We start from the raw sequence: 144,179 nt of genomic DNA on the forward strand, positions 1-144,179 counted from the left end.
TTTGTACAGAATTAAGTTTCCTACTTTTTATGTTCTATGATATTTTTTGATCAGATGCGTAGTTCTCGAGATATATCAAGATATTTAAAAGTTCCGAAGCCGCACCAACATAATAGAGATACAGAAACACCGTGGCCCCTTTCTTTGAGATAACTCTGCAGTATTGCGAGCTGGAAATGCCACTTCCAGTTTAGCTGTGCAAAAGAAGAACAACAAGAAGAAGAAATATCTCGAAATATGTCCGTCAGGCCCCTTCCCTTGAGATAAATCTGCAAATATCTCGGAAACAAAGCGAGCTAAGGCAAAATGTTAAGAGATCTTTTTTGTAGAGAATTAAGTTTCCTACTTTATATGTTGTATGATATTTTTTGATCAGATGCGTAGTTCTCGAGATATATCAAGATATTTAAAAGTTCCGAAGCCGCACCAACATAATAGAGATACAGAAACACCGTGGCCCCTTTCATTGAGATAATTCTGCACTATTGCGAGCTGGAAATGCCACTTCCAGTTTAGCTGTGCAGAAGAAGAACAACAAGAAGAAGAAACACCCCGAAATATGTCCGTCAGGACCCTTCCCTTGAGATAAATCTGCAAATATCTCGGAAACGAAGCGAGCTATGGCAAAATGTTAAGAGACCTTTTTTGTAGAGAATTAAGTTTCCTACTTTTTATGTTGTATGATATTTTTTGATCAGATGCGCAGTTCTCGAGATATGTCAAGATATTTAAAAGTTCCGAAGCCGCACCAACATAATAGAGATACAGAAACACCGTGGCCCCTTTCTTTGAGATAACTCTGCACTATTGCGAACTGCAAATTCCACTTCCAGCTTAGCTGTGCTGAAGAAGAACAACAAGAAGAAGAAATATCTCGAAATATGTCCGTTAGGCCCCTTCCCTTGAGATAAATCTGCAAATATCTCGGAAACGAAGCGAGCTATGGCAAAATGGTAAGAGACCTTTTTTGTAGAGAATTAAGTTTCCTACTTTTTTTCTTCTATGATATTTTTTGATCAGATGCGTAGTTCTCGAGATATATCAAGATATTTAAAAGTTCCGAAGCTGCACCAATATAATAGAGGTACAGAAACACCGTGGCCTCTTTCTTTGAGATAACTCTGCACTATTGCGATTTGAAAATGCCACTTCGAGCTTAGCTGTGCAGAAGAAGAACAACAAGAAGAAGAAATATCTCGAAATATGTCCGTCAGGCCCCTTCCCTTGAGATAAATCTGCAAATATCTCGGAAACGAAGCGAGCTATGGCAAAATGTTAAGAGACCTTTTTTGTAGAGAATTAAGTTTCCTACTTTTTATGTTGTATGATATTTTTTGATCAGATGCGTAGTTCTCGAGATATATCAAGATATTTAAAAGTTCCGAAGCCGCACCAACATAATAGGGATACAGAAACACCGTGGCCCCTTTCTTTGAGATAACTCTGCACTATTGCGAGCTGGAAATGCCACTTCCAGTTTAGCTGTGCAGAAGAAGAACAACAAGAAGAAGAAATACCTCGAAATATGTCCGTCAGGCCCCTTCCCTTGAGATAAATCTGCAAATATCTCGGAAACGAAGCGAGCTATGGCAAAATGTTAAGAGACCTTTTTTGTAGAGAATTATGTTTCCTACAATTTATGTTCTATGATATTTTTTGATCAGAAGCGTAGTTTTCGAGATATATCGAGATATTTAAAAATTCCGAAGCAGCACCAACATAATAGAGATACAGAAACACCGTGGCCCCTTTCTTTGAGATAACTCTGCACTATTGCGAGCTGCAAATGCCACTTCCAGCTTAGCTGTGCAGAAGAAGAACAACAAGAAGAAGAAATATCTCGAAATATGTCCGTCAGGCCCCTTCCCTTGAGATAAATCTGCAAATATCTCGGAAACGAAGCGAGCTATGGCAAAATGTTAAGAGACGTTTTTTGTAGAGAATTAAGTTTCCTACTTTTTATGTTCTATGATATTTTTTGATCAGATGCGTAGTTCTCGAGATATATCAAGATATTTAAAAGTTCCGAAGCCGCACCAACAAAATAGGGATACAGAAACACCGTGGCCCCTTTCTTTGAGATAACTCTGCACTATTGCGAGCTGGAAATGCCACTTCCAGTTTAGCTGTGCAGAAGAAGAACAACAAGAAGAAGAAATACCTCGAAATATGTCCGTCAGGCCCCTTCCCTTGAGATAAATCTGCAAATATCTCGGAAAAGAAGCGAGCTATGGCAAAATGTTAAGAGACCTTTTTTGTAGCGAATTATGTTTCCTACAATTTATGTTCTATGATATTTTTTGATCAGAAGCGTAGTTTTCGAGATATATCGAGATATTTAAAAATTCCGAAGCAGCAAAACATAATACAGATACAGAAACACCGTGGCCCCTTTCTTTGAGATAACTCTGCACTATTGCGAGCTGCAAATGCCACTTCCAGCTTAGCTGTGCAGAAGAAGAACAACAAGAAGAAGAAATATCTCGAAATATGTCCGTCAGGCCCCTTCCCTTGAGATATATCTGCAAATATCTCGGAAACGAAGCGAGCTATGGCAAAATGTTAAGAGACCTTTTTTGTAGAGAATTATGTTTCCTACAATTTATGTTCTATGATATTTTTTGATCAGATGCGTAGTTCCCGAGATATATCAAGATATTTAAAAGTTCCGAAGCCGCACCAACATAATAGAGATACAGAAACACCGTGGCCCCTTTCTTTGAGATAACTCTGCACTATTGCGAGCCGCAAATGCCACTTCCAGCTTAGCTGTGCAGAAGAAGAACAACAAGAAGAAATATCTCGAAATATGTCCGTCAGGCCCCTTCCCTTGAGATAAATCTGCAAATATCTCGGAAACGAAGCGAGCTATGGCAAAATGTTAAGAGACCTTTTTTGTAGAGAATTAAGTTTCCTACTTTTTATGTTCTATGATATTTTTTGATCAGAAGCGTAGTTTTCGAGATATATCGAGATATTTAAAAATTCCGAAGCAGCACCAACATAATAGAGATACAGAAACACCGTGGCCCCTTTCTTTGAGATAACTCTGCACTATTGCGAGCTGCAAATGCCACTTCCAGCTTAGCTGTGCAGAAGAAGAACAACAAGAAGAAGAAATATCTCGAAATATGTCCGTCAGGCCCCTTCCCTTGAGATAAATCTGCAAATATCTCGGAAACGAAGCGAGCTATGGCAAAATGTTAAGAGAACTTTTTTGTAGAGAATTAAGTTTCCTACTTTTTATGTTCTATGATATTTTTTGATCAGATGCGTAGTTCTCGAGATATATCAAGATATTTAAAAGTTCCGAAGCCGCACCAACAAAATAGGGATACAGAAACACCGTGGCCCCTTTCTTTGAGATAACTCTGCACTATTGCGAGCTGGAAATGCCACTTCCAGTTTAGCTGTGCAGAAGAAGAACAACAAGAAGAAGAAATACCTCGAAATATGTCCGTCAGGCCCCTTCCCTTGAGATAAATCTGCAAATATCTCGGAAAAGAAGCGTGCTATGGCAAAATGTTAAGAGACCTTTTTTGTAGCGAATTATGTTTCCTACAATTTATGTTCTATGATATTTTTTGATCAGAAGCGTAGTTTTCGAGATATATCGAGATATTTAAAAATTCCGAAGCAGCACCAACATAATACAGATACAGAAACACCGTGGCCCCTTTCTTTGAGATAACTCTGCACTATTGCGAGCTGCAAATGCCACTTCCAGCTTAGCTGTGCAGAAGAAGAACAACAAGAAGAAGAAATATCTCAAAATATGTCCGTCAGGCCCCTTCCCTTGAGATAAATCTGCAAATATCTCGGAAACGAAGCGAGCTATGGCAAAATGTTAAGAGACCTTTTTTGTAGAGAATTAAGTTTCCTACTTTTTATGTTCTATGATATTTTTTGATCAGATACGTAGTTCTCGAGATATATCAAGATATTTGAAAGTTCCGAAGCCGCACCAACATAATAGAGATACAGTAACACCGTGGCCCCTTTCTTTGAGATAACTCTGCACTATTGCGAGCTGCAAATGCCACTTCCAGCTTAGCTGTGCAGAAGAAGAACAACAAGAAGAAGAAATATCTCGAAATATGTCCGTCAGGCCCCTTCCCTTGAGATATATCTGCAAATATCTCGGAAAAGAAGAGAGCTATGGCAAAATGTTAAGAGACCTTTTTTGTAGAGAATTAAGTTTCCTACTTTTTATGTTCTATGATATTTTTTGATCAGATGCGTAGTTCCCGAGATATATCGAGATATTTAAAAGTTTCGAAGCCGCACCAACATAATAGAGATACAGAAACACCGCGGCCCCTTTCTTTGAGATAACTCTGCACTAGTGCGAGCCGCAAATTCCACTTCCAGCTTAGCTGTGCAGAAGAAGAACAACAAGAAGAAGAAATATCTCGAAATATGTCTGTCAGGCCCCTTCCCTTGAGATATATCTGCAAATATCTCGGAAACGAAGAGAGCTATGGCAAAATGTTAAGAGACCTTTTTTGTAGAGAATTAAGTTTCCTACTTTTTATGTTCTATGATATTTTTTGATCAGATGCGTAGTTCCCGAGATATATCAAGATATTTAAAAGTTCCGAAGCCGCACCAACATAATAGAGATACAGAAACACCGTGGCCCCTTTCTTTGAGATAACTCTGCACTATTGCGAGCTGCAAATGCCACTTCCAGCTTAGCTGTGCAGAAGAAGAACAACAAGAAGAAGAAATATCTCGAAATATGTCCGTCAGGCCCCTTCCCTTGAGATATATCTGCAAATATCTCGGAAACGAAGCGAGCTATGGCAAAATGTTAAGAGACCTTTTTTGTAGAGAATTATGTTTCCTACAATTTATGTTCTATGATATTTTTTGATCAGATGCGTAGTTCCCGAGATATATCAAGATATTTAAAAGTTCCGAAGCCGCACCAACATAATAGAGATACAGAAACACCGTGGCCCCTTTCTTTGAGATAACTCTGCACTATTGCGAGCCGCAAATGCCACTTCCAGCTTAGCTGTGCAGAAGAAGAACAACAAGAAGAAATATCTCGAAATATGTCCGTCAGGCCCCTTCCCTTGAGATAAATCTGCAAATATCTCGGAAACGAAGCGAGCTGTGGCAAAATGTTAAGAGACCTTTTTTGTAGAGAATTAAGTTTCCTACTTTTTATGTTCTATGATATTTTTTGATCAGATGCGTAGTTCTCGAGATATATCAAGATATTTAAAAGTTCCGAAGCCGCACCAACATAATAGAGATACAGAAACACCGTGGCCCCTTTCTTTGAGATAAATCTGCACTATTGCGAGCTGCAAATGCCACTTCCAGCTTAGCTGTGCAGAAGAAGAACAACTAGAAGAAGAAATATCTTGAAATATGTCCGTCAGGCCCCTTCCCTTGAGATATATCTGCAAATATCTCGGAAAAGAAGAGAGCTATGGCAAAATGTTAAGAGACCTTTTTTGTAGAGAATTAAGTTTCCTACTTTTTATGTTCTATGATATTTTTTGATCAGATGCGTAGTTCCCGAGATATATCGAGATATTTAAAAGTTTCGAAGCCGCACCAACATAATAGAGATACAGAAACACCGCGGCCCCTTTCTTTGAGATAACTCGGCACTACTGCGAGCTGTAAATGCCACTTCCAGCTTAGCTGTGCAGAAGAAGAACAACAAGAAGAAGAAATATCTCGAAATATGTCCGCCAGGCCCCTTCCCTTGAGATATATCTGCAAATATCTCGGAAACGAAGCGAGCTATGGCAAAATGTTAAGAGACCTTTTTTGTAGAGAATTATGTTTCCTACAATTTATGTTGTATGATATTTTTTGATCAGAAGCGTAGTTTTCGAGATATATCAAGATATTTGAAAGTTCCGAAGCCGCACCAACATAATAGAGATACAGTAACACCGTGGCCCCTTTCTTTGAGGTAACTCTGCACTATTGCGAGCTGCAAATGCCACTTCCAGCTTAGCTGTGCAGAAGAAGAACAACAAGAAGAAGAAATATCTCGAAATATGTCCGTCAGGCCCCTTCCCTTGAGATATATCTGCAAATATCTCGGAAAAGAAGAGAGCTATGGCAAAATGTTAAGAGACCTTTTTTGTAGAGAATTAAGTTTCCTACTTTTTATGTTCTATGATATTTTTTGATCAGATGCGTAGTTCCCGAGATATATCGAGATATTTAAAAGTTTCGAAGCCGCACCAACATAATAGAGATACAGAAACACCGCGGCCCCTTTCTTTGAGATAACTCTGCACTAGTGCGAGCCGCAAATTCCACTTCCAGCTTAGCTGTGCAGAAGAAGAACAACAAGAAGAAGAAATATCTCGAAATATGTCTGTCAGGCCCCTTCCCTTGAGATATATCTGCAAATATCTCGGAAACGAAGAGAGCTATGGCAAAATGTTAAGAGACCTTTTTTGTAGAGAATTAAGTTTCCTACTTTTTATGTTCTATGATATTTTTTGATCAGATGCGTAGTTCCCGAGATATATCAAGATATTTAAAAGTTCCGAAGCCGCACCAACATAATAGAGATACAGAAACACCGTGGCCCCTTTCTTTGAGATAACTCTGCACTATTGCGAGCTGCAAATGCCACTTCCAGCTTAGCTGTGCAGAAGAAGAACAACAAGAAGAAGAAATATCTCGAAATATGTCCGTCAGGCCCCTTCCCTTGAGATATATCTGCAAATATCTCGGAAACGAAGCGAGCTATGGCAAAATGTTAAGAGACCTTTTTTGTAGAGAATTATGTTTCCTACAATTTATGTTCTATGATATTTTTTGATCAGATGCGTAGTTCCCGAGATATATCAAGATATTTAAAAGTTCCGAAGCCGCACCAACATAATAGAGATACAGAAACACCGTGGCCCCTTTCTTTGAGATAACTCTGCACTATTGCGAGCCGCAAATGCCACTTCCAGCTTAGCTGTGCAGAAGAAGAACAACAAGAAGAAATATCTCGAAATATGTCCGTCAGGCCCCTTCCCTTGAGATAAATCTGCAAATATCTCGGAAACGAAGCGAGCTGTGGCAAAATGTTAAGAGACCTTTTTTGTAGAGAATTAAGTTTCCTACTTTTTATGTTCTATGATATTTTTTGATCAGATGCGTAGTTCTCGAGATATATCAAGATATTTAAAAGTTCCGAAGCCGCACCAACATAATAGAGATACAGAAACACCGTGGCCCCTTTCTTTGAGATAAATCTGCACTATTGCGAGCTGCAAATGCCACTTCCAGCTTAGCTGTGCAGAAGAAGAACAACTAGAAGAAGAAATATCTTGAAATATGTCCGTCAGGCCCCTTCCCTTGAGATATATCTGCAAATATCTCGGAAAAGAAGAGAGCTATGGCAAAATGTTAAGAGACCTTTTTTGTAGAGAATTAAGTTTCCTACTTTTTATGTTCTATGATATTTTTTGATCAGATGCGTAGTTCCCGAGATATATCGAGATATTTAAAAGTTTCGAAGCCGCACCAACATAATAGAGATACAGAAACACCGCGGCCCCTTTCTTTGAGATAACTCGGCACTACTGCGAGCTGTAAATGCCACTTCCAGCTTAGCTGTGCAGAAGAAGAACAACAAGAAGAAGAAATATCTCGAAATATGTCCGCCAGGCCCCTTCCCTTGAGATATATCTGCAAATATCTCGGAAACGAAGCGAGCTATGGCAAAATGTTAAGAGACCTTTTTTGTAGAGAATTATGTTTCCTACAATTTATGTTGTATGATATTTTTTGATCAGAAGCGTAGTTTTCGAGATATATCGAGGTATTTAAAGGTTCCGAAGCCGCACCAACATAATAGAGATACAGAAACACCGTGGCCCCTTTCTTTGAGATAACTCTGCACTAGTGCGAGCCGCAAATGCCACTTCCAGCTTAGCTGTGCAGAAGAAGAACAACAAGAAGAAATATCTCGAAATATGTCCGTCAGGCCCCTTCCCTTGAGATAAATCTGCAAATATCTCGGAAACGAAGCGAGCTATGGCAAAATGTTAAGAGACCTTTTTTGTAGAGAATTAAGTTTCCTGCTTTTTATCTTCTATGATATTTTTTGATCAGATGCGTAGTTCTCGAGATATATCAAGATATTTAAAAGTTCCGAAGCCGCACCAACATAATAGAGATACAGAAACACCGTGGCCCCTTTCTTTGAGATAAATCTGCACTATTGCGAGCTGCAAATGCCACTTCCAGCTTAGCTGTGCAGAGGAAGAACAACAAGAAGAAGAAATATCTCGAAATATGTCCGTCAGGCCCCTTCCCTTGAGATAAATCTGCAAATATCTCGGAAACGAAGCGAGCTATGGCAAAATGTTGAGAGACCTTTTTTGTAGAGAATTAAGTTTCCTACTTTTTATGTTCTATGATATTTTTTGATCAGATGCGTAGTTCTCGAGATATATCAAGATATTTAAAAGTTCCGAAGCCGCACCAACATAATAGAGATACAGAAACACCGTGGCCCCTTTCTTTGAGAAAACTCTGCACTATTGCGAGCTGGAAATGCCACTTCCAGTTTAGCTGTGCAGAAGAAGAACAACAAGAAGAAGAAATATCTCGAAATATGTCCGTCAGGCCCCTTCCCTTGAGATAAATCTGCAAATATCTCGGAAACGAAGCGAGCTATGGCAAAATGTTAAGAGACCTTTTTTGTAGAGAATTAAGTTTCCTACTTTCTATGTTCTATGATATTTTTTGATCAGATGCGTAGTTCTCGAGATATATCAAGATATTTAAAAGTTCCGAAGCCGCACCAACATAATACAGATACAGAAACACCGTGGCCCCTTTCTTTGAGATAAATCTGCACTATTGCGAGCTGCAAATGCCACTACCAGCTTAGCTGCGCAGAAGAAGAACAACAAGAAGAAGAAATATCTCGAAATATGTCCGTCAGGCCCCTTCCCTTGAGATAAATCTGCAAATATCTCGGAAAAGAAGCGAGCTATGGCAAAATGTTAAGAGACCTTTTTTGTAGAGAATTATGTTTCCTACAATTTATGTTCTATGATATTTTTTGATCAGAAGCGTAGTTTTCGAGATATATCGAGGTATTTAAAAGTTCCGAAGCCGCACCAACATAATAGAGATACAGAAACACCGTGGCCCCTTTCTTTGAGATAACTCTGCACTATTGCGAGCTGGAAATGCCACTTCCAGTTTAGCTGTGCAGAAGAAGAACAACAAGAAGAAGAAATAACTCGAAATATGTCCGTCAGGCCCCTTCCCTTGAGATAAATCTGCAAATATCTCGGAAACGAAGCGAGCTATGGCAAAATGTTGAGAGACCTTTTTTGTAGAGAATTAAGTTTCCTACTTTTTATGTTCTATGATATTTTTTGATCAGATGCGTAGTTCTCGAGATATATCAAGATATTTAAAAGTTCCGAAGCCGCACCAACATAATAGAGATACAGAAACACCGTGGCCCCTTTCTTTGAGATAAATCTGCACTATTGCGAGCTGCAAATGCCACTTCCAGCTTAGCTGTGCAGAAGAAGAACAACAAGAAGAAGAAATATCTTGAAATATGTCCGTCAGGCCCCTTCCCTTGAGATAAATCTGCAAATATCTCGGAAACGAAGCGAGCTATGGCAAAATGTTGAGAGACCTTTTTTGTAGAGAATTAAGTTTCCTACTTTTTATGTTCTATGATATTTTTTGATCAGATGCGTAGTTCTCGAGATATATCAAGATATTTAAAAGTTCCGAAGCCGCCCCAACATAATAGAGATACAGAAACACCGTGGCCCCTTCCTTTGAGATAACTCTGCACTATTGCGAGCTGCAAATGCCACTTCCCGCTTAGCTGCGCAGAAGAAGAACAACAAGAAGAAGAAATATCTCGAAATATGTCCGTCAGGCCCCTTCCCTTGAGATCAATCTGCAAATATCTCGGAAACGAAGCGAGCTATGGCAAAATGTTAAGAGACCTTTTTTGTAGAGAATTATCTTTCCTACAATTTATGTTCTATGCTATTTTTTGATCAGAAGCGTAGTTTTCGAGATATATCGAGGTATTTAAAAGTTCCGAAGCCGCACCAACATAATAGAGATACAGAAACACCGTGGCCCCTTTCTTTGAGATAACTCTGCACTATTGCGAGCTGGAAATGCCACTTCCAGTTTAGCTGTGCAGAAGAAGAACAACAAGAAGAAGAAATAACTCGAAATATGTCCGTCAGGCCCCTTCCCTTGAGATAAATCTGCAAATATCTCGGAAACGAAGCGAGCTATGGCAAAATGTTGAGAGACCTTTTTTGTAGAGAATTAAGTTTCCTACTTTTTATGTTCTATGATATTTTTTGATCAGATGCGTAGTTCTCGAGATATATCAAGATATTTAAAAGTTCCGAAGCCGCACCAACATAATAGAGATACAGAAACACCGTGGCCCCTTTCTTTGAGATAAATCTGCACTATTGCGAGCTGCAAATGCCACTTCCAGCTTAGCTGTGCAGAGGAAGAAGAACAAGAAGAAGAAATATCTCGAAATATGTCCGCCAGGCCCCTTCCCTTGAGATATATCTGCAAATATCTCGGAAACGAAGCGAGCTATGGCAAAATGTTAAGAGACCTTTTTTGTAGAGAATTATGTTTCCTACAATTTATGTTCTATGATATTTTTTGATCAGAAGCGTAGTTTTCGAGATATATCGAGGTATTTAAAGGTTCCGAAGCCGCACCAACATAATAGAGATACAGAAACACCGTGGCCCCTTTTTTTGAGATAACTCTGCACTAGTGCGAGCCGCGAATGCCACTGCCAGCTTAGCTGTGCAGAAGAAGAACAACAAGAAGAAGAAATATCTCGAAATATGTCCGTCAGGCCCCTTCCCTTGAGATCAATCTGCAAATATCTCGGAAACGAAGCGAGCTATGGCAAAATGTTAAGAGACCTTTTTTGTAGAGAATTATCTTTCCTACAATTTATGTTCTATGCTATTTTTTGATCAGAAGCGTAGTTTTCGAGATATATCGAGGTTTTTAAAAGTTCCGAAGCCGCACCAACATAATAGAGATACAGAAACACCGTGGCCCCTTTCTTTGAGATAAATCTGCACTATTGCGAGCTGCAAATGCCACTTCCAGCTTAGCTGTGCAGAAGAAGAACAACAAGAAGAAGAAATATCTTGAAATATGTCCGTCAGGCCCCTTCCCTTGAGATAAATCTGCAAATATCTCGGAAACGAAGCGAGCTATGGCAAAATGTTGAGAGACCTTTTTTGTAGAGAATTAAGTTTCCTACTTTTTATGTTCTATGATATTTTTTGATCAGATGCGTAGTTCTCGAGATATATCAAGATATTTAAAAGTTCCGAAGCCGCCCCAACATAATAGAGATACAGAAACACCGTGGCCCCTTCCTTTGAGATAACTCTGCACTATTGCGAGCTGCAAATGCCACTTCCCGCTTAGCTGCGCAGAAGAAGAACAACAAGAAGAAGAAATATCTCGAAATATGTCCGTCAGGCCCCTTCCCTTGAGATAAATCTGCAAATATCTCGGAAACGAAGCGAGCTATGGCAAAATGTTGAGAGATCTTTTTTGTAGAGAATTAAGTTTCCTACTTTTTATGTTCTATGATATTTTTTGATCAGATGCGTAGTTCCCGAGATATATCAAGATATTTAAAAGTTCCGAAGCCGCACCAACATAATAGAGATACAGAAACATCGTGGCCCCTTTCTTTGAGATAACTCTGCACTACTGCGAGCTGTAAATGCCAGTTCCAGCTTAGCTGTGCAGAAGAAGAACAACAAGAAGAAGAAATATCTCGAAATATGTCCGCCAGGCCCCTTCCCTTGAGATATATCTGCAAATATCTCGGAAACGAAGCGAGCTATGGCAAAATGTTAAGAGACCTTTTTTGTAGAGAATTATGTTTCCTACAATTTATGTTCTATGATATTTTTTGATCAGAAGCGTAGTTTTCGAGATATATCAAGATATTTAAAAGTTCCGAAGCCGCACCAACATAATAGAGATACAGAAACACCGTGGCCCCTTTCTTTGAGATAACTCTGCACTATTGCGAGCTGGAAATGCCACTTCCAGTTTAGCTGTGCAGAAGAAGAACAACAAGAAGAAGAAATATCTCGAAATATGTCCGTCAGGCCCCTTCCCTTGAGATAAATCTGCAAATATCTCGGAAACGAAGCGAGCTATGGCAAAATGTTAAGAGACCTTTTTTGTAGAGAATTATCTTTCCTACAATTTATGTTCTATGCTATTTTTTGATCAGAAGCGTAGTTTTCGAGATATATCGAGGTATTTAACAGTTCCGAAGCCGCACCAACATAATAGAGATACAGAAACACCGTGGCCCCTTTCTTTGAGATAACTCTGCACTAGTGCGAGCCGCAAATGCCACTTCCAGCTTAGCTGTGCAGAAGAAGAACAACAAGAAGAAGAAATATCTCGAAATATGTCCGTCAGGCCCCTTCCCTTGAGATATATCTGCAAATATCTCGGAAACGAAGCGAGCTATGGCAAAATGTTAAGAGACCTTTTTTGTAGAGAATTATGTTTCCTACAATTTATGTTCTATGATATTTTTTGATCAGATGCGTAGTTCCCGAGATATATCAAGATATTTAAAAGTTCCGAAGCCGCACCAACATAATAGAGATACAGAAACACCGTGGCCCCTTTCTTTGAGATAACTCTGCACTATTGCGAGCCGCAAATGCCACTTCCAGCTTAGCTGTGCAGAAGAAGAACAACAAGAAGAAATATCTCGAAATATGTCCGTCAGGCCCCTTCCCTTGAGATAAATCTGCAAATATCTCGGAAACGAAGCGAGCTATGGCAAAATGTTAAGAGACCTTTTTTGTAGAGAATTAAGTTTCCTACTTTTTATGTTCTATGATATTTTTTGATCAGAAGCGTAGTTTTCGAGATATATCGAGATATTTAAAAATTCCGAAGCAGCACCAACATAATAGAGATACAGAAACACCGTGGCCCCTTTCTTTGAGATAACTCTGCACTATTGCGAGCTGCAAATGCCACTTCCAGCTTAGCTGTGCAGAAGAAGAACAACAAGAAGAAGAAATATCTCGAAATATGTCCGTCAGGCCCCTTCCCTTGAGATAAATCTGCAAATATCTCGGAAACGAAGCGAGCTATGGCAAAATGTTAAGAGAACTTTTTTGTAGAGAATTAAGTTTCCTACTTTTTATGTTCTATGATATTTTTTGATCAGATGCGTAGTTCTCGAGATATATCAAGATATTTAAAAGTTCCGAAGCCGCACCAACAAAATAGGGATACAGAAACACCGTGGCCCCTTTCTTTGAGATAACTCTGCACTATTGCGAGCTGGAAATGCCACTTCCAGTTTAGCTGTGCAGAAGAAGAACAACAAGAAGAAGAAATACCTCGAAATATGTCCGTCAGGCCCCTTCCCTTGAGATAAATCTGCAAATATCTCGGAAAAGAAGCGTGCTATGGCAAAATGTTAAGAGACCTTTTTTGTAGCGAATTATGTTTCCTACAATTTATGTTCTATGATATTTTTTGATCAGAAGCGTAGTTTTCGAGATATATCGAGATATTTAAAAATTCCGAAGCAGCACCAACATAATACAGATACAGAAACACCGTGGCCCCTTTCTTTGAGATAACTCTGCACTATTGCGAGCTGCAAATGCCACTTCCAGCTTAGCTGTGCAGAAGAAGAACAACAAGAAGAAGAAATATCTCAAAATATGTCCGTCAGGCCCCTTCCCTTGAGATAAATCTGCAAATATCTCGGAAACGAAGCGAGCTATGGCAAAATGTTAAGAGACCTTTTTTGTAGAGAATTAAGTTTCCTACTTTTTATGTTCTATGATATTTTTTGATCAGATACGTAGTTCTCGAGATATATCAAGATATTTGAAAGTTCCGAAGCCGCACCAACATAATAGAGATACAGTAACACCGTGGCCCCTTTCTTTGAGATAACTCTGCACTATTGCGAGCTGCAAATGCCACTTCCAGCTTAGCTGTGCAGAAGAAGAACAACAAGAAGAAGAAATATCTCGAAATATGTCCGTCAGGCCCCTTCCCTTGAGATATATCTGCAAATATCTCGGAAAAGAAGAGAGCTATGGCAAAATGTTAAGAGACCTTTTTTGTAGAGAATTAAGTTTCCTACTTTTTATGTTCTATGATATTTTTTGATCAGATGCGTAGTTCCCGAGATATATCGAGATATTTAAAAGTTTCGAAGCCGCACCAACATAATAGAGATACAGAAACACCGCGGCCCCTTTCTTTGAGATAACTCTGCAGTAGTGCGAGCCGCAAATTCCACTTCCAGCTTAGCTGTGCAGAAGAAGAACAACAAGAAGAAGAAATATCTCGAAATATGTCTGTCAGGCCCCTTCCCTTGAGATATATCTGCAAATATCTCGGAAACGAAGAGAGCTATGGCAAAATGTTAAGAGACCTTTTTTGTAGAGAATTAAGTTTCCTACTTTTTATGTTCTATGATATTTTTTGATCAGATGCGTAGTTCCCGAGATATATCAAGATATTTAAAAGTTCCGAAGCCGCACCAACATAATAGAGATACAGAAACACCGTGGCCCCTTTCTTTGAGATAACTCTGCACTATTGCGAGCTGCAAATGCCACTTCCAGCTTAGCTGTGCAGAAGAAGAACAACAAGAAGAAGAAATATCTCGAAATATGTCCGTCAGGCCCCTTCCCTTGAGATATATCTGCAAATATCTCGGAAACGAAGCGAGCTATGGCAAAATGTTAAGAGACCTTTTTTGTAGAGAATTATGTTTCCTACAATTTATGTTCTATGATATTTTTTGATCAGATGCGTAGTTCCCGAGATATATCAAGATATTTAAAAGTTCCGAAGCCGCACCAACATAATAGAGATACAGAAACACCGTGGCCCCTTTCTTTGAGATAACTCTGCACTATTGCGAGCCGCAAATGCCACTTCCAGCTTAGCTGTGCAGAAGAAGAACAACAAGAAGAAATATCTCGAAATATGTCCGTCAGGCCCCTTCCCTTGAGATAAATCTGCAAATATCTCGGAAACGAAGCGAGCTGTGGCAAAATGTTAAGAGACCTTTTTTGTAGAGAATTAAGTTTCCTACTTTTTATGTTCTATGATATTTTTTGATCAGATGCGTAGTTCTCGAGATATATCAAGATATTTAAAAGTTCCGAAGCCGCACCAACATAATAGAGATACAGAAACACCGTGGCCCCTTTCTTTGAGATAAATCTGCACTATTGCGAGCTGCAAATGCCACTTCCAGCTTAGCTGTGCAGAAGAAGAACAACTAGAAGAAGAAATATCTTGAAATATGTCCGTCAGGCCCCTTCCCTTGAGATATATCTGCAAATATCTCGGAAAAGAAGAGAGCTATGGCAAAATGTTAAGAGACCTTTTTTGTAGAGAATTAAGTTTCCTACTTTTTATGTTCTATGATATTTTTTGATCAGATGCGTAGTTCCCGAGATATATCGAGATATTTAAAAGTTTCGAAGCCGCACCAACATAATAGAGATACAGAAACACCGCGGCCCCTTTCTTTGAGATAACTCGGCACTACTGCGAGCTGTAAATGCCACTTCCAGCTTAGCTGTGCAGAAGAAGAACAACAAGAAGAAGAAATATCTCGAAATATGTCCGCCAGGCCCCTTCCCTTGAGATATATCTGCAAATATCTCGGAAACGAAGCGAGCTATGGCAAAATGTTAAGAGACCTTTTTTGTAGAGAATTATGTTTCCTACAATTTATGTTGTATGATATTTTTTGATCAGAAGCGTAGTTTTCGAGATATATCGAGGTATTTAAAGGTTCCGAAGCCGCACCAACATAATAGAGATACAGAAACACCGTGGCCCCTTTCTTTGAGATAACTCTGCACTAGTGCGAGCCGCAAATGCCACTTCCAGCTTAGCTGTGCAGAAGAAGAACAACAAGAAGAAATATCTCGAAATATGTCCGTCAGGCCCCTTCCCTTGAGATAAATCTGCAAATATCTCGGAAACGAAGCGAGCTATGGCAAAATGTTAAGAGACCTTTTTTGTAGAGAATTAAGTTTCCTGCTTTTTATCTTCTATGATATTTTTTGATCAGATGCGTAGTTCTCGAGATATATCAAGATATTTAAAAGTTCCGAAGCCGCACCAACATAATAGAGATACAGAAACACCGTGGCCCCTTTCTTTGAGATAAATCTGCACTATTGCGAGCTGCAAATGCCACTTCCAGCTTAGCTGTGCAGAGGAAGAACAACAAGAAGAAGAAATATCTCGAAATATGTCCGTCAGGCCCCTTCCCTTGAGATAAATCTGCAAATATCTCGGAAACGAAGCGAGCTATGGCAAAATGTTGAGAGACCTTTTTTGTAGAGAATTAAGTTTCCTACTTTTTATGTTCTATGATATTTTTTGATCAGATGCGTAGTTCTCGAGATATATCAAGATATTTAAAAGTTCCGAAGCCGCACCAACATAATAGAGATACAGAAACACCGTGGCCCCTTTCTTTGAGAAAACTCTGCACTATTGCGAGCTGGAAATGCCACTTCCAGTTTAGCTGTGCAGAAGAAGAACAACAAGAAGAAGAAATATCTCGAAATATGTCCGTCAGGCCCCTTCCCTTGAGATAAATCTGCAAATATCTCGGAAACGAAGCGAGCTATGGCAAAATGTTAAGAGACCTTTTTTGTAGAGAATTAAGTTTCCTACTTTCTATGTTCTATGATATTTTTTGATCAGATGCGTAGTTCTCGAGATATATCAAGATATTTAAAAGTTCCGAAGCCGCACCAACATAATACAGATACAGAAACACCGTGGCCCCTTTCTTTGAGATAAATCTGCACTATTGCGAGCTGCAAATGCCACTACCAGCTTAGCTGCGCAGAAGAAGAACAACAAGAAGAAGAAATATCTCGAAATATGTCCGTCAGGCCCCTTCCCTTGAGATAAATCTGCAAATATCTCGGAAAAGAAGCGAGCTATGGCAAAATGTTAAGAGACCTTTTTTGTAGAGAATTATGTTTCCTACAATTTATGTTCTATGATATTTTTTGATCAGAAGCGTAGTTTTCGAGATATATCGAGGTATTTAAAAGTTCCGAAGCCGCACCAACATAATAGAGATACAGAAACACCGTGGCCCCTTTCTTTGAGATAACTCTGCACTATTGCGAGCTGGAAATGCCACTTCCAGTTTAGCTGTGCAGAAGAAGAACAACAAGAAGAAGAAATAACTCGAAATATGTCCGTCAGGCCCCTTCCCTTGAGATAAATCTGCAAATATCTCGGAAACGAAGCGAGCTATGGCAAAATGTTGAGAGACCTTTTTTGTAGAGAATTAAGTTTCCTACTTTTTATGTTCTATGATATTTTTTGATCAGATGCGTAGTTCTCGAGATATATCAAGATATTTAAAAGTTCCGAAGCCGCACCAACATAATAGAGATACAGAAACACCGTGGCCCCTTTCTTTGAGATAAATCTGCACTATTGCGAGCTGCAAATGCCACTTCCAGCTTAGCTGTGCAGAAGAAGAACAACAAGAAGAAGAAATATCTTGAAATATGTCCGTCAGGCCCCTTCCCTTGAGATAAATCTGCAAATATCTCGGAAACGAAGCGAGCTATGGCAAAATGTTGAGAGACCTTTTTTGTAGAGAATTAAGTTTCCTACTTTTTATGTTCTATGATATTTTTTGATCAGATGCGTAGTTCTCGAGATATATCAAGATATTTAAAAGTTCCGAAGCCGCCCCAACATAATAGAGATACAGAAACACCGTGGCCCCTTCCTTTGAGATAACTCTGCACTATTGCGAGCTGCAAATGCCACTTCCCGCTTAGCTGCGCAGAAGAAGAACAACAAGAAGAAGAAATATCTCGAAATATGTCCGTCAGGCCCCTTCCCTTGAGATCAATCTGCAAATATCTCGGAAACGAAGCGAGCTATGGCAAAATGTTAAGAGACCTTTTTTGTAGAGAATTATCTTTCCTACAATTTATGTTCTATGCTATTTTTTGATCAGAAGCGTAGTTTTCGAGATATATCGAGGTATTTAAAAGTTCCGAAGCCGCACCAACATAATAGAGATACAGAAACACCGTGGCCCCTTTCTTTGAGATAACTCTGCACTATTGCGAGCTGGAAATGCCACTTCCAGTTTAGCTGTGCAGAAGAAGAACAACAAGAAGAAGAAATAACTCGAAATATGTCCGTCAGGCCCCTTCCCTTGAGATAAATCTGCAAATATCTCGGAAACGAAGCGAGCTATGGCAAAATGTTGAGAGACCTTTTTTGTAGAGAATTAAGTTTCCTACTTTTTATGTTCTATGATATTTTTTGATCAGATGCGTAGTTCTCGAGATATATCAAGATATTTAAAAGTTCCGAAGCCGCACCAACATAATAGAGATACAGAAACACCGTGGCCCCTTTCTTTGAGATAAATCTGCACTATTGCGAGCTGCAAATGCCACTTCCAGCTTAGCTGTGCAGAGGAAGAAGAACAAGAAGAAGAAATATCTCGAAATATGTCCGCCAGGCCCCTTCCCTTGAGATATATCTGCAAATATCTCGGAAACGAAGCGAGCTATGGCAAAATGTTAAGAGACCTTTTTTGTAGAGAATTATGTTTCCTACAATTTATGTTCTATGATATTTTTTGATCAGAAGCGTAGTTTTCGAGATATATCGAGGTATTTAAAGGTTCCGAAGCCGCACCAACATAATAGAGATACAGAAACACCGTGGCCCCTTTTTTTGAGATAACTCTGCACTAGTGCGAGCCGCGAATGCCACTGCCAGCTTAGCTGTGCAGAAGAAGAACAACAAGAAGAAATATCTCGAAATATGTCCGTCAGGCCCCTTCCCTTGAGATAAATCTGCAAATATCTCGGAAACGAAGCGAGCTATGGCAAAATGTTAAGAGACCTTTTTTGTAGAGAATTAAGTTTCCCACTTTTTATGTTCTATGATATTTTTTGATCAGATGCGTAGTTCTCAAGATATATCAAGATATTTAAAAGTTCCGAAGCCGCACCAACATAATAGAGATACAGAAACACCGTGGCCCCTTTCTTTGAGATAACTCTGCACTATTGCGAGCTGGAAATGCCACTTCCAGTTTAGCTGTGCAGAAGAAGAACAACAAGAAGAAGAAATATCTCGAAATATGTCCGTCAGGCCCCTTCCCTTGAGATCAATCTGCAAATATCTCGGAAACGAAGCGAGCTATGGCAAAATGTTAAGAGACCTTTTTTGTAGAGAATTATCTTTCCTACAATTTATGTTCTATGCTATTTTTTGATCAGAAGCGTAGTTTTCGAGATATATCGAGGTTTTTAAAAGTTCCGAAGCCGCACCAACATAATAGAGATACAGAAACACCGTGGCCCCTTTCTTTGAGATAAATCTGCACTATTGCGAGCTGCAAATGCCACTTCCAGCTTAGCTGTGCAGAAGAAGAACAACAAGAAGAAGAAATATCTTGAAATATGTCCGTCAGGCCCCTTCCCTTGAGATAAATCTGCAAATATCTCGGAAACGAAGCGAGCTATGGCAAAATGTTGAGAGACCTTTTTTGTAGAGAATTAAGTTTCCTACTTTTTATGTTCTATGATATTTTTTGATCAGATGCGTAGTTCTCGAGATATATCAAGATATTTAAAAGTTCCGAAGCCGCCCCAACATAATAGAGATACAGAAACACCGTGGCCCCTTCCTTTGAGATAACTCTGCACTATTGCGAGCTGCAAATGCCACTTCCCGCTTAGCTGCGCAGAAGAAGAACAACAAGAAGAAGAAATATCTCGAAATATGTCCGTCAGGCCCCTTCCCTTGAGATAAATCTGCAAATATCTCGGAAACGAAGCGAGCTATGGCAAAATGTTGAGAGATCTTTTTTGTAGAGAATTAAGTTTCCTACTTTTTATGTTCTATGATATTTTTTGATCAGATGCGTAGTTCCCGAGATATATCAAGATATTTAAAAGTTCCGAAGCCGCACCAACATAATAGAGATACAGAAACATCGTGGCCCCTTTCTTTGAGATAACTCTGCACTACTGCGAGCTGTAAATGCCAGTTCCAGCTTAGCTGTGCAGAAGAAGAACAACAAGAAGAAGAAATATCTCGAAATATGTCCGCCAGGCCCCTTCCCTTGAGATATATCTGCAAATATCTCGGAAACGAAGCGAGCTATGGCAAAATGTTAAGAGACCTTTTTTGTAGAGAATTATGTTTCCTACAATTTATGTTCTATGATATTTTTTGATCAGAAGCGTAGTTTTCGAGATATATCAAGATATTTAAAAGTTCCGAAGCCGCACCAACATAATAGAGATACAGAAACACCGTGGCCCCTTTCTTTGAGATAACTCTGCACTATTGCGAGCTGGAAATGCCACTTCCAGTTTAGCTGTGCAGAAGAAGAACAACAAGAAGAAGAAATATCTCGAAATATGTCCGTCAGGCCCCTTCCCTTGAGATAAATCTGCAAATATCTCGGAAACGAAGCGAGCTATGGCAAAATGTTAAGAGACCTTTTTTGTAGAGAATTATCTTTCCTACAATTTATGTTCTATGCTATTTTTTGATCAGAAGCGTAGTTTTCGAGATATATCGAGGTATTTAACAGTTCCGAAGCCGCACCAACATAATAGAGATACAGAAACACCGTGGCCCCTTTCTTTGAGATAACTCTGCACTAGTGCGAGCCGCAAATGCCACTTCCAGCTTAGCTGTGCAGAAGAAGAACAACAAGAAGAAATATCTCGAAATATGTCCGTCAGGCCCCTTCCCTTGAGATAAATCTGCAAATATCTCGGAAACGAAGCGAGCTATGGCAAAATGTTAAGAGTCCTTTTTTGTAGAGAATTAAGTTTCCTACTTTTTATGTTGTATGATATTTTTTGATCAGATGCGTAGTTCTCGAGATATATCAAGATATTTAAAAGTTCCGAAGCCGCACCAACATAATAGAGATACAGAAACACCGTGGCCCCTTTCTTTGAGATAAATCTGCACTATTGCGAGCTGCAAATGCCACTTCCAGCTTAGCTGTGCAGAGGAAGAAGAACAAGAAGAAGAAATATCTCGAAATATGTCCGCCAGGCCCCTTCCCTTGAGATATATCTGCAAATATCTCGGAAACGAAGCGAGCTATGGCAAAATGTTAAGAGACCTTTTTTGTAGAGAATTATGTTTCCTACAATTTATGTTCTATGATATTTTTTGATCAGAAGCGTAGTTTTCGAGATATATCGAGGTATTTAAAGGTTCCGAAGCCGCACCAACATAATAGAGATACAGAAACACCGTGGCCCCTTTTTTTGAGATAACTCTGCACTAGTGCGAGCCGCGAATGCCACTGCCAGCTTAGCTGTGCAGAAGAAGAACAACAAGAAGAAATATCTCGAAATATGTCCGTCAGGCCCCTTCCCTTGAGATAAATCTGCAAATATCTCGGAAACGAAGCGAGCTATGGCAAAATGTTAAGAGACCTTTTTTGTAGAGAATTAAGTTTCCTACTTTTTATCTTCTATGATATTTTTTGATCAGATGCGTAGTTCTCGAGATATATCAAGATATTTAAAAGTTCCGAAGCCGCACCAACATAATAGAGATACAGAAACACCGTGGCCCCTTTCTTTGAGATAACTCTGCACTATTGCGAGCTGCAAATGCCACTTCCAGTTTAGCTGTGCAGAAGAAGAACAACAAGATGAAGAAATATCTCGAAATATGTCCGTCAGGCCCCTTCCCTTGAGATAAATCTGCAAATATCTCGGAAACGAAGCGAGCTATGGCAAAATGTTAAGAGACCTTTTTTGTAGAGAATTAAGTTTCCTACTTTCTATGTTCTATGATATTTTTTGATCAGATGCGTAGTTCTCGAGATATATCAAGATATTGTAAAGTTCCGAAGCCGCACCAACATAATAGAGATACAGAAACACCGTGGCCCCTATCTTTGAGATAACTGTGCACTATTGCGAGCTGTAAATGCCACTTCCAGCTTAGCTGTGCAGAAGAAGAACAACAAGAAGAAGAAATATCTCGAAATATGTCCGTCAGGCCCCTTCCCTTGAGATAAATCTGCAAATATCTCGGAAACGAAGCGAGCTATGGCAAAATGTTAAGAGACGTTTTTTGTAGAGAATTAAGTTTCCTACATTTTATATTCTATGATATTTTTTGATTAGATGCGTAGTTCTCGAGATGTATCAAGCTATTTAAAAGTTCCGAAGCCGCACCAACATAATAGAGATACAGAAACACCGTGGCCCCTTTCTTTGAGATAACTCTGCACTATTGCGAGCTGGAAATGCCACTTCCAGTTTAGCTGTGCAGAAGAAGAACAACAAGAAGAAGAAATATCTCGAAATATGTCCGTCAGGCCCCTTCCCTTGAGATCAATCTGCAAATATCTCGGAAACGAAGCGAGCTATGGCAAAATGTTAAGAGACCTTTTTTGTAGAGAATTATCTTTCCTACAATTTATGTTCTATGCTATTTTTTGATCAGAAGCGTAGTTTTCGAGATATATCGAGGTTTTTAAAAGTTCCGAAGCCGCACCAACATAATAGAGATACAGAAACACCGTGGCCCCTTTCTTTGAGATAAATCTGCACTATTGCGAGCTGCAAATGCCACTTCCAGCTTAGCTGTGCAGAAGAAGAACAACAAGAAGAAGAAATATCTTGAAATATGTCCGTCAGGCCCCTTCCCTTGAGATAAATCTGCAAATATCTCGGAAACGAAGCGAGCTATGGCAAAATGTTGAGAGACCTTTTTTGTAGAGAATTAAGTTTCCTACTTTTTATGTTCTATGATATTTTTTGATCAGATGCGTAGTTCTCGAGATATATCAAGATATTTAAAAGTTCCGAAGCCGCCCCAACATAATAGAGATACAGAAACACCGTGGCCCCTTCCTTTGAGATAACTCTGCACTATTGCGAGCTGCAAATGCCACTTCCCGCTTAGCTGCGCAGAAGAAGAACAACAAGAAGAAGAAATATCTCGAAATATGTCCGTCAGGCCCCTTCCCTTGAGATCAATCTGCAAATATCTCGGAAACGAAGCGAGCTATGGCAAAATGTTAAGAGACCTTTTTTGTAGAGAATTATCTTTCCTACAATTTATGTTCTATGCTATTTTTTGATCAGAAGCGTAGTTTTCGAGATATATCGAGGTTTTTAAAAGTTCCGAAGCCGCACCAACATAATAGAGATACAGAAACACCGTGGCCCCTTTCTTTGAGATAACTCTGCACTAGTGCGAGCCGCAAATGCCACTTCCAGCTTAGCTGTGCAGAAGAAGAACAACAAGAAGAAATATCTCGAAATATGTCCGTCAGGCCCCTTCCCTTGAGATAAATCTGCAAATATCTCGGAAACGAAGCAAGCTATGGCAAAATGTTAAGAGACCTTTTTTGTAGAGAATTAAGTTTCCTACTTTTTATGTTCTATGATATTTTTTGATCAGACGCGTAGTTCTCGAGATATATCAAGATATTTAAAAGTTCCGAAGCCGCACCAACATAATAGAGATACAGAAACACCGTGGCCCCTTTCTTTGAGATAAATCTGCACTATTGCGAGCTGCAAATGCCACTTCCAGCTTAGCTGTGCAGAGGAAGAACAACAAGAAGAAGAAATATCTCGAAATATGTCCGTCAGGCCCCTTCCCTTGAGATAAATCTGCAAATATCTCGGAAACGAAGCGAGCTATGGCAAAATGTTGAGAGACCCTTTTTGTAGAGAATTAAGTTTCCTACTTTTTATGTTCTATGATATTTTTTGATCAGATGCGTAGTTCTCGAGATATATCAAGATATTTAAAAGTTCCGAAGCCGCACCAACATAATAGAGATACAGAAACACCGTGGCCCCTTTCTTTGAGAAAACTCTGCACTATTGCGAGCTGGAAATGCCACTTCCAGTTTAGCTGTGCAGAAGAAGAACAACAAGAAGAAGAAATATCTCGAAATATGTCCGTCAGGCCCCTTCCCTTGAGATAAATCTGCAAATATCTCGGAAACGAAGCGAGCTATGGCAAAATGTTAAGAGACCTTTTTTGTAGAGAATTAAGTTTCCTACTTTCTACGTTCTATGATATTTTTTGATCAGATGCGTAGTTCTCGAGATATATCAAGATATTGTAAAGTTCCGAAGCCGCACCAACATAATAGAGATACAGAAACACCGTGGCCCCTATCTTTGAGATAACTGTGCACTATTGCGAGCTGTAAATGCCACTTCCAGCTTAGCTGTGCAGAAGAAGAACAACAAGAAGAAGAAATATCTCGAAATATGTCCGTCAGGCCCCTTCCCTTGAGATAAATCTGCAAATATCTCGGAAACGAAGCGAGCTATGGCAAAATGTTAAGAGACGTTTTTTGTAGAGAATTAAGTTTCCTACATTTTATATTCTATGATATTTTTTGATTAGATGCGTAGTTCTCGAGATGTATCAAGCTATTTAAAAGTTCCGAAGCCGCACCAACATAATAGAGATACAGAAACACCGTGGCCCCTTTCTTTGAGATAACTCTGCACTATTGCGAGCTGGAAATGCCACTTCCAGTTTAGCTGTGCAGAAGAAGAACAACAAGAAGAAGAAATATCTCGAAATATGTCCGTCAGGCCCCTTCCCTTGAGATCAATCTGCAAATATCTCGGAAACGAAGCGAGCTATGGCAAAATGTTAAGAGACCTTTTTTGTAGAGAATTATCTTTCCTACAATTTATGTTCTATGCTATTTTTTGATCAGAAGCGTAGTTTTCGAGATATATCGAGGTTTTTAAAAGTTCCGAAGCCGCACCAACATAATAGAGATACAGAAACACCGTGGCCCCTTTCTTTGAGATAAATCTGCACTATTGCGAGCTGCAAATGCCACTTCCAGCTTAGCTGTGCAGAAGAAGAACAACAAGAAGAAGAAATATCTTGAAATATGTCCGTCAGGCCCCTTCCCTTGAGATAAATCTGCAAATATCTCGGAAACGAAGCGAGCTATGGCAAAATGTTGAGAGACCTTTTTTGTAGAGAATTAAGTTTCCTACTTTTTATGTTCTATGATATTTTTTGATCAGATGCGTAGTTCTCGAGATATATCAAGATATTTAAAAGTTCCGAAGCCGCCCCAACATAATAGAGATACAGAAACACCGTGGCCCCTTCCTTTGAGATAACTCTGCACTATTGCGAGCTGCAAATGCCACTTCCCGCTTAGCTGCGCAGAAGAAGAACAACAAGAAGAAGAAATATCTCGAAATATGTCCGTCAGGCCCCTTCCCTTGAGATCAATCTGCAAATATCTCGGAAACGATGCGAGCTATGGCAAAATGTTAAGAGACCTTTTTTGTAGAGAATTATCTTTCCTACAATTTATGTTCTATGCTATTTTTTGATCAGAAGCGTAGTTTTCGAGATATATCGAGGTTTTTAAAAGTTCCGAAGCCGCACCAACATAATAGAGATACAGAAACACCGTGGCCCCTTTCTTTGAGATAACTCTGCACTAGTGCGAGCCGCAAATGCCACTTCCAGCTTAGCTGTGCAGAAGAAGAACAACAAGAAGAAATATCTCGAAATATGTCCGTCAGGCCCCTTCCCTTGAGATAAATCTGCAAATATCTCGGAAACGAAGCAAGCTATGGCAAAATGTTAAGAGACCTTTTTTGTACAGAATTAAGTTTCCTACTTTTTATGTTCTATGATATTTTTTGATCAGACGCGTAGTTCTCGAGATATATCAAGATATTTAAAAGTTCCGAAGCCGCACCAACATAATAGAGATACAGAAACACCGTGGCCCCTTTCTTTGAGATAAATCTGCACTATTGCGAGCTGCAAATGCCACTTCCAGCTTAGCTGTGCAGAGGAAGAACAACAAGAAGAAGAAATATCTCGAAATATGTCCGTCAGGCCCCTTCCCTTGAGATAAATCTGCAAATATCTCGGAAACGAAGCGAGCTATGGCAAAATGTTGAGAGACCCTTTTTGTAGAGAATTAAGTTTCCTACTTTTTATGTTCTATGATATTTTTTGATCAGATGCGTAGTTCTCGAGATATATCAAGATATTTAAAAGTTCCGAAGCCGCACCAACATAATAGAGATACAGAAACACCGTGGCCCCTTTCTTTGAGAAAACTCTGCACTATTGCGAGCTGGAAATGCCACTTCCAGTTTAGCTGTGCAGAAGAAGAACAACAAGAAGAAGAAATATCTCGAAATATGTCCGTCAGGCCCCTTCCCTTGAGATAAATCTGCAAATATCTCGGAAACGAAGCGAGCTATGGCAAAATGTTAAGAGACCTTTTTTGTAGAGAATTAAGTTTCCTACTTTCTACGTTCTATGATATTTTTTGATCAGATGCGTAGTTCTCGAGATATATCAAGATATTTAAAAGTTCCGAAGCCGCACCAACATAATACAGATACAGAAACACCGTGGCCCCTTTCTTTGAGATAAATCTGCACTATTGCGAGCTGCAAATGCCACTACCAGCTTAGCTGTGCAGAAGAAGAACAACAAGAAGAAGAAATATCTCCAAATATGTCCGTCAGGCCCCTTCCCTTGAGATAAATCTGCAAATATCTCGGAAACGAAGCGAGCTATGGCAAAATGTTAAGAGACCTTTTTTGTAGAGAATTAAGTTTCGTACTTTTTATGTTGTATGATATTTTTTGATCAGATGCGTAGTTCCCGAGATATATCAAGATATTTAAAAGTTCCGAAGCCGCACCAACATAATAGAGATACAGAAACACCGTGGCCCCTTTCTTTGAGATAACTCTGCACTATTGCGAGCTGCAAATGCCACTTCCCGCTTAGCTGCGCAGAAGAAGAACAACAAGAAGAAGAAATATCTCGAAATATGTCCGTCAGGCCCCTTCCCTTGAGATAAATCTGCAAATATCTCGGAAAAGAAGCGAGCTATGGCAAAATGTTAAGAGACCTTTTTTGTAGAGAATTATGTTTCCTACAATTTATGTTCTATGATATTTTTTGATCAGAAGCGTAGTTTTCGAGATATATCGAGGTATTTAAAAGTTCCGAAGCCGCACCAACATAATAGAGATACAGAAACACCGTGGCCCCTTTCTTTGAGATAAATCTGCACTATTGCGAGCTGCAAATGCCACTTCCAGCTTAGCTGTGCAGAAGAAGAACAACAAGAAGAAGAAATATCTTGAAATATGTCCGTCAGGCCCCTTCCCTTGAGATAAATCTGCAAATATCTCGGAAACGAAGCGAGCTATGGCAAAATGTTGAGAGACCTTTTTTGTAGAGAATTAAGTTTCCTACTTTTTATGTTCTATGATATTTTTTGATCAGATGCGTAGTTCTCGAGATATATCAAGATATTTAAAAGTTCCGAAGCCGCCCCAACATAATAGAGATACAGAAACACCGTGGCCCCTCCCTTTGAGATAACTCTGCACTATTGCGAGCTGCAAATGCCACTTCCCGCTTAGCTGCGCAGAAGAAGAACAACAAGAAGAAGAAATATCTCGAAATATGTCCGTCAGGCCCCTTCCCTTGAGATCAATCTGCAAATATCTCGGAAACGAAGCGAGCTATGGCAAAATGTTAAGAGACCTTTTTTGTAGAGAATTATCTTTCCTACAATTTATGTTCTATGCTATTTTTTGATCAGAAGCGTAGTTTTCGAGATATATCGAGGTTTTTAAAAGTTCCGAAGCCGCACCAACATAATAGAGATACAGAAACACCGTGGCCCCTTTCTTTGAGATAACTCTGCACTAGTGCGAGCCGCAAATGCCACTTCCAGCTTAGCTGTGCAGAAGAAGAACAACAAGAAGAAATATCTCGAAATATGTCCGTCAGGCCCCTTCCCTTGAGATAAATCTGCAAATATCTCGGAAACGAAGCAAGCTATGGCAAAATGTTAAGAGACCTTTTTTGTAGAGAATTAAGTTTCCTACTTTTTATGTTCTATGATATTTTTTGATCAGATGCGTAGTTCTCGAGATATATCAAGATATTTAAAAGTTCCGAAGCCGCACCAACATAATAGAGATACAGAAACACCGTGGCCCCTTTCTTTGAGATAAATCTGCACTATTACGAGCTGCAAATGCCACTTCCAGCTTAGCTGTGCAGAGGAAGAACAACAAGAAGAAGAAATATCTCGAAATATGTCCGTCAGGCCCCTTCCCTTGAGATAAATCTGCAAATATCTCGGAAACGAAGCGAGCTATGGCAAAATGTTGAGAGATCTTTTTTGTAGAGAATTAAGTTTCCTACTTTTTATGTTCTATGATATTTTTTGATCAGATGCGTAGTTCCCGAGATATATCAAGATATTTAAAAGTTCCGAAGCCGCACCAACATAATAGAGATACAGAAACATCGTGGCCCCTTTCTTTGAGATAACTCTGCACTACTGCGAGCTGTAAATGCCAGTTCCAGCTTAGCTGTGCAGAAGAAGAACAACAAGAAGAAGAAATATCCCGAAATATGTCCGCCAGGCCCCTTCCCTTGAGATATATCTGCAAATATCTCGGAAACGAAGCGAGCTATGGCAAAATGTTAAGAGACCTTTTTTGTAGAGAATTATGTTTCCTACAATTTATGTTCTATGATATTTTTTGATCAGAAGCGTAGTTTTCGAGATATATCAAGATATTTAAAAGTTCCGAAGCCGCACCAACATAATAGAGATACAGAAACACCGTGGCCCCTTTCTTTGAGATAACTCTGCACTATTGCGAGCTGGAAATGCCACTTCCAGTTTAGCTGTGCAGAAGAAGAACAACAAGAAGAAGAAATATCTCGAAATATGTCCGTCAGGCCCCTTCCCTTGAGATAAATCTGCAAATATCTCGGAAACGAAGCGAGCTATGGCAAAATGTTAAGAGACCTTTTTTGTAGAGAATTATCTTTCCTACAATTTATGTTCTATGATATTTTTTGATCAGAAGCGTAGTTTTCGAGATATATCGAGGTATTTAAAGGTTCCGAAGCCGCACCAACATAATAGAGATACAGAAACACCGTGGCCCCTTTTTTTGAGATAACTCTGCACTAGTGCGAGCCGCGAATGCCACTGCCAGCTTAGCTGTGCAGAAGAAGAACAACAAGAAGAAATATCTCGAAATATGTCCGTCAGGCCCCTTCCCTTGAGATAAATCTGCAAATATCTCGGAAACGAAGCGAGCTATGGCAAAATGTTAAGAGACCTTTTTTGTAGAGAATTAAGTTTCCTACTTTTTATCTTCTATGATATTTTTTGATCAGATGCGTAGTTCTCGAGATATATCAAGATATTTAAAAGTTCCGAAGCCGCACCAACATAATAGAGATACAGAAACACCGTGGCCCCTTTCTTTGAGATAACTCTGCACTATTGCGAGCTGGAAATGCCACTTCCAGTTTAGCTGTGCAGAAGAAGAACAACAAGATGAAGAAATATCTCGAAATATGTCCGTCAGGCCCCTTCCCTTGAGATAAATCTGCAAATATCTCGGAAACGAAGCGAGCTATGGCAAAATGTTAAGAGACCTTTTTTGTAGAGAATTAAGTTTCCTACTTTCTATGTTCTATGATATTTTTTGATCAGATGCGTAGTTCTCGAGATATATCAAGATATTGTAAAGTTCCGAAGCCGCACCAACATAATAGAGATACAGAAACACCGTGGCCCCTATCTTTGAGATAACTGTGCACTATTGCGAGCTGTAAATGCCACTTCCAGCTTAGCTGTGCAGAAGAAGAACAACAAGAAGAAGAAATATCTCGAAATATGTCCGTCAGGCCCCTTCCCTTGAGATAAATCTGCAAATATCTCGGAAACGAAGCGAGCTATGGCAAAATGTTAAGAGACGTTTTTTGTAGAGAATTAAGTTTCCTACATTTTATATTCTATGATATTTTTTGATTAGATGCGTAGTTCTCGAGATGTATCAAGCTATTTAAAAGTTCCGAAGCCGCACCAACATAATAGAGATACAGAAACACCGTGGCCCCTTTCTTTGAGATAACTCTGCACTATTGCGAGCTGTAAATGCCACTTCCAGCTTAGCTGTGCAGAAGAAGAACAACACGAAGAAGAAAGATCTCGAAATATGTCCGTCAGGCCCCTTCCCTTGAGATAAATCTGCAAATATCTCGGAAACGAAGCGAGCTATGGCAAAATGTTAAGAGACCTTTTTTGTAGAGAATTAAGTTTCCTACTTTTTATGTTCTATGATATTTTTTGATCAGATGCGTAGTTCTCAAGATATATCAAGATATTTAAAAGTTCCGAAGCCGCACCAACATAATAGAGATACAGAAACACCGTGGCCCCTTTCTTTGAGATAACTCTGCACTATTGCGAGCTGGAAATGCCACTTCCAGTTTAGCTGTGCAGAAGAAGAACAACAAGAAGAAGAAATATCTCGAAATATGTCCGTCAGACCCCTTCCCTTGAGATAAATCTGCAAATATCTCGGAAACGAAGCGAGCTATGGCAAAATGTTAAGAGACCTTTTTTGTAGAGAATTAAGTTTCCTACTTTTTATGTTCTATGATATTTTTTGATTAGATGCGTAGTTCTCGAGATATATCAAGCTATTTAAAAGTTCCGAAGCCGCACCAACATAATAGAGATACAGAAACACCGTGGCCCCTTTCTTTGAGATAACTCTGCACTATTGCGAGCTGCAAATGCCACTTCCCGCTTAGCTGCGCAGAAGAAGAACAAGAAGAAGAAGGAATATCTCGAAATATGTCCGTCAGGCCCCTTCCCTTGAGATAAATCTGCAAATATCTCGGAAACGAAGCGAGCTATGGCAAAATGTTAAGAGACCTTTTTTGTAGAGAATTAAGTTTCCTACTTTTTATGTTCTATGATATTTTTTGATTAGATGCGTAGTTCTCGAGATATATCAAGCTATTTAAAAGTTCCGAAGCCGCACCAACATAATAGAGATACAGAAACACCGTGGCCCCTTTCTTTGAGATAACTCTGCACTATTGCGAGCTGCAAATGCCACTTCCCGCTTAGCTGCGCAGAAGAAGAACAAGAAGAAGAAGGAATATCTCGAAATATGTCCGTCAGGCCCCTTCCCTTGAGATAAATCTGCAAATATCTCGGAAACGAAGCGAGCTATGGCAAAATGTTAAGAGACCTTTTTTGTAGAGAATTAAGTTTCCTACTTTCTATGTTCTATGATATTTTTTGATCAGATGCGTAGTTCTCGAGATATATCAAGATATTTAAAAGTTCCGAAGCCGCACCAACATAATAGAGATACAGAAACACCGTGGCCCCTTTCTTTGAGATAACTCTGCACTATTGCGAGCTGGAAATGCCACTTCCAGTTTAGCTGTGCAGAAGAAGAACAACAAGAAGAAGAAATATCTCGAAATATGTCCGTCAGGCCCCTTCCCTTGAGATAAATCTGCAAATATCTCGGAAACGAAGCGAGCTATGGCAAAATGTTAAGAGACCTTTTTTGTAGACAATTAAGTTTCCTACTTTTTATGTTCTATGATATTTTTTGATTAGATCGGTAGTTCTCGAGATATATCAAGCTGTTTAAAAGTTCCGAAGCCGCACCAACATAATAGAGATACAGAAACACCGTGGCCCCTTTCTTTGAGATAACTCTGCACTATTGCGAGCTGGAAATGCCACTTCCAGTTTAGCTGTGCAGAAGAAGAACAACAAGAAGAAGAAATATCTCGAAATATGTCCGTCAGGCCCCTTCCCTTGAGATAAATCTGCAAATATCTCGGAAACGAAGCGAGCTATGGCAAAATGTTAAGAGACCTTTTTTGTAGAGAATTAAGTTTCCTACTTTTTATGTTCTATGATATTTTTTGATTAGATGCGTAGTTCTCGAGATATATCAAGCTGTTTAAAAGTTCCGAAGCCGCACCAACATAATAGAGATACAGAAACACCGTGGCCCCTTTCTTTGAGATAACTCTGCACTATTGCGAGCTGCAAATGCCACTTCCCGCTTAGCTGCGCAGAAGAAGAACAAGAAGAAGAAGAAATATCTCGAAATATGTCCGTCAGGCCCGTTCCCTTGAGATAAATCTGCAAATATCTCGGAAACGAAGCGAGCTATGGCAAAATGATAAGAGACCTTTTTTGTAGAGAATTAAGTTTCCTACTTTTTATGTTCTATGATATTTTTTGATCAGATGCGTAGTTCTCAAGATATATCAAGATATTTAAAAGTTCCGAAGCCGCACCAACATAATAGAGATACAGAAACACCGTGGCCCCTTTCTTTGAGATAACTCTGCACTATTGCGAGCTGCAAATGCCACTTCCCGCTTAGCTGCGCAGAAGACGAACAACAAGAAGAAGAAATATCTCGAAATATGTCCGTCAGGCCCCTTCTCTTGAGATAAATCTGCAAATATCTCGGAAACGAAGCGAGCTATGGCAAAATGTTAAGAGACCTTTTTTGTAGAGAATTAAGTTTCCTACTTTCTACGTTCTATGATATTTTTTGATCAGATGCGTAGCTCTCGAGATATATCAAGATATTTAAAAGCTCCGAAGCCGCACCAACATAATAGAGATACAGAAACACCGTGGCCCCTATCTTTGAGATAACTGTGCACTATTGCGAGCTGTAAATGCCACTTCCAGCTTAGCTGTGCAGAAGAAGAACAACAAGAAGAAGAAATATCTCGAAATATGTCCGTCAGGCCCCTTCCCTTGAGATAAATCTGCAAATATCTCGGAAACGAAGCGAGCTATGGCAAAATGTTAAGAGACCTTTTTTGTAGAGAATTAAGTTTCCTACTTTCTATGTTCTATGATATTTTTTGATCAGATGCGTAGTTCTCGAGATATATCAAGATATTTAAAAGTTCCGAAGCCGCACCAACATAATAGAGATACAGAAACACCGTGGCCCCTATCTTTGAGATAACTGTGCACTATTGCGAGCTGTAAATGCCACTTCCAGCTTAGCTGTGCAGAAGAAGAACAACAAGAAGAAGAAATATCTCGAAATATGTCCGTCAGGCCCCTTCCCTTGAGATATATCTGCAAATATCTCGGAAACGAAGCGAGCTATGGCAAAATGTTGAGAGACCTTTTTTGTAGAGAATTAAGTTTCCTACTTTTTATGTTCTATGATATTTTTTGATCAGAAGCGTAGTTTTCGAGATATATCGAGGTATTTAAAAGTTCCGAAGCCGCACCAACATAATAGAGATACTGAAACACCGTGGCCCCTTTCTTTGAGATAACTCTGCACTAGTGCGAGCCGCAAATGCCACTTCCAGCTTAGCTGTGCAGAAGAAGAACAACAAGAAGAAATATCTCGAAATATGTCCGTCAGGCCCCTTCCCTTGAGATAAATCTGCAAATATCTCGGAAACGAAGCGAGCTATGGCAAAATGTTAAGAGACCTTTTTTGTAGAGAATTAAGTTTCCTACTTTTTATGTTCTATGATATTTTTTGATCAGATGCGTAGTTCTCGAGATATATCAAGATATTTAAAAGTTCCGAAGCCGCACCAACATAATAGAGATACAGAAACACCGTGGCCCCATTCTTTGAGATAAATCTGCACTATTGCGAGCTGCAAATGCCACTTCCAGCTTAGCTGTGCAGAAGAAGAACAACAAGAAGAAGAAATATCTTGAAATATGTCCGTCAGGCCCCTTCCCTTGAGATAAATCTGCAAATATCTCGGAAACGAAGCGAGCTATGGCAAAATGTTGAGAGACCTTTTTTGTAGAGAATTAAGTTTCCTACTTTTTATGTTCTATGATATTTTTCGATCAGATGCGTAGTTCTCGAGATATATCAAGATATTTAAAAGTTCCGAAGCCGCACCAACATAATAGAGATACAGAAACACCGTGGCCCCTTTCTTTGAGATAACTCTGCACTATTGCGAGCTGGAAATGCCACTTCCAGCTTAGCTGTGCAGAAGAAGAACAACAAGAAGAAGAAATATCTCGAAATATGTCCGCCAGGCCCCTTCCCTTGAGATATATCTGCAAATATCTCGGAAACGAAGCGAGCTATGGCAAAATGTTAAGAGACCTTTTTTGTAGAGAATTATGTTTCCTACAATTTATGTTCTATGATATTTTTTGATCAGAAGCGTAGTTTTCGAGATATATCGAGGTATTTAAAAGTTCCGAAGCCGCACCAACATAATAGAGATACAGAAACACCGTGGCCCCTGTCTTTGAGATAACTCTGCACTAGTGCGAGCCGCAAATGCCACTTCCAGCTTAGCTGTGCAGAAGAAGAACAACAAGAAGAAATATCTCGAAATATGTCCGTCAGGCCCCTTCCCTTGAGATAAATCTGCAAATATCTCGGAAACGAAGCGAGCTATGGCAAAATGTTAAGAGACCTTTTTTGTAGAGAATTAAGTTTCCTACTTTTTATGTTGTATGATATTTTTTGATCAGATGCGTAGTTCTCGAGATATATCAAGATATTTAAAAGTTCGGAAGCCGCACCAACATAATAGAGATACAGAAACACCGTGGCGCCTTTCTTTGAGATAACTCTGCACTATTGCGAGCTGGAAATGCTACTTCCAGTTTAGCTGTGCAGAAGAAGAACAACAAGAAGAAGAAATATCTCGAAATATGTCCGTCAGGCCCCTTCCCTTGAGATAAATCTGCAAATATCTCGGAAACGAAGCGAGCTATGGCAAAATGTTAAGAGACCTTTTTTGTAGAGAATTAAGTTTCCTACTTTTTATGTTCTATGACATTTTTTTATTAGATGCGTAGTTCTCGAGATATATCAAGCTATTTAAAAGTTCCGAAGCCGCACCAACATAATAGAGATACAGAAACACCGTGGCCCCTTTCTTTGAGATAACTCTGCACTATTGCGAGCTGTAAATGCCACTTCCAGCTTAGCTGTGCAGAAGAAGAACAACAAGAAGAAATATCTCGAAATATGTCCGTCAGGCCCCTTCCCTTGAGATAAATCTGCAAATATCTCGGAAACGAAGCGAGCTATGGCAAAATGTTAAGAGACCGTTTTTGTAGAGAATTAAGTTTCCTACTTTTTATGTTCTATGATATTTTTTGATCAGATGCGTAGTTCTCGAGATATATCAAGATATTTAAAAGTTCCGAAGCCGCACCAACATAATAGAGATACAGAAACACCGTGGCCCCTTTCTTTGAGATAAATCTGCACTATTGCGAGCTGCAAATGCCACTTCCAGCTTAGCTGTGCAGAAGAAGAACAACAAGAAGAAGAAATATCTTGAAATATGTCCGTCAGGCCCCTTCCCTTGAGATAAATCTGCAAATATCCCGGAAACGAAGCGAGCTATGACAAAATGTTAAGAGACCTTTTTTGTAGAGAATTATGTTTCCTACAATTTATGTTCTATGATATTTTTTGATCAGAAGCGTAGTTTTCGAGATATATCGAGGTATTTAAAAGTTCCGAAGCCGCACCAACATAATAGAGATACAGAAACACCGTGGCCCCTTTCTTTGAGATAACTCTGCACTAGTGCGAGCCGCAAATGCCACTTCCAGCTTAGCTGTGCAGAAGAAGAACAACAAGAAGAAATATCTCGAAATATGTCCGTCAGGCCCCTTCCCTTGAGATAAATCTGCAAATATCTCGGAAACGAAGCGAGCTATGGCAAAATGTTAAGAGACCTTTTTTGTAGAGAATTATGTTTCCTACAATTTATGTTCTATGATATTTTTTGATCAGAAGCGTAGTTTTCGAGATATATCGAGGTATTTAAAGGTTCCGAAGCCGCACCAACATAATAGAGATACAGAAACACCGTGGCCCCTTTCTTTGAGATAACTCTGCGCTATTGCGAGCTGGAAACGCCACTTCCAGTTTAGCTGTGCAGAAGAAGAACAACAAGAAGAAGAAATATCTCGAAATATGTCCGTCAGGCCCCTTCCCTTGAGATATATCTGCAAATATCTCGGAAACGAAACGAGCTATGGCAAAATGTTAACAGACCTTTTTTGTAGAGAATTATGTTTCCTACAATTTATGTTCTATGATATTTTTTGATCAGAAGCGTAGGTTTCGAGATATATCGAGATATTTAAAAGTTCCGAAGCCGCACCAACATAATAGAGATACAGAAACACCGTGGCCCCTTTCTTTGAGATAACTCTGCACTAGTGCGAGCCGCAAATGCCACTTCCAGCTTAGCTGTGCAGAAGAAGAACAACAAGAAGAAGAAATATCTCGAAATATGTCCGTCAGGCCCCTTCCCACGAGAAAAATCTGCAAATAGCTCGGAAACGAATCGAGCTATGGCAAAATGTTATGAGACCTTTTTTGTAGAGAATTAAGTTTCCTACTTTTTATGTTCTATGATATTTTTTGATCAGATGCGTAGTTCTCGAGATATATCAAGATATTTAAAAGTTCCGAAGCCGCACCAACATAATAGAGATACAGAAACACCGTGGCCCCTTTCTTCGAGATAACTTTGCACTATTGCGAGCTGTAAATGCCACGTCCAGCTTAGCTGTGCAGAAGAAGAACAACAAGAAGAAGAAATATCTCGAAATATGTCCGTCAGGCCCCTTCTTGAGATAAATCTGCAAATATCTCGGAAACGAAGCGAGCTATGGCAAAATGTTAAGAGACCTTTTTTGTAGAGAATTAAGTTTCCTACTTTTTATGTTCTATGATATTTTTTGATCAGATGCGTAGTTCTCGAGATATATCAAGATATTTAAAAGTTCCGAAGCCGCACCAACATAATAGAGATACAGAAACACCGTGGCCCCTTTATTTGCGATAACTCTGCACTATTGCGAGCTGCAAATGCCACTTCCAGCTTAGCTGTGCAGAAGAAGAACAACAAGAAGAAGAAATATCTCGAAATCTGTCCGTCAGGCCCGTTCCCTTGAGATAAATCTGCAAATATCTCGGAAACGAAGCGAGCTATGGCAAAATGTTAAGAGACCTTTTTTGTAGAGAATTAAGTTTCCTACTTTTTATCTTCTATGATATTTTTTGATCAGGTGCGTAGTTCTCGAGATATATCAAGATATTTAAAAGTTCCGAAGCCGCACCAACATAATAGAGATACAGAAACACCGTGGCCCCTTTCTTTGAGATAACTGTGCACTATTGCGAGCTGCAAATGCCACTACCAGCTTAGCTGTGCAGAAGAAGAACAACAAGAAGAAGAAATATCTCGAAATCTGCCCGTCAGGTCCGTTCCCTTGAGATAAATCTGCAAATATCTCGGAAACGAAGCGAGCTATGGCAAAATGTTAAGAGACCCTTTTTGTGGAGAATTATGTTTACTACAATTTATGTTCTATGATATTTTTTGATCAGAAGCGCAGTTTTCGAGATATATCGAGATATTTAAAAGTTCCGAAGCCGCACCAACATAATAGAGATACAGAAACACCGTGGCCCCTTTCTTTGAGATAACTCTGCACTATTGCGAGCTGCAAATGCCACTTCCAGCTTAGCTGTGCAGAAGAAGAACAACAAGAAGAAGAAATATCTCGAAATATGTCCGTCAGGCCCCTTCCCTTGAGATAAATCTGCAAATATCTCGGAAACGAAGCGAGCTATGGCAAAATGTTCACAGACTTTATTTGTAGAGAATTAAGTTTCCTCCTTTTTATGTTCTATGATATTTTTTGATCAGATGCGTAGTTCTCGAGATATATCAAGATATTTAAAAGTTCCGAAGCCGCACCAACATAATAGAGATACAGAAACACCGTGGCCCCTTTCTTTGAGATAACTCTGCACTATTGCGAGCTGCAAATGCCACTTCCAGCTTAGCTGTGCAGAAGAAGAACAACAAGAAGAAGGAATATCTCGAAATATGTCCGTCAGGCCCCTTCCCTTGAAATAAATCTGCAAATATCTCGGAAACGAAGCGAGCTATGGCAAAATGTTAAGAGACCTTTTTCGTAGAGAATTAAGTTTTCTACTCTTTATGTTCCATGATATTTTTTGATCAGATGCGTAATTCTCGAGATATATCAAGATATTTAAAAGTTCCGAAGCCGCACCAACGTAATAGAGATACAGAAACACCGTGGCCCCTTTCTTTGAGATAACTCTGCACTATTGCGAGCTGGAAATGCCACTTCCAGTTTAGCTGTGCAGAAGAAGAACAACAAGAAGAAGAAATATCTCGAAATATGTCCGTCAGGCCCCTTCCCTTGAGATAGATCTGCAAATATCTCGGAAACGAAGCGAGCTATGGCAAAATCTTAAGAGACCTTTTTTGCAGAGAATTAAGTTTCCTACTTTTTATGTTCTATGATATTTTTTGATCAGATGCGTAGTTCTCGACATATATCAAGATATTTAAAAGTTCCGAAGCCGCACCAACATAATAGAGAGTCAGAAACACCGTGGCCCCTTTCTTTGAGATAACTCTGCACTAGTGCGAGCCGCAAATGTCACTTCCAGCTTAGCTGTGCAGAAGAAGAACAACAAGAAGAAGAAATATCTCGAAATATGTCCGTCAGGCCCCTTCCCTTGAGATAAATCTGCAAATATCTCGGAAACGAAGCGAGCTATGGCAAAATGTTAAGAGACCTTTTTTGTAGAGAATTAAGTTTCCTACTTTTTATGTTCTATGATATTTTTCGATCAGATGCGTAGTTCTCGAGATATATCAAGATATTTAAAAGTTCCGAAGCCGCACCAACATAATAGAGATACAGAAACACCGTGGCCTCTTTCTTTGAGATAACTCTGCACTATTGCGAGCTGCAAATGCCACTTCCAGCTTAGCTGTGCAGAAGAGGAACAACAAGAAGAAGAAATATCTCGGAATATGTCCGTCAGGCCCCTTCCCTTGAGTTAAATCTGCAAATATCTCGGAAACGATGCCAGCTATGGGAAAATGTTAAGAGACCTTTTTTGTACAGAATTAAGTTTCCTACTTTTTATGTTCTATGATATTTTTTGATCAGATGCGTAGTTCTCGAGATATATCAAGATATTTAAAAGTTCTGAAGCTGCACCAACATAATAGAGATACAAAAACACCGTGGCCCCTTTCTTTGAGATAACTCTGCACTAGTGCGAGCCGCAAATGCCACTCCCAGCTTAGCTGTGCAGAAGAAGAACAACAAGAAGAAGAAATATCTCGAAATATGTCCGTTAGGCCCATTCCCTTGAGATAAATCTGCAAATATCTCGGAAACGAAGCGAGCTATGGCAAAATGTTAAGAGACCTTTTTTGTAGAGAATTAAGTTTCCTACTTTTTATGTTCTATGATATTTTTTGATCAGATGCGTAATTCTCGAGATATATCAAGATATTTAAAAGTTCCGAAGCCGCACCAACGTAATAGAGATACAGAAACACCGTGGCCCCTTTCTTTGAGATAACTCTGCACTATTGCGAGCTGGAAATGCCACTTCCAGTTTAGCTGTGCAGAAGAAGAACAACAAGAAGAAGAAATATCTCGAAATATGTCCGTCAGGCCCCTTCCCTTGAGATAGATCTGCAAATATCTCGGAAACGAAGCGAGCTATGGCAAAATGTTAAGATACCTTTTTTGCAGAGAATTAAGTTTCCTACTTTTTATGTTCGATGATATTTTTTGATCAGATGCGTAGTTCTCGACATATATCAAGATATTTAAAAGTTCCGAAGCCGCACCAACATAATAGAGATTCAGAAACACCGTGGCCCCTTTCTTTGAGATAACTCTGCACTAGCGCGAGCCGCAAATGTCACTTCCAGCTTAGCTGTGCAGAAGAAGAACAACAAGAAGAAGAAATATCTCGAAATATGTCCGTCAGGCCCCTTCCCTTGAGATAAATCTGCAAATATCTCGGAAACGAAGCGAGCTATGGCAAAATGTTAAGAGACCTTTTTTGTAGAGAATTAAGTTTCCTACTTTTTATGTTCTATGATATTTTTCGATCAGATGCGTAGTTCTCGAGATATATCAAGATATTTAAAAGTTCCGAAGCCGCACCAACATAATAGAGATACAGAAACACCGTGGCCTCTTTCTTTGAGATAACTCTGCACTATTGCGAGCTGCAAATGCCACTTCCAGCTTAGCTGTGCAGAAGAGGAACAACAAGAAGAAGAAATATCTCGGAATATGTCCGTCAGGCCCCTTCCCTTGAGATAAATCTGCAAATATCTCGGAAACGAAGCGAGCTATGGCAAAATGTTAAGAGACCTTTTTTGTAGAGAATTAAGTTTCCTACTTTTTATGTTCTATGATATTTTTCGATCAGATGCGTAGTTCTCGAGATATATCAAGATATTTAAAAGTTCCGAAGCCGCACCAGCATAATAGAGATACAGAAACACCGTGGCCTCTTTCTTTGAGATAACTCTGCACTATTGCGAGCTGCAAATGCCACTTCCAGCTTAGCTGTGCAGAAGAGGAACAACAAGAAGAAGAAATATCTCGGAATATGTCCGTCAGGCCCCTTCCCTTGAGATAAAGCTGCAAATATCTCGGAAACGATGCCAGCTATGGGAAAATGTTAAGAGACCTTTTTTGTACAGAATTAAGTTTCCTACTTTTTACGTTCTATGATATTTTTTGATCAGATGCGTAGTTCTCGACATATATCAAGATATTTAAAAGTTCCGAAGCCGCACCAACATAATAGAGATACAGAAGCACCGTGGCCCCGTTCTTTGAGATAACTCTGCATTATTGCGAGCTGGAAATGCCACTTCCAGTTTAGCTGTGCAGAAGAAGAACAACAAGAAGAAGAAATATCTCGAAATATGTCCGTCAGGCCCCTTCCCATGAGATAAATCTGCAAATATCTCGGAAACGAAGCGCGCTATGGCAAAATGTTAAGAGACGTTTTTTGTAGAGAATTATGTTTCCTACAATTTATGTTCTATGATATTTTTTGATCAGAAGCGTAGTTTTCGAGATATATCAAGATATTTAAAAGTTCCGAAGCCGCACCAACGTAATAGAGATACAGAAACACCGTGGCCCCTTTCTTTGAGATAACTCTGCACTATTGCGAGCTGCAAATGCCACTTCCAGCTTAGCTGTGCAGAAGAAGAACAACAAGAAGAAGAAATATCTCGGAGTATGTCCGTCAGGCCCCTTCCCTTGAGCTAAATCTGCAAATATCTCGGAAACGAAGCGAGCTATGGCAAAATGTTAAGAGACCTTTTTTGTAGAGAATTAAGTTTCGTACTTTTTATGTTGTATGATATTTTTTGATCAGATGCGTAGTTCTCGAGATATATCAAGATATTTAAAAGTTCGGAAGCCGCACCAACATAATAGAGATACAGAAACACCGTGGCGCCTTTCTTTGAGATAACTCTGCACTATTGCGAGCTGGAAATGCCACTTCCAGTTTAGCTGTGCAGAAGAAGAACAACAAGAAGAAGAAATATCTCGAAATATGTCCGTCAGGCCCCTTCCCTTGAGATAAATCTGCAAATATCTCGGAAACGAAGCGAGCTATGGCAAAATGTTAACAGACTTTTTTGTAGAGAATTAAGTTTCGTACTTTTTATGTTGTATGATATTTTTTGATCAGATGCGTAGTTCTCGAGATATATCAAGATATTTAAAAGTTCGGAAGCCGCACCAACATAATAGAGATACAGAAACACCGTGGCGCCTTTCTTTGAGATAACTCTGCACTATTGCGAGCTGGAAATGCCACTTCCAGTTTAGCTGTGCAGAAGAAGAACAACAAGAAGAAGAAATATCTCGAAATATGTCCGTCAGGCCCCTTCCCTTGAGATAAATCTGCAAATATCTCGGAAACGAAGCGAGCTATGGCAAAATGTTAAGCGACCTCTTTTGTAGAGAATTATGTTTCCTACAATTTAGGTTCTCTGATATTTTTTGATCAGAAGCGTAGTTTTCGAGATATATCGAGATATTTAAAAGTTCCGAAGCCGCACCAACATAATAGAGATACAGAAACACCGTGGCCCCTTTCTTTGAGATAACTCTGCACTATTGCGACCTGCAAATGCCACTTCCAGCTTAGCAGTGCAGAAGAAGAACAACAAGAAGAAGAAATATCTCGAAATATGTCCGTCAGGCCCCTTCCCTTGAGATAAATCTGCAAATATCTCGGAAACGAAGCGAGCTATGGCAAAATGTTAAGAGACCTTTTTTGTAGAGAATTAAGTTTCCTACTTTTTATATTCTATGATATTTTTCGATCAGAGGCGTAGTTCTCGAGATATATCAAGATATTTAAAAGTTCCGAAGCCGCACCAACATAATAGAGATACAGAAACACCGTGGCCCCTTTCTTTGAGATAACTCTGCACTAGTGCGAGCCGCAAATGCCACTTCCAGCTTAGCTGTGCAGAAGAAGAACAACACGAAGAAGAAATATCTCGAAATATGTCCGTCAGGCCCCTTCCCTTGAGATAAATCTGCAAATATCTCGGAAACGAAGAGAGCTATGGCAAAATGTGAAGAGACCTTTTTTGTAGAGAATTAAGTTTCCTACTTTTTATGTTGTATCATATTTTTTTATCAGATGCGTAGTTCTCGAGATATATCAAGATATTTAAAAGTTCGGAAGCCGCACCAACATAATAGAGATACAGAAACACCGTGGCGCCTTTCTTTGAGATAACTCTGCACTATTGCGAGCTGGAAATGCCACCTCCAGTTTAGCTGTGCTGAAGAAGAACAACAAGAAGAAGAAATATCTCGAAATATGTCCGTCAGGCCCCTTCCCTTGAGATAAATCTGCAAATATCTCGGAAACGAAGCGAGCTATGGCAAAATGTTAAGAGACCTTTTTTGTAGAGAATTATGTTTTCTACAATTTAGGTTCTCTGATATTTTTTGATCAGAAGCGTAGTTTTCGAGATATATCGAGATATTTAAAAGTTCGGAAGCCGCACCAACATAATAGAGATACAGAAACACCGTGGCCCCTTTCTTTGAGATAACTCTGCACTATTGCGACCTGCAAATGCCACTTCCAGCTTAGCAGTGCAGAAGAAGAACAACAAGAAGAAGAAATATCCCAAAATATGTCCGTCAGGCCCCTTCCCTTGAGATAAATCTGCAAATATCTCGGAAACCAAGCGAGCTATGGCAAAATGTTAAGAGACCTTTTTTGTAGAGAATTAAGTTTCCTACTTTTTATGTTCTATGATATTTTTCGATCAGAGGCGTAGTTCTCGAGATATATCAAGATATTTAAAAGTTCCGAAGCCGCACCAACATAATAGAGATACAGAAATACCGTGGCCCCTTTCTTTGAGATAACTCTGCACGATTGCGAGCTGGAAATGCCACTTCCAGTTTAGCTGTGCAGAAGAAGAACAACAAGAAGAAGAAATATCTCGAAATATGTCCGTCAGGCCCGTTCCTTTGAGCTGCATCTGCAAATATCTCGGAAACGAAGCGAGCTATGGCAAAATGTTAAGAGACGTTTTTTGTAGAGAATTATGTTTACTACAACTTATGCTCTATGATATTTTTTGATCAGAAGCGTAGTTTTCGAGATATATCGAGATATTTAAAAGTTCCGAAGCCGCACCAACATAATAGAGATACAGAAACACCGTGGCCCCTTTCTTTGAGATAACTCTGCACTATTGCGAGCTGCAAATGCCACTTCGAGCTTAGCTGTGCAGAAGAAGAACAACAAGAAGAAGAAATATCTCGAAATATGTCCATCAGGACCCTTCCCTTGAGATAAATCTGCAAATATCTCGGAAACGAAGCGAGCTATGGCAAAATGTTGAGAGACCTTTTTTGTAGAGAATTAAGTTTCCTACTTTTTATCTTCTATGATATTTTTTGATCAGATGCGTAGTTCTCGAGATATATCGAGATATTTAAAAGTTCCGAAGCCGCACCAACATAATAGAGATACAGAAACACCGTGGCCCCTTTCTTTGAGATAACTCTGCACTATTGCGAGCTGTAAATGCCACTTCCAGCTTAGCTGTGCAGAAGAAGAACAACAAGAAGAAGAAATATCTCGAAATATGTCCGTCAGGCCCGTTCCTTTGAGCTGCATCTGCAAATATCTCGGAAACGAAGCGAGCTATGGCAAAATGTTAAGAGACGTTTTTTGTAGAGAATTATGTTTCCTACAACTTATGCTCTATGATATTTTTTGATCAGAAGCGTAGTTTTCGAGAGATATCGAGATATTTAAAAGTTCCGAAGCCGCACCAACATAATAGAGATTCAGAAACACCGTGGCCCCTTTCTTTGAGATAACTCTGCACTAGTGCGAGCCGCAAATGCCACTTCCAGCTTAGCTGTGCAGAAGAAGAACAACAAGAAGAAGAAATATCTCGAAATATGTCCGTCAGGCCCCTTCCCTTGAGATAAATCTGCAAATATCTCGGAAACCAAGCGAGTTGTGGCAAAATGTTAAGAGACCTTTTTTGTAGAGAATTAAGTTTCCTACTTTTTATGCTCTATGATATTTTTTGATCAGAAGCGTAGTTTTCGAGATATATCGAGATATTTAAAAGTTCCGAAGCCGCACCAACATAATAGAGATTCAGAAACACCGTGGCCCCTTTCTTTGAGATAACTCTGCACTAGTGCGAGCCGCAAATGCCACTTCCAGCTTAGCTGTGCAGAAGAAGAACAACAAGAAGAAGAAATATCTCGAAATATGTCCGTCAGGCCCCTTCCCTTGAGATAAATCTGCAAATATCTCGGAAACGAAGCGAGGTATGGAAAAATGTTAAGAGACCTTTTTTGTAGAGAATTAAGTTTCCTACTTTTTATGTTCTATGATATTTTTTAATCAGATGCGTAGTTCTCGAGATATATCAAGATATTTAAAAGTTCCGAAGCCGCACCAACATAATACAGATACAGAAACACCGTGGCCCCTTTCTTTGAGATAACTCTGCACTATTGCGAGCTGCAAATGCCACTTCCAGCTTAGCGGTGCAGAAGAAGAACAACAAGAAGAAGAAATATCTCGAAATATGTCCGTCAGGCCCGTTCCTTTGAGCTGAATCTGCAAATATCTCGGAAACGAAGCGAGCTATGGCAAAATGTTAAGAGACCTTTTTTGTAGAGAATTAAGTTTCCTACTTTTTATGTTCTATGATATTTTCTGAATAGATGCGTAGTTCTCGAGATATATCAAGATATTTAAAAGTTCCGAAGCCGCACCAACATAATAGAGATACAGAAACACCGTGGCCCCTTTCTTTGAGATAACTCTGCACTATTGCGAGCTGCAAATGCCAGATCCAGCTTAGCTGTGCAGAAGAAGAACAACAAGAAGGAGAAATATCTCGAAATATGTCCGTCAGGCCCGTTCCTTTGAGCTGAATCTGCAAATATCTCGGAAACGAAGCGAGCTATGGCAAAATGTTGAGAGACCTTTTTTGTAGAGAATTATGTTTCCTACAATTTACGTTCTATGATATTTTTTGATCAGAAGCGTAGGTTTCGAGATATATCGAGATATTTAAAAGTTCCGAAGCCGCACCAACATAATAGAGATACAGAAACACCGTGGCCCCTTTCTTTGAGATAACTCTGCACTATTGCGAGCTGCAAATGCCACTTCCAGCTTAGCTGTGCAGAAGAAGAGCAACAAGAAGAAGAAATATCTCGAAATATGTCCGTCAGGCCCCATCCCTTGAGATAAATCTGCAAATATTTCGGAAACAAAGCGAGCTATGGCAAAATGTTAAGAGACCTTTTTTGTAGAGAATTATGTTTCCTACTTTTTATGTTCTATGATATTTTTTGATCAGACGCGTAGTTCTCGAGATATATCAAGATATTTAAAAGTTCCGAAGCCGCACCAACATAATGGAGATACAGAAACACCGTGGCCCCTCTCTTTGAGATAACTCTGCACTATTGCGAGCTGGAAATGCCACTTCCAGTTTAGCTGTGCAGAAGAAGAACAACAAGAAGAAGAAATATCTCGAAATATGTCCGTCAGGACCCTTCCCTTGAGATAAATCTGCAAATATCTCGGAAACGAAGCGAGCTATGGCAAAATGTTTGGAGACCTTTTTTGTAGAGAATTAAGTTTCCTACTTTTTATCTTCTATGATATTTTTTGATCAGATGCGTAGTTCTCGAGATATATCAAGATATTTAAAAGTTCCGAAGCCGCACCAACATAATAGAGATACAGAAACACCGTGGCCCCTCTCTTTGAGATAACTCTGCACTATTGCGAGCTGGAAATGCCACTTCCAGTTTAGCTGTGCAGAAGAAGAACAACAAGAAGAAGAAATATCTCGAAATATGTCCGTTAGGCCCCTTCCCTTGAGATATATCTGCAAATATCTCGGAAACGAAGCGAGCTATGGCAAAATGTTACGAGACCTTTTTTGTAGAGAATTAAGTTTCCTACTTTTTATGTTCTATGATATTTTTTGATCAGATGCGTAGTTCTCGAGATATATCAAGATATTTAAAAGTTCCGAAGCCGCACCAACATAATAGAGATACAGAAAACCGTGGCCCCTTTCTTTGAGATAACTCTGCACTATTGCGAGCTGCAAATGCCACTTCCAGCTTAGCTGTGCAGAAGAAGAACAACAAGAAGAAGAAATATCACGAAATATGTCCGTTAGGCCCCTTCCCTTGAGATAAATCTGCAAATATCTCGGAAACGAAGCGAGCTATGGCAAAATGTTAAGAGACCTTTTTTGTAAAGAATTATGTTTCCTACTTTTTATGTTCTATGATATTTTTTGATCAGACGCGTAGTTCTCGAGATATATCAAGATATTTAAAAGTTCCGAAGCCGCACCAACATAATAGAGATACAGAAACACCGTGGCCCCTTTCCTTGAGATAACTCTGCACTATTGCGAGCTGCAAATGCCACTTCCAGCTTAGCTGTGCAGAGGAAGAACAACAAGAAGAAGAAATATCTCGAAATATATCCGTCAGGCCCGTTCCTTTGAGCTGAATCTGCAAATATCTCGGAAACGAAGCGAGCTATGGCAAAATGTTAAGAGACGTTTTTTGTAGAGAATTATGTTTCCTACAATTTATGTTCTATGATATTTTTTGATCAGAAGCGTAGTTTTCGAGATATATCGAGATATTTAAAAGTTCCGAAGCCGCACCAACATAATAGAGATACAGAAACACCGTGGCCCCTTTCTTTGAGATAACTCTGCACTAGTGCGAGCCGCAAATGCCACTTCCAGCTTAGCTGTGCAGAAGAAGAACAACAAGAAGAAAAAATATCTCGAAATATGTCCGTCAGGCCCCTTCCCTTGAGATAAATCTGCAAATATCTCGGAAACGAAGCGAGCTATGGCAAAATGTTAAGAGACCTTTTTTGTAGAGAATTAAGTTTCCTACTTTTTATGTTCTATGATATTTTTTGATCAGATGCGTAGTTCTCGAGATATATCAAGATATTTAAAAGTTCCGAAGCCGCACCAACATAATAGAGATACAGAAACACCGTGGCCCCTTTCTTTGAGATAACTCTGCACTATTGCGAGCTGCAAATGCCACCTCCAGCTTAGCTGTGCAGAAGAAGAACAACAAGAAGAAGAAATATCTCGAAATATGTCCGTCAGGCCCCTTCCCTTGAGATAAATCTGCAAATATCTCGGAAACGAAGCGAGCTATGGCAAAATGTTAAGAGACCTTTTTTGTAGAGAATTATGTTTCCTACTTTTTATGTTCTATGATATTTTTTGATCAGACGCGTAGTTCTCGAGATATATCAAGATATTTAAAAGTTCCGAAGCCGCACCAACATAATAGAGATACAGAAACACCGTGGGCCCTTTCTTTGAGATAACTTTGCACTATTGCGAGCTGCAAATGCGACTTCCAGCTTAGCTGTGCAGAAGAAGAACAACAAGAAGAAGAAATATCTCGAAATATGTCCGTCAGGCCCCTTCCCTTGAGATAAATCTGCAAATATCTCGGAAACGAAGCGAGCTATGGCAAAATGTTAAGAGACCTTTTTTGTAGAGAATTATGTTTCCTACTTTTTATGTTCTATGATATTTTTTGATCAGACGCGTAGTTCTCGAGATATATCAAGATATTTAAAAGTTCCGAAGCCGCACCAACATAATAGAGATACAGAAACACCGTGGGCCCTTTCTTTGAGATAACTTTGCACTATTGCGAGCTGCAAATGCGACTTCCAGCTTAGCTGTGCAGAGGAAGAACAACAAGAAGAAGAAATATCTCGAAATATGTCCGTCAGGCCCCTTCCCTTGAGATAAATCTGCAAATATATCGGAAACGAAGCGAGCTATGGCAAAATGTTAAGAGACCTTATTTGTAGGGAATTAAGTTTCCTACTTTTTATGTTCTATGATATTTTTTGATCAGATGCGTAGTTCTCGAGATATATCAAGATATTTAAAAGTTCCGAAGCCGCACCAACATAATAGAGATACAGAAACACCGTGGCCCCTCTCTTTGAGATAACTCTGCACTATTGCGAGCTGGAAATGCCACTTCCAGTTTAGCTGTGCAGAAGAAGAACAACAAGAAGAAGAAATATCTCGAAATATGTCCGTTAGGCCCCTTCCCTTGAGATAAATCTGCAAATATCTCGGAAACGAAGCGAGCTATGGCAAAATGTTAAGAGACCTTTTTTGTAGAGAATTAAGTTTCCTACTTTTTATGTTCTATGATATTTTTTGATCAGATGCGTAGTTCTCGAGATATATCAAGATATTTAAAAGTTCCGAAGCCGCACCAACATAATAGAGATACAGAAACACCGTGGCCCCTTTCTTTGAGATAATTCTGCACTATTGCGAGCTGCAAATGCCACTTCCAGCTTAGCTGTGCAGAAGAAGAACAACAAGAAGAAGAAATATCTCGAAATATGTGCGTCAGGCCCCTTCCCTTGAGATAAATCTGCAAATATCTCGGAAACGATGCGAGCTATGGCAAAATGTTAAGAGACCTTTTTTGTAGAGAATTAAGTTTCCTACTTTTTATGTTCTATGATATTTTTTGATCAGATGCGTAGTTCTCGAGATATATCAAGATATTTAAAAGTTCCGAAGCCGCACCAACATAATAGAGATACAGAAACACCGTGGCCCCTTTCTTTGAGATAATTCTGCACTATTGCGAGCTGCAAATGCCACTTCCAGCTTAGCTGTGCAGAAGAAGAACAACAAGAAGAAGAAATATCTCGAAATATGTCCGTCAGGCCCGTTCCTTTGAGCTGAATCTGCAAATATCTCGGAAACGAAGCGAGCTATGGCAAAATGTTAAGAGACGTTTTTTGTAGAGAATTATGTTTCCTACAATTTATGTTCTATGATATTTTTTCATCAGAAGCGTAGTTTTCGAGATATATCGAGATATTTAAAAGTTCCGAAGCCGCACCAACATAATAGGTATACAGAAACACCGTGGCCCCTTTCTTTGAGATAACTCTGCACTATTGCGAGCTGGAAATGCCACTTCCAGTTTAGCTGTGCAGAAGAAGAACAACAAGAAGAAGAAATATCTCGAAATATGTCCGTCAGGCCCCTTCCCTTGAGATAAATCTGCAAATATCTCGGAAACGAAGCGAGCTATGGCAAAATGCTAAGAGACCTTTTTTGTAGAGAATTAAGTTTCCTACTTTTTATGTTCTATGATATTTTTTGATCAGACGCGTAGTTCTCGAGATATATCAAGATATTTAAAAGTTCCGAAGCCGCACCAACATAATAGAGATACAGAAACACCGTGGGCCCTTTCTTTGAGATAACTCTGCACTATTGCGAGCTGCAAATGCCACTTCCAGCTTAGCTGTGCAGAAGAAGAACAACAAGAAGAAGAAATATCTCGAAATATGTCCGTCAGGCCCCTTCCCTTGAGATAAATCTGCAAATATATCGGAAACGAAGCGAGCTATGCCAAAATGTTAAGAGACCTTATTTGTAGAGAATTAAGTTTCCTACTTTTTATCTTCTATGATATTTTTTGATCAGATGCGTAGTTCTCGAGATATATCAAGATATTTAAAAGTTCCGAAGCCGCACCAACATAATAGAGATACAGAAACACCGTGGCCCCTTTCTTTGAGATAACTCTGCACTATTGCGAGCTGCAAATGCCACCTCCAGCTTAGCTGTGCAGAAGAAGAACAACAAGAAGAAGAAATATCTCGAAATATGTCCGTCAGGCCCCTTCCCTTGAGATAAATCTGCAAATATCTCGGAAACGAAGCGAGCTATGGCAAAATGTTAAGAGACCTTTTTTGTAGAGAATTATGTTTCCTACTTTTTATGTTCTATGATATTTTTTGATCAGACGCGTAGTTCTCGAGATATATCAAGATATTTAAAAGTTCCGAAGCCGCACCAACATAATAGAGATACAGAAACACCGTGGCCCCTTTCCTTGAGATAACTCTGCACTATTGCGAGCTGCAAATGCCACTTCCAGCTTAGCTGTGCAGAGGAAGAACAACAAGAAGAAGAAATATCTCGAAATATATCCGTCAGGCCCGTTCCTTTGAGCTGAATCTGCAAATATCTCGGAAACGAAGCGAGCTATGGCAAAATGTTAAGAGACGTTTTTTGTAGAGAATTATGTTTCCTACAATTTATGTTCTATGATATTTTTTGATCAGAAGCGTAGTTTTCGAGATATATCGAGATATTTAAAAGTTCCGAAGCCGCACCAACATAATAGAGATACAGAAACACCGTGGCCCCTTTCTTTGAGATAACTCTGCACTAGTGCGAGCCGCAAATGCCACTTCCAGCTTAGCTGTGCAGAAGAAGAACAACAAGAAGAAAAAATATCTCGAAATATGTCCGTCAGGCCCCTTCCCTTGAGATAAATCTGCAAATATCTCGGAAACGAAGCGAGCTATGGCAAAATGTTAAGAGACCTTTTTTGTAGAGAATTAAGTTTCCTACTTTTTATGTTCTATGATATTTTTTGATCAGATGCGTAGTTCTCGAGATATATCAAGATATTTAAAAGTTCCGAAGCCGCACCAACATAATAGAGATACAGAAACACCGTGGCCCCTTTCTTTGAGATAACTCTGCACTATTGCGAGCTGCAAATGCCACCTCCAGCTTAGCTGTGCAGAAGAAGAACAACAAGAAGAAGAAATATCTCGAAATATGTCCGTCAGGCCCCTTCCCTTGAGATAAATCTGCAAATATCTCGGAAACGAAGCGAGCTATGGCAAAATGTTAAGAGACCTTTTTTGTAGAGAATTATGTTTCCTACTTTTTATGTTCTATGATATTTTTTGATCAGACGCGTAGTTCTCGAGATATATCAAGATATTTAAAAGTTCCGAAGCCGCACCAACATAATAGAGATACAGAAACACCGTGGGCCCTTTCTTTGAGATAACTTTGCACTATTGCGAGCTGCAAATGCGACTTCCAGCTTAGCTGTGCAGAAGAAGAACAACAAGAAGAAGAAATATCTCGAAATATGTCCGTCAGGCCCCTTCCCTTGAGATAAATCTGCAAATATCTCGGAAACGAAGCGAGCTATGGCAAAATGTTAAGAGACCTTTTTTGTAGAGAATTATGTTTCCTACTTTTTATGTTCTATGATATTTTTTGATCAGACGCGTAGTTCTCGAGATATATCAAGATATTTAAAAGTTCCGAAGCCGCACCAACATAATAGAGATACAGAAACACCGTGGGCCCTTTCTTTGAGATAACTTTGCACTATTGCGAGCTGCAAATGCGACTTCCAGCTTAGCTGTGCAGAGGAAGAACAACAAGAAGAAGAAATATCTCGAAATATGTCCGTCAGGCCCCTTCCCTTGAGATAAATCTGCAAATATATCGGAAACGAAGCGAGCTATGGCAAAATGTTAAGAGACCTTATTTGTAGGGAATTAAGTTTCCTACTTTTTATGTTCTATGATATTTTTTGATCAGATGCGTAGTTCTCGAGATATATCAAGATATTTAAAAGTTCCGAAGCCGCACCAACATAATAGAGATACAGAAACACCGTGGCCCCTCTCTTTGAGATAACTCTGCACTATTGCGAGCTGGAAATGCCACTTCCAGTTTAGCTGTGCAGAAGAAGAACAACAAGAAGAAGAAATATCTCGAAATATGTCCGTTAGGCCCCTTCCCTTGAGATAAATCTGCAAATATCTCGGAAACGAAGCGAGCTATGGCAAAATGTTAAGAGACCTTTTTTGTAGAGAATTAAGTTTCCTACTTTTTATGTTCTATGATATTTTTTGATCAGATGCGTAGTTCTCGAGATATATCAAGATATTTAAAAGTTCCGAAGCCGCACCAACATAATAGAGATACAGAAACACCGTGGCCCCTTTCTTTGAGATAATTCTGCACTATTGCGAGCTGCAAATGCCACTTCCAGCTTAGCTGTGCAGAAGAAGAACAACAAGAAGAAGAAATATCTCGAAATATGTGCGTCAGGCCCCTTCCCTTGAGATAAATCTGCAAATATCTCGGAAACGATGCGAGCTATGGCAAAATGTTAAGAGACCTTTTTTGTAGAGAATTAAGTTTCCTACTTTTTATGTTCTATGATATTTTTTGATCAGATGCGTAGTTCTCGAGATATATCAAGATATTTAAAAGTTCCGAAGCCGCACCAACATAATAGAGATACAGAAACACCGTGGCCCCTTTCTTTGAGATAATTCTGCACTATTGCGAGCTGCAAATGCCACTTCCAGCTTAGCTGTGCAGAAGAAGAACAACAAGAAGAAGAAATATCTCGAAATATGTCCGTCAGGCCCGTTCCTTTGAGCTGAATCTGCAAATATCTCGGAAACGAAGCGAGCTATGGCAAAATGTTAAGAGACGTTTTTTGTAGAGAATTATGTTTCCTACAATTTATGTTCTATGATATTTTTTCATCAGAAGCGTAGTTTTCGAGATATATCGAGATATTTAAAAGTTCCGAAGCCGCACCAACATAATAGGTATACAGAAACACCGTGGCCCCTTTCTTTGAGATAACTCTGCACTATTGCGAGCTGGAAATGCCACTTCCAGTTTAGCTGTGCAGAAGAAGAACAACAAGAAGAAGAAATATCTCGAAATATGTCCGTCAGGCCCCTTCCCTTGAGATAAATCTGCAAATATCTCGGAAACGAAGCGAGCTATGGCAAAATGCTAAGAGACCTTTTTTGTAGAGAATTAAGTTTCCTACTTTTTATGTTCTATGATATTTTTTGATCAGACGCGTAGTTCTCGAGATATATCAAGATATTTAAAAGTTCCGAAGCCGCACCAACATAATAGAGATACAGAAACACCGTGGGCCCTTTCTTTGAGATAACTCTGCACTATTGCGAGCTGCAAATGCCACTTCCAGCTTAGCTGTGCAGAAGAAGAACAACAAGAAGAAGAAATATCTCGAAATATGTCCGTCAGGCCCCTTCCCTTGAGATAAATCTGCAAATATATCGGAAACGAAGCGAGCTATGCCAAAATGTTAAGAGACCTTATTTGTAGAGAATTAAGTTTCCTACTTTTTATCTTCTATGATATTTTTTGATCAGATGCGTAGTTCTCGAGATATATCAAGATATTTAAAAGTTCCGAAGCCGCACCAACATAATAGAGATACAGAAACACCGTGGCCCCTTTCTTTGAGATAACTCTGCACTATTGCGAGCTGCAAATGCCACCTCCAGCTTAGCTGTGCAGAAGAAGAACAACAAGAAGAAGAAATATCTCGAAATATGTCCGTCAGGCCCCTTCCCTTGAGATAAATCTGCAAATATCTCGGAAACGAAGCGAGCTATGGCAAAATGTTAAGAGACCTTTTTTGTAGAGAATTATGTTTCCTACTTTTTATGTTCTATGATATTTTTTGATCAGACGCGTAGTTCTCGAGATATATCAAGATATTTAAAAGTTCCGAAGCCGCACCAACAAAATAGAGATACAGAAACACCGTGGCCCCTTTCTTTGAGATAACTCTGCACTAGTGCGAGCCGCAAATGCCACTTCCAGCTTAGCTGTGCAGAAGAAGAACAACAAGAAGAAGAAATATCTCGAAATATGTCCGTCAGGCCCCTTCCCTTGAGATAAATCTGCAAATATCTCGGAAACGAAGCGAGCTATGGCAAAATGTTTAGAGACCTTTTTTGTAGAGAATAAAGTTTCCTACTTTTTATGTTCTATGATATTTTTTGATCAGATGCGTAGTTCTCGAGATATATCAAGATATTTAAAAGTTCCGAAGCCGCACCAACATAATAGAGATACAGAAACACCGTGGCCCCTCTCTTTGAGATAACTCTGCACTATTGCGAGCTGCAAATGCGACTTCCAGCTTAGCTGTGCAGAAGAAGAACAACAAGAAGAAGAAATATCTCGAAATATGTCCGTCAGGCCCCTTCCCTTGAGATAAATCTGCAAATATATCGGAAACGAAGCGAGCTATGGCAAAATGTTAAGAGACCTTATTTGTAGAGAATTAAGTTTCCTACTTTTTATGTTCTATGATATTTTTTGATCAGATGCGTAGTTCTCGAGATATATCAAGATATTTAAAAGTTCCGAAGCCGCACCAACATAATAGGGATACAGAAACACCGTGGCCCCTCTCTTTGAGATAACTCTGCACTATTGCGAGCTGGAAATGCCACTTCCACTTTAGCTGTGCAGAAGAAGAACAACAAGAAGAAGAAATATCTCGAAATATGTCCGTTAGGCCCCTTCCCTTGAGATAAATCTGCAAATATCTCGAAAACGAAGCGAGCTATGACAAAATGTTAAGAGACGTTTTTTGTAGAGAATTATGTTTCCTACAATTTATGTTCTATGATATTTTTTGATCAGATGCGTAGTTCTCGAGATATATCAAGATATTTAAAAGTTCCGAAGCCGCACCAACATAATAGAGATACAGAAACACCGTGGCCCCTTTCTTTGAGATAACTCTGCACTATTGCGAGCTGCAAATGCCACTTCCAGCTTAGCTGTGCAGAAGAAGAACAACAAGAAGAAGAAATATCTCGAAATATGTCCGTCAGGCCCCTTCCCTTGAGATAAATCTGCAAATATCTCGGAAACGAAGCGAGCTATGGCAAAATGTTAAGAGACCTTATTTGTAGAGAATTAAGTTTCCTACTTTTTATGTTCTATGATATTTTTTGATCAGATGCGTAGTTCTCGAGATATATCAAGATATTTAAAAGTTCCGAAGCTGCACCAACATAATAGAGATACAGAAACACCGTGGCCCCTTTCGTTGAGGTAACTCTGCACTAGTGCGAGCCGCAAATGCCACTTCCAGCTTAGCTGTACAGAAGAAGAACAACAAGAAGAAGAAATATCTCGAAATATGTCCGTTAGGCCCCTTCCCTTGAGATAAATCTGCAAATATCTCGGAAACGAAGCGAGCTATGGCAAAATGTTAAGAGACGTTTTTGTAGAGAATTATGTTTCCTACTTTTTATGTTCTATGATATTTTTTGATCAGATGCGTAGTTCTCGAGATATATCAAGATATTTAAAAGTTCCGAAGCCGCACCAACATAATAGAGATACAAAAACACCGTGGCCCCTTTCTTTGAGATAACTCTGCACTATTGCGAGCTCCAAGTGCCACTTCCAGCTTAGCTATGCAGAAGAAGAACAACAAGAAGAAGAAATATCTCGAAATATGTCCGTCAGGCCCCTTCCCTTGAGATGTATCAGCAAATATCTCGGAAACGAAGCGAGCTATGGCAAAATGTTAAGAGACCTTTTTTGTAGAGAATTATGTTTCCCACAATTTATGTTCTATGATATTTTTTGATCAGAAGCGTAGTTTTCCAGATATATCGAGATATTTAAAAGTGCCGAAGCCGCACCAACATAATAGAGATACAGAAACACCGTGGCCCCTTTCTTTGAGATAACTCTGCACTAGTGCGAGCCGCAAATGCCACTTCCAGCTTAGCTGTGCAGAAGAAGAACAACAAGAAGAAATATCTCGAAATATGTCCGTCAGGACCCATCCCTTGAGATATATCTGCAAATATCTCGGAAACCAAACGAGCTATGGCAAAATCTTAGGAGACCTTTTTTGTAGAGAATTAAGTTTCCTACTTTTTATGTTCTATGATATTTTTTGATCAGATGCGTAGTTCTCGAGATGTATCAAGATATTTAAAAGTTCCGAAGCCGCACCAACATAATAGAGATACAGAAACACCGTGGCCCCTTTCTTTGAGATAACTCTGCGCTATTGCGAGCTGGAGATGCCACTTCCAGTTTAGCTGTGCAGAAGAAGAACAACAAGAAGAAGAAATATCTCGAAATATGTCCGTCAGGCCCCTTCCCTTGAGATAAATCTGCATATATCTCGGAAACGAAGCGAGCTATGGCAAAATGTTAAGAGATCTTTTTTGTAGAGAATTGAGTTTCCTATTTTTTATGTTCTATGATATTTTTTGATCAGATGCGTAGTTCTCCAGATATATCAAGATATTTAAAAGTTCCGAAGCCGCACCAACATAATAGAGATACAGAAACACCGTGGCCCCTTTCTTCGAGATAACTTTGCACTATTGCGAGCCGCAAATGCCACGTCCAGCTTAGCTGTGCAGAAGAAGAACAACAAGAAGAAATATCTCGAAATATGTCCGTCAGGACCCATCCCTTGAGATATATCTGCAAATATCTCGGAAACGAAGCGAGCTATGGCAAAATCTTAGGAGACCTTTTTTGTAGAGAATTAAGTTTCCTACTTTTTATGTTCTATGATATTTTTTGATCAGATGCGTAGTTCTCGAGATGTATCAAGATATTTAAAAGTTCCGAAGCCGCACCAACATAATAGAGATACAGAAACACCGTGGCCCCTTTCTTTGAGATAACTCTGCGCTATTGCGAGCTGGAGATGCCACTTCCAGTTTAGCTGTGCAGAAGAAGAACAACAAGAAGAAGAAATATCTCGAAATATGTCCGTCAGGCCCCTTCCCTTGAGATATATCTGCAAATATCTCGGAAACGAAACGAGCTATGGCAAAATGTTAAGAGACCTTTTTTGTAGAGAATTATGTTTCCTACACTTTATGTTCTATGATATTTTTTGATCAGATACGTAGTTCTCGAGATATACCAAGATATTTAAAAGTTCCGAAGCCGCACCAACATAATAGAGATACAAAAACACCGTGGCCCCTTTCTTTGAGATAACTCTGCACTATTGCGAGCTGCAAATGCCACTTCCAGCTTAGCTGTGCAGAAGAAGAACAACAAGAAGAAGAAATATCTCGAAATATGTCCGTCAGGCACCTTCCCTTGAGATAAATCTGCAAATATCTCGGAAACGAAGCGAGCTAAGGCAAAATGTTAAGAGACCTTTTTTGTAGAGAATTAAGTTTTCCACTTTTTATGTTCCATGATATTTTTTGATCAGATGCGTAGTTCTCGAGATATATCAAGATATTTAAAAGTTCCGAAGCTGCACCAACATAATAGAGATACAGAAACACCGTGGCCCCTTTCGTTGAGGTAACTCTGCACTATTGCGAGCTGCAAATGCCACTTCCAGCTTAGCTGTGCAGAAGAAGAACAACAAGAAGAAGAAATATATCGAAATATGTCCGTCAGGCCCCTTCCCTTGAGATAAATCTGCATATATCTCGGAAACGAAGCGAGCTATGGCAAAATGTTAAGAGATCTTTTTTGTAGAGAATTAAGTTTCCTATTTTTTATGTTCTATGATATTTTTTGATCAGATGCGTAGTTCTCCAGATATATCAAGATATTTAAAAGTTCCGAAGCCGCACCAACATAATAGAGATACAGAAACACCGTGGCCCCTTTCTTCGAGATAACTTTGCACTATTGCGAGCTGTAAATGCCACGTCCAGCTTAGCTGTGCAGAAGAAGAACAACAAGAAGAAGAAATATCTCGAAATATGTCCGTCAGGCCCCTTCCCTTGAGATATATCTGCAAATATCTCGGAAACGAAGCGAGCTATGGCAAAATGTTAAGAGACCTTTTTTGTAGAGAATTAAGTTTCCTACTTTTTATGTTCTATGATATTTTTTGATCAGATGCGTAGTTCTCGAGATGTATCAAGATATTTAAAAGTTCCGAAGCCGCACCAACATAATAGAGATACAGAAACACCGTGGCCCCTTTCTTTGAGATAACTCTGCGCTATTGCGAGCTGGAAATGCCACTTCCAGGTTAGCTGTGCAGAAGAAGAACAACAAGAAGAAGAAATATCTCGAAATATGTCCGTCAGGCCCCTTCCCTTGAGATAAATCTGCAAATATCTCGGAAACGAAGCGAGCTATGGCAAAATGTTAAGAGACCTTTTTTGTAGAGAATTAAGTTTCCTACTTTTTATGTTCTATGATATTTTTTGATCAGATACGTAGTTCTCGAGATATACCAAGATATTTAAAAGTTCCGAAGCCGCACCAACATAATAGAGATACAGAAACACCGTGGCCCCTTTCTTTGAGATAACTCTGCACTATTGCGAGCTGCAAATGCCACTTCCAGCTTAGCTGTGCAGAAAAAGAACAACAAGAAGAAGAAATATCTCGAAATATGTCCGTCAGGCCCCTTCCCTTGAGATAAATCTGCAAATATCTCGGAAACGAAGCGAGCTATGGCAAAATGTTAAGAGACCTTTTATGTAGAGAATTAAGGTTCCTACTCTTTTTGTTCTATGATATTTTTCGATCAGGTGCGTAGTTCTCGAGATATATCAAGATATTTAACAGTTCCGAAGCTGCACCAACATAATAGAGGTACAGAAACACCGTGGCCTCTTTCTTTGAGATAACTCTGCACTATTGCGAGCTGCAAATGCCACTTCCAGCTTAGCTGTGCAGAAGAAGAACAAGAAGAAGAAGAAATATCTCGAAATATGTCCGTCAGGCCCCTTCCCTTGAGATAAATCTGCAAATATCTCGGAAACGAAGCGAGCTATGGCAAAATGTTAAGAGACCTTTTTTGTAGAGAATTAAGTGTCCTACTTTTTATGTTCTATGATATTTTTTGATCAGGTGCGTAGTTCTCGAGATATATCAAGATATTTAAAAGTTCCGAAGCCGCACCAACATAATAGAGATACAGAAACACCGTGGCCCCTTTCTTTGAGATAACTCTGCGCTATTGCGAGCTGGAAATGCCACTTCCAGGTTACCTGTGCAGAAGAAGAACAACAAGAAGAAGAAATATCTCGAAATATGTCCGTCAGGCCCCTTCCCTTGGGATAAATCTGCAAATATCTCGGAAACGAAGCGAGCTATGGCAAAATGTTAAGAGACCTTTTTTGTAGAGAATTAAGTTTCCTACTTTTTATGTTCTATGATATTTTTTGATCAGATGCGTAGTTCTCGAGATGTATCAAGATATTTAAAAGTTCCGAAGCCGCACCAACATAATAGGGATACAGAAACACCGTGGCCCCTTTCTTTGAGATAACTCTGCGCTATTGCGAGCTGGAAATGCCACTTGCAGCTTAGCTGTGCAGAAGAAGAACAACAAGAAGAAGAAATATCTCGAAATATGTCCGTCAGGCCCCTTCCCTTGAGATAAATCTGCAAATATCTCGGAAACGAAGCGAGCTATGGCAAGATGTTGAGGGACCTTTTTTGTAGAGAATTAAGTTTCCTACTTTTTATGTTCTATGATATTTTTTGATCAGATGCGTAGTTCTCGAGCTATATCAAGATATTTAAAAGTTCCGAAGCCGCACCAACATAATAGAGATACAGAAACACCGTGGCCCCTTTCTTCGAGATAACTCTGCACTATTGCGGGCTGGAAATGCCACTTCCAGTTTAGATGTGCAGAAGAAGAACAACAAGAAGAAGAAATATCTCGAAATATGTCCGTCAGGCCCCATCCCTTGATATATATCTGCAAATATCTCGGAAACGAAGCGAGCTATGGCAAAATGTTAAGAGACCTTTTTTGTAGAGAATTGTGTTTGCTATTATTTATGTTCTATGATATTTTTTGATCAGAAGCGTAGCTTTCGAGATATATCGAGATATTTAAAAGTTCCGAAGCCGCACCAACATAATAGAGATACAGAAACACCGTGGCCCCTTTCTTTGAGATAACTCTGCACTATTGCGAGCTGCAAATGCCACTTCCAGCTTAGCTGTGCAGAAGAAGAACAAGAAGAAGAAGAAATATCTCGAAATATGTCCGTCAGGCCCCTTCCCTTGAGATAAATCTGCAAATATCTCGGAAACGAAGCGTGCTGTGGCAAAATGTTAAGAGACCTTTTTTGTAGAGAATTAAGTTTCCTACTTTTTATGTTGTATGATATTTTTTGATCAGATGCGTAGTTCTCGAGATATATCAAGATATTTAAAAGTTCCGAAGCCGCACCAACATAATAGAGATACAGAAACACCGTGGCCCCTTTCTTTGAGATAACTCTGCACTATTGCGAGCTGGAAATGCCACTTCCAGTTTAGCTGTGCAGAAGAAGAACAACAAGAAGAAGAAATATCTCGAAATATGTCCGTCAGGCCCCTTCCCTTGAGATAAATCTGCAAATATCTCGGAAACGAAGCGAGCTATGGCAAAATGTTAAGAGACCTTTTTTGTAGAGAATTAAGTTTCCTACTTTTTATGTTCTATGATATTTTTTGATCAGATGCGTGGTTCTCGAGATATATCAAGATATTTAAAAGTTCCGAAGCCGCACCAACATAATGGAGATACAGAAACACCGTGGCCCCTTTCTTTGAGATAACTCTGCACTATTGCGAGCTGCAAATGCCACTTCCAGCTTAGCTGTGCAGAAGAAGAACAACAAGAAGAAGAAATATCTCGAAATATGTCCGTCAGGCCCCTGCCCTTGAGATAAATCTGCAAATATCTCGGAAACGAAGCGAGCTATGGCAAAATGTTAAGAGACCTTTTTGTAGAGAATTAAGTTTCCTACTTTTTATGTTCTATGATATTTTTTGATCAGATGCGTAGTTCTCGAGATGTATCAAGATATTTAAAAGTTCCGAAGCCGCACCAACATAATAGAGATACAGAAACACCGTGGCCCCTTTCTTTGAGATAACTCTGCGCCATTGCGAGCTGGAAATGCCACTTGCAGCTTAGCTGTGCAGAAGAAGAACAACAAGAAGAAGAAATATCTCGAAATATGTCCGTCAGGCCCCTTCCCTTGAGATAAATCTGCAAATATCTCGGAAACGAAGCGAGCTATGGCAAGATGTTAAGAGACCTTTTTTGTAGAGAATTAAGTTTCCTACTTTTTATGTTCTATGATATTTTTTGATCAGATGCGTAGTTCTCGAGATGTATCAAGATATTTAAAAGTTCCGAAGGCGCACCAACATAATAGAGATACAGAAACACCGTGGCCCCTTTCTTTGAGATAACTCTGCACTATTGCGAGCTGCAAATGCCACTTCCAGCTTAGCTGTGCAGAAGAAGAACAACAAGAAGAAGAAATATCTCGAAATATGTCCGTCAGGCCCCTTCCCTTGAGATATATCTGCATATATCTCGGAAACGAAGCGAGCTATGGCAAAATGTTAAGAGATCTTTTTTGTAGAGAATTAAGTTTCCTATTTTTTATGTTCTATGATATTTTTTGATCAGATGCGTAGTTCTCCAGATATATCAAGATATTTAAAAGTTCCGAAGCCGCACCAACATAATAGAGATACAGAAACACCGTGGCCCCTTTCTTTGAGATAACTCTGCACTATTGCGAGCTGCAAATGCCACTTCCAGCTTAGCTGCGCAGAAGAAGAACAACAAGAAGAAGAAATATCTCGAAATATGTCCGTCAGGCCCCTTCCCTTGAGATAAATCTGCAAATATCTCGGAAACGAAGCGAGCTATGGCAAAATGTTAAGAGACCTTTTTTGTAGAGAATTAAGTTTCCTACTTTTTATGTTCTATGACATTTTTTGATCAGATGCGTAGTTCTCGAGATATATCAAGATATTTAACAGTTCCGAAGCTGCACCAACATAATAGAGGTACAGAAACACCGTGGCCTCTTTCTTTGAGATAACTCTGCACTATTGCGAGCTGCAAATGCCACTTCCAGCTTAGCTGTGCAGAAGAAGAACAAGAAGAAGAAGAAATATCTCGAAATATGTCCGTCAGGCCCCTTCCCTTGAGATAAATCTGCAAATATCTCGGAAACGAAGCGTGCTATGGCAAAATGTTAAGAGACCTTTTTTGTAGAGAATTAAGTTTCCTACTTTTTATGTTCTATGATATTTTTTGATCAGATGCGTAGTTCTCGAGATATATCAAGATATTTAAAAGTTCCGAAGCCGCACCAACATAATAGAGATACAGAAACACCGTGGCCCCTTTCTTTGAGATAACTCTGCACTATTGCGAGCTGGAAATGCCACTTCCAGTTTAGCTGTGCAGAAGAAGAACAACAAGAAGAAGAAATATCTCGAAATATGTCCGTCAGGCCCCTTCCCTTGAGATAAATCTGCAAATATCTCGGAAACGAAGCGAGCTATGGCAAAATGTTAAGAGACCTTTTTTGTAGAGAATTAAGTTTCCTACTTTTTATGTTCTATGATATTTTTTGATCAGATGCGTGGTTCTCGAGATATATCAAGATATTTAAAAGTTCCGAAGCCGCACCAACATAATAGAGATACAGAAACACCGTGGCCCCTTTCTTTGAGATAACTCTGCACTATTGCGAGCTGCAAATGCCACTTCCAGCTTAGCTGTGCAGAAGAAGAACAACAAGAAGAAGAAATATCTCGACATATGTCCGTCAGGCCCCTGCCCTTGAGATAAATCTGCAAATATCTCGGAAACGAAGCGAGCTATGGCAAAATGTTAAGAGACCTTTTTGTAGAGAATTAAGTTTCCTACTTTTTATGTTCTATGATATTTTTTGATCAGATGCGTAGTTCTCGAGATGTATCAAGATATTTAAAAGTTCCGAAGCCGCACCAACATAATAGAGATACAGAAACACCGTGGCCCCTTTCTTTGAGATAACTCTGCGCTATTGCGAGCTGGAAATGCCACTTGCAGCTTAGCTGTGCAGAAGAAGAACAACAAGAAGAAGAAATATCTCGAAATATGTCCGTCAGGCCCCTTCCCTTGAGATAAATCTGCAAATATCTCGGAAACGAAGCGAGCTATGGCAAGATGTTAAGAGACCTTTTTTGTAGAGAATTAAGTTTCCTACTTTTTATGTTCTATGATATTTTTTGATCAGATGCGTAGTTCTCGAGATATATCAAGATATTTAAAAGTTCCGAAGCCGCACCAACATAATAGAGATACAGAAACACCGTGGCCCCTTTCTTCGAGATAACTTTGCACTATTGCGAGCTGTAAATGCCACGTCCAGCTTAGCTGTGCAGAAGAAGAACAACAAGAAGAAGAAATATCTCGAAATATGTCCGTCAGGCCCCTTCTTGAGATAAATCTGCAAATATCTCGGAAACGAAGCGAGCTATGGCAAAATGTTAAGAGACCTTTTTTGTAGAGAATTAAGTTTCCTACTTTTTATGTTCTATGATATTTTTTGATCAGATGCGTAGTTCTCGAGATGTATCAAGATATTTAAAAGTTCCGAAGCCGCACCAACATAATAGAGATACAGAAACACCGTGGCCCCTTTCTTTGAGATAACTCTGCACTATTGCGAGCTGCAAATGCCACTTCCAGCTTAGCTGTGCAGAAGAAGAACAACAAGAAGAAGAAATATCTCGAAATATGTCCGTCAGGCCCCTTCCCTTGAGATAAATCTGCAAATATCTCGGAAACGAAGCGAGCTATGGCAAAATGTTAAGAGACCTTTTTGTAGAGAATTAAGTTTCCTACTTTTTATGTTCTATGATATTTTTTGATCAGATGCGTAGTTCTCGAGATGTATCAAGATATTTAAAAGTTCCGAAGCCGCACCAACATAATAGAGATACAGAAACACCGTGGCCCCTTTCTTTGAGATAACTCTGCGCTATTGCGAGCTGGAAATGCCACTTGCAGCTTAGCTGTGCAGAAGAAGAACAACAAGAAGAAGAAATATCTCGAAATATGTCCGTCAGGCCCCTTCCCTTGAGATAAATCTGCAAATATCTCGGAAACGAAGCGAGCTATGGCAAGATGTTAAGAGACCTTTTTTGTAGAGAATTAAGTTTCCTACTTTTTATGTTCTATGATATTTTTTGATCAGATGCGTAGTTCTCGAGATATATCAAGATATTTAAAAGTTCCGAAGCCGCACCAACATAATAGAGATACAGAAACACCGTGGCCCCTTTCTTCGAGATAACTTTGCACTATTGCGAGCTGTAAATGCCACGTCCAGCTTAGCTGTGCAGAAGAAGAACAACAAGAAGAAGAAATATCTCGAAATATGTCCGTCAGGCCCCTTCTTGAGATAAATCTGCAAATATCTCGGAAACGAAGCGAGCTATGGCAAGATGTTAAGGGACCTTTTTTGTAGAGAATTAAGTTTCCTACTTTTTATGTTCTATGATATTTTTTGATCAGATGCGTAGTTCTCGAGATATATCAAGATATTTAAAAGTTCCGAAGCCGCACCAACATAATAGAGATACAGAAACACCGTGGCCCCTTTCTTCGAGATAACTCTGCACTATTGCGGGCTGGAAATGCCACTTCCAGTTTAGATGTGCAGAAGAAGAACAACAAGAAGAAGAAATATCTCGAAATATGTCCGTCAGGCCCCATCTCTTGAGATATATCTGCAAATATCTCGGAAACGAAGCGAGCTATGGCAAAATGTTAAGAGACCTTTTTTGTAGAGAATTATGTTTGCAATAATTTATGTTCTATGATATTTTTTGATCAGAAGCGTAGTTTTCGAGATATATCGAGATATTTAAAAGTTCCGAAGCCGCACCAACATAATAGAGATACAGAAACACCGTGGCCCCTTTCTTTGAGATAACTCTGCACTATTGCGAGCTGCAAATGCCACTTCCAGCTTAGCTGCGCAGAAGGAGAACAACAAGAAGAAGAAATATCTCGAAATATGTCCGTCAGGCCCCTTCCCTTGAGATAAATCTGCGAATATCTCGGAAACGAAGCGAGCTATGGCAAAATGTTAAGAGACCTTTTTTGTAGAGAATTAAGTTTCCTACTTTTTATGTTCTATGACATTTTTTGATCAGATGCGTAGTTCTCGAGATATATCAAGATATTTAAAAGTTCCGAAGCCGCACCAACATAATAGAGATACAGAAACACCGTGGCCCCTTTCTTTGAGATAACTCTGCACTATTGCGAGCTGCAAATGCCACTTCCAGCTTAGCTGTGCAGAAGAAGAACAACAAGAAGAAGAAATATCTCGAAATATGTCCGTCAGGCCCCTTCCCTTGAGATAAATCTGCAAATATCTCGGAAACGAAGCGAGCTATGGCAAAATGTTAAGAGACCTTTTATGTAGAGAATTAAGTTTCCTACTCTTTTTGTTCTATGATATTTTTCGATCAGGTGCGTAGTTCTCGAGATATATCAAGATATTTAACAGTTCCGAAGCTGCACCAACATAATAGAGGTACAGAAACACCGTGGCCTCTTTCTTTGAGATAACTCTGCACTATTGCGAGCTGCAAATGCCACTTCCAGCTTAGCTGTGCAGAAGAAGAACAAGAAGAAGAAGAAATATCGCGAAATATGTCCGTCAGGCCCCTTCCCTTGAGATAAATCTGCAAATATCTCGGAAACGAAGCGTGCTATGGCAAAATGTTAAGAGACCTTTTTTGTAGAGAATTAAGTTTCCTACTTTTTATGTTCTATGATATTTTTTGATCAGATGCGTAGTTCTCGAGATATATCAAGATATTTAAAAGTTCCGAAGCCGCACCAACATAATTGAGATACAGAAACACCGTGGCCCCTTTCTTTGAGATAACTCTGCACTATTGCGAGCTGGAAATGCCACTTCCAGTTTAGCTGTGCAGAAGAAGAACAACAAGAAGAAGAAATATCTCGAAATATGTCCGTCAGGCCCCTTCCCTTGAGATAAATCTGCAAATATCTCGGAAACGAAGCGAGCTATGGCAAAATGTTAAGAGACCTTTTATGTAGAGAATTAAGTTTCCTACTCTTTTTGTTCTATGATATTTTTCGATCAGGTGCGTAGTTCTCGAGATATATCAAGATATTTAACAGTTCCGAAGCTGCACCAACATAATAGAGGTACAGAAACACCGTGGCCTCTTTCTTTGAGATAACTCTGCACTGTTGCGAGCTGTAAATGCCACTTGCAGCTTAGCTGTGCAGAAGAAGAACAACAAGAAGAAGAAATATCTCGAAATATGTCCGTCAGGCCCCTTCCCTTGAGATAAATCTTCAAATATCTCGGAAACGAAGCGAGCTATGGCAAAATGTTAAGAGACCTTTTCTGTAGAGAATTAAGTTTCCTACTTTTTATGTTGTATGATATTTTTTGATCAGATGCGTAGTTCTCGAGATATATCAAGATATTTAAAAGTTCCGAAGCCGCACCAACATAATAGAGATACAGAAACACCGTGGCCCCTTTCTTCGAGATAACTCTGCACTGTTGCGAGCTGTAAATGCCACTTGCAGCTTAGCTGTGCAGAGGAAGAACAACAAGAAGAAGAAATATCTCGAAATATGTCCGTCAGGCCCCTTCCCTTGAGATAAATCTTCAAATATCTCGGAAACGAAGCGAGCTATGGCAAAATGTTAAGAGACCTTTTCTGTAGAGAATTAAGTTTCCTACTTTTTATGTTCTACGATATTTTTTGATCAGATGCGTAGTTCTCGAGATATATCAAGATATTTAAAAGTTCCGAAGCCGCACCAACATAATAGAGATACAGAAACACCGTGGCCCCTTTCTTCGAGATAACTCTGCACTATTGCGGGCTGGAAATGCCACTTCCAGTTTAGATGTGCAGAAGAAGAACAACAAGAAGAAGAAATATCTCGAAATATGTCCGTCAGGCCCCATCCCTTGAGATATATCTGCAAATATCTCGGAAACCAATCGAGCTATGGCAAAATCTTAAGAGACCTTTTTTGGAGAGAACTATGTTTCCTACAATTTATGTTCTATGATATTTTTTGATCAGAAGCGTAGTTTTCGAGATATATCGAGATATTTAAAAGTTCCGAAGCCGCACCAACATAATAGAGATACGGAAACACCGTGGCCCCTTTCTTTGAGATAACTCTGCACTATTGCGAGCTGGAAATGCCACTTCCAGTTTAGCTGTGCAGAAGAAGAACAACAAGAAGAAGAAATATCTCGAAATATGTCCGTCAGGCACCTTCCCTTGAGATAAATCTGCAAATATCTCGGAAACGAAGCGAGCTAAGGCAAAATGTTAAGAGACCTTTTTTGTAGAGAATTAAGTTTCCTACTTTTTATGTTGTATGATATTTTTTGATCAGATGCGTAGTTCTCGAGATATATCAAGATATTTAAAAGGTCCGACGCCGCACCAACATAATAGAGGTACAGAAACACCGTGGCCTCTTTCTTTGAGATAACTCTGCACTATTGCGAGCTGCAAATGCCACTTCCAGCTTAGCTGTGCAGAAGAAGAACAAGAAGAAGAAGAAATATCGCGAAATATGTCCGTCAGGCCCCTTCCCTTGAGATAAATCTGCAAATATCTCGGAAACGAAGCGTGCTATGGCAAAATGTTAAGAGACCTTTTTTGTAGAGAATTAAGTTTCCTACTTTTTATGTTCTATGATATTTTTTGATCAGATGCGTAGTTCTCGAGATATATCAAGATATTTAAAAGTTCCGAAGCCGCACCAACATAATAGAGATACAGAAACACCGTGGCCCCTTTCTTTGAGATAACTCTGCACTATTGCGAGCTGGAAATGCCACTTCCAGTTTAGCTGTGCAGAAGAAGAACAACAAGAAGAAGAAATATCTCGAAATATGTCCGTCAGGCCCCTTCCCTTGAGATAAATCTGCAAATATCTCGGAAACGAAGCGAGCTATGGCAAAATGTTAAGAGACCTTTTATGTAGAGAATTAAGTTTCCTACTCTTTTTGTTCTATGATATTTTTCGATCAGGTGCGTAGTTCTCGAGATATATCAAGATATTTAACAGTTCCGAAGCTGCACCAACATAATAGAGGTACAGAAACACCGTGGCCTCTTTCTTTGAGATAACTCTGCACTGTTGCGAGCTGTAAATGCCACTTGCAGCTTAGCTGTGCAGAAGAAGAACAACAAGAAGAAGAAATATCTCGAAATATGTCCGTCAGGCCCCTTCCCTTGAGATAAATCTTCAAATATCTCGGAAACGAAGCGAGCTATGGCAAAATGTTAAGAGACCTTTTCTGTAGAGAATTAAGTTTCCTACTTTTTATGTTGTATGATATTTTTTGATCAGATGCGTAGTTCTCGAGATATATCAAGATATTTAAAAGTTCCGAAGCCGCACCAACATAATAGAGATACAGAAACACCGTGGCCCCTTTCTTCGAGATAACTCTGCACTGTTGCGAGCTGTAAATGCCACTTGCAGCTTAGCTGTGCAGAAGAAGAACAACAAGAAGAAGAAATATCTCGAAATATGTCCGTCAGGCCCCTTCCCTTGAGATAAATCTTCAAATATCTCGGAAACGAAGCGAGCTATGGCAAAATGTTAAGAGACCTTTTCTGTAGAGAATTAAGTTTCCTACTTTTTATGTTCTACGATATTTTTTGATCAGATGCGTAGTTCTCGAGATATATCAAGATATTTAAAAGTTCCGAAGCCGCACCAACATAATAGAGATACAGAAACACCGTGGCCCCTTTCTTCGAGATAACTCTGCACTATTGCGGGCTGGAAATGCCACTTCCAGTTTAGATGTGCAGAAGAAGAACAACAAGAAGAAGAAATATCTCGAAATATGTCCGTCAGGCCCCATCCCTTGAGATATATCTGCAAATATCTCGGAAACCAATCGAGCTATGGCAAAATCTTAAGAGACCTTTTTTGTAGAGAACTATGTTTCCTACAATTTATGTTCTATGATATTTTTTGATCAGAAGCGTAGTTTTCGAGATATATCGAGATATTTAAAAGTTCCGAAGCCGCACCAACATAATAGAGATACGGAAACACCGTGGCCCCTTTCTTTGAGATAACTCTGCACTATTGCGAGCTGGAAATGCCACTTCCAGTTTAGCTGTGCAGAAGAAGAACAACAAGAAGAAGAAATATCTCGAAATATGTCCGTCAGGCACCTTCCCTTGAGATAAATCTGCAAATATCTCGGAAACGAAGCGAGCTAAGGCAAAATGTTAAGAGACCTTTTTTGTAGAGAATTAAGTTTCCTACTTTTTATGTTGTATGATATTTTTTGATCAGATGCGTAGTTCTCGAGATATATCAAGATATTTAAAAGGTCCGACGCCGCACCAACATAATAGAGATACAGAAACACCGTGGCCCCTTTCTTTGAGATAACTCTGCACTATTGCGAGCTGGAAATGCCACTTCCAGTTTAGCTGTGCAGAAGAAGAACAACAAGAAGAAGAAATATCTCGAAATATGTCCGTCAGGCCCCTTCCCTTGAGATAAATCTTCAAATATCTCGGAAACGGAGCGAGCTATGGCAAAATGTTAAGAGACCTTTTCTGTAGAGAATTAAGTTTCCTACTTTTTATGTTGTATGATATTTTTTGATCAGATGCGTAGTTCTCGAGATATATCAAGATATTTAAAAGTTCCGAAGCCGCACCAACATAATAGAGATACAGAAACACCGTGGCCCCTTTCTTCGAGATAACTCTGCACTGTTGCGAGCTGTAAATGCCACTTGCAGCTTAGCTGTGCAGAAGAAGAACAACAAGAAGAAGAAATATCTCGAAATATGTCCGTCAGGCCCCTTCCCTTGAGATAAATCTTCAAATATCTCGGAAACGAAGCGAGCTATGGCAAAATGTTAAGAGACCTTTTCTGTAGAGAACTATGTTTCCTACAATTTATGTTCTATGATATTTTTTGATCAGAAGCGTAGTTCTCGAGATATATCAAGATATTTAAAAGGTCCGACGCCGCACCAACATAATAGAGATACAGAAACACCGTGGCCCCTTTCTTTGAGATAACTCTGCACTATTGCGAGCTGGAAATGCCACTTCCAGTTTAGCTGTGCAGAAGAAGAACAACAAGAAGAAGAAATATCTCGAAATATGTCCGTCAGGCCCCTTCCCTTGAGATAAATCTGCAAATATCTCGGAAACGAAGCGAGCTATGGCAAAATGTTAAGAGACCTTTTTTGTAGAGAATTAAGTTTCCTACTTTTTATGTTCTATGATATTTTTTGATCAGATGCGTAGTTCTCGAGATATATCAAGATATTTAAAAGTTCCGAAGCCGCACCAACATAATAGAGATACAGAAACACCGTGGCCCCTTTCTTTGAGATAACTCTGCACTGTTGCGAGCTGTAAATGCCACTTGCAGCTTAGCTGTGCAGACGAAGAACAACAAGAAGAAGAAATATCTCGAAATATGTCCGTCAGGCCCCTTCCCTTGAGATAAATCTTCAAATATCTCGGAAACGAAGCGAGCTATGGCAAAATGTTAAGAGACCTTTTCTGTAGAGAATTAAGTTTCCTACTTTTTATGTTCTATGATATTTTTTGATCAGATGCGTAGTTCTCGAGATATATCAAGATATTTAAAAGTTCCGAAGCCGCACCAACATAATAGAGATACAGAAACACCGTGGCCCCTTTCTTCGAGATAACTCTGCACTATTGCGGGCTGGAAATGCCACTTCCAGTTTAGATGTGCAGAAGAAGAACAACAAGAAGAAGAAATATCTCGAAATATGTCCGTCAGGCCCCATCCCTTGAGATATATCTGCAAATATCTCGGAAACCAATCGAGCTATGGCAAAATCTTAAGAGACCTTTTTTGTAGAGAACTATGTTTCCTACAATTTATGTTCTATGATATTTTTTGATCAGATGCGTAGTTCTCGAGATATATCAAGATATTTAAAAGTTCCGAAGCCGCACCAACATAATAGAGATACAGAAACACCGTGGCCCCTTTCTTTGAGATAACTCTGCACTATTGCGAGCTGGAAATGCCACTTCCAGCTTAGCTGTGCAGAAGAAGAACAACAAGAAGAAGAAATATCTCGAAATATGTCCGTCAGGCCCCATTCCTTGAGATAAATCTGCAAATATCTCGGAAACGGAGCGAGCTATGGCAAAATGTTAAGAGACCTTTTTTGTAGAAAATTAAGTTTCCTACTTTTTATGTTGTATGATATTTTTTGATCAGATGCGTAGTTCTCGAGATGTATCAAGATATTTAAAAGTTCCGAAGCCGCACCAACATAATAGAGATACAGAAACACCGTGGCCCCTTTCTTTGAGATAACTCTGCGCTATTGCGAGCTGGAAATGCCACTTCCAGTTTAGCTGTGCAGAAGAAGAACAACAAGAAGAAGAAATATCTCGAAATATGTCCGTCAGGCCCCTTCCCTTGAGATAAATCTGCAAATATCTCGGAAACGAAGCGAGCTATGGCAAAATGTTAAGAGACCTTTTTTGTAGAGAATTAAGTTTCCTACTTTTTATGTTCTATGATATTTTTTGATCAGATGCGTAGTTCTCGAGATATATCAAGATATTTAAAAGTTCCGAAGCCGCACCAACATAATAGAGATACAGAAACACCGTGGCCCCTTTCTTTGAGATAACTCTGCACTATTGCGAGCTGCAAATGCCACTTCCAGCTTAGCTGTGCAGAAGAAGAACAACAAGAAGAAGAAATATCTCGAAATATGTCCGTCAGGCCCCTTCCCTTGAGATAAATCTGCAAATATCTCGGAAACGAAGCGAGCTATGGCAAAATGTTAAGAGACCTTTTCTGTAGAGAATTAAGTTTCCTACTTTTTATGTTCTATGATATTTTTTGATCAGATGCGTAGTTCTCGAGATATATCAAGATATTTAAAAGTTCCGAAGCCGCACCAACATAATAGAGATACAGAAACACCGTGGCCCCTTTCTTCGAGATAACTCTGCACTGTTGCGAGCTGTAACTGCCACTTGCAGCTTAGCTGTGCAGAAGAAGAACAACAAGAAGAAGAAATATCTCGAAATATGTCCGTCAGGCCCCTTCCCCTGAGATAAATCTTCAAATATCTCGGAAACGAAGCGAGCTATGGCAAAATGTTAAGAGACCTTTTCTGTAGAGAATTAAGTTTCCTACTTTTTATGTTCTACGATATTTTTTGATCAGATGCGTAGTTCTCGAGATATATCAAGATATTTAAAAGTTCCGAAGCCGCACCAACATAATAGAGATACAGAAACACCGTGGCCCCTTTCTTCGAGATAACTCTGCACTATTGCGGGCTGGAAATGCCACTTCCAGTTTAGATGTGCAGAAGAAGAACAACAAGAAGAAGAAATATCTCGAAATATGTCCGTCAGGCCCCATCCCTTGAGATATATCTGCAAATATCTCGGAAACCAATCGAGCTATGGCAAAATCTTAAGAGACCTTTTTTGTAGAGAACTATGTTTCCTACAATTTATGTTCTATGATATTTTTTGATCAGAAGCGTAGTTTTCGAGATATATCGAGATATTTAAAAGTTCCGAAGCCGCACCAACATAATAGAGATACGGAAACACCGTGGCCCCTTTCTTTGAGATAACTCTGCACTATTGCGAGCTGGAAATGCCACTTCCAGTTTAGCTGTGCAGAAGAAGAACAACAAGAAGAAGAAATATCTCGAAATATGTCCGTCAGGCACCTTCCCTTGAGATAAATCTGCAAATATCTCGGAAACGAAGCGAGCTAAGGCAAAATGTTAAGAGACCTTTTTTGTAGAGAATTAAGTTTCCTACTTTTTATGTTGTATGATATTTTTTGATCAGATGCGTAGTTCTCGAGATATATCAAGATATTTAAAAGGTCCGACGCCGCACCAACATAATAGAGATACAGAAACACCGTGGCCCCTTTCTTTGAGATAACTCTGCACTATTGCGAGCTGGAAATGCCACTTCCAGTTTAGCTGTGCAGAAGAAGAACAACAAGAAGAAGAAATATCTCGAAATATGTCCGTCAGGCCCCTTCCCTTGAGATAAATCTTCAAATATCTCGGAAACGAAGCGAGCTATGGCAAAATGTTAAGAGACCTTTTCTGTAGAGAATTAAGTTTCCTACTTTTTATGTTCTACGATATTTTTTGATCAGATGCGTAGTTCTCGAGATATATCAAGATATTTAAAAGTTCCGAAGCCGCACCAACATAATAGAGATACAGAAACACCGTGGCCCCTTTCTTCGAGATAACTCTGCACTATTGCGGGCTGGAAATGCCACTTCCAGTTTAGATGTGCAGAAGAAGAACAACAAGAAGAAGAAATATCTCGAAATATGTCCGTCAGGCCCCATCCCTTGAGATATATCTGCAAATATCTCGGAAACCAATCGAGCTATGGCAAAATCTTAAGAGACCTTTTTTGTAGAGAACTATGTTTCCTACAATTTATGTTCTATGATATTTTTTGATCAGAAGCGTAGTTTTCGAGATATATCGAGATATTTAAAAGTTCCGAAGCCGCACCAACATAATAGAGATACGGAAACACCGTGGCCCCTTTCTTTGAGATAACTCTGCACTATTGCGAGCTGGAAATGCCACTTCCAGTTTAGCTGTGCAGAAGAAGAACAACAAGAAGAAGAAATATCTCGAAATATGTCCGTCAGGCACCTTCCCTTGAGATAAATCTGCAAATATCTCGGAAACGAAGCGAGCTAAGGCAAAATGTTAAGAGACCTTTTTTGTAGAGAATTAAGTTTCCTACTTTTTATGTTGTATGATATTTTTTGATCAGATGCGTAGTTCTCGAGATATATCAAGATATTTAAAAGGTCCGACGCCGCACAAACATAATAGAGATACAGAAACACCGTGGCCCCTTTCTTTGAGATAACTCTGCACTATTGCGAGCTGGAAATGCCACTTCCAGTTTAGCTGTGCAGAAGAAGAACAACAAGAAGAAGAAATATCTCGAAATATGTCCGTCAGGCCCCTTCCCTTGAGATAAATCTGCAAATATCTCGGAAACGAAGCGAGCTATGGCAAAATGTTAAGAGACCTTTTTTGTAGAGAATTAAGTTTCCTACTTTTTATGTTCTATGATATTTTTTGATCAGATGCGTAGTTCTCGAGATATATCAAGATATTTAAAAGTTCCGAAGCCGCACCAACATAATAGAGATACAGAAACACCGTGGCCCCTTTCTTTGAGATAACTCTGCACTGTTGCGAGCTGTAAATGCCACTTGCAGCTTAGCTGTGCAGACGAAGAACAACAAGAAGAAGAAATATCTCGAAATATGTCCGTCAGGCCCCTTCCCTTGAGATAAATCTTCAAATATCTCGGAAACGAAGCGAGCTATGGCAAAATGTTAAGAGACCTTTTCTGTAGAGAATTAAGTTTCCTACTTTTTATGTTCTACGATATTTTTTGATCAGATGCGTAGTTCTCGAGATATATCAAGATATTTAAAAGTTCCGAAGCCGCACCAACATAATAGAGATACAGAAACACCGTGGCCCCTTTCTTCGAGATAACTCTGCACTATTGCGGGCTGGAAATGCCACTTCCAGTTTAGATGTGCAGAAGAAGAACAACAAGAAGAAGAAATATCTCGAAATATGTCCGTCAGGCCCCATCCCTTGAGATATATCTGCAAATATCTCGGAAACCAATCGAGCTATGGCAAAATCTTAAGAGACCTTTTTTGTAGAGAACTATGTTTCCTACAATTTATGTTCTATGATATTTTTTGATCAGAAGCGTAGTTTTCGAGATATATCGAGATATTTAAAAGTTCCGAAGCCGCACCAACATAATAGAGATACGGAAACACCGTGGCCCCTTTCTTTGAGATAACTCTGCACTATTGCGAGCTGGAAATGCCACTTCCAGTTTAGCTGTGCAGAAGAAGAACAACAAGAAGAAGAAATATCTCGAAATATGTCCGTCAGGCACCTTCCCTTGAGATAAATCTGCAAATATCTCGGAAACGAAGCGAGCTAAGGCAAAATGTTAAGAGACCTTTTTTGTAGAGAATTAAGTTTCCTACTTTTTATGTTGTATGATATTTTTTGATCAGATGCGTAGTTCTCGAGATATATCAAGATATTTAAAAGGTCCGACGCCGCACAAACATAATAGAGATACAGAAACACCGTGGCCCCTTTCTTTGAGATAACTCTGCACTATTGCGAGCTGGAAATGCCACTTCCAGTTTAGCTGTGCAGAAGAAGAACAACAAGAAGAAGAAATATCTCGAAATATGTCCGTCAGGCCCCTTCCCTTGAGATAAATCTGCAAATATCTCGGAAACGAAGCGAGCTATGGCAAAATGTTAAGAGACCTTTTTTGTAGAGAATTAAGTTTCCTACTTTTTATGTTCTATGATATTTTTTGATCAGATGCGTAGTTCTCGAGATATATCAAGATATTTAAAAGTTCCGAAGCCGCACCAACATAATAGAGATACAGAAACACCGTGGCCCCTTTCTTTGAGATAACTCTGCACTGTTGCGAGCTGTAAATGCCACTTGCAGCTTAGCTGTGCAGACGAAGAACAACAAGAAGAAGAAATATCTCGAAATATGTCCGTCAGGCCCCATCCCTTGAGATATATCTGCAAATATCTCGGAAACCAATCGAGCTATGGCAAAATCTTAAGAGACCTTTTTTGTAGAGAACTATGTTTCCTACAATTTATGTTCTATGATATTTTTTGATCAGAAGCGTAGTTTTCGAGATATATCGAGATATTTAAAAGTTCCGAAGCCGCACCAACATAATAGAGATACGGAAACACCGTGGCCCCTTTCTTTGAGATAACTCTGCACTATTGCGAGCTGGAAATGCCACTTCCAGTTTAGCTGTGCAGAAGAAGAACAACAAGAAGAAGAAATATCTCGAAATATGTCCGTCAGGCACCTTCCCTTGAGATAAATCTGCAAATATCTCGGAAACGAAGCGAGCTAAGGCAAAATGTTAAGAGACCTTTTTTGTAGAGAATTAAGTTTCCTACTTTTTATGTTGTATGATATTTTTTGATCAGATGCGTAGTTCTCGAGATATATCAAGATATTTAAAAGGTCCGACGCCGCACAAACATAATAGAGATACAGAAACACCGTGGCCCCTTTCTTTGAGATAACTCTGCACTATTGCGAGCTGGAAATGCCACTTCCAGTTTAGCTGTGCAGAAGAAGAACAACAAGAAGAAGAAATATCTCGAAATATGTCCGTCAGGCCCCTTCCCTTGAGATAAATCTGCAAATATCTCGGAAACGAAGCGAGCTATGGCAAAATGTTAAGAGACCTTTTTTGTAGAGAATTAAGTTTCCTACTTTTTATGTTCTATGATATTTTTTGATCAGATGCGTAGTTCTCGAGATATATCAAGATATTTAAAAGTTCCGAAGCCGCACCAACATAATAGAGATACAGAAACACCGTGGCCCCCTTCTTTGAGATAACTCTGCACTGTTGCGAGCTGTAAATGCCACTTGCAGCTTAGCTGTGCAGACGAAGAACAACAAGAAGAAGAAATATCTCGAAATATGTCCGTCAGGCCCCTTCCCTTGAGATAAATCTTCAAATATCTCGGAAACGAAGCGAGCTATGGCAAAATGTTAAGAGACCTTTTCTGTAGAGAATTAAGTTTCCTACTTTTTATGTTCTATGATATTTTTTGATCAGATGCGTAGTTCTCGAGATATATCAAGATATTTAAAAGTTCCGAAGCCGCACCAACATAATAGAGATACAGAAACACCGTGGCCCCTTTCTTCGAGATAACTCTGCACTATTGCGGGCTGGAAATGCCACTTCCAGTTTAGATGTGCAGAAGAAGAACAACAAGAAGAAGAAATATCTCGAAATATGTCCGTCAGGCCCCATCCCTTGAGATATATCTGCAAATATCTCGGAAACCAATCGAGCTATGGCAAAATCTTAAGAGACCTTTTTTGTAGAGAACTATGGTTCCTACAATTTATGTTCTATGATATTTTTTGATCAGATGCGTAGTTCTCGAGATATATCAAGATATTTAAAAGTTCCGAAGCCGCACCAACATAATAGAGATACAGAAACACCGTGGCCCCTTTCTTTGAGATAACTCTGCACTATTGCGAGCTGCAAATGCCACTTCCAGCTTAGCTGTGCAGAAGAAGAACAACAAGAAGAAGAAATATCTCGAAATATGTCCGTCAGGCCCCATTCCTTGAGATATATCTGCAAATATCTCGGAAAGCAATCGAGCTATGGCAAAATCTTAAGAGACCTTTTTTGTAGAGAACTATGTTTCCTACAATTTATGTTCTATGATATTTTTTGATCAGAAGCGTAGTTTTCGAGATATATCGAGATATTTAAAAGTTCCGAAGCCGCACCAACATAATAGAGATACAGAAACACCGTGACCCCTTTCTTTGAGATAACTCTGCACTATTGCGAGCTGGAAATGCCACTTCCAGTTTAGCTGTGCAGAAGAAGAACAACAAGAAGAAGAAATATCTCGAAATATGTCCGTCAGGCACCTTCCCTTGAGATAAATCTGCAAATATCTCGGAAACGAAGCGAGCTAAGGCAAAATGTTAAGAGACCTTTTTTGTAGAGAATTAAGTTTCCTACTTTTTATGTTGTATGATATTTTTTGATCAGATGCGTAGTTCTCGAGATATATCAAGATACTTAAAAGGTCCGACGCCGCACCAACATAATAGAGATACAGAAACACCGTGGCCCCTTTCTTTGAGATAACTCTGCACTATTCCGAGCTGCAAATGCCACTTCCAGCTTAGCTGTGCAGAAGAAGAACAACAAGAAGAAGAAACATCTCGAAATATGTCCGTCAGCCCCCTTCCCTCGAGATAAATCTGCAAATATCTCGGAAACGAAACGAGCTATGGCAAAATGTTAAGAGACCTTTTTTGTAGAGAATTATGTTTCCTACAATTTATGTTCTATGATATTTTTTGATCAGAAGCGTAGTTTTCGAGATATATCGAGATATTTAAAAGTTCCAAAGCCGCACCAACATAATAGAGATACAGAAACACCGTGGCCCCTTTCTTTGAGATAACTCTGCACTATTGCGAGCTGCAAATGCCACTTCCAGCTTAGCTGTGCAGAAGAAGAACAACAAGAAGAAGAAATATCTCGAAATATGTCCGTCAGGCCCCTTCCCTTGAGATAAATCTGCAAATATCTCGGAAACGAAGCGAGCTATGGCAAAATGTTAAGAGACCTTTTTTGTAGAGAATTAAGTTTCCCACTTTTTATGTTCTATGATATTTTTTGATCAGATGCGTAGTTCTCGAGATATATCAAGATATCTAAAAGTTCCGAAGCCGCACCAACATAATAGAGATACGGAAACACCGTGGCCCCATTCTTTGAGATAACTCTGCACTACTGCGAGCTGCAAATGCCACTTCCAGCTCAGCTGTGCAGAAGAAGAACAACAAGAAGAAGAAATATCTCGAAATATGTCCGTCAGGCCCCTTCCCTTGAGATAAATCTGCAAATATCTCGGAAACAAAGCGAGCTATGGCAAAATGTTACGAGACCTTATTTGTAGAGAATTAAGTTTCCTACTTTTTATGTTCTATGATATTATTTGATCAGATGCGTAGTTCTCGAGATATATCAAGATATTTAAAAGTTCCGAAGCCGCACCAACATAATAGAGATACAGAAACACCGTGGCCCCTTTCTTTGAGATAACTCTGCACTATTGCGAGCTGCAAATGCCACTTCCAGCTTAGCTGTGCAGAAGAAGAACAACAAGAAGAAGAAATATCTCGAAATATGTCCGTCAGGCCCCTTCCCTTGAGATAAATCTGCAAATATCTCGGAAACGAAGCGAGCTATGGCAAAATGTTAAGAGACCTTATTTGTAGAGAATTAAGTTTCCTACTTTTTATGTTCTATGATATTTTTCGATCAGATGCGTAGTTCTCGAGATATATGAAGATATTTAAAAGTTCCGAAGCCGCACCAACATAATAGAGATACAGAAACACCGTGGCCCCTTTCTTTGAGATAACTCTGCACTATTGCCAGCTGCAAATGCCACTTCCAGCTTAGCTGTGCAGAAGAAGAACAACAAGAAGAAGAAATATCTCGAAATATGTCCGTCAGGCCCCTTCCCTTGAGATCAATCTGCACATATCTCGGAAACGAAGCGAGCTATGGCAAAATGTTAAGAGACCTTTTTTGTAGAGAATTATGTTTCCTACAATTTGCGTTCTATGATATTTTTTGATCAGAGGCGTAGTTTTCGAGATATATCGAGATATTTAAAAGTTCTGAAGCCGCACCAACATAATAGAGATACAGAAACACCGTGGCCCCTTTCTTTCAGATAACTCTGCACTATTGCGACCTGCAAATGCCACTTCCAGCTTAGCTGTGCAGAAGAGGAACAACAAGAAGAAGAAATATCTCTGAATATGTCCGTCAGGCCCCTTCCCTTGAGCTAAATCTGCAAATATCTCGGAAACGATGCCAGCTATGGCAAAATGTTAAGAGACCTTATTTGTAGAGAATTAGGTTTCCTACTTTTTATGTTCTATGATATTTTTTGATCAGATGCGTAGTTCTCGAGATATATGAAGATATTTAAAAGTTCCGAACCCGCACCAACATAATAGAGATACAGAAACACCGTGGCCCCTTTCTTTGAGATAACTCTGCACTATTGCCAGCTCTAAATGCCACCTCCAGCTTAGCTGTGCAGAAGAAGAACAACAAGAAGAAGAAATATCTCGAAATATGTCCGTCAGGCCCCTTCCCTTGAGATAAATCTGCAAATATCTCGGAAACGAAGAGAGCTATGGCAAAATGTTAAGAGACCTTTTTTGTAGAGAATTAAGTTTCCTACTTTTTATGTTCTATGATATTTTTCGATCAGATGCGTAGTTCTCGAGATATATCCAGATATTTAAAAGTTCCGAAGCCGCACCAACATAATAGAGATACAGAAACACCGTGGCCCCTTTCTTTGAGATAACTCTGCACTATTGCCAGCTGCAAATGCCACTTCCAGCTTAGCTGTGCAGAAGAAGAACAACAAGAAGAAGAAATATCTCGAAATATGTCCGTCAGGCCCCTTCCCTTGAGATAAATCTGCAAATATCTCGGAAACGAAGAGAGCTATGGCAAAATGTTAAGAGACCTTTTTTGTAGAGAATTAAGTTTCCTACTTTTTATGTTCTATGATATTTTTCGATCAGATGCGTAGTTCTCGAGATATATCGAGATATTTAAAAGTTCCGAAGCCGCACCAACATAATAGAGATACAGAAACACCGTGGCCCCTTTCTTTGAGATAACTCTGCACTATTGCGAGCTGCAAATGCCACTTCCAGCTTAGCTGTGCAGAAGAAGAACAACAAGAAGAAGAAATATCTCGAAATATGTCCGTCAGGCCACTTCCCTTGAGATAAATCTGCAAATATCTCGGAAACGAAGCGAGCTATGGCAAAATGTTAAGAGACCTTTTTTGTAGAGAATTAAGTTTCCTACTTTTTATGTTCTATGATATTTTTCGATCAGATGCGTAGTTCTCGAGATATATCGAGATATTTAAAAGTTCCGAAGCCGCACCAACATAATAGAGATACAGAAACACCGTGGCCCCTTTCTTTGAGATAACTCTGCACTATTGCCAGCTGCAAATGCCACTTCCAGCTTAGCTGTGCAGAAGAAGAACAACAAGAAGAAGAAATATCTCGAAATATGTCCGTCAGGCCCCTTCCCTTGAGATCAATCTGCACATATCTCGGAAACGAAGCGAGCTATGGCAAAATGTTAAGAGACCTTTTTTGTAGAGAATTATGTTTCCTACAATTTACGTTCTATGATATTTTTTGATCAGAGGCGTAGTTTTCGAGATATATCGAGATATTTAAAAGTTCCGAAGCCGCACCAACATAATAGAGATACAGAAACACCGTGGCCCCTTTCTTTGAGATAACTCTGCACTATTGCGACCTGCAAATGCCACTTCCAGCTTAGCTGTGCAGAAGAGGAACAACAAGAAGAAGAAATATCTCTGAATATGTCCGTCAGGCCCCTTCCCTTGAGCTAAATCTGCAAATATCTCGGAAACGATGCCAGCTATGGCAAAATGTTAAGAGACCTTATTTGTAGAGAATTAAGTTTCCTACTTTTTATGTTCTATGATATTTTTTGATCGGATGCGTAGTTCTCGAGATATATGAAGATATTTAAAAGTTCCGAAGCCGCACCAACATAATAGAGATACAGAAACACCGTGGCCCCTTTCTTTGAGATAACTCTGCACTATTGCCAGCTGCAAATGCCACTTCCAGCTTAGCTGTGCAGAAGAAGAACAACAAGAAGAAGAAATATCTCGAAATATGTCCGTCAGGCCCCTTCGCTTGAGATAAATCTGCAAATATCTCGGAAACGAAGCGAGCTATGGCAAAATGTTAAGAGGCCTTTTTTGTAGAGAATTATGTTTCCTACAATTTACGTTCTATGATATTTTTTGATCAGAAGCGTAGTTTTCGAGATATATCGAGATATTTAAAAGTTCCGAAGCCGCACCAACATAATAGAGATACAGAACCACCGTGGCCCCTTTCTTTGAGATAACTCTGCACTATTGCGACCTGCAAATGCCACTTCCAGCTTAGCTGTGTAGAAGAAGAACAACAAGAAGAAGAAATATCTCGAAATATGTCCGTCAGGCCCCTTCCCTTGAGATAAATCTGCAAATATCTCGGAAACGAAGCGAGCTATGGCAAAATGTTAAGAGACCTTTTTTGTAGAGAATTAAGTTTCCTACTTTTTATGTTCTATGATATTTTTTGATCAGATGCGTAGTTCTCGAGATATATCAAGATATTTAAAAGGTCCGACGCCGCACCAACATAATAGAGATACAGAAACACCGTGGCCCCTTTCTTTGAGATAACTCTGCACTATTGCGAGCTGGAAATGCCACTTCCAGTTTAGCTGTGCAGAAGAAGAACAACAAGAAGAAGAAATATCTCGAAATATGTCCGTCAGGCCCCTTTCCTTGAGATAAATCTGCAAATATCTCGGAAACGAAGCGAGCTATGGCAAAATGTTAAGAGACCTCTTTTGTAGAGAATTATGTTTGCTATAATTTATGTTCTATGATATTTTTTAATCAGAAGCGTAGTTTTCGAGATATATCGAGATATTTAAAAGTTCCGAAGCCGCACCAACATAATAGAGATACAGAAACACCGTGGGCCCTTTCTTTGAGATAACTCTGCGCTATTGCGAGCTGGAAATGCCACTTCCAGTTTAGCTGTGCAGAAGAAGAACAACAAGAAGAAGAAATATCTCGAAATATGTCCGTCAGGCCCCTTCCCTTGAGATAAATCTGCAAATATCTCGGAAACGAAGCGAGCTATGGCAAAATGTTAAGAGACCTTTTATGTAGAGAATTAAGTTTCCTACTTTTGATGTTCTATGATATTTTTTGATCAGATGCGTAGTTCTCGAGATATATCAAGATATTTAAAAGTTCCGAAGCCGCACCAACATAATAGAGATACAGAAACACCGTGGCCCCTTTCTTTGAGATAACTCTGCACTATTGCGGGCTGCAAATGCCACTTCGAGCTTAGCTGTGCAGAAGAAGAACAACAAGAAGAAGAAGTATCTCGAAATATGTCCGTCAGACCCCTTCCCTTGAGAGAAATCTGCAAATATCTCGGAAACGAAGCGAGCTATGGCAAAATGTTAAGAGACCTTTTTTGTAGAGAATTAGGTTTCCTACAATTTACGTTCTATGATATTTTTTGATCAGAAGCGTAGTTTTCGAGATATATCGAGATATTTAAAAGTTCCGAAGCCGCACCAACATAATAGAGATACAGAACCACCGTGGCCCCTTTCTTTGAGATAACTCTGCACTATTGCGACCTGCAAATGCCACTTCCAGCTTAGCTGTGCAGAAGAAGAACAACAAGAAGAAGAAATATCTCGAAATATGTCCGTCAGGCCCCTTCTTGAGATAAATCTGCAAATATCTCGGAAACGAAGCGAGCTATGGCAAAATGTTAAGAGACCTTTTTTGTAGAGAATTAAGTTTCCTACTTTTTATGTTTTATGATATTTTTTGATCAGATGCGTAGTTCTCGAGATGTATCAAGATATTTAAAAGTTCCGAAGCCGCACCAACATAATAGAGATACAGAAACACCGTGGCCCCTTTCTTTGAGATAACTCTGCGCTATTGCGAGCTGGAAATGCCACTTCCAGTTTAGCTGTGCAGAAGAAGAACAACAAGAAGAAGAAATATCTCGAAATATGTCCGTCAGGCCCCTTCCCTTGAGATACATCTGCAAATATCTCGGAAACGAAGCGAGCTATGGCAAAATGTTAAGAGACCTTTTTTGTAGAGAATTATGTTTCCTACAATTTACGTTCTATGATATTTTTTGATCAGAAGCGTAATTTTCGAGATATATCGAGATATTTAAAAGTTCCGAAGCCGCACCAACATAATAGAGATACAGAACCACCGTGGCCCCTTTCTTTGAGATAACTCTGCACTATTGCGACCTGCAAATGCCACTTCCAGCTTAGCTGTGCAGAAGAAGAACAACAAGAAGAAGAAATATCTCGAAATATGTCCGTCAGGCCCCTTCCCTTGAGATAAATCTGCAAATATCTCGGAAACGAAGCGAGCTATGGCAAAATGTTAAGAGACCTTTTTTGTAGAGAATTAAGTTTCCTACTTTTTATGTTCTATGATATTTTTTGATCAGATGCGTAGTTCTCGAGATATATCAAGATATTTAAAAGTTCCGAAGCCGCACCAACATAATAGAGATACAGAAACACCGTGGCCCCTTTCTTCGAGATAACTCTGCACTATTGCGGGCTGGAAATGCCACTTCCAGTTTAGATGTGCAGAAGAAGAACAACTAGAAGAAGAAATATCTTGAAATATGTCCGTCAGGCCCCTTCCCTTGAGATAAATCTGCAAATATCTCGGAAACGAAGCGAGCTATGGCAAAATGTTGAGAGACCTTTTTTGTAGACAATTAAGTTTCCTACTTTTTATGTTCTATGATATTTTTTGATCAGATGCGTAGTTCTCGAGATATATCAAGATATTTAAAAGTTCCGAAGCCGCACCAACATAATAGAGATACAGAAACACCGTGGCCCCTTTCTTTGAGATAAATCTGCACTATTGCGAGCTGCAAATGCCACTTCCAGCTTAGCTGTGCAGAAGAAGAACAACAAGAAGAAGAAATATCTTGAAATATGTCCGTCAGGCCCCTTCCCTTGAGATAAATCTGCAAATATCTCGGAAACGAAGCGAGCTATGGCAAAATGTTGAGAGACCTTTTTTGTAGAGAATTAAGTTTCCTACTTTTTATGTTCTATGATATTTTTTGATCAGATGCGTAGTTCTCGAGATATATCAAGATATTTAAAAGTTCCGAAGCCGCCCCAACATAATAGAGATACAGAAACACCGTGGCCCCTTCCTTTGAGATAACTCTGCACTATTGCGAGCTGCAAATGCCACTTCCCGCTTAGCTGCGCAGAAGAAGAACAACAAGAAGAAGAAATATCTCGAAATATGTCCGTCAGGCCCCTTCCCTTGAGATCAATCTGCAAATATCTCGGAAACGAAGCGAGCTATGGCAAAATGTTAAGAGACCTTTTTTGTAGAGAATTATCTTTCCTACAATTTATGTTCTATGCTATTTTTTGATCAGAAGCGTAGTTTTCGAGATATATCGAGGTTTTTAAAAGTTCCGAAGCCGCACCAACATAATAGAGATACAGAAACACCGTGGCCCCTTTCTTTGAGATAACTCTGCACTAGTGCGAGCCGCAAATGCCACTTCCAGCTTAGCTGTGCAGAAGAAGAACAACAAGAAGAAATATCTCGAAATATGTCCGTCAGGCCCCTTCCCTTGAGATAAATCTGCAAATATCTCGGAAACGAAGCAAGCTATGGCAAAATGTTAAGAGACCTTTTTTGTAGAGAATTAAGTTTCCTACTTTTTATGTTCTATGATATTTTTTGATCAGATGCGTAGTTCTCGAGATATATCAAGATATTTAAAAGTTCCGAAGCCGCACCAACATAATAGAGATACAGAAACACCGTGGCCCCTTTCTTTGAGATAAATCTGCACTATTGCGAGCTGCAAATGCCACTTCCAGCTTAGCTGTGCAGAGGAAGAACAACAAGAAGAAGAAATATCTCGAAATATGTCCGTCAGGCCCGTTCCCTTGAGATAAATCTGCAAATATCTCGGAAACGAAGCGAGCTATGGCAAAATGATAAGAGACCTTTTTTGTAGAGAATTAAGTTTCCTACTTTTTATGTTCTATGATATTTTTTGATCAGATGCGTAGTTCTCAAGATATATCAAGATATTTAAAAGTTCCGAAGCCGCACCAACATAATAGAGATACAGAAACACCGTGGCCCCTTTCTTTGAGATAACTCTGCACTATTGCGAGCTGCAAATGCCACTTCCCGCTTAGCTGCGCAGAAGACGAACAACAAGAAGAAGAAATATCTCGAAATATGTCCGTCAGGCCCCTTCTCTTGAGATAAATCTGCAAATATCTCGGAAACGAAGCGAGCTATGGCAAAATGTTAAGAGACCTTTTTTGTAGAGAATTAAGTTTCCTACTTTCTACGTTCTATGATATTTTTTGATCAGATGCGTAGCTCTCGAGATATATCAAGATATTTAAAAGCTCCGAAGCCGCACCAACATAATAGAGATACAGAAACACCGTGGCCCCTATCTTTGAGATAACTGTGCACTATTGCGAGCTGTAAATGCCACTTCCAGCTTAGCTGTGCAGAAGAAGAACAACAAGAAGAAGACATATCTCGAAATATGTCCGTCAGGCCCCTTCCCTTGAGATAAATCTGCAAATATCTCGGAAACGAAGCGAGCTATGGCAAAATGTTAAGAGACCTTTTTTGTAGAGAATTAAGTTTCCTACTTTCTATGTTCTATGATATTTTTTGATCAGATGCGTAGTTCTCGAGATATATCAAGATATTTAAAAGTTCCGAAGCCGCACCAACATAATAGAGATACAGAAACACCGTGGCCCCTATCTTTGAGATAACTGTGCACTATTGCGAGCTGTAAATGCCACTTCCAGCTTAGCTGTGCAGAAGAAGAACAACAAGAAGAAGAAATATCTCGAAATATGTCCGTCAGGCCCCTTCCCTTGAGATAAATCTGCAAATATCTCGGAAACGAAGCGAGCTATGGCAAAATGGTAAGAGACCTTTTTTGTAGAGAATTAAGTTTCCTACTTTTTATATTCTATGATATTTTTTGATCAGATGCGTAGTTCCCGAGATATATCAAGATATTTAAAAGTTCCGAAGCCGCACCAACATAATAGAGATACAGAAACACCGTGGCCCCTTTCTTTGAGATAACTCTGCACTACTGCGAGCTGTAAATGCCACTTCCAGCTTAGCTGTGCAGAAGAAGAACAACAAGAAGAAGAAATATCTCGAAATATGTCCGTCAGGCCCCTTCCCTTGAGATATATCTGCAAATATCTCGGAAACGAAGCGAGCTATGGCAAAATGTTGAGAGACCTTTTTTGTAGAGAATTAAGTTTCCTACTTTTTATGTTCTATTATATTTTTTGATCAGAAGCGTAGTTTTCGAGATATATCGAGGTATTTAAAAGTTCCGAAGCCGCACCAACATAATAGAGATACTGAAACACCGTGGCCCCTTTCTTTGAGATAACTCTGCACTAGTGCGAGCCGCAAATGCCACTTCCAGCTTAGCTGTGCAGAAGAAGAACAACAAGAAGAAAGATCTCGAAATATGTCCGTCAGGCCCCTTCCCTTGAGATAAATCTGCAAATATCTCGGAAACGAAGCGAGCTATGGCAAAATGTTAAGAGACCTTTTTTGTAGAGAATTAAGTTTCCTACTTTTTATGTTCTATGATATTTTTTGATCAGATGCGTAGTTCTCGAGATATATCAAGATATTTAAAAGTTCCGAAGCCGCACCAACATAATAGAGATACAGAAACACCGTGGCCCCTTTCTTTGAGATAAATCTGCACTATTGCGAGCTGCAAATGCCACTTCCAGCTTAGCTGTGCAGAAGAAGAACAACAAGAAGAAGAAATATCTTGAAATATGTCCGTCAGGCCCCTTCCCTTGAGATAAATCTGCAAATATCTCGGAAACGAAGCGAGCTATGGCAAAATGTTGAGAGACCTTTTTTGTAGAGAATTAAGTTTCCTACTTTTTATGTTCTATGATATTCTTTGATCAGAAGCGTAGTTTTCGAGATATATCGAGGTATTTAAAAGTTCCGAAGCCGCACCAACATAATAGAGATACAGAAACACCGTGGCCCCTTTCTTTGAGATAACTCTGCACTAGTGCGAGCCGCAAATGCCACCTCCAGCTTAGCTGTGCAGAAGAAGAACAACAAGAAGAAATATCTCGAAATATGTCCGTCAGGCCCCTTCCCACGAGAAAAATCTGCAAATAGCTCGGAAACGAATCGAGCTATGGCAAAATGTTATGAGACCTTTTTTGTAGAGAATTAAGTTTCCTACTTTTTATGTTCTATGATATTTTTTGATCAGATGCGTAGTTCTCGAGATATATCAAGATATTTAAAAGTTCCGAAGCCGCACCAACATAATAGAGATACAGAAACACCGTGGCCCCTTTCTTTGAGATAACTGTGCACTATTGCGAGCTGCAAATGCCACTTCCAGCTTAGCTGTGCAGAAGAAGAACAACAAGAAGAAGAAATATCTCGAAATCTGTCCGTCAGGCCCGTTCCCTTGAGATAAATCTGCAAATATCTCGGAAACGAAGCGAGCTATGGCAAAATGTTAAGAGACCTTTTTTGTAGAGAATTAAGTTTCCTACTTTTTATCTTCTATGATATTTTTTGATCAGATGCGTAGTTCTCGAGATATATCAAGATATTTAAAAGTTCCGAAGCCGCACCAACATAATAGAGATACAGAAACACCGTGGCCCCTCTCTTTGAGATAACTCTGCACTATTGCGAGCTGCAAATGCCACTTCCAGCTTAGCTGTGCAGAAGAAGAACAACAAGAAGAAGAAATATCTCGAAATATGTCCGTCAGGCCCCTTCCCTTGAGATAAATCTGCAAATATCTCGGAAACGAAGCGAGCTATGGCAAAATGTTAAGAGACCTCTTTGTAGAGAATTAAGTTTCCCACTTTTTATGTTCTATGATATTTTTTGATCAGATGCGTAGTTCTCGAGATATATCAAGATATTTAAAAGTTCCGAAGCCGCACCAACATAATAGAGATACAGAAACACCGTGGCCCCTTTATTTGCGATAACTCTGCACTATTGCGAGCTGCAAATGCCACTTCCAGCTTAGCTGTGCAGAAGAAGAACAACAAGAAGAAATATCTCGAAATATGTCCGTCAGGCCCCTTCCCTTGAGATAAATCTGCAAATATCTCGGAAACGAAGCGAGCTATGGCAAAATGTTAAGAGACCTTTTTTGTAGAGAATTATGTTTCCTACAATTTATGTTCTATGATATTTTTTGATCAGAAGCGTAGTTTTCGAGATATATCGAGGTATTTAAAGGTTCCGAAGCCGCACCAACATAATAGAGATACAGAAACACCGTGGCCCCTTTCTTTGAGATAACTCTGCGCTATTGCGAGCTGGAAACGCCACTTCCAGTTTAGCTGTGCAGAAGAAGAACAACAAGAAGAAGAAATATCTCGAAATATGTCCGTCAGGCCCCTTCCCTTGAGATATATCTGCAAATATCTCGGAAACGAAACGAGCTATGGCAAAATGTTAACAGACCTTTTTTGTAGAGAATTATGTTTCCTACAATTTATGTTCTATGATATTTTTTGATCAGAAGCGTAGGTTTCGAGATATATCGAGATATTTAAAAGTTCCGAAGCCGCACCAACATAATAGAGATACAGAAACACCGTGGCCCCTTTCTTTGAGATAACTCTGCACTAGTGCGAGCCGCAAATGCCACTTCCAGCTTAGCTGTGCAGAAGAAGAACAACAAGAAGAAGAAATATCTCGAAATATGTCCGTCAGGCCCCTTCCCACGAGAAAAATCTGCAAATAGCTCGGAAACGAATCGAGCTATGGCAAAATGTTATGAGACCTTTTTTGTAGAGAATTAAGTTTCCTACTTTTTATGTTCTATGATATTTTTTGATCAGATGCGTAGTTCTCGAGATATATCAAGATATTTAAAAGTTCCGAAGCCGCACCAACATAATAGAGATACAGAAACACCGTGGCCCCTTTCTTTGAGATAACTGTGCACTATTGCGAGCTGCAAATGCCACTTCCAGCTTAGCTGTGCAGAAGAAGAACAACAAGAAGAAGAAATATCTCGAAATCTGTCCGTCAGGCCCGTTCCCTTGAGATAAATCTGCAAATATCTCGGAAACGAAGCGAGCTATGGCAAAATGTTAAGAGACCTTTTTTGTAGAGAATTAAGTTTCCTACTTTTTATCTTCTATGATATTTTTTGATCAGATGCGTAGTTCTCGAGATATATCAAGATATTTAAAAGTTCCGAAGCCGCACCAACATAATAGAGATACAGAAACACCGTGGCCCCTCTCTTTGAGATAACTCTGCACTATTGCGAGCTGCAAATGCCACTTCCAGCTTAGCTGTGCAGAAGAAGAACAACAAGAAGAAGAAATATCTTGAAATATGTCCGTCAGGCCCCTTCCCTTGAGATAAATCTGCAAATATCTCGGAAACGAAGCGAGCTATGACAAAATGTTAAGAGACCTTTTTTGTAGAGAATTATGTTTCCTACAATTTATGTTCTATGATATTTTTTGATCAGAAGCGTAGTTTTCGAGATATATCGAGGTATTTAAAAGTTCCGAAGCCGCACCAACATAATAGAGATACAGAAACACCGTGGCCCCTTTCTTTGAGATAACTCTGCACTAGTGCGAGCCGCAAATGCCACTTCCAGCTTAGCTGTGCAGAAGAAGAACAACAAGAAGAAATATCTCGAAATATGTCCGTCAGGCCCCTTCCCTTGAGATAAATCTGCAAATATCTCGGAAACGAAGCGAGCTATGGCAAAATGTTAAGAGACCTTTTTTGTAGAGAATTATGTTTCCTACAATTTATGTTCTATGATATTTTTTGATCAGAAGCGTAGTTTTCGAGATATATCGAGGTATTTAAAGGTTCCGAAGCCGCACCAACATAATAGAGATACAGAAACACCGTGGCCCCTTTCTTTGAGATAACTCTGCGCTATTGCGAGCTGGAAACGCCACTTCCAGTTTAGCTGTGCAGAAGAAGAACAACAAGAAGAAGAAATATCTCGAAATATGTCCGTCAGGCCCCTTCCCTTGAGATATATCTGCAAATATCTCGGAAACGAAACGAGCTATGGCAAAATGTTAACAGACCTTTTTTGTAGAGAATTATGTTTCCTACAATTTATGTTCTATGATATTTTTTGATCAGAAGCGTAGGTTTCGAGATATATCGAGATATTTAAAAGTTCCGAAGCCGCACCAACATAATAGAGATACAGAAACACCGTGGCCCCTTTCTTTGAGATAACTCTGCACTAGTGCGAGCCGCAAATGCCACTTCCAGCTTAGCTGTGCAGAAGAAGAACAACAAGAAGAAGAAATATCTCGAAATATGTCCGTCAGGCCCCTTCCCACGAGAAAAATCTGCAAATAGCTCGGAAACGAATCGAGCTATGGCAAAATGTTATGAGACCTTTTTTGTAGAGAATTAAGTTTCCTACTTTTTATGTTCTATGATATTTTTTGATCAGATGCGTAGTTCTCGAGATATATCAAGATATTTAAAAGTTCCGAAGCCGCACCAACATAATAGAGATACAGAAACACCGTGGCCCCTTTCTTTGAGATAACTGTGCACTATTGCGAGCTGCAAATGCCACTTCCAGCTTAGCTGTGCAGAAGAAGAACAACAAGAAGAAGAAATATCTCGAAATCTGTCCGTCAGGCCCGTTCCCTTGAGATAAATCTGCAAATATCTCGGAAACGAAGCGAGCTATGGCAAAATGTTAAGAGACCTTTTTTGTAGAGAATTAAGTTTCCTACTTTTTATCTTCTATGATATTTTTTGATCAGATGCGTAGTTCTCGAGATATATCAAGATATTTAAAAGTTCCGAAGCCGCACCAACATAATAGAGATACAGAAACACCGTGGCCCCTCTCTTTGAGATAACTCTGCACTATTGCGAGCTGCAAATGCCACTTCCAGCTTAGCTGTGCAGAAGAAGAACAACAAGAAGAAGAAATATCTCGAAATATGTCCGTCAGGCCCCTTCCCTTGAGATAAATCTGCAAATATCTCGGAAACGAAGCGAGCTATGGCAAAATGTTAAGAGACCTCTTTGTAGAGAATTAAGTTTCCCACTTTTTATGTTCTATGATATTTTTTGATCAGATGCGTAGTTCTCGAGATATATCAAGATATTTAAAAGTTCCGAAGCCGCACCAACATAATAGAGATACAGAAACACCGTGGCCCCTTTCTTTGAGATAACTCTGCACTATTGCGAGCTGCAAATGCCACTTCCAGCTTAGCTGTGCAGAAGAAGAACAACAAGAAGAAGGAATATCTCGAAATATGTCCGTCAGGCCCCTTCCCTTGAAATAAATCTGCAAATATCTCGGAAACGAAGCGAGCTATGGCAAAATGTTAAGAGACCTTTTTCGTAGAGAATTAAGTTTTCTACTCTTTATGTTCCATGATATTTTTTGATCAGATGCGTAATTCTCGAGATATATCAAGATATTTAAAAGTTCCGAAGCCGCACCAACGTAATAGAGATACAGAAACACCGTGGCCCCTTTCTTTGAGATAACTCTGCACTATTGCGAGCTGGAAATGCCACTTCCAGTTTAGCTGTGCAGAAGAAGAACAACAAGAAGAAGAAATATCTCGAAATCTGTCCGTCAGGCCCGTTCCCTTGAGATAAATCTGCAAATATCTCGGAAACGAAGCGAGCTATGGCAAAATGTTAAGAGACCTTTTTTGTAGAGAATTAAGTTTCCTACTTTTTATCTTCTATGATATTTTTTGATCAGGTGCGTAGTTCTCGAGATATATCAAGATATTTAAAAGTTCCGAAGCCGCACCAACATAATAGAGATACAGAAACACCGTGGCCCCTTTCTTTGAGATAACTGTGCACTATTGCGAGCTGCAAATGCCACTACCAGCTTAGCTGTGCAGAAGAAGAACAACAAGAAGAAGAAATATCTCGAAATCTGCCCGTCAGGTCCGTTCCCTTGAGATAAATCTGCAAATATCTCGGAAACGAAGCGAGCTATGGCAAAATGTGAAGAGACCCTTTTTGTGGAGAATTATGTTTCCTACAATTTATGTTCTATGATATTTTTTGATCAGAAGCGCAGTTTTCGAGATATATCGAGATATTTAAAAGTTCCGAAGCCGCACCAACATAATAGAGATACAGAAACACCGTGGCCCCTTTCTTTGAGATAACTCTGCACTATTGCGAGCTGCAAATGCCACTTCCAGCTTAGCTGTGCAGAAGAAGAACAACAAGAAGAAGAAATATCTCGAAATATGTCCGTCAGGCCCCTTCCCTTGAGATAAATCTGCAAATATCTCGGAAACGAAGCGAGCTATGGCAAAATGTTCACAGACTTTATTTGTAGAGAATTAAGTTTCCTCCTTTTTATGTTCTATGATATTTTTTGATCAGATGCGTAGTTCTCGAGATATATCAAGATATTTAAAAGTTCCGAAGCCGCACCAACATAATAGAGATACAGAAACACCGTGGCCCCTTTCTTTGAGATAACTCTGCACTATTGCGAGCTGCAAATGCCACTTCCAGCTTAGCTGTGCAGAAGAAGAACAACAAGAAGAAGGAATATCTCGAAATATGTCCGTCAGGCCCCTTCCCTTGAAATAAATCTGCAAATATCTCGGAAACGAAGCGAGCTATGGCAAAATGTTAAGAGACCTTTTTCGTAGAGAATTAAGTTTTCTACTCTTTATGTTCCATGATATTTTTTGATCAGATGCGTAATTCTCGAGATATATCAAGATATTTAAAAGTTCCGAAGCCGCACCAACGTAATAGAGATACAGAAACACCGTGGCCCCTTTCTTTGAGATAACTCTGCACTATTGCGAGCTGGAAATGCCACTTCCAGTTTAGCTGTGCAGAAGAAGAACAACAAGAAGAAGAAATATCTCGAAATATGTCCGTCAGGCCCCTTCCCTTGAGATAGATCTGCAAATATCTCGGAAACGAAGCGAGCTATGGCAAAATCTTAAGAGACCTTTTTTGCAGAGAATTAAGTTTCCTACTTTTTATGTTCTATGATATTTTTTGATCAGATGCGTAGTTCTCGACATATATCAAGATATTTAAAAGTTCCGAAGCCGCACCAACATAATAGAGAGTCAGAAACACCGTGGCCCCTTTCTTTGAGATAACTCTGCACTAGTGCGAGCCGCAAATGTCACTTCCAGCTTAGCTGTGCAGAAGAAGAACAACAAGAAGAAGAAATATCTCGAAATATGTCCGTCAGGCCCCTTCCCTTGAGATAAATCTGCAAATATCTCGGAAACGAAGCGAGCTATGGCAAAATGTTAAGAGACCTTTTTTGTAGAGAATTAAGTTTCCTACTTTTTATGTTCTATGATATTTTTCGATCAGATGCGTAGTTCTCGAGATATATCAAGATATTTAAAAGTTCCGAAGCCGCACCAACATAATAGAGATACAGAAACACCGTGGCCTCTTTCTTTGAGATAACTCTGCACTATTGCGAGCTGCAAATGCCACTTCCAGCTTAGCTGTGCAGAAGAGGAACAACAAGAAGAAGAAATATCTCGGAATATGTCCGTCAGGCCCCTTCCCTTGAGTTAAATCTGCAAATATCTCGGAAACGATGCCAGCTATGGGAAAATGTTAAGAGACCTTTTTTGTACAGAATTAAGTTTCCTACTTTTTATGTTCTATGATATTTTTTGATCAGATGCGTAGTTCTCGAGATATATCAAGATATTTAAAAGTTCTGAAGCTGCACCAACATAATAGAGATACAAAAACACCGTGGCCCCTTTCTTTGAGATAACTCTGCACTAGTGCGAGCCGCAAATGCCACTCCCAGCTTAGCTGTGCAGAAGAAGAACAACAAGAAGAAGAAATATCTCGAAATATGTCCGTTAGGCCCATTCCCTTGAGATAAATCTGCAAATATCTCGGAAACGAAGCGAGCTATGGCAAAATGTTAAGAGACCTTTTTTGTAGAGAATTAAGTTTCCTACTTTTTATGTTCTATGATATTTTTTGATCAGATGCGTAATTCTCGAGATATATCAAGATATTTAAAAGTTCCGAAGCCGCACCAACGTAATAGAGATACAGAAACACCGTGGCCCCTTTCTTTGAGATAACTCTGCACTATTGCGAGCTGGAAATGCCACTTCCAGTTTAGCTGTGCAGAAGAAGAACAACAAGAAGAAGAAATATCTCGAAATATGTCCGTCAGGCCCCTTCCCTTGAGATAGATCTGCAAATATCTCGGAAACGAAGCGAGCTATGGCAAAATGTTAAGATACCTTTTTTGCAGAGAATTAAGTTTCCTACTTTTTATGTTCGATGATATTTTTTGATCAGATGCGTAGTTCTCGACATATATCAAGATATTTAAAAGTTCCGAAGCCGCACCAACATAATAGAGATTCAGAAACACCGTGGCCCCTTTCTTTGAGATAACTCTGCACTAGCGCGAGCCGCAAATGTCACTTCCAGCTTAGCTGTGCAGAAGAAGAACAACAAGAAGAAGAAATATCTCGAAATATGTCCGTCAGGCCCCTTCCCTTGAGATAAATCTGCAAATATCTCGGAAACGAAGCGAGCTATGGCAAAATGTTAAGAGACCTTTTTTGTAGAGAATTAAGTTTCCTACTTTTTATGTTCTATGATATTTTTCGATCAGATGCGTAGTTCTCGAGATATATCAAGATATTTAAAAGTTCCGAAGCCGCACCAACATAATAGAGATACAGAAACACCGTGGCCTCTTTCTTTGAGATAACTCTGCACTATTGCGAGCTGCAAATGCCACTTCCAGCTTAGCTGTGCAGAAGAGGAACAACAAGAAGAAGAAATATCTCGGAATATGTCCGTCAGGCCCCTTCCCTTGAGATAAATCTGCAAATATCTCGGAAACGAAGCGAGCTATGGCAAAATGTTAAGAGACCTTTTTTGTAGAGAATTAAGTTTCCTACTTTTTATGTTCTATGATATTTTTCGATCAGATGCGTAGTTCTCGAGATATATCAAGATATTTAAAAGTTCCGAAGCCGCACCAACATAATAGAGATACAGAAACACCGTGGCCTCTTTCTTTGAGATAACTCTGCACTATTGCGAGCTGCAAATGCCACTTCCAGCTTAGCTGTGCAGAAGAGGAACAACAAGAAGAAGAAATATCTCGGAATATGTCCGTCAGGCCCCTTCCCTTGAGATAAATCTGCAAATATCTCGGAAACGATGCCAGCTATGGGAAAATGTTAAGAGACCTTCTTTGTACAGAATTAAGTTTCCTACTTTTTATGTTGTATGATATTTTTTGATCAGATGCGTAGTTCTCGAGATATATCAAGATATTTAAAAGTTCCGAAGCCGCACCAACATAATAGAGATACAGAAACACCGTGGCCCCTTTCTTTGAGATAACTCTGCACTATTGCGAGCTGGAAATGCCACTTCCAGTTTAGCTGTGCAGAAGAAGAACAACAAGAAGAAGAAATATCTCGAAATATGTCCGTCAGGCCCCTTCCCTTGAGATAGATCTGCAAATATCTCGGAAACGAAGCGAGCTATGGCAAAATGTTAAGATACCTTTTTTGCAGAGAATTAAGTTTCCTACTTTTTATGTTCGATGATATTTTTTGATCAGATGCGTAGTTCTCGACATATATCAAGATATTTAAAAGTTCCGAAGCCGCACCAACATAATAGAGATTCAGAAACACCGTGGCCCCTTTCTTTGAGATAACTCTGCACTAGCGCGAGCCGCAAATGTCACTTCCAGCTTAGCTGTGCAGAAGAAGAACAACAAGAAGAAGAAATATCTCGAAATATGTCCGTCAGGCCCCTTCCCTTGAGATAAATCTGCAAATATCTCGGAAACGAAGCGAGCTATGGCAAAATGTTAAGAGACCTTTTTTGTAGAGAATTAAGTTTCCTACTTTTTATGTTCTATGATATTTTTCGATCAGATGCGTAGTTCTCGAGATATATCAAGATATTTAAAAGTTCCGAAGCCGCACCAACATAATAGAGATACAGAAACACCGTGGCCTCTTTCTTTGAGATAACTCTGCACTATTGCGAGCTGCAAATGCCACTTCCAGCTTAGCTGTGCAGAAGAGGAACAACAAGAAGAAGAAATATCTCGGAATATGTCCGTCAGGCCCCTTCCCTTGAGATAAATCTGCAAATATCTCGGAAACGAAGCGAGCTATGGCAAAATGTTAAGAGACCTTTTTTGTAGAGAATTAAGTTTCCTACTTTTTATGTTCTATGATATTTTTCGATCAGATGCGTAGTTCTCGAGATATATCAAGATATTTAAAAGTTCCGAAGCCGCACCAACATAATAGAGATACAGAAACACCGTGGCCTCTTTCTTTGAGATAACTCTGCACTATTGCGAGCTGCAAATGCCACTTCCAGCTTAGCTGTGCAGAAGAGGAACAACAAGAAGAAGAAATATCTCGGAATATGTCCGTCAGGCCCCTTCCCTTGAGATAAATCTGCAAATATCTCGGAAACGATGCCAGCTATGGGAAAATGTTAAGAGACCTTCTTTGTACAGAATTAAGTTTCCTACTTTTTATGTTGTATGATATTTTTTGATCAGATGCGTAGTTCTCGAGATATATCAAGATATTTAAAAGTTCCGAAGCCGCACCAACATAATAGAGATACAGAAACACCGTGGCCCCTTTCTTTGAGATAACTCTGCACTATTGCGAGCTGGAAATGCCACTTCCAGTTTAGCTGTGCAGAAGAAGAACAACAAGAAGAAGAAATATCTCGAAATATGTCCGTCAGGCCCCTTCCCTTGAGATATATCTGCAAATATCTCGGAAACGAAACGAGCTATGGCAAAATCTTAGGAGACCTTTTTTGTAGAGAATTATGTTTCCTACAATTTATGTTCTATGATATTTTTTGATCAGAAGCGTAGTTTTCGAGATATATAGAGATATTTAAAAGTTCCGAAGCCGCACCAACATAATAGAGATACAGAAACACCGTGGCCCCTCTCTTTGAGATAACTCTGCACTATTGCGAGCTGCAAATGCCACTTCCAGCTTAGCTGTGCAGAAGAAGAACAACAAGAAGAAGTGTCTCGAAATATGTCCGTCAGGCCCCTTCCCTTGAGATAAATCTGCAAATATCTCGGAAACGAAGCGAGCTATGGCAAAATGTTAAGAGACCTTTTTTGTGGAGAATTATGTTTCCTACAATTTATGTTCTATGATATTTTTTGATCAGAAGCGTAGTTTTCGAGATATATCGAGATATTTAAAAGTTCCGAAGCCGCACCAACATAATAGAGGTACAGAAACACCGTGGCCCCTTTCTTTGAGATAACTCTGCACTAGTGCGAGCCGCAAATGCCACTCCCAGCTTAGCTGTGCAGAAGAAGAACAACAAGAAGAAGAAATATCTCGAAATATGTCCGTCAGGCCCCTTCCCTTGAGATATATCTGCAAATATCTCGGAAACGAAGCGAGCTATGGCAAAATGTTAAGAGACCTTTTTTGTGGAGAATTATGTTTCCTACAATTTATGTTCTATGATATTTTTTGATCAGAAGCGTAGTTTTCGAGATATATCGAGATATTTAAAAGTTCCGAAGCCGCACCAACATAATAGAGGTACAGAAACACCGTGGCCCCTTTCTTTGAGATAACTCTGCACTAGTGCGAGCCGCAAATGCCACTTCCAGCTTAGCTGTGCAGAAGAAGAACAATAAGAAGAAGAAATATCTCGAAATATGTCCGTCAGGCCCCTTCCCTTGAGATAAATCTGCAAATATCTCGGAAACGAAGCGAGCTATGGCAAAATGTTGAGAGACTTTACTTGTAGAGAATTAAGTTTCCTACTTTTTATGTTCTATGATATTTTTTGATCAGATGCGTAGTTCTCGAGATATATCAAGATATTTAAAAGTTCCGAAGCCGCACCAACATAATAGCGATACAGAAACACCGTGGCCCCTTTCTTTCAGATAACTCTGCACTATAGCGAGCTGCAAATGCCACTTCCAGCTTAGCTGTGCAGAAGAAGAACAACAAGAAGAAGAAATATCTCGAAATATGTCCGTCAGGCCCCTTCCCTTGAGATAAATCTGCAAATATCTCGGAAACGAAGCGAGCTATGGCAAAATGTTAAGAGACCTTTTTTGTAGAGAATTAAGTTTCCTACTTTTTATCTTCTATGATATTTTTTGATCAGATGCGTAGTTCTCGAGATATATCAAGATATTTAAAAGTTCCGAAGCCGCACCAACATAATAGAGATACAGAAACACCGTGGCCCCTCTCTTTGAGATAACTCTGCACTATTGCGAGCTGCAAATGCCACTTCCAGCTTAGCTGTGCAGAAGAAGAACAACAAGAAGAAGAAGTGTCTCGAAATATGTCCGTCAGGCCCCTTCCCTTGAGATAAATCTGCAAATATCTCGGAAACGAAGCGAGCTATGGCAAAATGTTAAGAGACCTTTTGTGTGGAGAATTATGTTTCCTATAATTTATGTTCTATCATATTTTTTGATCAGAAGCGTAGTTTTCGAGATATATAGAGATATTTAAAAGTTCCGAAGCCGCACCAACATAATAGAGATACAGAAACACCGTGGCCCCTTCCTTTGAGATAACTCTGCACTAGTGCGAGCCGCAAATGCCACTTCCAGCTTAGCTGTGCAGAAGAAGAACAACAAGAAGAAGAAATATCTCGAAATATGTCCGTCAAGCCCCTTCCCTCGAGATAAATCTGCAAATATCTCGGAAACGAAGCGAGCTATGGCAAAATGTTAAGAGACCTTTTTTGTAGAGAATTAAGTTTCCTACTTTTTATGTTCTATGATATTTTTTGATCACATGCGTAGTTCTCGAGATATATCAAGATATTTAAAAGTTCCGAAGCCGCACCAACGTAATAGAGATACAGAAACACCGTGGCCCCTTTCTTTGAGATAACTCTGCACTATTGCGAGCTGCAAATGCCACTTCCAGCTTAGCTGTGCAGAAGAAGAACAACAAGAAGAAGAAATATCTCGAAATATGTCCGTCAGGCCCGTTCCTTTGAGCTGAATCTGCAAATATCTCGGAAACGAAGCGAGCTATGGCAAAATGTTAAGAGACGTTTTTTGTAGAGAATTATGTTTCCTACTTTTTACGTTCTATGATATTTTTTGATCAGATGCGTAGTTCTCGACATATATCAAGATATTTAAAAGTTCCGAAGCCGCACCAACATAATAGAGATACAGAAGCACCGTGGCCCCTTTCTTTGAGATAACTCTGCAGTATTGCGAGCTGGAAATGCCACTTCCAGTTTAGCTGTGCAGAAGAAGAACAACAAGAAGAAGAAATATCTCGAAATATGTCCGTCAGGCCCCTTCCCTTGAGATATATCTGCAAATATCTCGGAAACGAAACGAGCTATGGCAAAATCTTAAGAGACCTTTTTTGTAGAGAATTATGTTTCCTACAATTTATGTTCTATGATATTTTTTGATCAGATGCGTAGTTCTCGAGATATATCAAGATATTTAAAAGTTCCGAAGCCGCACCAACATAATAGAGATACAGAAACACCGTGGCCCCTTTCTTTGAGATAACTCTGCACTATTGCGAGCTGGAAATGCCACTTCCAGTTTAGCTGTGCAGAAGAAGAACAACAAGAAGAAGAAATATCTCGAAATATGTCCGTCAGGCCCCTTCCCTTGAGATAGATCTGCAAATATCTCGGAAACGAAGCGAGCTATGGCAAAATGTTAAGAGACCTTTTTTGTAGAGAATTAAGTTTCGTACTTTTTATGTTGTATGATATTTTTTGATCAGATGCGTAGTTCTCGAGATATATCAAGATATTTAAAAGTTCGGAAGCCGCACCAACATAATAGAGATACAGAAACACCGTGGCGCCTTTCTTTGAGATAACTGCACTATTGCGAGCTGGAAATGCCACTTCCAGTTTAGCTGTGCAGAAGAAGAACAACAAGAAGAAGAAATATCTCGAAATATGTCCGTCAGGCCCCTTCCCTTGAGATAAATCTGCAAATATCTCGGAAACGAAGCGAGCTATGGTAAAATGTTAAGAGACTTTTTTGTAGAGAATTAAGTTTCCTACTTTTTATGTTCTATGATATTTTTTGATCAGATGCGTAGTTCTCGAGATATATCAAGATATTTAAAAGTTCCGAAGCCGCACCAACATAATAGAGATACAGAAACACCGTGGCCCCTTTCTTTGAGATAACTCTGCACTATTGCGAGCTGCAAATGCCACTTCCAGCTTAGCTGTGCAGAAGAAGAACAACAAGAAGAAGAAATATCTCGAAATTTGTCCGTCAGGCCCCTTCCCTTGAGATAAATCTGCAAATATCTCGGAAACGAAGCGAGCTATGGCAAAATGTTCACAGACTTTATTTGTAGAGAATTAAGTTTCCTCCTTTTTATGTTCTATGATATTTTTTGATCAGATGCGTAGTTCTCGAGATATATCAAGATATTTAAAAGTTCCGAAGCCGCACCAACATAATAGAGATACAGAAACACCGTGGCCCCTTTCTTTGAGATAACTCTGCACTATTGCGAGCTGCAAATGCCACTTCCAGCTTAGCTGTGCAGAAGAAGAACAACAAGAAGAAGGAATATCTCGAAATATGTCCGTCAGGCCCCTTCCCTTGAAATAAATCTGCAAATATCTCGGAAACGAAGCGAGCTATGGCAAAATGTTAAGAGACCTTTTTCGTAGAGAATTAAGTTTTCTACTCTTTATGTTCCATGATATTTTTTGATCAGATGCGTAATTCTCGAGATATATCAAGATATTTAAAAGTTCCGAAGCCGCACCAACGTAATAGAGATACAGAAACACCGTGGCCCCTTTCTTTGAGATAACTCTGCACTATTGCGAGCTGGAAATGCCACTTCCAGTTTAGCTGTGCAGAAGAAGAACAACAAGAAGAAGAAATATCTCGAAATCTGTCCGTCAGGCCCGTTCCCTTGAGATAAATCTGCAAATATCTCGGAAACGAAGCGAGCTATGGCAAAATGTTAAGAGACCTTTTTTGTAGAGAATTAAGTTTCCTACTTTTTATCTTCTATGATATTTTTTGATCAGGTGCGTAGTTCTCGAGATATATCAAGATATTTAAAAGTTCCGAAGCCGCACCAACATAATAGAGATACAGAAACACCGTGGCCCCTTTCTTTGAGATAACTGTGCACTATTGCGAGCTGCAAATGCCACTACCAGCTTAGCTGTGCAGAAGAAGAACAACAAGAAGAAGAAATATCTCGAAATCTGCCCGTCAGGTCCGTTCCCTTGAGATAAATCTGCAAATATCTCGGAAACGAAGCGAGCTATGGCAAAATGTGAAGAGACCCTTTTTGTGGAGAATTATGTTTCCTACAATTTATGTTCTATGATATTTTTTGATCAGAAGCGCAGTTTTCGAGATATATCGAGATATTTAAAAGTTCCGAAGCCGCACCAACATAATAGAGATACAGAAACACCGTGGCCCCTTTCTTTGAGATAACTCTGCACTATTGCGAGCTGCAAATGCCACTTCCAGCTTAGCTGTGCAGAAGAAGAACAACAAGAAGAAGAAATATCTCGAAATATGTCCGTCAGGCCCCTTCCCTTGAGATAAATCTGCAAATATCTCGGAAACGAAGCGAGCTATGGCAAAATGTTCACAGACTTTATTTGTAGAGAATTAAGTTTCCTCCTTTTTATGTTCTATGATATTTTTTGATCAGATGCGTAGTTCTCGAGATATATCAAGATATTTAAAAGTTCCGAAGCCGCACCAACATAATAGAGATACAGAAACACCGTGGCCCCTTTCTTTGAGATAACTCTGCACTATTGCGAGCTGCAAATGCCACTTCCAGCTTAGCTGTGCAGAAGAAGAACAACAAGAAGAAGGAATATCTCGAAATATGTCCGTCAGGCCCCTTCCCTTGAAATAAATCTGCAAATATCTCGGAAACGAAGCGAGCTATGGCAAAATGTTAAGAGACCTTTTTCGTAGAGAATTAAGTTTTCTACTCTTTATGTTCCATGATATTTTTTGATCAGATGCGTAATTCTCGAGATATATCAAGATATTTAAAAGTTCCGAAGCCGCACCAACGTAATAGAGATACAGAAACACCGTGGCCCCTTTCTTTGAGATAACTCTGCACTATTGCGAGCTGGAAATGCCACTTCCAGTTTAGCTGTGCAGAAGAAGAACAACAAGAAGAAGAAATATCTCGAAATATGTCCGTCAGGCCCCTTCCCTTGAGATAGATCTGCAAATATCTCGGAAACGAAGCGAGCTATGGCAAAATCTTAAGAGACCTTTTTTGCAGAGAATTAAGTTTCCTACTTTTTATGTTCTATGATATTTTTTGATCAGATGCGTAGTTCTCGACATATATCAAGATATTTAAAAGTTCCGAAGCCGCACCAACATAATAGAGAGTCAGAAACACCGTGGCCCCTTTCTTTGAGATAACTCTGCACTAGTGCGAGCCGCAAATGTCACTTCCAGCTTAGCTGTGCAGAAGAAGAACAACAAGAAGAAGAAATATCTCGAAATATGTCCGTCAGGCCCCTTCCCTTGAGATAAATCTGCAAATATCTCGGAAACGAAGCGAGCTATGGCAAAATGTTAAGAGACCTTTTTTGTAGAGAATTAAGTTTCCTACTTTTTATGTTCTATGATATTTTTCGATCAGATGCGTAGTTCTCGAGATATATCAAGATATTTAAAAGTTCCGAAGCCGCACCAACATAATAGAGATACAGAAACACCGTGGCCTCTTTCTTTGAGATAACTCTGCACTATTGCGAGCTGCAAATGCCACTTCCAGCTTAGCTGTGCAGAAGAGGAACAACAAGAAGAAGAAATATCTCGGAATATGTCCGTCAGGCCCCTTCCCTTGAGTTAAATCTGCAAATATCTCGGAAACGATGCCAGCTATGGGAAAATGTTAAGAGACCTTTTTTGTACAGAATTAAGTTTCCTACTTTTTATGTTCTATGATATTTTTTGATCAGATGCGTAGTTCTCGAGATATATCAAGATATTTAAAAGTTCTGAAGCTGCACCAACATAATAGAGATACAAAAACACCGTGGCCCCTTTCTTTGAGATAACTCTGCACTAGTGCGAGCCGCAAATGTCACTCCCAGCTTAGCTGTGCAGAAGAAGAACAACAAGAAGAAGAAATATCTCGAAATATGTCCGTTAGGCCCATTCCCTTGAGATAAATCTGCAAATATCTCGGAAACGAAGCGAGCTATGGCAAAATGTTAAGAGACCTTTTTTGTAGAGAATTAAGTTTCCTACTTTTTATGTTCTATGATATTTTTTGATCAGATGCGTAATTCTCGAGATATATCAAGATATTTAAAAGTTCCGAAGCCGCACCAACGTAATAGAGATACAGAAACACCGTGGCCCCTTTCTTTGAGATAACTCTGCACTATTGCGAGCTGGAAATGCCACTTCCAGTTTAGCTGTGCAGAAGAAGAACAACAAGAAGAAGAAATATCTCGAAATATGTCCGTCAGGCCCCTTCCCTTGAGATAGATCTGCAAATATCTCGGAAACGAAGCGAGCTATGGCAAAATGTTAACATACCTTTTTTGCAGAGAATTAAGTTTCCTACTTTTTATGTTCGATGATATTTTTTGATCAGATGCGTAGTTCTCGACATATATCAAGATATTTAAAAGTTCCGAAGCCGCACCAACATAATAGAGATTCAGAAACACCGTGGCCCCTTTCTTTGAGATAACTCTGCACTAGCGCGAGCCGCAAATGTCACTTCCAGCTTAGCTGTGCAGAAGAAGAACAACAAGAAGAAGAAATATCTCGAAATATGTCCGTCAGGCCCCTTCCCTTGAGATAAATCTGCAAATATCTCGGAAACGAAGCGAGCTATGGCAAAATGTTAAGAGACCTTTTTTGTAGAGAATTAAGTTTCCTACTTTTTATGTTCTATGATATTTTTCGATCAGATGCGTAGTTCTCGAGATATATCAAGATATTTAAAAGTTCCGAAGCCGCACCAACATAATAGAGATACAGAAACACCGTGGCCTCTTTCTTTGAGATAACTCTGCACTATTGCGAGCTGCAAATGCCACTTCCAGCTTAGCTGTGCAGAAGAGGAACAACAAGAAGAAGAAATATCTCGGAATATGTCCGTCAGGCCCCTTCCCTTGAGATAAATCTGCAAATATCTCGGAAACGAAGCGAGCTATGGCAAAATGTTAAGAGACCTTTTTTGTAGAGAATTAAGTTTCCTACTTTTTATGTTCTATGATATTTTTCGATCAGATGCGTAGTTCTCGAGATATATCAAGATATTTAAAAGTTCCGAAGCCGCACCAACATAATAGAGATACAGAAACACCGTGGCCTCTTTCTTTGAGATAACTCTGCACTATTGCGAGCTGCAAATGCCACTTCCAGCTTAGCTGTGCAGAAGAGGAACAACAAGAAGAAGAAATATCTCGGAATATGTCCGTCAGGCCCCTTCCCTTGAGATAAATCTGCAAATATCTCGGAAACGATGCCAGCTATGGGAAAATGTTAAGAGACCTTTTTTGTACAGAATTAAGTTTCCTACTTTTTATGTTGTATGATATTTTTTGATCAGATGCGTAGTTCTCGAGATATATCAAGATATTTAAAAGTTCCGAAGCCGCACCAACATAATAGAGATACAGAAACACCGTGGCCCCTTTCTTTGAGATAACTCTGCACTATTGCGAGCTGGAAATGCCACTTCCAGTTTAGCTGTGCAGAAGAAGAACAACAAGAAGAAGAAATATCTCGAAATATGTCCGTCAGGCCCCTTCCCTTGAGATATATCTGCAAATATCTCGGAAACGAAACGAGCTATGGCAAAATCTTAGGAGACCTTTTTTGTAGAGAATTATGTTTCCTACAATTTATGTTCTATGATATTTTTTGATCAGAAGCGTAGTTTTCGAGATATATAGAGATATTTAAAAGTTCCGAAGCCGCACCAACATAATAGAGATACAGAAACTCCGTGGCCCCTCTCTTTGAGATAACTCTGCACTATTGCGAGCTGCAAATGCCACTTCCAGCTTAGCTGTGCAGAAGAAGAACAACAAGAAGAAGTGTCTCGAAATATGTCCGTCAGGCCCCTTCCCTTGAGATAAATCTGCAAATATCTCGGAAACGAAGCGAGCTATGGCAAAATGTCAAGAGACCTTTTTTGTGGAGAATTATGTTTCCTACAATTTATGTTCTATGATATTTTTTGATCAGAAGCGTAGTTTTCGAGATATATCGAGATATTTAAAAGTTCCGAAGCCGCACCAACATAATAGAGGTACAGAAACACCGTGGCCCCTTTCTTTGAGATAACTCTGCACTAGTGCGAGCCGCAAATGCCACTCCCAGCTTAGCTGTGCAGAAGAAGAACAACAAGAAGAAGAAATATCTCGAAATATGTCCGTCAGGCCCCTTCCCTTGAGATATATCTGCAAATATCTCGGAAACGAAGCGAGCTATGGCAAAATGTTAAGAGACCTTTTTTGTGGAGAATTATGTTTCCTACAATTTATGTTCTATGATATTTTTTGATCAGAAGCGTAGTTTTCGAGATATATCGAGATATTTAAAAGTTCCGAAGCCGCACCAACATAATAGAGGTACAGAAACACCGTGGCCCCTTTCTTTGAGATAACTCTGCACTAGTGCGAGCCGCAAATGCCACTTCCAGCTTAGCTGTGCAGAAGAAGAACAATAAGAAGAAGAAATATCTCGAAATATGTCCGTCAGGCCCCTTCCCTTGAGATAAATCTGCAAATATCTCGGAAACGAAGCGAGCTATGGCAAAATGTTGAGAGACTTTACTTGTAGAGAATTAAGTTTCCTACTTTTTATGTTCTATGATATTTTTTGATCAGATGCGTAGTTCTCGAGATATATCAAGATATTTAAAAGTTCCGAAGCCGCACCAACATAATAGCGATACAGAAACACCGTGGCCCCTTTCTTTCAGATAACTCTGCACTATAGCGAGCTGCAAATGCCACTTCCAGCTTAGCTGTGCAGAAGAAGAACAACAAGAAGAAGAAATATCTCGAAATATGTCCGTCAGGCCCCTTCCCTTGAGATAAATCTGCAAATATCTCGGAAACGAAGCGAGCTATGGCAAAATGTTAAGAGACCTTTTTTGTAGAGAATTAAGTTTCCTACTTTTTATGTTCTATGATATTTTTTGATCACATGCGTAGTTCTCGAGATATATCAAGATATTTAAAAGTTCCGAAGCCGCACCAACGTAATAGAGATACAGAAACACCGTGGCCCCTTTCTTTGAGATAACTCTGCACTATTGCGAGCTGCAAATGCCACTTCCAGCTTAGCTGTGCAGAAGAAGAACAACAAGAAGAAGAAATATCTCGAAATATGTCCGTCAGGCCCGTTCCTTTGAGCTGAATCTGCAAATATCTCGGAAACGAAGCGAGCTATGGCAAAATGTTAAGAGACGTTTTTTGTAGAGAATTATGTTTCCTACTTTTTACGTTCTATGATATTTTTTGATCAGATGCGTAGTTCTCGACATATATCAAGATATTTAAAAGTTCCGAAGCCGCACCAACATAATAGAGATACAGAAGCACCGTGGCCCCTTTCTTTGAGATAACTCTGCAGTATTGCGAGCTGGAAATGCCACTTCCAGTTTAGCTGTGCAGAAGAAGAACAACAAGAAGAAGAAATATCTCGAAATATGTCCGTCAGGCCCCTTCCCTTGAGATATATCTGCAAATATCTCGGAAACGAAACGAGCTATGGCAAAATCTTAAGAGACCTTTTTTGTAGAGAATTATGTTTCCTACAATTTATGTTCTATGATATTTTTTGATCAGATGCGTAGTTCTCGAGATATATCAAGATATTTAAAAGTTCCGAAGCCGCACCAACATAATAGAGATACAGAAACACCGTGGCCCCTTTCTTTGAGATAACTCTGCACTATTGCGAGCTGGAAATGCCACTTCCAGTTTAGCTGTGCAGAAGAAGAACAACAAGAAGAAGAAATATCTCGAAATATGTCCGTCAGGCCCCTTCCCTTGAGATAGATCTGCAAATATCTCGGAAACGAAGCGAGCTATGGCAAAATGTTAAGAGACCTTTTTTGTAGAGAATTAAGTTTCGTACTTTTTATGTTGTATGATATTTTTTGATCAGATGCGTAGTTCTCGAGATATATCAAGATATTTAAAAGTTCGGAAGCCGCACCAACATAATAGAGATACAGAAACACCGTGGCGCCTTTCTTTGAGATAACTGCACTATTGCGAGCTGGAAATGCCACTTCCAGTTTAGCTGTGCAGAAGAAGAACAACAAGAAGAAGAAATATCTCGAAATATGTCCGTCAGGCCCCTTCCCTTGAGATAAATCTGCAAATATCTCGGAAACGAAGCGAGCTATGGCAAAATGTTAAGAGACTTTTTTGTAGAGAATTAAGTTTCCTACTTTTTATGTTCTATGATATTTTTTGATCAGATGCGTAGTTCTCGAGATATATCAAGATATTTAAAAGTTCCGAAGCCGCACCAACATAATAGAGATACAGAAACACCGTGGCCCCTTGTTTGAGATAACTCTGCACTATTGCGAGCTGGAAATGCCACTTCCAGTTTAGCTGTGCAGAAGAAGAACAACAAGAAGAAGAAATATCTCGAAATATGTCCGTCAGGCCCCTTCCCTTGAGATATATCTGCAAATATCTCGGAAACGAAACGAGCTATGGCAAAATCTTAAGAGACCTTTTTTGTAGAGAATTATGTTTCCTACAATTTATGTTCTATGATATTTTTTGATCAGATGCGTAGTTCTCGAGATATATCAAGATATTTAAAAGTTCCGAAGCCGCACCAACATAATAGAGATACAGAAACACCGTGGCCCCTTTCTTTGAGATAACTCTGCACTATTGCGAGCTGCAAATGCCACTTCCAGCTTAGCTGTGCAGAAGAAGAACAACAAGAAGAAGAAATATCTCGAAATATGTCCGTCAGGCCCCTTCCCTTGAGATAAATCAGCAAATATCTCGGAAACGAAGCGAGCTATGGCAAAATGTTCAGAGACTTTATTTGTAGAGAATTAAGTTTCCTCCTTTTTATGTTCTATGATATTTTTTGATCAGATGCGTAGTTCTCGAGATATATCAAGATATTTAAAAGTTCCGAAGCCGCACCAACATAATAGAGATACAGAAACACCGTGGCGCCTTTCTTTGAGATAACTCTGCACTATTGCGAGCTGGAAATGCCACCTCCAGTTTAGCTGTGCAGAAGAAGAACAACAAGAAGAAGAAATATCTCGAAATATGTCCGTCAGGCCCCTTCCCTTGAGATAAATCTGCAAATATCTCGGAAACGAAGCGAGCTATGGCAAAATGTTAAGCGACCTCTTTTGTAGAGAATTATGTTTCCTACAATTTAGGTTCTCTGATATTTTTTGATCAGAAGCGTAGTTTTCGAGATATATCGAGATATTTAAAAGTTCCGAAGCCGCACCAACATAATAGAGATACAGAAACACCGTGGCCCCTTTCTTTGAGATAACTCTGCACTATTGCGACCTGCAAATGCCACTTCCAGCTTAGCAGTGCAGAAGAAGAACAACAAGAAGAAGAAATATCTCGAAATATGTCCGTCAGGCCCCTTCCCTTGAGATAAATCTGCAAATATCTCGGAAACGAAGCGAGCTATGGCAAAATGTTAAGAGACCTTTTTTGTAGAGAATTAAGTTTCCTACTTTTTATGTTCTATGATATTTTTCGATCAGAGGCGTAGTTCTCGAGATATATCAAGATATTTAAAAGTTCCGAAGCCGCACCAACATAATAGAGATACAGAAACACCGTGGCCCCTTTCTTTGAGATAACTCTGCACTAGTGCGACCCGCAAATGCCACTTCCAGCTTAGCTGTGCAGAAGAAGAACAACACGAAGAAGAAATATCTCGAAATATGTCCGTCAGGCCCCTTCCCTTGAGATAAATCTGCAAATATCTCGGAAACGAAGAGAGCTATGGCAAAATGTGAAGAGACCTTTTTTGTAGAGAATTAAGTTTCCTACTTTTTATGTTGTATCATATTTTTTTATCAGATGCGTAGTTCTCGAGATATATCAAGATATTTAAAAGTTCGGAAGCCGCACCAACATAATAGAGATACAGAAACACCGTGGCGCCTTTCTTTGAGATAACTCTGCACTATTGCGAGCTGGAAATGCCACCTCCAGTTTAGCTGTGCTGAAGAAGAACAACAAGAAGAAGAAATATCTCGAAATATGTCCGTCAGGCCCCTTCCCTTGAGATAAATCTGCAAATATCTCGGAAACGAAGCGAGCTATGGCAAAATGTTAAGAGACCTTTTTTGTAGAGAATTATGTTTCCTACAATTTAGGTTCTCTGATATTTTTTGATCAGAAGCGTAGTTTTCGAGATATATCGAGATATTTAAAAGTTCGGAAGCCGCACCAACATAATAGAGATACAGAAACACCGTGGCCCCTTTCTTTGAGATAACTCTGCACTATTGCGACCTGCAAATGCCACTTCCAGCTTAGCAGTGCAGAAGAAGAACAACAAGAAGAAGAAATATCCCAAAATATGTCCGTCAGGCCCCTTCCCTTGAGATAAATCTGCAAATATCTCGGAAACCAAGCGAGCTATGGCAAAATGTTAAGAGACCTTTTTTGTAGAGAATTAAGTTTCCTACTTTTTATGTTCTATGATATTTTTCGATCAGAGGCGTAGTTCTCGAGATATATCAAGATATTTAAAAGTTCCGAAGCCGCACCAACATAATAGAGATACAGAAACACCGTGGCCCCTTTCTTTGAGATAACTCTGCACGATTGCGAGCTGGAAATGCCACTTCCAGTTTAGCTGTGCAGAAGAAGAACAACAAGAAGAAGAAATATCTCGAAATATGTCCGTCAGGCCCGTTCCTTTGAGCTGCATCTGCAAATATCTCGGAAACGAAGCGAGCTATGGCAAAATGTTAAGAGACGTTTTTTGTAGAGAATTATGTTTACTACAACTTATGCTCTATGATATTTTTTGATCAGAAGCGTAGTTTTCGAGATATATCGAGATATTTAAAAGTTCCGAAGCCGCACCAACATAATAGAGATACAGAAACACCGTGGCCCCTTTCTTTGAGATAACTCTGCACTATTGCGAGCTGCAAATGCCACTTCGAGCTTAGCTGTGCAGAAGAAGAACAACAAGAAGAAGAAATATCTCGAAATATGTCCATCAGGACCCTTCCCTTGAGATAAATCTGCAAATATCTCGGAAACGAAGCGAGCTATGGCAAAATGTTGAGAGACCTTTTTTGTAGAGAATTAAGTTTCCTACTTTTTATCTTCTATGATATTTTTTGATCAGATGCGTAGTTCTCGAGATATATCGAGATATTTAAAAGTTCCGAAGCCGCACCAACATAATAGAGATACAGAAACACCGTGGCCCCTTTCTTTGAGATAACTCTGCACTATTGCGAGCTGTAAATGCCACTTCCAGCTTAGCTGTGCAGAAGAAGAACAACAAGAAGAAGAAATATCTCGAAATATGTCCGTCAGGCCCGTTCCTTTGAGCTGCATCTGCAAATATCTCGGAAACGAAGCGAGCTATGGCAAAATGTTAAGAGACGTTTTTTGTAGAGAATTATGTTTCCTACAACTTATGCTCTATGATATTTTTTGATCAGAAGCGTAGTTTTCGAGAGATATCGAGATATTTAAAAGTTCCGAAGCCGCACCAACATAATAGAGATTCAGAAACACCGTGGCCCCTTTCTTTGAGATAACTCTGCACTAGTGCGAGCCGCAAATGCCACTTCCAGCTTAGCTGTGCAGAAGAAGAACAACAAGAAGAAGAAATATCTCGAAATATGTCCGTCAGGCCCCTTCCCTTGAGATAAATCTGCAAATATCTCGGAAACCAAGCGAGCTGTGGCAAAATGTTAAGAGACCTTTTTTGTAGAGAATTAAGTTTCCTACTTTTTATGCTCTATGATATTTTTTGATCAGAAGCGTAGTTTTCGAGATATATCGAGATATTTAAAAGTTCCGAAGCCGCACCAACATAATAGAGATTCAGAAACACCGTGGCCCCTTTCTTTGAGATAACTCTGCACTAGTGCGAGCCGCAAATGCCACTTCCAGCTTAGCTGTGCAGAAGAAGAACAACAAGAAGAAGAAATATCTCGAAATATGTCCGTCAGGCCCCTTCCCTTGAGATAAATCTGCAAATATCTCGGAAACGAAGCGAGGTATGGGAAAATGTTAAGAGACCTTTTTTGTAGAGAATTAAGTTTCCTACTTTTTATGTTCTATGATATTTTTTAATCAGATGCGTAGTTCTCGAGATATATCAAGATATTTAAAAGTTCCGAAGCCGCACCAACATAATACAGATACAGAAACACCGTGGCCCCTTTCTTTGAGATAACTCTGCACTATTGCGAGCTGCAAATGCCACTTCCAGCTTAGCGGTGCAGAAGAAGAACAACAAGAAGAAGAAATATCTCGAAATATGTCCGTCAGGCCCGTTCCTTTGAGCTGAATCTGCAAATATCTCGGAAACGAAGCGAGCTATGGCAAAATGTTAAGAGACCTTTTTTGTAGAGAATTAAGTTTCCTACTTTTTATGTTCTATGATATTTTCTGATCAGATGCGTAGTTCTCGAGATATATCAAGATATTTAAAAGTTCCGAAGCCGCACCAACATAATAGAGATACAGAAACACCGTGGCCCCTTTCTTTGAGATAACTCTGCACTATTGCGAGCTGCAAATGCCAGATCCAGCTTAGCTGTGCAGAAGAAGAACAACAAGAAGGAGAAATATCTCGAAATATGTCCGTCAGGCCCGTTCCTTTGAGCTGAATCTGCAAATATCTCGGAAACGAAGCGAGCTATGGCAAAATGTTGAGAGACCTTTTTTGTAGAGAATTATGTTTCCTACAATTTACGTTCTATGATATTTTTTGATCAGAAGCGTAGGTTTCGAGATATATCGAGATATTTAAAAGTTCCGAAGCCGCACCAACATAATAGAGATACAGAAACACCGTGGCCCCTTTCTTTCAGATAACTCTGCACTATTGCGACCTGCAAATGCCACTTCCAGCTTAGCTGTGCAGAAGAAGAACAACAAGAAGAAGAAATATCTCGAAATATGTCCGTCAGGCCCCTTCCCTTGAGATAAATCTGCAAATATCTCGGAAACGAAGCGAGCTACGGCAAAATGTTAACAGACCTTTTTTGTAGAAAATTAGGTTTCCTACTTTTTATGTTCTATGATATTTTTTTATCAGATGCGTAGTTCTCGAGATATATCAATATATTTAAAAGTTCCGAAGCTGCACCAACATAATAGAGGTACAGAAACACCGTGGCCTCTTTCTTTGAGATAACTCTGCACTATTGCGAGCTGCAAATGCCACTTCCAGCTTAGCTGTGCAGAAGAGGAACAACAAGAAGAAGAAATATCTCGGAATATGTCCGTCAGGCCCCTTCCCTTGAGCTAAATCTGCAAATATCTCGGAAACGATGCCAGCTATGGGAAAATGTTAAGAGACCTTTTTTGTAGAGAATTAAGTTTCCTACTTTTTAGGTTTTATCATATTTTTTGATCAGATGCGTAGTTCTCGAGATATATCAAGATATTTAAAAGTTCCGAAGCCGCACCAACATAATAGAGATACAGAAACACCGTGGCCTCTTTCTTTGAGATAACTCTGCACTATTGCGTGCTGCAAATGCCACTTCCAGCTTAGCTGTGCAGAAGAAGAACAACAAGAAGAAGAAATATCTCGAAATATGTCCGTCAGGCCCCTTCCCTTGAGATATATCTGCAAATATCTCGGAAACGAAGCGAGCTATGGCAAAATGTTGAGAGACCTTTTTTGTAGACAATTATGTTTCCTACAATTTAGGTTCTCTGATATTTTTTGATCAGAAGCGTAGTTTTCGAGATATATCGAGATATTTAAAAGTTCCGAAGCCGCACCAACATAATAGAGATACAGAAACACCGTGGCCCCTTTCTTTGAGATAACTCTGCACTATTGCGACCTGCAAATGCCACTTCCAGCTTAGCTGTGCAGAAGAAGAACAACAAGAAGAAGAAATATCTCGAAATATGTCCGTCAGGCCCGTTCCTTTGAGCTGCATCTGCAAATATCTCGGAAACGAAGCGAGCTATGGCAAAATGTTAAGAGACGTTTTTTGTAGAGAATTATGTTTCCTACAACTTATGCTCTATGATATTTTTTTATCAGAAGCGTAGTTTTCGAGATATATCGAGATATTTAAAAGTTCCGAAGCCGCACCAACATAATAGAGATTCAGAAACACCGTGGCCCCTTTCTTTGAGATAACTCTGCACTAGTGCGAGCCGCAAATGCCACTTCCAGCTTAGCTGTGCAGAAGAAGAACAACAAGAAGAAGAAATATCTCGAAATATGTCCGTCAGGCCCGTTCCCTTGAGATATATCTGCAAATATCTCGGAAACGAAGCGAGCTATGGCAAAATGTTAAGAGACCTTTTTTGTAGAGAATTAAGTTTCCTACTTTTTATGTTCTATGATATTTTTTGATCAGATGCGTAGTTCTCGAGATATATCAAGATATTTAAAAGTTCCGAAGCCGCACCAACATAATAGAGATACAGAAACACCGTGGCCCCTTTCTTTGAGATAACTCTGCACTATTGCGAGCTGCAAATGCCACTTCCAGCTTAGCTGTGCAGAAGAAGAACAACAAGAAGAAGAAATATCTCGAAATATGTCCGTCAGGCCCGTTCCTTTGAGCTGAATCTGCAAATATCTCGGAAACGAAGCGAGCTATGGCAAAATGTTGAGAGACCTTTTTTGTAGAGAATTATGTTTCCTACAATTTACGTTCTATGATATTTTTTGATCAGAAGCGTAGGTTTCGAGATATATCGAGATATTTAAAAGTTCCGAAGCCGCACCAACATAATAGAGATACAGAAACACCGTGGCCCCTTTCTTTCAGATAACTCTGCACTATTGCGACCTGCAAATGCCACTTCCAGCTTAGCTGTGCAGAAGAAGAACAACAAGAAGAAGAAATATCTCGAAATATGTCCGTCAGGCCCCTTCCCTTGAGATAAATCTGCAAATATCTCGGAAACGAAGCGAGCTACGGCAAAATGTTAACAGACCTTTTTTGTAGAAAATTAGGTTTCCTACTTTTTATGTTCTATGATATTTTTTTATCAGATGCGTAGTTCTCGAGATATATCAATATATTTAAAAGTTCCGAAGCTGCACCAACATAATAGAGGTACAGAAACACCGTGGCCTCTTTCTTTGAGATAACTCTGCACTATTGCGAGCTGCAAATGCCACTTCCAGCTTAGCTGTGCAGAAGAGGAACAACAAGAAGAAGAAATATCTCGGAATATGTCCGTCAGGCCCCTTCCCCTGAGCTAAATCTGCAAATATCTCGGAAACGATGCCAGCTATGGGAAAATGTTAAGAGACCTTTTTTGTAGAGAATTAAGTTTCCTACTTTTTAGGTTCTATCATATTTTTTGATCAGATGCGTAGTTCTCGAGATATATCAAGATATTTAAAAGTTCCGAAGCCGCACCAACATAATAGAGATACAGAAACACCGTGGCCTCTTTCTTTGAGATAACTCTGCACTATTGCGCGCTGCAAATGCCACTTCCAGCTTAGCTGTGCAGAAGAAGAACAACAAGAAGAAGAAATATCTCGAAATATGTCCGTCAGGCCCCTTCCCTTGAGATATATCTGCAAATATCTCGGAAACGAAGCGAGCTATGGCAAAATGTTGAGAGACCTTTTTTGTAGACAATTATGTTTCCTACTTTTTATGTTCTATGATATTTTTTGATCAGATGCGTAGTTCTCGAGATACATCAAGATATTTAAAAGTTCCGAAGCCGCACCAACATAATAGAGATACAGAAACACCGTGTCCCCTTTCTTTGAGATAACTCTGCACTATTGCGAGCTGCAAATGCCACTTCCAGCTTAGCTGTGCAGAAGAAGAACAACAAGAAGAAGAAATATCTCGGAATATGTCCGTCAGGCCCCTTCCCTTGAGCTAAATCTGCAAATATCTCGGAAACGATGCCAGCTATGGGAAAATGTTAAGAGACCTTTTTTGTAGAGAATTAAGTTTCCTACTTTTTAGGTTCTATCATAGTTTTTGATCAGATGCGTAGTTCTCGAGATATATCAAGATATTTAAAAGTTCCGAAGCCGCACCAACATAATAGAGATACAGAAACACCGTGGCCCCTTTCTTTGAGATAACTCTGCACTATTGCGAGCTGTAAATGCCACTTCCAGCTTAGCTGTGCAGAAGAAGAACAACAAGAAGAAGAAATATCTCGAAATATGTCCGTCAGGCCCGTTCCTTTGAGCTGAATCTGCAAATATCTCGGAAACGAAGCGAGCTATGGCAAAATGTTGAGAGACCTTTTTTGTAGAGAATTATGTTTCCTACAATTTACGTTCTATGATATTTTTTGATCAGAAGCGTAGGTTTCGAGATATATCGAGATATTTAAAAGTTCCGAAGCCGCACCAACATAATAGAGATACAGAAACACCGTGGCCCCTTTCTTTCAGATAACTCTGCACTATTGCGACCTGCAAATGCCAGTTCCAGCTTAGCTGTGCAGAAGAAGAACAACAAGAAGAAGAAATATCTCGAAATATGTCCGTCAGGCCCCTTCCCTTGAGATAAATCTGCAAATATCTCGGAAACGAAGCGAGCTACGGCAAAATGTTAACAGACCTTTTTTGTAGAAAATTAGGTTTCCTACTTTTTATGTTCTATGATATTTTTTTATCAGATGCGTAGTTCTCGAGATATATCAATATATTTAAAAGTTCCGAAGCTGCACCAACATAATAGAGCTACGGAAATACCGTGGCCTCTTTCTTTGAGATAACTCTGCACTATTGCGAGCTGCAAATGCCACTTCCAGCTTAGCTGTGCAGAAGAGGAACAACAAGAAGAAGAAATATCTCGGAATATGTCCGTCAGGCCCCTTCCCTTGAGCTAAATCTGCAAATATCTCGGAAACGATGCCAGCTATGGGAAAATGTTAAGAGACCTTTTTTGTAGAGAATTAAGTTTCCTACTTTTTAGGATTTATCATATTTTTTGATCAGATGCGTAGTTCTCGAGATATATCAAGATATTTAAAAGTTCCGAAGCCGCACCAACATAATAGAGATACAGAAACACCGTGGCCTCTTTCTTTGAGATAACTCTGCACTATTGCGCGCTGCAAATGCCACTTCCAGCTTAGCTGTGCAGAAGAAGAACAACAAGAAGAAGAAATATCTCGAAATATGTCCGTCAGGCCCCTTCCCTTGAGATATATCTGCAAATATCTCGGAAACGAAGCGAGCTATGGCAAAATGTTGAGAGACGTTTTTGTAGACAATTATGTTTCCTACTTTTTATGTTCTATGATATTTTTTGATCAGATGCGTAGTTCTCGAGATACATCAAGATATTTAAAAGTTCCGAAGCCGCACCAACATAATAGAGATACAGAAACACCGTGGCCCCTTTCTTTGAGATAACTCTGCACTATTGCGAGCTGCAAATGCCACTTCCAGCTTAGCTGTGCAGAAGAAGAACAACAAGAAGAAGAAATATCTCGAAATATGTCCGTCAGGCCCCTTCCCTTGAGATAAATCTGCAAATATCTCGGAAACGAAGCGAGCTATGGCAAAATGTTAAGAGACCTTTTTTGTAGAGAATTAAGTTTCCTACTTTTTATGTTCTATGATATTTTTTGATCAGAAGCGTAGTTCTCGAGATATATCAAGATATTTAAAAGTTCCGAAGCCGCACCAACATAATAGAGATACAGAAACACCGTGGCCCCTTTCTTTGAGATAACTCTGCACTATTGCGAGCTGCAAATGCCACTTCCAGCTTAGCTGTGCAGAAGAAGAACAACAAGAAGAAGAAATATCTCGAAATATGTCCATCAGGACCCTTCCCTTGAGATAAATCTGCAAATATCTCGGAAACCAAGCGAGGTATGGCAAAATGTTAAGAGACCTTTTTTGTAGAGAATTATGTTTCCTACAATTTATGTTCTATGATATTTTTTGATCAGAAGCGTAGTTTTCGAGATATATCGAGATATTTAAAAGTTCCGAAGCCGCACCAACATAATAGAGATACAGAAACACCGTGGCCCCTTTCTTTCAGATAACTCTGCACTATTGCGAGCTGCAAATGCCACTTTGAGCTTAGCTGTGCAGAAGAAGAACAACAAGAAGAAGAAATATCTCGAAATATGTCCGTCAGCCCCCTTCCCTTGAGATAAATCTGCAAATATCTCGGAAACGAAGCGAGCTGTGGCAAAATGTTGAGAGACCTTTTTTGTAGAGAATTATGTTTCCTACAATTTACGTTCTATGATATTTTTTGATCAGAAGCGTAGGTTTCGAGATATATCGAGATATTTAAAAGTTCCGAAGCCGCACCAACATAATAGAGATACAGAAACACCGTGGCCCCTTTCTTTCAGATAACTCTGCACTATTGCGACCTGCAAATGCCACTTCCAGCTTAGCTGTGCAGAAGAAGAACAACAAGAAGAAGAAATATCTCGAAATATGTTCGTCAGGCCCCTTCCCTTGAGATAAATCTGCAAATATCTCGGAAACGAAGCGAGCTACGGCAAAATGTTAACAGACCTTTTTTGTAGAAAATTAGGTTTCCTACTTTTTATGTTCTATGATATTTTTTTATCAGATGCGTAGTTCTCGAGATATATCAATATATTTAAAAGTTCCGAAGCTGCACCAACATAATAGAGGTACAGAAACACCGTGGCCTCTTTCTTTGAGATAACTCTGCACTATTGCGAGCTGCAAATGCCACTTCCAGCTTAGCTGTGCAGAAGAGGAACAACAAGAAGAAGAAATATCTCGGAATATGTCCGTCAGGCCCCTTCCCTTGAGCTAAATCTGCAAATATCTCGGAAACGATGCCAGCTATGGGAAAATGTTAAGAGACCTTTTTTGTAGAGAATTAAGTTTCCTACTTTTTAGGTTCTATCGTATTTTTTGATCAGATGCGTAGTTCTCGAGATATATCAAGATATTTAAAAGTTCCGAAGCCGCACCAACATAATAGAGATACAGAAACACCGTGGCCTCTTTCTTTGAGATAACTCTGCACTATTGCGCGCTGCAAATGCCACTTCCAGCTTAGCTGTGCAGAAGAAGAACAACAAGAAGAAGAAATATCTCGAAATATGTCCGTCAGGCCCCTTCCCTTGAGATATATCGGCAAATATCTCGGAAACGAAGCGAGCTATGGCAAAATGTTGAGAGACCTTTTTTGTAGACAATTATGTTTCCTACAATTTATGTTCTATGATATTTTTTGATCAGAAGCGTAGTTTTCTAGATATATCGAGATATTTAAAAGTTCCGAAGCCGCACCAACATAATAGAGATACGGAAACACCGTGGCCCCTTTCTTTGAGATAACTCTGTACTATTGCGAGCTGCAAATGCCACTTCCAGCTTAGCTGTGCAGAAGAAGAACAACAAGAAGAAGAAATATCTCGAAATATGTCCGTCAGGCCCCTTCCCTTGAGATAAAACTGCACATATCTCGGAAACGAAGCGAGCTATGGCAAAATGTTAAGAGACCTTTTTTGTAGAGAATTATGTTTCCTACAATTTATGTTCTATGATATTTTTTGATCACAAGCGTAGTTTTCGAGATATATCGAGATATTTAAAAGTTCCGAAGCCGCACCAACATAATAGAGATACAGAAACACCGTGGCCCCTTTCTTTGAGATAACTCTGTACTATTGCGAGCTGCAAATGCCACTTCCAGCTTAGCTGTGCAGAAGAAGAACAACAAGAAGAAGATATATCTCGAAATATGTCCGTCAGGCCCCTTCCCTTGAGATAAATCTGCAAATATCTCGGAAACGAAGTGAGCTATGGCAAAATGTTAAGAGACCTTTTTTGTAGAGAATTAAGTTTCCTACTTTTTATGTTCTATGATATTTTTTGATCAGATGCGTAGTTCTCGAGATATATCAAGATATTTAAAAGTTCCGAAGCCGCACCAACATAATAGAGATACAGAAACACCGTGGCCCCTTTCTTTGAGATAACTCTGCACTAATGCGAGCTGTAAATGCCACTTCCAGCTTAGCTGTGCAGAAGAAGAACAACAAGAAGAAGAAATATCTCGAAATATGTCCGTCAGGCCCGTTCCTTTGAGCTGCATCTGCAAATATCTCGGAAACGAAGCGAGCTATGGCAAAATGTTAAGAGACGTTTTTTGTAGAGAATTATGTTTCCTACAACTTATGCTCTATGATATTTTTTGATCAGAAGCGTAGTTTTCGAGATATATCGAGATATTTAAAAGTTCCGAAGCCGCACCAACATAATAGAGATTCAGAAACACCGTGGCCCCTTTCTTTGAGATAACTCTGCACTAGTGCGAGCCGCAAATGCCACTTCCAGCTTAGCTGTGCAGAAGAAGAACAACAAGAAGAAGAAATATCTCGAAATATGTCCGTCAGGCCCCTTCCCTTGAGATAAATCTGCAAATATCTCGGAAACGAAGTGAGCTATGGCAAAATGTTAAGAGACCTTTTTTGTAGAGAATTAAGTTTCCTACTTTTTATGTTCTATGATATTTTTTGATCAGATGCGTAGTTCTCGAGATATATCAAGATATTTAAAAGTTCCGAAGCCGCACCAACATAATAGAGATACAGAAACACCGTGGCCCCTTTCTTTGAGATAACTCTGCACTATTGCGAGCTGCAAATGCCACTTCCAGCTTAGCTGTGCAGAAGAAGAACAACAAGAAGAAGAAATATCTCGAAATATGTCCGTCAGGCCCGTTCCTTTGAGCTGAATCTGCAAATATCTCGGAAACGAAGCGAGCTATGGCAAAATGTTGAGAGACCTTTTTTGTAGAGAATTATGTTTCCTACAATTTACGTTCTATGATATTTTTTGATCAGAAGCGTAGGTTTCGAGATATATCGAGATATTTAAAAGTTCCGAAGCCGCACCAACATAATAGAGATACAGAAACACCGTGGCCCCTTTCTTTCAGATAACTCTGCACTATTGCGACCTGCAAATGCCACTTCCAGCTTAGCTGTGCAGAAGAAGAACAACAAGAAGAAGAAATATCTCGAAGTATGTCCGTCAGGCCCCTTCCCTTGAGATAAATCTGCAAATATCTCGGAAACGAAGCGAGCTACGGCAAAATGTTAACAGATCTTTTTTGTAGAAAATTAGGTTTCCTACTTTTTATGTTCTATGATATTTTTTTATCAGATGCGTAGTTCTCGAGATATATCAATATATTTAAAAGTTCCGAAGCTGCACCAACATAATAGAGGTACAGAAACACCGTGGCCTCTTTCTTTGATATAACTCTGCACTATTGCGAGCTGCAAATGCCACTTCCAGCTTAGCTGTGCAGAAGAGGAACAACGAGAAGAAGAAATATCTCGGAATATGTCCGTCAGGCCCCTTCCCTTGAGCTAAATCTGCAAATATCTCGGAAACGATGCCAGCTATGGGAAAATGTTAAGAGACCTTTTTTGTAGAGAATTAAGTTACCTACTTTTTAGGTTCTATCATATTTTTTGATCAGATGCGTAGTTCTCGAGATATATCAAGATATTTAAAAGTTCCGAAGCCGCACCAACATAATAGAGATACAGAAACACCGTGGCCTCTTTCTTTGAGATAACTCTGCACTATTGCGCGCTGCAAATGCCACTTCCAGCTTAGCTGTGCAGAAGAAGAACAACAAGAAGAAGAAATATCTCGAAATATGTCCGTCAGGCCCCTTCCCTTGAGATATATCTGCAAATATCTCGGAAACGAAGCGAGCTATGGCAAAATGTTGAGAGACCTTTTTTGTAGACAATTATGTTTCCTACTTTTTATGTTCTATGATATTTTTTGATCAGATGCGTAGTTCTCGAGATATATCAAGATATTTAAAAGTTCCGAAGCCGCACCAACATAATAGAGATACAGAAACACCGTGGCCCCTTTCTTTGAGATAACTCTGCACTATTGCGAGCTGCAAATGCCACTTCCAGCTTAGCTGTGCAGAAGAAGAACAACAAGAAGAAGAAATATCTCGAAATATGTCCGTCAGGCCCCTTCCCTTGAGATAAATCTGCAAATATCTCGGAAACGAAGCGAGCTATGGCAAAATGTTAAGAGACCTTTTTTGTAGAGAATTAAGTTTCCTACTTTTTATGTTCTATGATATTTTTTGATCAGAAGCGTAGTTCTCGAGATATATCAAGATATTTAAAAGTTCCGAAGCCGCACCAACATAATAGAGATACAGAAACACCGTGGCCCCTTTCTTTGAGATAACTCTGCACTATTGCGAGCTGCAAATGCCACTTCCAGCTTAGCTGTGCAGAAGAAGAACAACAAGAAGAAGAAATATCTCGAAATATGTCCATCAGGACCCTTCCCTTGAGATAAATCTGCAAATATCTCGGAAACCAAGCGAGGTATGGCAAAATGTTAAGAGACCTTTTTTGTAGAGAATTATGTTTCCTACAATTTATGTTCTATGATATTTTTTGATCAGAAGCGTAGTTTTCGAGATATATCGAGATATTTAAAAGTTCCGAAGCCGCACCAACATAATAGAGATACAGAAACACCGTGGCCCCTTTCTTTGAGATAACTCTGCACTAGTGCGAGCCGCAAATTCCACTTCCAGCTTAGCTGTGCAGAAGAAGAACAACAAGAAGAAGAAATATCTCGAAATATGTCCGTTAGGCCCCTTCCCTTGAGATAAATCTGCAAATATCTCGGAAACGAAGCGAGCTATGGCAAAATATTAAGAGACCTTTTTTGTACAGAATTAAGTTTCCTACTTTTTATGTTCTATGATATTTTTTGATCAGATGCGTAGTTCCCGAGATATATCAAGATATTTAAAAGTTCCGAAGCCGCACCAACATAATAGAGATACAGAAACACCGTGGCCCCTTTCTTTGAGATAACTCTGCACTAGTGCGAGCTGCAAATGCCACTTCCAGCTTAGCTGTGCAGAAGAAGAACAACAAGAAGAAGAAATATCTCGAAATATGTCCGTCAGGCCCCTTCCCTTGAGATATATCTGCAAATATCTCGGAAACGAAGCGAGCTATGGCAAAATCTTAAGAGACCTTTTTTGTAGAGAATTATGTTTCCTACAATTTATGTTCTATGATATTTTTTGATCAGATGCGTAGTTCTCGAGATATATCAAGATATTTAAAAGCTCCGAAGCCGCACCAACATAATAGAGATACAGAAACACCGTGGCCCCTTTCTTTGAGATAACTCTGCACTACTGCGAGCTGTAAATGCCACTTCCAGCTTAGCTGTGCAGAAGAAGAACAACAAGAAGAAGAAATATCTCGAAATATGTCCGTCAGGCTCCTTCCCTTGAGATATATCTGCAAATATCTCGGAAACGAAGTGAGCTATGGCAAAATGCTAAGAGACCTTTTTTGTAGAGAATTAAGTTTCCTACTTTTTATGTTCTATGATATTTTTTGATCAGATGCGTAGTTCTCGAGATATATCAAGATATTTAAAAGTTCCGAAGCCGCACCAACATAATAGAGATACAGAAACACCGTGGCCCCTTTCTTTGAGATAACTCTGCACTATTGCGAGCTGTAAATGCCACTTCCAGCTTAGCTGTGCAGAAGAAGAACAACAAGAAGAAGAAATATCTCGAAATATGTCCGTCAGGCCCGTTCCTTTGAGCTGCATCTGCAAATATCTCGGAAACGAAGCGAGCTATGGCAAAATGTTAAGAGACGTTTTTTGTAGAGAATTATGTTTCCTACAACTTATGCTCTATGATATTTATTGATCAGAAGCGTAGTTTTCGAGATATATCGAGATATTTAAAAGTTCCGAAGCCGCACCAACATAATAGAGATACAGAAACACCGTGGCCCCTCTCTTTGAGATAACTCTGCTCTATTGCGAGCTGGAAATGCCACTTCCAGTTTAGCTGTGCAGAAGAAGAACAACAAGAAGAAGAAATATCTCGAAATATGTCCGTTAGGCCCCTTCCCTTGTGATATATCTGCAAATATCTCGGAAACGAAGCCAGCTATGGCAAAATATTAAGAGACCTTTTTTGTAGAGAATTATGTTTCCTACAATTAATGTTCTATGATATTTTTTGATCAGAAGCGTAGTTTTCGAGATATATCGAGATATTTAAAAGTTCCGAAGCCGCACCAACATAATAGAGATACAGAAACACCGTGGCCCCTTTCTTTGAGATAACTCTGCACTAGTGCGAGCCGCAAATGCCACTTCCAGCTTAGCTGTGCAGAAGAAGAACAACAAGAAGAAGAAATATCTCGAAATATGTCCGTCAGGCCACTTCCCTTGAGATAAATCTGCAAATATCTCGGAAACGAAGCGAGCTATGGCAAAATGTTAAGAGACCTTTTTTGTAGAGAATTATGTTTCCTACAATTTATGTTGTATGATATTTTTTGATCAGAAGTGTAGTTTTCGAGATATATCGAGATATTTAAAAGTTCCGAAGCCGCACCAACATAATAGAGATACAGAAACACCGTGGCCCCTCTCTTTGAGATAACTCTGCTCTATTGCGAGCTGGAAATGCCACTTCCAGTTTAGCTGTGCAGAAGAAGAACAACAAGAAAAAGAAATATCTCGAAATATGTCCGTTAGGCCCCTTCCCTTGTGATATATCTGCAAATATCTCGGAAACGAAGCCAGCTATGGCAAAATGTTAAGAGACCTTTTTTGTAGAGAATTATGTTTCCTACAATTTATGTTCTATGATATTTTTTGATCAGATGCGTAGTTCTCGAGATATATCAAGATATTTAAAAGTTCCGAAGCCGCACCAACATAATAGAGATACAGAAACACCGTCGCCCCTTTCTTTGAGATAACTCTGCACTATTGCGAGCTGCAAATTCCACTTCCAGCTTAGCTGCGCAGAAGAAGAACAACAAGAAGAAGAAATATCTCGAAATATGTCCGTCAGGCCCCTTCCCTTGAGATAAATCTGCAAATATCTCGGAAACGAAGCGAGCTATGGCAAAATGTTAAGAGACCTTTTTTGTAGAGAATTAAGTTTCCTACTTTCTATGTTCTATGATATTTTTTGATCAGATGCGTAGTTCTCGAGATATATCAAGATATTTAAAAGTTCCGAAGCCGCACCAACATAATAGAGATACAGAAACACCGTGGCCCCTATCTTTGAGATAACTGTGCACTATTGCGAGCTGTAAATGCCACTTCCAGCTTAGCTGTGCAGAAGAAGAACAACAAGAAGAAGAAATATCTCGAAATATGTCCGTCAGGCCCCTTCCCTTGAGATAAATCTGCAAATATCTCGGAAACGAAGCGAGCTATGGCAAAATGTTAAGAGACCTTTTTTGTAGAGAATTAAGTTTCCTACTTTCTATGTTCTATGATATTTTTTGATCAGATGCGTAGTTCTCGAGATATATCAAGATATTTAAAAGTTCCGAAGCCGCACCAACATAATAGAGATACAGAAACACCGTGGCCCCTATCTTTGAGATAACTCTGCACTAGTGCGAGCCGCAAATGCCACTTCCAGCTTAGCTGTGCAGAAGAAGAACAACAAGAAGAAGAAATATCTCGAAATATGTCCGTCAGGCCCCTTCCCTTGAGATAAATCTGCAAATATCTCGGAAACGAAGCGAGCTATGGCAAAATGTTAAGAGACCTTTTTTGTAGAGAATTAAGTTTCCTACTTTTTATGTTCTATGATATTTTTTGATCAGATGCGTAGTTCTCGAGATATATCAAGATATTTAAAAGTTCCGAAGCCGCACCAACATAATAGAGATACAGAAACACCGTGGCCCGTTTCTTTGAGATAACTCTGCACTATTGCGAGCTGGAAATGCCACTTCCAGTTTAGCTGTGCAGAAGAAGAACAACAAGAGGAAGAAATATCTCGAAATATGTCCGTCAGGCCCCTTCCCTTGAGATAAATCTGCAAATATCTCGGAAACGAAGCGAGCTATGGCAAAATGTTAAGAGACCTTTTTTGTAGAGAATTAAGTTTCCTACTTTTTATGTTCTATGATATTTTTTGATTAGATGCGTAGTTCTCGAGATATATCAAGCTATTTAAAAGTTCCGAAGCCGCACCAACATAATAGAGATACAGAAACACCGTGGCCCCTTTCTTTGAGATAACTCTGCACTATTGCGAGCTGGAAATGCCACTTCCAGTTTAGCTGTGCAGAAGAAGAACAACAAGAAGAAGAAATATCTCGAAATATGTCCGTCAGGCCCCTTCCCTTGAGATAAATCTGCAAATATCTCGGAAACGAAGCGAGCTATGGCAAAATGTTAAGAGACCTTTTTTGTAGAGAATTAAGTTTCCTACTTTCTATGTTCTATGATATTTTTTGATCCGATGCGTAGTTCTCGAGATATATCAAGATATTTAAAAGTTCCGAAGCCGCACCTACATAATAGAGATACAGAAACACCGTGGCCCCTTTCTTTGAGATAACTCTGCACTATTGCGAGCTGCAAATGCCACTTCCAGCTTAGCTGTGCAGAAGAAGAACAACAAGAAGAAGAAATATCTCGAAATATGTCCGTCAGGCCCCTTCCCTTGAGATAAATCTGCAAATATCTCGGAAACGAAGCGAGCTATGGCAAAATGTTAAGAGACCCTTTTTGTAGAGAATGAAGTTTCCTACTTTTTATGTTCTATGATATTTTTTGATTAGATGCGTAGTTCTCGAGATATATCCAGATCTTTAAAAGTTCCGAAGCCGCACAAACATAATAGAGATACAGAAACACCGTGGCCCCTTTCTTTGAGATAACTCTGCACTATTGCGAGCTGCAAATGCCACTTCCAGCTTAGCTGTGTAGAAGAAGAACAACAAGAAGAAGAAATATCTCGAAATATGTCCGTCAGGCCCCTTCCCTTGAGATAAATCTGCAAATATCTCGGAAACGAAGCGAGCTATGGCAAAATGATAAGAGACGTATTTTGTAGAGAATTATGTTTCCTACAATTTACGTTCTATGATATTTTTTGATCAGAAGCGTAGTTTTCGAGATATATCGAGATATTTAAAAGTTCCGAAGCCGCACCAACATAATAGAGATACAGAAACACCGTGGCCCCTTTCTTTGAGACAACTCTGCACTATTGCGCGCTGCAAATGCCACTTCCAGCTTAGCTGTGCAGAAGAAGAACAACAAGAAGAAGAAATATCTCGAAATATGTCCGTCAGGCCCCTTCCCTTGAGATAAATCTGCAAATATCTCGGAAACGAAGCGAGCTATGGCAAAATGTTAAGAGACCCTTTTTGTAGAGAATTAAGTTTCCTACTTTTTATGTTCTATGATATTTTTTGATCAGATGCGTAGTTCTCGAGATATATCAAGATATTTAAAAGCTCCGAAGCTGCACCAACATAATAGAGGTACAGAAACACCGTGGCCACTTTCTTTGAGATAACTCTGCACTATTGCGAGCTGCAAATGCCACTTCCAGCTTAGCTGTGCAGAAGAAGAACAACAAGAAGAAGAAATATTTCGAAATATGTCCGTCAGGCCCCTTCCCTTGAGATATATCTGCAAATATCTCGGAAACGAAGCGAGCTATGGCAAAATGTTAAGAGACCTTTTCTGTAGAGAATTAACTTTCCTACTTTTTATGTTCTATGATATTTTTTGATCAGAAGCGTAGTTTTCGAGATATATCGAGATATTTAAAAGTTCCGAAGCCGCACCAACATAATAGAGATACAGAAACACCGTGGCCCCTTTCTTTGAGATAACTCTGCACTAGTGCGAGCCGCAAATGCCACTTCCAGCTTAGCTGTGCAGAAGAAGAACAACAAGAAGAAGAAATATCTCGAAACATGTCCGTCAGGCCCCTTCCCTTGAGATATATCTGCAAATATCTCGGAAACGAAGCGAGCTATGGCAAAATGTTAAGAGACTTCTTTTGTAGAGAATTAAGTTTGCTACATTTTATGCTCTATGATATTTTTTGATCAGACGCGTAGTTCTCGAGATATATTAAGATATTTGAAAGTTCCGAAGCCGCACCAACATAATAGAGATACAGAAACACCGTGGCCCCTTTCTATGAGATAACTCTGCACTACTGCGAGCTGCAAATGCCACTTCCAGCCTAGCTGTGCAGAAGAAGAACAACAAGACGAAGAAATATCTCGAAATATGTCCGTCAGGCCCCTTCCCTTGAGATGTATCTGCAAATATCTCGGAAACGAAGCGAGCTATGGCAAAATATTAAGAGACCTTTTTTGTAGAGAATTAAGTTTCCTACTTTTTATGTTCTATGATATTTTTTGATCAGATGCGTAGTTCTCGAGATATATCAAGATATTTAAAAGTTCCGAAGCCGCACCAACATAATAGAGATACAGAAACACCGTGGCCCCTTTCTTTGAGATAACTCTGCACTATTGCGAGCTGGAAATGCCACTTCCAGTTTAGCTGTGCAGAAGATGAACAACAAGAAGAAGAAATATCTCGAAATATGTCCGTCAGGCCCCATCCCTTGAGATATATCTGCAAATATCTCGGAAACCAAACGAGCTATGGCAAAATCTTAACAGACCTTTTTTGTAGAGAATTATGTTTCCTACAATTTATGTTCTATGATATTTTTTGATCAGAAGCGTAGTTTTCGAGATATATCGAGATATTTAAAAGTTCCGAAGCCGCACCAACATAATAGAGATACAGAAACACCGTGGCCCCTTTCTTTGAGATAACTCTGCACTAGTGCGAGCCGCAAATGCCACTTCCAACTTAGCTGTGCAGAAGAAGAACAACAAGAAGAAGAAATATCTCGAAACATGTCCGTCAGGCCCCTTCCCTTGAGATAAATCTGCAAAAATCTCGGAAACGAAGCGAGCTATGGCAAAATGTTAGGAGACCTTTTTTGTAGAGAATTAAGTTTGCTACTTTTTATGTACTATGATATTTTTTGATCAGACGCGTAGTTCTCGAGATATATCAAGATATTTGAAAGTTCCGAAGCCGCACCAACATAATAGAGATATAGAAACACCGTGGCCCCTTTCTTGAGAGCTGTGCAGAAGAAGAACAACAAGAAGAAGAAATATCTCGAAATATGTCCGTCAGGCCCCTTCCCTTGAGATAAATCTGCACATATCTCGGAAACGAAGCGAGCTATGGCAAAATGTTAAGAGACCTTTTTTATAGAGAATTAAGATTCCTACTTCTTATGTTCTATGATATTTTTTGATCAGATGCGTAGTACTCGAGATATATCAAGATATTTAAAAGTTCCGAAGCCGCACCAACATAATAGAGATACAGAAACACCGTGGCCCCTTTCTTTGAGATAAATCTGCACTATTGCGAGCTGCAAATGCCACTTCCAGCTTAGCTGTGCAGAAGAAGAACAACAAGAAGAGGAAATATCTCGAAATATGTCCGTCAGGCCCCTTCCCTTGAGATAAATCTGCAAATATCTCGGAAACGAAGCGAGCTATGGCAAAATGTTGAGAGACCTTTTTTGTAGAGAATTAAGTTTCCTACTTTTTACGTTCTATGATATTTTTTTATCAGATGCGTAGTTCTCGAGATATATCAAGATCTTTAAAAGTTCCGAAGCCGCACCAACATAATAGAGATACAGAAACACCGTGGCCCCTTTCTTTGAGATAACTCTGCACTATTGCGAGCTGCAAATGCCACTTCCCGCTTAGCTGCGCAGAAGAAGAACAACAAGAAGAAGAAATATCTCGAAATATGTCCGTCAGGCCCCTTCCCTTGAGATAAATCTGCAAATATCTCGGAAACGAAGCGAGCTATGGCAAAATGATAAGAGACGGTTTTTGTAGAGAATTATGTTTCCTACAATTTATGTTTATGATATTTTTTGATCAGAAGCGTAGTTTTCGAGATATATCGAGATATTTAAAAGTTCCGAAGCCGCACCAACATAATAGAGATTCAGAAACACCGTGGCCCCTTTCTTTGAGATAACTCTGCACTAGTGCGAGCCGCAAATGCCACTTCCAGCTTAGCTGTGCAGAAGAAGAACAACACGAAGAAGAAATATCTCGAAATATGTCCGTCAGGCCCCTTCCCTTGAGATAAATCTGCAAATATCTCGGAAACCAAGAGAGCTATGGCAAAATATTAAGAGACCTTTTTTGTAGAGAATTAAGTTTCCTACTTTTTATGTTCTATCATATTTTTTTATCAGATGCGTAGTTCTCGAGATATATCAAGATATTTAAAAGTTCCGAAGCCGCACCAACATAATAGAGATACAGAAACACCGTGGCCCCTTTCTTTGAGATAACTCTGCACTACTGCGAGCTGTAAATGCCACTTCCAGCTTAGCTGTGCAGAAGAAGAACAACAAGAAGAAGAAATATCTCGAAATATGTCCGTCAGGCTCCTTCCCTTGAGATATATCTGCAAATATCTCGGAAACGAAGCGAGCTATGGCAAAATGTTAACCGACCTTTTTTGTAGAGAATTAAGTTTCCTACTTTTTACGTTCTATGATATTTTTTGATCCGATGCGTAGTTCTCGAGATATATCAAGATATTTAAAAGTTCCGAAGCCGCACCTACATAATAGAGATACAGAAACACCGTGGCCCCTTTCTTTGAGATAACTCTGCACTATTGCGAGCTGCAAATGCCACTTCCAGCTTAGCTGTGCAGAAGAAGAACAACAAGAAGAAGAAATATCTCGAAATATGTCCGTCAGGCCCCTTCCCTTGAGATAAATCTGCAAATATCTCGGAAACGAAGCGAGCTATGGCAAAATGTTAAGAGACCCTTTTTGTAGAGAATGAAGTTTCCTACTTTTTATGTTCTGGGATATTTTTTGATTAGATGCGTAGTTCTCGAGATATATCCAGATCTTTAAAAGTTCCGAAGCCGCACCAACATAATAGAGATACAGAAACACCGAGACCCCTTTCTTTGAGATAACTCTGCACTATTGCGAGCTGCAAATGCCACTTCCAGCTTAGCTGTGCAGAAGAAGAACAACAAGAAGAAGAAATATCTCGAAATATGTCCGTCAGGCCCCTTCCCTTGAGATAAATCTGCAAATATCTCGGAAACGAAGCGAGCTATGGCAAAATGATAAGAGACGTATTTTGTAGAGAATTATGTTTCCTACAATTTAGGTTCTATGATATTTTTTGATCAGAAGCGTAGTTTTCGAGATATATCGAGATATTTAAAAGTTCCGAAGCCGCACCAACATAATAGAGATACAGAAACACCGTGGCCCCTTTCTTTGAGACAACTCTGCACTATTGCGCGCTGCAAATGCCACTTCCAGCTTAGCTGTGCAGAAGAAGAACAACAAGAAGAAGAAATATCTCGAAATATGTCCGTCAGGCCCCTTCCCTTGAGATAAATCTGCAAATATCTCGGAAACGAAGCGAGCTATGGCAAAATGTTAAGAGACCCTTTTTGTAGAGAATTAAGTTTCCTACTTTTTATGTTCTATGATATTTTTTGATCAGATGCGTAGTTCTCGAGATATATCAAGATATTTAAAAGCTCCGAAGCTGCACCAACATAATAGAGGTACAGAAACACCGTGGCCACTTTCTTTGAGATAACTCTGCACTATTGCGAGCTGCAAATGCCACTTCCAGCTTAGCTGTGCAGAAGAAGAACAACAAGAAGAAGAAATATTTCGAAATATGTCCGTCAGGCCCCTTCCCTTGAGATAAATCTGCAAATATCTCGGAAACGAAGCGAGCTATGGCAAAATGTTAAGAGACCTTTTCTGTAGAGAATTAACTTTCCTACTTTTTATGTTCTATGATATTTTTTGATCAGAAGCGTAGTTTTCGAGATATATCGAGATATTTAAAAGTTCCGAAGCCGCACCAACATAATAGAGATACAGAAACACCGTGGCCCCTTTCTTTGAGATAACTCTGCACTATTGCGAGCTGGAAATGCCACTTCCAGTTTAGCTGTGCAGAAGAAGAACAACAAGAAGAAGAAATATCTCGAAATATGTCCGTCAGGCCCCTTCCCTTGAGATAAATCTGCAAATATCGCGGAAACGAAGCGAGCTATGGCAAAATGTTAACAGACCTTTTTTGTAGACAATTAAGTTTCCTACTTTTTATGTTCTATGATATTTTTTGATCAGATGCGTAGTTCTCGAGATATATCAAGATATTTAAAAGTTCCGACGCCGCACCAACATAATAGAGATACAGAAACACCGTGGCCCCTTTCTTTGAGATAACTCTGCGCTATTGCGAGCTGGAAATGCCACTTCCAGTTTAGCTGTGCAGAAGAAGAACAACAAGAAGAAGAAATATCTCGAAATATGTCCGTCAGGCCCCTTCCCTTGAGATAAATCTGCAAATATCTCGGAAACGAAGCGAGCTATGGCAAAATGTTAAGAGACGTTTTTTGTAGAGAATTAAGTTTCCTACTTTTTATGTTCTATGATATTTTTTGATCAGATGCGTAGTTCTCGAGATGTATCCAGATATTTAAAAGTTCCGAAGCCGCACCAACATAATAGAGATACAGAAACACCGTGGCCCCTTTCTTTGAGATAACTCTGCGCTATTGCGAGCTCGAAATGCCACTTCCAGTTTAGCTGTGCAGAAGAAGAACAACAAGAAGAAGAAATATCTCGAAATATGTCCGTCAGGCCCCTTCCCTTGAGATATATCTGCAAATATCTCGGAAACGGAACGAGCTATGGCAAAATGTTAAGAGACCTTTTTTGTAGAGAATTATGTTTCCTACAATTTATGTTCTATGATATTTTTTGATCAGAAGCGTAGTTTTCGAGATATATCGAGATATTTAAAAGTTCCGAAGCCGCACCAACATAATAGAGATACAGAAACACCGTGGCCCCTTTCTTTGAGATAATTCTGCACTAGTGCGAGCCGCCAATGCCACTTCCAGCTTAGCTGTGCAGAAGAAGAACAACAAGAAGAAGAAATATCTCGAAATATGTCCGTCAGGCCCCTTCCCTTGAGATAAATCTGCAAATATCTCGGAAACGAAGCGAGCTATGGCAAAATGTTAAGAGAGGTTTTTTGTAGAGAATTATGTTTCCTACAATTTATGTTCTATGATATTTTTTGATCAGAAGCGTAGTTGTCGAGATATATCGAGATATTTAAAAGTTCCGAAGCCGCTCCAACATAATAGAGATTCAGAAACACCGTGGCCCCTTTCTTTGAGATAACTCTGTACTAGTGCGAGCCGCAAATGCCACTTCCAGCTTAGCTGTGCAGAAGAAGAACAACAAGAAGAAGAAATATCTCGAAATATGTCCGTCAGGCCCGTTCCTTTGAGCTGAATCTGCAAATATCTCGGAAACGAAGCGAGCTATGGCAAAATGTTGAGAGACGTTTTTTGTAGAGAATTATGTTTCCTACAATTTATGTTCTATGATATTTTTTGATCAGAAGCGTAGTTTTCGAGATATATCGAGATATTTAAATGTTCCGAAGCCGCACCAACATAATAGAGATACAGAAACACCGTGGCCCCTTTCTTTGAGATAACTCTGCACTATTGCGAGCTGCAAATGCCACTTCCAGCTTAGCTGTGCAGAAGAAGAACAACAAGTAGAAGAATTATCTCGAAATATGTCCGTCAGGCCCCTTCCCTTGAGATAAATCTGCAAATATCTCGGAAACGAAGCGAGCTATGGCAAAATGTTAAGAGACGTTTTTTGTAGAGAATTATGTTTCCTACAATTTATGTTCTACGATATTTTTTGATCAGAAGCGTAGTTTTCGAGATATATCGAGATATTTAAAAGTTCCGAAGCCGCACCAACATAATAGAGATACAGAAACACCGTGGCCCCTTTCTTTGAGATAACTCTGCACTATTGCGAGCTGCAAATGCCACTTCCAGCTTAGCTGTGCAGAAGAAGAACAACAAGTAGAAGAATTATCTCGAAATATGTCCGTCAGGCCCCTTCCCTTGAGATAAATCTGCAAATATCTCGGAAACGAAGCGAGCTATGGCAAAATGTTAAGAGACGTTTTTTGTAGAGAATTATGTTTCCTACAATTTATGTTCTACGATATTTTTTGATCAGAAGCGTAGTTTTCGAGATATATCGAGATATTTAAAAGTTCCGAAGCCACACCAACATAATAGAGATACAGAAACACCGTGGCCCCTTTCTTTGAGATAGCTCTGCACTATTGCGAGCTGTAAATGCCACTTCCAGCTTAGCTGTGCAGAAGAAGAACAACAAGAAGAAGAAATACCTCGAAATATGTCCGTCAGGCCCTTCCATTGAGATATATCTGCAAATATCTCGGAAACGAAGCGAGCTATGGCAAAATGTTAAGAGACCTTTTTTGTAGAGAATTATGTTTCCTACAATTTATGTTCTATGATATTTTTTGATCAGAAGCGTAGTTTTCGAGATATATCGAGATATTTAAAAGTTCCGAAGCCGCACCAACATAATAGAGATACAGAAACACCGTGGCCCCTTTCTTTGAGATAACTCTGCACTAGTGCGAGCCGCCAATGCCACTTCCAGCTTAGCTGTGCAGAAGAAGAACAACAAGAAGAAGAAATATCTCGAAATATGTCCGTCAGGCCCCTTCCCTTGAGATACATCTGCAAATATCTCGGAAACGAAGCGAGCTATGGCAAAATGTTGAGAGACCTTTTTTGTAGAGAATTATGTTTCCTACAATTTATGTTCTATGATATTTTTTGATCAGAAGCGTAGTTTTCGAGATATATCGAGATATTTAAAAGTTCCGAAGCCGCACCAACATAATAGAGATACAGAAACACCGTGGCCCCTTTCTTTGAGATAACTCTGCACTAGTGCGAGCCGCCAATGCCACTTCCAGCTTAGCTGTGCAGAAGAAGAACAACAAGAAGAAGAAATATCTCGAAATATGTCCGTCAGGCCCCTTCCCTTGAGATAAATCTGCAAATATCTCGGAAACGAAGCGAGCTATGGCAAAATGTTAAGAGAGGTTTTTTGTAGAGAATTATGTTTCCTACAATTTATGTTCTATGATATTTTTTGATCAGAAGCGTAGTTGTCGAGATATATCGAGATATTTAAAAGTTCCGAAGCCGCTCCAACATAATAGAGATTCAGAAACACCGTGGCCCCTTTCTTTGAGATAACTCTGTACTAGTGCGAGCCGCAAATGCCACTTCCAGCTTAGCTGTGCAGAAGAAGAACAACAAGAAGAAGAAATATCTCGAAATATGTCCGTCAGGCCCGTTCCTTTGAGCTGAATCTGCAAATATCTCGGAAACGAAGCGAGCTATGGCAAAATGTTGAGAGACGTTTTTTGTAGAGAATTATGTTTCCTACAATTTATGTTCTATGATATTTTTTGATCAGAAGCGTAGTTTTCGAGATATATCGAGATATTTAAATGTTCCGAAGCCGCACCAACATAATAGAGATACAGAAACACCGTGGCCCCTTTCTTTGAGATAACTCTGCACTATTGCGAGCTGCAAATGCCACTTCCAGCTTAGCTGTGCAGAAGAAGAACAACAAGTAGAAGAATTATCTCGAAATATGTCCGTCAGGCCCCTTCCCTTGAGATAAATCTGCAAATATCTCGGAAACGAAGCGAGCTATGGCAAAATGTTAAGAGACGTTTTTTGTAGAGAATTATGTTTCCTACAATTTATGTTCTACGATATTTTTTGATCAGAAGCGTAGTTTTCGAGATATATCGAGATATTTAAAAGTTCCGAAGCCACACCAACATAATAGAGATACAGAAACACCGTGGCCCCTTTCTTTGAGATAGCTCTGCACTATTGCGAGCTGTAAATGCCACTTCCAGCTTAGCTGTGCAGAAGAAGAACAACAAGAAGAAGAAATACCTCGAAATATGTCCGTCAGGCCCTTCCATTGAGATATATCTGCAAATATCTCGGAAACGAAGCGAGCTATGGCAAAATGTTAAGAGACCTTTTTTGTAGAGAATTATGTTTCCTACAATTTATGTTCTATGATATTTTTTGATCAGAAGCGTAGTTTTCGAGATATATCGAGATATTTAAAAGTTCCGAAGCCGCACCAACATAATAGAGATACAGAAACACCGTGGCCCCTTTCTTTGAGATAACTCTGCACTAGTGCGAGCCGCCAATGCCACTTCCAGCTTAGCTGTGCAGAAGAAGAACAACAAGAAGAAGAAATATCTCGAAATATGTCCGTCAGGCCCCTTCCCTTGAGATACATCTGCAAATATCTCGGAAACGAAGCGAGCTATGGCAAAATGTTAAGAGACCTTTTTTGTAGAGAATTATGTTTCCTACAATTTATGTTCTATGATATTTTTTGATCAGAAGCGTAGTTTTCGAGATATATCGAGATATTTAAAAGTTCCGAAGCCGCACCAACATAATAGAGATACAGAAACACCGTGGCCCCTTTCTTTGAGATAATTCTGCACTAGTGCGAGCCGCAAATGCCACTTCCAGCTTAGCTGTGTAGAAGAAGAACAACAAGAAGAAGAAATATCTCGAAATATGTCCGTCAGGCCCCTTCCCTTGAGATAAATCTGCAAATATCTCGGAAACAAAGCGAGCTATGGCAAAATGTTAAGAGACCTTTTTTGTAGAGAATTAAGTTTCCTACTTTTTATGTTTTATGATATTTTTTGATCAGATGCGTAGTTTTCGAGATATATCGAGATATTTAAAAGTTTCGAAGCCGCACCAACATAATAGAGATACAGAAACACCGTGGCCCCTTTCTTTGAGATAACTCTGCACTATTGCGAGCTGCAAATGCCACTTCCAGCTTAGCTGTGCAGAAGAAGAACAACAAGAAGAAGAATTATCTCGAAATATGTCCGTCAGGCCCCTTCCCTTGAGATACATCTGCAAATATCTCGGAAACGAAGCGAGCTATGGCAAAATGTTAAGAGACCTTTTTTGTAGAGAATTATGTTTCCTACAATTTATGTTCTATGATATTTTTTGATCAGAAGCGTAGTTTTCGAGATATATCGAGATATTTAAAAGTTCCGAAGCCGCACCAACATAATAGAGATACAGAAACACCGTGGCCCCTTTCTTTGAGATAATTCTGCACTAGTGCGAGCCGCAAATGCCACTTCCAGCTTAGCTGTGTAGAAGAAGAACAACAAGAAGAAGAAATATCTCGAAATATGTCCGTCAGGCCCCTTCCCTTGAGATAAATCTGCAAATATCTCGGAAACAAAGCGAGCTATGGCAAAATGTTAAGAGACCTTTTTTGTAGAGAATTAAGTTTCCTACTTTTTATGTTTTATGATATTTTTTGATCAGATGCGTAGTTTTCGAGATATATCGAGATATTTAAAAGTTCCGAAGCCGCACCAACATAATAGAGATACAGAAACACCGTGGCCCCTTTCTTTGAGATAACTCTGCACTATTGCGAGCTGCAAATGCCACTTCCAGCTTAGCTGTGCAGAAGAAGAACAACAAGAAGAAGAATTATCTCGAAATATGTCCGTCAGGCCCCTTCCCTTGAGATAAATCTGCAAATATCTCGGAAACCAAGCGAGCTATGGCAAAATGTTAAGAGACCTTTTTTGTAGAGAATTAAGTTTGCTACTTTTTATGTTCTATGATATTTTTTGATCAGACGCGTAGTTCTCGAGATATATCAAGATATTTGAAAGTTCCGAAGCCGCACCAACATAATAGAGATACAGAAACACCGTGGCCCCTTTCTTTGAGATAACTCTGCACTATTGCGAGCTGCAAATGCCACTTCCAGCCTAGCTGTGCAGAAGAAGAACAACAAGAAGAAGAAATATCTCGAAATATGTCCGTCAGGCCCCTTCCCTTGAGATAAATCTGCAAATATCTCGGAAACGAAGCGAGCTATGGCAAAATGTTAAGAGACCTTTTTTGTAGAGAATTAAGTTTGCTACTTTTTATGTTCTATGATATTTTTTGATCAGACGCGTAGTTCTCGAGATATATCAAGATATTTGAAAGTTCCGAAGCCGCACCAACATAATAGAGATACAGAAACACCGTGGCCCCTTTCTTTGAGATAACTCTGCACTATTGCGAGCTGCAAATGCCACTTCCAGCTTAGCTGTGCAGAAGAAGAACAACAAGAAGAAGAAATATCTCGAAATATGTCCGTCAGGCCCCTTCCCTTGAGATAAATCTGCAAATATCTCGGAAACGAAGCGAGCTATGGCAAAATGTTAAGGGACATTTTTTGTAGAGAATTAAGTTTGCTACTTTTTATGTTCTATGATATTTTTTGATCAGACGCGTAGTTCTCGAGATATATCAAGATATTTGAAAGTTCCGAAGACGCACCAACATAATAGAGATACAGAAACACCGTGGCCCCTTTCTTTGAGAGAACTCTGCACTATTGCGAGCTGTAAATGCCACTTCCAGCTTAGCTGTGCAGAAGAAGAACAACAAGAAGAAGAAATACCTCGAAATATGTCCGTCAGGCCCCTTCCCTTGAGATATATCTGCAAATATCTCGGAAACGAAGCGAGCTATGGCAAAATGTTAAGAGACCTTTTCTGTAGAGAATTATGTTTCCTACAATTTATGTTCTATGATATTTTTTGATCAGAAGCGTAGTTTTCGAGATATATCGAGATATTTAAAAGTTCCGAAGCCGCACCAACATAATAGAGATACAAAAACACCGTGGCCCCTTTCTTTGAGATAACTCTGCACTAGTGCTAGCCGCAAATGCCACTTCCAGCTTAGCTGTGCAGAAGAAGAACAACAAGAAGAAGAAATATCTCGAAACATGTCCGTCAGGCCCCTTGCCTTGAGATAAATCTGCAAATATCTCGGAAACGAAGCGAGCTATGGCAAAATGTTAAGAGACCTTTTTGGTAGAGAATTAAGTTTGCTACTTTTTATGTTCTATGATATTTTTTGATCAGACGCGTAGTTCTCGAGATATATCAAGATATTTGAAAGTTCCGAAGCCGCACCAACATAATAGAGATACAGAAACACCGTGGGCCCTTTCTTTGAGATAACTCTGCACTATTGCGAGCTGCAAATGCCACTTCCAGCCTAGCTGTGCAGAAGAAGAACAACAAGAAGAAGAAATATCTCGAAATATGTCCGTCAGGCCCCTTCCCTTGAGATAAATCTGCAAATATCTCGGAAACGAAGCGAGCTATGGCAAAATGTTAAGAGACGTTTTTTGTAGAGAATTATGTTTCCTACAATTTATGTTCTACGATATTTTTTCATCAGAAGCGTAGTTTTCGAGATATATCGAGATATTTAAAAGTTCCGAAGCCGCACCAACATAATAGAGATACAGCAACACCGTGGCCCCTTTCTTTGAGATAACTCTGCACTATTGCGAGCTGCAAATGCCACTTCCAGCTTAGCTGTGCAGAAGAAGAACAACAAGTAGAAGAATTATCTCGAAATATGTCCGTCAGGCCCCTTCCCTTGAGATAAATCTGCAAATATCTCGGAAACGAAGCGAGCTATGGCAAAATGTTAAGAGACGTTTTTTGTAGAGAATTATGTTTCCTACAATTTATGTTCTACGATATTTTTTGATCAGAAGCGTAGTTTTCGAGATATATCGAGATATTTAAAAGTTCCGAAGCCACACCAACATAATAGAGATACAGAAACACCGTGGCCCCTTTCTTTGAGATAGCTCTGCACTATTGCGAGCTGTAAAGGCCACTTCCAGCTTAGCTGTGCAGAAGAAGAACAACAAGAAGAAGAAATACCTCGAAATATGTCCGTCAGGCCCTTCCATTGAGATATATCTGCAAATATCTCGGAAACGAAGCGAGCTATGGCAAAATGTTAAGAGACCTTTTTTGTAGAGAATTATGTTTCCTACAATTTATGTTCTATGATATTTTTTGATCAGAAGCGTAGTTTTCGAGATATATCGAGATATTTAAAAGTTCCGAAGCCGCACCAACGTAATAGAGATACAGAAACACCGTGGCCCCTTTCCTTGAGATAACTCTGCACTAGTGCGAGCCGCCAATGCCACTTCCAGCTTAGCTGTGCAGAAGAAGAACAACAAGAAGAAGAAATATCTCGAAATATGTCCGTCAGGCCCCTTCCCTTGAGATATATCTGCAAATATCTCGGAAACGAAGCGAGCTATGGCAAAATGTTAAGAGACCTTTTTTGTAGAGAATTATGTTTCCTACAATTTATGTTCTATGATATTTTTTGATCAGAAGCGTAGTTTTCGAGATATATCGAGATATTTAAAAGTTCCGAAGCCGCACCAACATAATAGAGATACAAAAACACCGTGGCCCCTTTCTCTGAGATAACTCTGCACTGGTGCTAGCCGCAAATGCCACTTCCAGCTTAGCTGTGCAGAAGAAGAACAACAAGAAGAAGAAATATCTCGAAACATGTCCGTCAGGCCCCTTGCCTTGAGATAAATCTGCAAATATCTCGGAAACGAAGCGAGCTATGGCAAAATGTTAAGAGACCTTTTTGGTAGAGAATTAAGTTTGCTACTTTTTATGTTCTATGATATTTTTTGATCAGACGCGTAGTTCTCGAGATATATCAAGATATTTGAAAGTTCCGAAGCCGCACCAACATAATAGAGATACAGAAACACCGTGGGCCCTTTCTTTGAGATAACTCTGCACTATTGCGAGCTGCAAATGCCACTTCCAGCCTAGCTGTGCAGAAGAAGAACAACAAGAAGAAGAAATATCTCGAAATATGTCCGTCAGGCCCCTTCCCTTGAGATAAATCTGCAAATATCTCGGAAACGAAGCGAGCTATGGCAAAATGTTAAGAGACGTTTTTTGTAGAGAATTATGTTTCCTACAATTTATGTTCTACGATATTTTTTGATCAGAAGCGTAGTTTTCGAGATATATCGAGATATTTAAAAGTTCCGAAGCCGCACCAACATAATAGAGATACAGAAACACCGTGGCCCCTTTCTTTGAGATAACTCTGCACTATTGCGAGCTGCAAATGCCACTTCCAGCTTAGCTGTGCAGAAGAAGAACAACAAGTAGAAGAATTATCTCGAAATATGTCCGTCAGGCCCCTTCCCTTGAGATAAATCTGCAAATATCTCGGAAACGAAGCGAGCTATGGCAAAATGTTAAGAGACGTTTTTTGTAGAGAATTATGTTTCCTACAATTTATGTTCTACGATATTTTTTGATCAGAAGCGTAGTTTTCGAGATATATCGAGATATTTAAAAGTTCCGAAGCCACACCAACATAATAGAGATACAGAAACACCGTGGCCCCTTTCTTTGAGATAGCTCTGCACTATTGCGAGCTGTAAAGGCCACTTCCAGCTTAGCTGTGCAGAAGAAGAACAACAAGAAGAAGAAATACCTCGAAATATGTCCGTCAGGCCCTTCCATTGAGATATATCTGCAAATATCTCGGAAACGAAGCGAGCTATGGCAAAATGTTAAGAGACCTTTTTTGTAGAGAATTATGTTTCCTACAATTTATGTTCTATGATATTTTTTGATCAGAAGCGTAGTTTTCGAGATATATCGAGATATTTAAAAGTTCCGAAGCCGCACCAACATAATAGAGATACAGAAACACCGTGGCCCCTTTCCTTGAGATAACTCTGCACTAGTGCGAGCCGCCAATGCCACTTCCAGCTTAGCTGTGCAGAAGAAGAACAACAAGAAGAAGAAATATCTCGAAATATGTCCGTCAGGCCCCTTCCCTTGAGATAAATCTGCAAATATCTCGGAAACGAAGCGAGCTATGGCAAAATGTTAAGAGACCTTTTTTGTAGAGAATTATGTTTCCTACAATTTATGTTGTATGATATTTTTTGATCAGAAGCGTAGTTTTCGAGATATATCGAGATATTTAAAAGTTCCGAAGCCGCACCAACATAATAGAGATACAGAAACACCGTGGCCCCTTTCTTTGAGATAACTCTGCACTAGTGCGAGCCGCCAATGCCACTTCCAGCTTAGCTGTGCAGAAGAAGAACAACAAGAAGAAGAAATATCTCGAAATATGTCCGTCAGGCCCCTTCCCTTGAGATAAATCTGCAAATATCTCGCAAACGAAGCGAGCTATGGCAAAATGTTAAGAGACCTTTTTTGTAGAGAATTAAGTTTGCTACTTTTTATGTACTATGATATTTTTTGATCAGACGCGTAGTTCTCGAGATATATCAAGATATTTGAAAGTTCCGAAGCCACACCAACATAATAGAGATACAGAATCACCGTGGCCCCTTTCTTGAGAGCTGTGCAGAAGAAGAACAACAAGAAGAAGAAATATCTCGAAATATGTCCGTCAGGCCCCTTCCCTTGAGATAAATCTGCACATATCTCGGAAACGAAGCGAGCTATGGCAAAATGTTAAGAGACCTTTTTTGTAGAGAATTAAGTTTCCTACTTTTTATGTTCTATGATATTTTTTGATCAGATGCGTAGTTCTCGAGATATATCGAGATATTTAAAAGTTCCGAAGCCGCACCAACATAATAGAGATACAGAAACACCGTGGCCCCTTTCTTTGAGATAACTCTGCACTATTGCGAGCTGGAAATGCCACTTCCAGTTTAGCTGTGCAGAAGAAGAACAACAAGAAGAAGAAATATCTCGAAATATGTCCGTCAGGCCCCTTCCCTTGAGATAAATCTGCAAATATCTCGGAAACCAAACGAGCTATGGCAAAATCTTAACAGACCTTTTTTGTAGAGAATTATGTTTCCTACAATTTATGTTCTATGATATTTTTTGATCAGAAGCGTAGTTTTCGAGATATATCGAGATATTTAAAAGTTCCGAAGCCGCACCAACATAATAGAGATACAGAAACACCGTGGCCCCTTTCTTTGAGATAACTCTGCACTATTGCGAGCTGGAAATGCCACTTCCAGTTTAGCTGTGCAGAAGAAGAACAACAAGAAGAAGAAATATCTCGAAATATGTCCGTCAGGCCCCTTCCCTTGAGATAAATCTGCAAATATCGCGGAAACGAAGCGAGCTATGGCAAAATGTTAACAGACCTTTTTTGTAGACAATTAAGTTTCCTACTTTTTATGTTCTATGATATTTTTTGATCAGATGCGTAGTTCTCGAGATGTATCAAGATATTTAAAAGTTCCGAAGCCGCACCAACATAATAGAGATACAGAAACACCGTGGCCCCTTTCTTTGAGATAACTCTGCGCTATTGCGAGCTCGAAATGCCACTTCCAGTTTAGCTGTGCAGAAGAAGAACAACAAGAAGAAGAAATATCTCGAAATATGTCCGTCAGGCCCCTTCCCTTGAGATATATCTGCAAATATCTCGGAAACGGAACGAGCTATGGCAAAATGTTAAGAGACCTTTTTTGTAGAGAATTATGTTTCCTACAATTTATGTTCTATGATATTTTTTGATCAGAAGCGTAGTTTTCGAGATATATCGAGATATTTAAAAGTTCCGAAGCCGCACCAACATAATAGAGATACAGAAACACCGTGGCCCCTTTCTTTGAGATAACTCTGCACTATTGCGAGCCGCCAATGCCACTTCCAGCTTAGCTGTGCAGAAGAAGAACAACAAGAAGAAGAAATATCTCGAAATATGTCCGTCAGGCCCCTTCCCTTGAGATGAATCTGCAAATATCTCGGAAACGAAGCGAGCTATGGCAAAATGTTAAGAGACCTTTTTTGTAGAGAATTATGTTTCCTACAATTTATGTTCTATGATATTTTTTGATCAGAAGCGTAGTTTTCGAGATATATCGAGATATTTAAAAGTTCCGACGCCGCACCAACATAATAGAGATACAGAAACACCGTGGCCCCTTTCTTTGAGATAACTCTGCACTATTGCGAGCTGCAAATGCCACTTCCAGCTTAGCTGTGCAGAAGAAGAACAACAAGAAGAAGAAATACCTCGAAATATGTCCGTCAGGCCCTTCCATTGAGATATATCTGCAAATATCTCGGAAACGAAGCGAGCTATGGCAAAATGTTAAGAGACCTTTTTTGTAGAGAATTATGTTTCCTACAATTTATGTTCTATGATATTTTTTGATCAGAAGCGTAGTTTTCGAGATATATCGAGATATTTAAAAGTTCCGAAGCCGCACCAACATAATAGAGATACAGAAACACCGTGGCCCCTTTCCTTGAGATAACTCTGCACTAGTGCGAGCCGCCAATGCCACTTCCAGCTTAGCTGTGCAGAAGAAGAACAACAAGAAGAAGAAATATCTCGAAATATGTCCGTCAGGCCCCTTCCCTTGAGATAAATCTGCAAATATCTCGGAAACGAAGCGAGCTATGGCAAAATGTTAAGAGACCTTTTTTGTAGAGAATTATGTTTCCTACAATTTATGTTGTATGATATTTTTTGATCAGAAGCGTAGTTTTCGAGATATATCGAGATATTTAAAAGTTCCGAAGCCGCACCAACATAATAGAGATACAGAAACACCGTGGCCCCTTTCTTTGAGATAACTCTGCACTAGTGCGAGCCGCCAATGCCACTTCCAGCTTAGCTGTGCAGAAGAAGAACAACAAGAAGAAGAAATATCTCGAAATATGTCCGTCAGGCCCCTTCCCTTGAGATAAATCTGCAAATATCTCGCAAACGAAGCGAGCTATGGCAAAATGTTAAGAGACCTTTTTTGTAGAGAATTAAGTTTGCTACTTTTTATGTACTATGATATTTTTTGATCAGACGCGTAGTTCTCGAGATATATCAAGATATTTGAAAGTTCCGAAGCCACACCAACATAATAGAGATACA

The sequence above is a fragment of the Osmia lignaria genome, unplaced genomic scaffold (assembly GCF_051020975.1).
Source record: "Osmia lignaria lignaria isolate PbOS001 unplaced genomic scaffold, iyOsmLign1 scaffold0012, whole genome shotgun sequence".
Classification (NCBI taxonomy): domain Eukaryota; kingdom Metazoa; phylum Arthropoda; class Insecta; order Hymenoptera; family Megachilidae; genus Osmia; species Osmia lignaria.